The 139,147-nt window shown below is 43.6% G+C and overlaps 16 protein-coding genes, 1 non-coding gene and 1 pseudogene across 21 annotated transcripts; 8 read left to right on the top strand and 10 right to left on the bottom strand.

The window, feature by feature from the left end:
• Positions 1-10,982: 10,982 nt before the first annotated feature.
• Positions 10,983-14,717, bottom strand: LOC117846799 (protein cornichon homolog 2). Its single transcript, XM_034727888.2, has 5 exons — positions 14,345-14,717; positions 13,285-13,466; positions 12,009-12,131; positions 11,356-11,463; positions 10,983-11,277 (listed from the first exon to the last, which is right to left on the bottom strand). The coding sequence occupies exons 1-4, from the start codon at positions 14,417-14,419 to the stop codon at positions 11,394-11,396; spliced, it is 450 nt and encodes a 149-aa protein (XP_034583779.1). The 5' UTR covers positions 14,420-14,717; the 3' UTR covers positions 10,983-11,277; positions 11,356-11,393.
• A 3,037-nt stretch (positions 14,718-17,754) lies between these two features.
• Positions 17,755-23,189, top strand: LOC117847614 (dehydrodolichyl diphosphate synthase CPT3). 3 transcript variants are annotated; one of them, XM_034728850.2, is made up of 2 exons: positions 17,755-17,855; positions 22,036-23,189. In XM_034728850.2, exon 2 carries the CDS (start codon positions 22,058-22,060, stop codon positions 22,910-22,912), a length of 855 nt encoding a protein of 284 aa, XP_034584741.1. In that variant the 5' UTR covers positions 17,755-17,855; positions 22,036-22,057; the 3' UTR covers positions 22,913-23,189. The 3 variants fall into 3 exon arrangements, with proteins under 3 accessions (XP_034584741.1, XP_034584742.1, XP_034584740.1); XM_034728851.2 differs by having other exon boundaries at positions 17,767-17,963; positions 22,045-23,189; XM_034728849.2 differs by having other exon boundaries at positions 17,769-17,963.
• Positions 23,190-44,523: 21,334 nt separating this feature from the next.
• Positions 44,524-46,408, bottom strand: LOC117847123 (uncharacterized). The gene is made up of 2 exons (XM_034728285.2): positions 46,194-46,408; positions 44,524-46,080 (listed from the first exon to the last, which is right to left on the bottom strand). The coding sequence occupies exon 2, from the start codon at positions 46,004-46,006 to the stop codon at positions 44,723-44,725; it is 1,284 nt and encodes a 427-aa protein (XP_034584176.1). The 5' UTR covers positions 46,007-46,080; positions 46,194-46,408; the 3' UTR covers positions 44,524-44,722.
• Positions 46,409-58,272: 11,864 nt separating this feature from the next.
• On the bottom strand, positions 58,273-58,357 carry TRNAM-CAU (transfer RNA methionine (anticodon CAU)). Its single transcript is given in 2 exon segments — positions 58,273-58,308; positions 58,320-58,357. It is a non-coding gene; the product is annotated as a tRNA-Met (tRNA).
• A 4,103-nt stretch (positions 58,358-62,460) lies between these two features.
• Positions 62,461-66,200, top strand: LOC117848938 (eukaryotic translation initiation factor 5A-2-like; annotated as a pseudogene).
• Positions 66,201-70,238: 4,038 nt separating this feature from the next.
• On the top strand, positions 70,239-75,497 carry LOC117848937 (probable WRKY transcription factor 3). The gene is made up of 4 exons (XM_034730528.2): positions 70,239-70,859; positions 72,019-72,680; positions 72,757-72,897; positions 74,855-75,497. The coding sequence occupies exons 1-4, from the start codon at positions 70,446-70,448 to the stop codon at positions 75,120-75,122; spliced, it is 1,485 nt and encodes a 494-aa protein (XP_034586419.1). The 5' UTR covers positions 70,239-70,445; the 3' UTR covers positions 75,123-75,497.
• Positions 75,498-77,819: 2,322 nt separating this feature from the next.
• Positions 77,820-79,905, bottom strand: LOC117849336 (uncharacterized). Its single transcript, XM_072292888.1, has one exon. It carries the CDS (start codon positions 79,121-79,123, stop codon positions 78,122-78,124), a length of 1,002 nt encoding a protein of 333 aa, XP_072148989.1. The 5' UTR covers positions 79,124-79,905; the 3' UTR covers positions 77,820-78,121.
• Positions 79,906-82,955: 3,050 nt separating this feature from the next.
• Positions 82,956-84,996, bottom strand: LOC117849612 (uncharacterized). The gene is made up of 2 exons (XM_034731228.2): positions 84,600-84,996; positions 82,956-83,201 (listed from the first exon to the last, which is right to left on the bottom strand). The coding sequence occupies exons 1-2, from the start codon at positions 84,927-84,929 to the stop codon at positions 83,082-83,084; spliced, it is 450 nt and encodes a 149-aa protein (XP_034587119.1). The 5' UTR covers positions 84,930-84,996; the 3' UTR covers positions 82,956-83,081.
• A 423-nt stretch (positions 84,997-85,419) lies between these two features.
• Positions 85,420-87,145, top strand: LOC117849614 (uncharacterized). The gene is made up of 4 exons (XM_034731230.2): positions 85,420-85,533; positions 85,643-85,687; positions 86,629-86,661; positions 86,751-87,145. Exons 1-4 carry the CDS (start codon positions 85,494-85,496, stop codon positions 86,927-86,929), a joined length of 297 nt encoding a protein of 98 aa, XP_034587121.1. The 5' UTR covers positions 85,420-85,493; the 3' UTR covers positions 86,930-87,145.
• A 147-nt stretch (positions 87,146-87,292) lies between these two features.
• On the top strand, positions 87,293-94,540 carry LOC117849611 (uncharacterized). Its single transcript, XM_072292887.1, has 2 exons — positions 87,293-87,876; positions 88,084-94,540. Exon 2 carries the CDS (start codon positions 93,536-93,538, stop codon positions 94,412-94,414), a length of 879 nt encoding a protein of 292 aa, XP_072148988.1. The 5' UTR covers positions 87,293-87,876; positions 88,084-93,535; the 3' UTR covers positions 94,415-94,540.
• Positions 94,541-96,707: 2,167 nt separating this feature from the next.
• On the bottom strand, positions 96,708-98,702 carry LOC140222399 (uncharacterized). Its single transcript, XM_072292886.1, has 2 exons — positions 97,491-98,702; positions 96,708-97,174 (listed from the first exon to the last, which is right to left on the bottom strand). The coding sequence occupies exons 1-2, from the start codon at positions 97,937-97,939 to the stop codon at positions 96,928-96,930; spliced, it is 696 nt and encodes a 231-aa protein (XP_072148987.1). The 5' UTR covers positions 97,940-98,702; the 3' UTR covers positions 96,708-96,927.
• Positions 98,703-98,882: 180 nt separating this feature from the next.
• Positions 98,883-101,501, bottom strand: LOC117850382 (uncharacterized). 2 transcript variants are annotated; one of them, XM_034732206.2, is made up of 4 exons: positions 101,163-101,501; positions 99,981-100,182; positions 99,710-99,902; positions 98,883-99,502 (listed from the first exon to the last, which is right to left on the bottom strand). In XM_034732206.2, the coding sequence occupies exons 1-4, from the start codon at positions 101,376-101,378 to the stop codon at positions 99,136-99,138; spliced, it is 978 nt and encodes a 325-aa protein (XP_034588097.1). In that variant the 5' UTR covers positions 101,379-101,501; the 3' UTR covers positions 98,883-99,135. The 2 variants fall into 2 exon arrangements, with proteins under 2 accessions (XP_034588097.1, XP_034588096.1); XM_034732205.2 differs by having other exon boundaries at positions 99,710-100,182; positions 101,163-101,500.
• A 6,935-nt stretch (positions 101,502-108,436) lies between these two features.
• LOC140220121 (transcription factor DIVARICATA-like) lies at positions 108,437-110,518 on the bottom strand. Its single transcript, XM_072292456.1, has 3 exons — positions 109,172-110,518; positions 108,779-108,964; positions 108,437-108,509 (listed from the first exon to the last, which is right to left on the bottom strand). Exons 1-3 carry the CDS (start codon positions 109,609-109,611, stop codon positions 108,437-108,439), a joined length of 699 nt encoding a protein of 232 aa, XP_072148557.1. The 5' UTR covers positions 109,612-110,518.
• Positions 110,519-113,201: 2,683 nt separating this feature from the next.
• On the top strand, positions 113,202-117,278 carry LOC117849485 (uncharacterized). Its single transcript, XM_034731054.2, has 4 exons — positions 113,202-113,572; positions 114,335-114,563; positions 116,566-116,690; positions 116,778-117,278. The coding sequence occupies exons 1-4, from the start codon at positions 113,243-113,245 to the stop codon at positions 116,874-116,876; spliced, it is 783 nt and encodes a 260-aa protein (XP_034586945.1). The 5' UTR covers positions 113,202-113,242; the 3' UTR covers positions 116,877-117,278.
• Positions 117,251-119,455, bottom strand: LOC117849486 (uncharacterized). Its single transcript, XM_034731055.2, has 3 exons — positions 119,182-119,455; positions 117,890-118,006; positions 117,251-117,799 (listed from the first exon to the last, which is right to left on the bottom strand). Exons 2-3 carry the CDS (start codon positions 117,947-117,949, stop codon positions 117,386-117,388), a joined length of 474 nt encoding a protein of 157 aa, XP_034586946.1. The 5' UTR covers positions 117,950-118,006; positions 119,182-119,455; the 3' UTR covers positions 117,251-117,385.
• A 9,664-nt stretch (positions 119,456-129,119) lies between these two features.
• Positions 129,120-132,201, bottom strand: LOC117849835 (uncharacterized). Its single transcript, XM_034731538.2, has 4 exons — positions 132,051-132,201; positions 131,766-131,965; positions 130,323-130,448; positions 129,120-129,588 (listed from the first exon to the last, which is right to left on the bottom strand). Exons 1-4 carry the CDS (start codon positions 132,090-132,092, stop codon positions 129,408-129,410), a joined length of 549 nt encoding a protein of 182 aa, XP_034587429.1. The 5' UTR covers positions 132,093-132,201; the 3' UTR covers positions 129,120-129,407.
• Positions 132,202-132,333: 132 nt separating this feature from the next.
• LOC140222398 (small ribosomal subunit protein uS14) lies at positions 132,334-134,042 on the top strand. Its single transcript, XM_072292885.1, has 3 exons — positions 132,334-132,496; positions 133,037-133,136; positions 133,825-134,042. The coding sequence occupies exons 1-3, from the start codon at positions 132,435-132,437 to the stop codon at positions 133,831-133,833; spliced, it is 171 nt and encodes a 56-aa protein (XP_072148986.1). The 5' UTR covers positions 132,334-132,434; the 3' UTR covers positions 133,834-134,042.
• Positions 134,043-135,927: 1,885 nt separating this feature from the next.
• On the top strand, positions 135,928-137,561 carry LOC117850496 (transcription factor BHLH133). Of its 2 annotated transcripts, none has more exons than XM_034732324.2 (4): positions 135,928-136,803; positions 136,874-136,927; positions 137,020-137,154; positions 137,287-137,561. In XM_034732324.2, exons 1-4 carry the CDS (start codon positions 136,429-136,431, stop codon positions 137,377-137,379), a joined length of 657 nt encoding a protein of 218 aa, XP_034588215.1. In that variant the 5' UTR covers positions 135,928-136,428; the 3' UTR covers positions 137,380-137,561. The 2 variants fall into 2 exon arrangements, with proteins under 2 accessions (XP_034588215.1, XP_034588216.1); XM_034732325.2 differs by having other exon boundaries at positions 136,177-136,803; positions 137,023-137,154.
• The last annotated feature ends 1,586 nt before the right edge of the window (positions 137,562-139,147 follow it).

Genomic DNA, 139,147 nt, shown 5'->3' with positions numbered 1-139,147 from the left:
CACCCGCTCCACGACGCTGGGACCTAGTAGCCGCGCCACATGGTACGCCACGAACCCGCCGTAGCTCATGCCGGCCACCAACACGCGCGCCACCGGCGCCACGGCCACCACGAGCTTCGCCACACCTTCAACCTGCTGGGCCTCGGAGACGCGTGCGCCCGCCGACGTGGACGAGCCACCGAAGAAGAGGAGTTCCGGGATGATAAGGCGGAACCGGCGGGACAGCAGGCCCACCTGGCGTCGCCACTGCCACGTCGGACGGGGCACACGTCGATGGCGCCCGACTGGAAGCGCCAGCAGTGGACCGTGGTGACGCCGTCGTCGAGGGGCACGAACGCCTCCACAAGGCCCACCGCGGTGAAGCAGCGACGGAAGTAGGCGTCGAGCAGCGGCATGATGCCCAGCGTCGGCATTGCGGTTGGGATCGAGTGACGTCGTGGAATTCAAGCGGTCGATTGGTGTTCGTGAAACAGATCGTGGCATAAATTCCGGGTGGGGAAGGATCGGTCCCACGCATATATGCGGGGTTACGGTGGTGTTTTTAGCATCCGCGTATTTTTTCGGGAAGTATGAGCGAGCTGTTGGAGGTAGTTTTTTTTAATTTTTCCCCCTAAATAAGGTTTTGGGGAAATTTTAAGGAGCTTTTGGAGTTGCTCTAAAATTGTCCCAAAACTTTATTTAGGGAAAAAATGAAAAAAAAAACTTAAGCTTCTCCATCCTTCCCATAAAAATACGCGGACGCTAAAAACACCTCCGTCGCTCCGCATATATGCGGGGGACTGGTCCTTACGCAAACACGTGCGCGGAGTATTCCCAGCGATGATTGTGAAGGCGGAGTCTTGTTGCTTCACCGAACCACGCCGCGCTCCCGACCCATGGCCGGCGACGACAGGCACGGTCTCCACCTCCGCCATCGTCATCGACTAGGTCGAGAAGACGAGAAGCAAAAGCCATCCTACATCGCCAATCGCACCGCGCGGATGTTCTTCGTCCCAGCCACCAGTAACAATGGGTTGTGGGGATACAAGGAATTCATCAAGAGCGCGACCCTGGAACAGTCGGGTCGTATTAGGCTGTCCGCACTCGTCATAATCTATTTCCATACTCTAAAAGGAATATTCTATCCTAGTCATCGAAATTCTCTACTCTATATCAATTTCTCCCGCACCCGTATTCCTCTATATCTTATCCTCTATACAAACTACCCCATATTTTATTCCCCTCAACCCCTCCCCTTCTTTCTCCCCAACCGTTCCCCTCCCCAACTCCTGACGCCTCGCACTCCACCCCCACGCCTCGCGCACCCCGCCCGACTCCTCCTGCACCTCGTGCTCCACCCCGCGCGGCTCCTCCTTCCTCGCCGGTGCCGCCCCCTCCTCCTTCTCCTTCGTCACGGAGCCGCCCCCTCCTCCTCCTCCTTCCTCACGGCGCCGCCCCCTCCTCCTTCCTCGCCCGCGCCGCCCCCTCCTCCTTCTCCTTCCTCGCGGCACCGCCCCCTCCTCCTTCCTTGCCCGCGGCACCCCCTCCCCCTCCTCCTTCCTCGCCACGCCGCCCCCTCCTCCTTCTTCTCGGTGCCGCCTACCTCCCTCCCTCCCTCTAGCGGCGGCTGGCTCCTCCTCCCCGCCGGCCCCCTCCTCCTCCCCGATGGCGGTGGTGACAGATCCGGCAGTGGCGGCGGAGGTCCAGCGGCAGCAGCGGTCCGGCGGCGATGAGTCCAAGCGAAGGCGCGAGAGGAAGGTCGTTGGGGCAGTGGCCTTGGGAGGCGGGTAGCGGGCGTCCTGCACGTCCGCTAGGAGTAGTAGACGAGGCGGCCATCCGCTTGGTAGCGGATGCCTCCCAGTACCGCGGTGCGGGGTTTTTTCCGCTACCGCGGTACTGGAGGATGGTGTAGCGTGCACCGGTGCGGACAGCCTTAAGGACGACTGTCTCACGATCAGGTGCGACATTATCGTCCCCAAAGAGCTAACCACCGAGGACGCCGTGGTTCCTGGCACCCCCTTCGTGGTGGTACCGCCAGCTGACTGGCCGCAGCCTTCCGTGCCCTCCTCCTCGACAGAAAGGGTGCCGATGTGACGTTTCTTGTCCTGGGAGAGACGTTTGCCGGGCACCGGTGCGTGCTCGCTGCGCGCTCGCCGGTCTTTGATGCACTGCTCTTCGGCCCCATGAAAGAAGGCACCGCCACGGAGAGCTGCATTCGGATTGATGATATGCTGCCTCAGGTGTTCCAGAGCTTGCTGCATTTCATTTACACCGACTCGTTGCCAGAGGTGAAAGGGCTAAGACGAGGATAGTGCTATGATGGCGGCGGCTCGTTGGGCAGCTGCGCGGAGCGGCTGTTCCAGCTCGCCTCCGACGAAGCTAGTGGCCGCCGCGGGTGTGGGAAAAAAAAAGAAAGAATGGGATGGGGAGAGAGCAGGGAGGTGCCAGGCTGGCCCAATTACAATGATATGGTCTATTTTAAAATATTAGGTCTAGTTATTAGCGATCTGCTATGTGTTGATATATTTTTGAGGGAATTTTTTTTTGAAAGAGCCTCCAATACATAGCTTTGGGGAATAACTTTTTGGGAAACTCTTAGAGTTGCTCTAACTCTCCCAAAATAAAGGGAGAGTTGTGACTCTCCCGATACGATAGCTGGATTGGTATGAGATTATTGGGGAAGTGCAAAAATAACTCTCCCAAAAACAATGAATGAGAAATTGAAATATCCCAATCAACTAGTTATTGGAAAACTACTGGAGATGCACAGAGTATCGGCCGTTAGATATACGTATTAGCATAACTATACTTGCGATACATTATTTAGGTTCAGTAGCCTCCTGATCGTGTTCATGGCTACACTTGACGGTGTTCGAACGAGGCCGTCCTCTACTCCTCATCCACCGTGTTCTACCCCTTCAAGGTAGGCGACTGAATTGTCATGGCAAATTTTGCAGTTCTCTTCCAATGTAGACATGGAGGGAGCGCGCGGTCGAAGCGAATGGGGCCGGCGGAGATGCCAATGCAGATTAGGGTGGGGAAGCGGAGAGTCGGCGTGCAACGGCAGCGGTGGAGGCGAGCTGGAGTAGAGGGGCCGCGCTGGAAGAAGAGGGGCCACACACGGATAGGAGAGGAGGGTGTCAGCGGTGGGGGCGCAGCCAGAGCAGAGGGCCCGGCAGCAGAGGGCTGCAACCAGAGCAGAGGGAAAAGGCCACGTGGGGCCACGAAAAATTGGAAAAAAATTGGGTGGGACAGTCCGCCTACTTGATGCCATGCGGCCCGTCCCCAATGCCCAACGCGTCGCTACCATGAAAAAAATCAATGATCCGCAAACTCAGCTCAAGTGGAAAAAAATCAACAATCCGCAAACTCAGCTCAAGCCCTCATTTGACGATCCGTAAACTCAGATCAGGCTCGCAGCTCGGGCACAGCTCCATCCAACCCACTGCCTGGAGCTTGAGCTCTCGATCTCCCTCACCGCGCGCTTCGCCACCTGCCGAGCCGCGGCCGTCGAGTCTGGGACCGCCCGTTTCGGCTCCAGGTTTCGGCTCCAGGGCGAGAGCGAGCTCGGGACCACCACCGCTGCCAGTTTTCAAGACAGTGGAGGAGGAGGAGGAGCGCACGCGGAGGTGGAGTTCAGTGACAGGGTGGAGGAGGATGAGCAGGAGTGGGCGGGCAGCAACGGCACGGACGCCGGTGAGGACCTAAGCGGCTGGACGCGGCAGTGGCCGCGCCCTCAGGAGCTCTTCGTGTGCAACCTTCTGCGCCGCTGCGAAGTCAAGAACCTGCTCCAGCTCTTCAGGCCCCATGGCACCATCCTCTCCGTCGAGGTACCCTGTGCACCTGCTGAGCTGCGAGCCTGAGCTGAGTTTGCGGATCATCAAACGAGAGCCTGAGCTGAGTTTGCGGATCGTTGATTTTTTTTCCTAGTGGCGATGCGTCGGGCATCAGGGATGGGCCGCACGGGATCTAGCATGCGGACGGTCCCCACCCAATTTTTTTTCAAAAAATTTCAGCCTGACGGCATCCTACATGCAAACGGAGAATTTTGGCCAAGTCCACTAGCCCATTTGATTATACAGGGTATCATCCGAACCTACAAATGATTTGCAAGGGTGTGTGATGGCGTAGTCTGTCATGCAAATGATTTGAAGTGGCGGGTAAAGGAGTCACTGCCCCTGATAAGCATTTTCTATGGGCAGGTTAGCCTATCACTCGCCTGTTGATAAACATTTTTCCTTTCCACTTTTTAAGTTGCCGAGAATTTGTTTAAATCATAGAAAATAGAAAAATACTTCAAAAAAATTGAAACTCCTACACTCAAGTTATAGTGAAGTATAAAGAATGAAAACAATGCACCAAGCTAGCATATCTCAGAACAAATAGGGGTTAAAAGTGTGCAAACCTCAAAGTGTGGCTTGAGGTATATGAGATAGTGTGTGAGAAGTAGGAGTTTGTGAACATTCTACTTTGTGTAGAATTGTTTTGAATATTTTACAAGGTTGCACATCTAAGCTATGACTCCATGCCAATTTATGGAATTCCAGGGCCTATTTTAGGTATTACCACTGATTTTCCACCTTTTCAATTGCCGAGAATTCGTTTAAATCATAGAAAAAGGCAAAATACTGCAAAAAAATTGAAACTCCTACACTCAAGTTCACATTGCTATTACAACATAAATATATGCAGAATCGATCACACATTATGGCCTGAAATCCTCATGACGTAGGCTGTAACACATCTCGTGTTAGTCTTGTGTTTTAGATGCTAATTATAGACATAACTTCATCATTAGCATTAATCATGTATGCATAATTGCTTTAAATAGTGATTAGTTGATAGTTTCTTTTGAGTGGATTTTCAATGAATGTTTATTCTAAATTTCAATTAAATATGAAAGATAAAGCATAAATATGAAAATATTACCCAAATGCTGTTTACAATGTCAGATGAATCAATTTTGTACTTTAAATATGTTTGATTGTAGAGACAAACTCAAATTACCAATTTGAATTGCATAAACACAAACACATGAAATGCTAGTGTTGGAAATTCTGAAACTAGCTATGTTTGAGTGATGCTTAAAATTTAACTTGCCTAAACACTCAACTCTTTGCCAACACCAAACTTGTAGTACTTTCTATCTAGTTTCTACTGAGTATGACCTTGATGGTTGAAACTTCAGTTTAGTTGTTCAAAAACATGGTCAAACTCCAGTCCCACCCATGATTTCAGCCTCAACCCAAACTCTGTGTAAGTCTGTAATTGCAGTGAGTTTCTTCAATGTTTGTAGCCACCAATCATTAGTTTTTGCCTAATAACATTTCAACAACATGAACTAGGTTTTGTAGTACTATGTTGATACTTCACAGTGGATGTGATGCCTTTCAAATATCCACATGTTTGGGCTTCCAAAAACTGAGCCGAAGTTGGCCAAATGAACAGCACCCTGAAACTGCAAACTCTGAACTTTCCTCCTTTGCATTCTTTTTTTCCCCAACTTTGGCTCATTCTATCTTCCAATCCATTCATCTAAACTCCTAGGAGCCTTTAAAAGACACCGTATGTTTCATGTCAGCCATGAAAAGGTGAAAGCTCGTTTTTTTTTTGGCCAAATGTATGGTGAGCAAAGGTGTGCATTTGTAGAATCGCTTCTTGTTGATTAAATCTACCAACACACGTACGTATGTGTTATAAACACTTGATTATTTAGCAATATTTGGATGTTGTGGAGTACATGAGTTATAAACACTTTATTATTAGTAGTAATATTTGGATTTTGTGGAGTACCAACCTGTGCCATTTTTTTGACATGGGCAGGATTATCTTGAAATGCGCTTGCACCTCTGAACGCACCGGCGGATGGCTGGCTGCCGTCACTTTGTCGTGTGGACTGAGATAAGTCGCCTGTTGCCTTGATTGTCGACCCTCGACCCAAATCGATGAACAACGAACGCATGAAGGGGATCCAAGAACACACACCCTAATCTTTTATGGATCAATATCTATTGGGTATTTAATCCGAATTGTTTATAATTGCCTCTTGTGCACATCATTAACATGTACTATATATGTCATTTGTATCGCATAATTTAGATTTGCATTGTGTTTGTTTTAACTTTTAATATCTAGATTTTATATAAATGTAGAAGCATGTTGCAGATATTTGCCTTTTAGCTTGTTTTTGCCAACTGACGTATATGTGTTGCAGACACTCTAGGAGGCTCTTTGTTTGCAGTGGAGCCCCTCCACAGGTTGATGACCGCTCTCAGATGGATGTACACCATTGTATGTGTTGCAGACATTAGGATTCTAATTTCTATATTTAGATTTTGTATCAACTCACAAATGTGTTGTGTCCATTTATAATCACACATTTTTATAACCCTAGCAGAAGTGTTAGACACTTGGAAACACATGTGTTGTGGGCATTTGTACTTTGAGCTTTCTATATCCAACTCGAATAGGCATTGCCAAGCCCCCAGGTGTGCACCATGAGCATTCCGGCGCCCAAATCATTGCCAGAGGGGACGAGGTAGCATCTCTCATTTAACCCGTTCATCTGGGCCTCGTCGCCGGCATATGTCAGGCACGGTTGGGGCTGAGCTCCACCTCGAGCACATCTACAGCGCGGGTGGGGACGAAGAAGCGGCTCTGCATGGAGAGGCCGCCCTTGATTGCCTGCAGCTCACACTTGATGTCGTCGGTGCAGCTTATGTCGATGGCTCTCCAGACATTGTTGCCCGGCTCTGCGCAGACAATGCATGGCTGCATCCGTCCCAGACTTCATGCTGAATAAATATGTAATTCGTCGTCTATAACTAGGATGATGTTTCATAACACTTTCAGGATTTACACAATGGTCTTCAATCACAAGGGACTGTTTCAAGTCATCATTTCTCTGCTGTCCAAGAACATTATCAACATGCTGAAAATGGTGCCGTCATTAATCAGCACAGCAAGAAAACCTTGAGTAGAATGACATGTACTATGCCCTACCTTTTGATACAAATGGATATGCTCCTCAGCTAGACATAGCATGAGGTTGAGACTGCACTGTCTGCACATGCACGACCACACACACAAAACTTCCTGAAATATACAAAGCTGCTAAGCGATGATGTCTTTCCATTTGCTTCTACCTCTTCAAGCGCGCACATGCACAATCAAAACCTAGCCATATTTAATAATTCTGAAACGATGCGGCAGGCAGCAGTCAGTAACAAGAGAGATAATGAAGGGGAAGAGGACGATCGAGGAAGTTTCTTTATTTTTGTTGATGGGGATAAGAAAATTTAGCTGATTGATTTTTGGAATCAATCGAAGGTGTTGAGCATGTTGCATGTGTACTGTCCAAATACTTCCTTTTATTATAAATATATAAGTCTCACATATAGATAGAGTTTTGAAGGAGCGAGTGTGTACGTGCATCTAACTAGTGGTGTGTCAAATCTCTCATCTTATGGGGATCAAGTGCTCGGCATCTGCAGATCAACCTTCACTGTTATTCCTCACTGCTCACTCCTAAGCAAACTTGATATTCATATATGATATGCGCACGCATGCTCAGAAACAATGAATGCACAATATATGTGCATATAATGATACAACACACACGCAACAAATCAAGTGATTTGTGGCCGTGCTGAGATCTATCTACAAGTAATGCAAAAAGGGACTGCTAGATGCAGCCACTGGTGGAAAATTCGCCTTTAGTCCTGGTTGATAGGGAGCATATCTTCCGAAAATCCATCCGGGATAAAGCAATCGAGATGAAAGGGGGTAGGGGTCTATAGTCCCGAGTCACTCAACCGGGACTAAAGGGGCTACCACGCCAGGCGCGGGACAGGCCCCTTTAGTCCCCGTTGGTTTTTCCAACCGGGAGTAAAGGATGCCCCTTTAGTCTAAATCGCATGCGTGAAATTTCAGGCGCGCGCCATGCAGGCACCTACATAGCGCATGTAATTTCATACATCTCGTACCCTTTTAGTTAACCTTTAGTAGTTTGAGATTTTTTTCATAATGAAATCAAACTAGTATTTATACAATTACTATATATACAAATCATACTATATAAATCTTAGCGTATTATACAAATCAAACTATCTACTATCTTTCTGTCGAGGTGTTGTTGCTTGGAGCGTCTAATTCTCATCCATCGTAATAAAATTCTCCTTGTGGATTTACCACCTCGTCCACCAGGAATCCAATGAGACCTTCACATAGTGCCGCTGCTCTTTCCTTCTTCAAGAGTTCTATCTATAATTTGGAAATATATGAATTTTACACGAACAATTAAATATAAGGAGGTAGAAAATAATTAACTATTAATAGTTTTATTTTACTTACTTTATATTCGTGCGGTGTCATCTTTAGTCTCTTGGATCCCACAAAACCGTGGATATGCTCACAGACATAGTAGCCACATAGATTATGCTTGGGTTCCTGTATTAAGTACTGTCTTAAGTACTTCAACGGGAAAAAACAAGTTATGAAATATTCGTGCTATAGAATGTACAAAATGTGCAGACTTAATACGTATCGGGAAGTCTGTGTTTCATGTAAGTTTTTCTTTGAATGGACCTTTGTGTGTCATGCACTGCAGATTAAAATAATGAATGATATAGTGTTAGGTGAAAATTTAGAAAATAAACTTTTTTTATAGAGATAAAGCTCCAAAATTATTACAATCCCTAGCATGTCTTGCATGTCTTGGTACTCCACCGGATCTTTTCTCAACGAATCGAAGACAATGACGTGGATTCTTTCAGGCTCAATTATAATGAGGATCCAGTGGTAGCTGCGTACGTAAATGTTCGATCATATGTATTAGAGCTAACTAACATTAATTAGGTTAGGTAAGGAAAAAGAAAACGAAAATAGACAGTATACACACACTTACTTGAAATTGTATGGAAGTAGTATGAAATACTTGTAATTTTATTTGTCTAGGAAATTGTATACTTCCACCAACATTTTGTCCGGCGCATCCTGTATCTATTTTTGGTTAACTACGGATGGATCCATGAAGCCAACATGGAGGTACGCTTCTCGTCGGCACGTCTGAATTAGCATCCTACATAAAATGAAAGACAAAGTTAGTACGGCGACGCACGCACAAAAAATAATAATATGAGCCCAAATTTATGTGTAGATAAACAGACACTTACAGAACTCAGGCGCTGATCAAAGAGACGTCCAAGGCATCGTGATGGTACACTTCATATATATCCTTGAATTGTAGCCACAGGACTTTCTCGCCTTCGTCGTAAAAATATATCAGTTTTACCTTAAGGCTGAACATCTCCCTCTCGTCGGCGGACAACTTCATGTACCATCCATAGAATTCATACATCTTTGTTGATAGCTTCCATACCAACTCGGGTCTTACCAGAGGCTTGCCTAGCTCAAAGGTCCATTTCGGTTCAACTGGCGGTGCAGCTGGCAGCTCAACTTGCCCTAGGCATTCATCAAGTCCCGTACCTGTTTCTTTCATGAATTTCAATACTTGTGTTTCTTTCATGAATTTCAATACTTGTGCTTGTTGATCCAAGGGCATTGCTGCTATCTTTTTAGCGTCTTTTTCTGGTAGATGTCCGAGGTGGGGGACAGCACCACTGGAAGACGACTTTCCTTTCTTTTTTTCTTCTCATCAGTCTTGACTAACACCCGTTCGTAGTTTGATCGTAGTGGTATCCTCTTCTTAGCTTCTTCTTGCATCCTAATAAAAAAATTAATTCTCTTCGATCTACTGGCGGTGGCTCCATCTCCCTTGCTTTTTTTTCTTCGGCCCTTTTCCTGAACCACTCCCTGACTTGAACCACTCCCCGGCTGCTGCTTGGGCTTCGGCCCAGCGTTCCGCTTGAGTCATTGCCACCCGGCGTTCCTCATGAGTCACTTTAGGCTCCTTTGTTTTCTTCTTTCTCTGTCTTGGCTTGGGAGGAGATGGTCGCGACTTCTTAAATGATGCCGCAGGTTTCTTGCTCAGGTCTGCTCTTAGTCCCGGCGACGGTGATCGGGGAGGGATGTTATTGTCGTCGTCTAAGTACAGCATTGAGCCTCCTGAAATTAAAAAAAAAGATGATATAGAATAATACATTGCCCATCTCCTAATGCTACTGTTTGTCACATACATATGGTTTCATTTCATTTATGCCACATCTTATATATATTGTTAGGAAAATATACCATTGATTTTGTACTAATAAAAGACACCATATGTTTCGTGTCAGCCATGAAAAAGTGAAAGCCTCGTTTTTTTTTCCAAATGTATGGTGAGCCAAGTTGTGCATTTGTAGAATCGTTTCTTGAGATGCAAATCTACCAACACATGTACTTATGTGTTATAAATACTTGATTATTTAGTAATATTTGGATGTTGTGGAGTAGTGTATGTGTTGTAAACACTTTATTATTAGTAGTAATATTTGGATTTTGTGGAGTACCCACCACTGCCATGAACTCCAAAACCGTTTGACATGCACCCTCTAGCAACCAAAACTGTTCACTCTAATTCATCTCGCAATCAGAATGCTATTTATAGATGTTGTATTTGCTTTAGAACCTAGAAAGGCTGCCAGGTCCAAGCAGTGCTCCCAGACGTCTGATTTCAGACGCCTGCCCGCCTGGGTGGACCAGCCTGACTGAGCAAGGGTTGCAAGCAAACAGACCTTACAAGCACTCACTAATGCCTGGCAGCTGACTGAGCAATACGCTCATGAAGACAGACTGTGTGTGTGAAAAAAGAACATTTTTTACTTAAATAACACATCAACGCCATACTAAAGGCCGAAAAGGCTCTTTTACCCACAATAATATACACACGAACTGTACACGCCTGGATAAGCTTCAATTCATCTTGATATCGAGGTCCCAGGGCATGCACATTACTGAATCAGGTAAGTGAACACTACATTACCGATCAGTCGAGCACAGACAACGCGGAGCTGAAATGAAATACAGCAGCAGCACTTGGATACAAGTACAAAAGAAATGCACAATAGCCTCCAAAGTCCCAAACGTGTCATCATTGTAGGGTGATGCATCATGGCCAGCCCAATTTACAAAGACGGTCTTGACAGAGCAAACTAGTGAAAATTCATAGCATATCAGATTTGTCAGTTTGGTTTGATGGACAAAAATGAACAATGAGAATCTGAGACACCAGATTAGCTCCTCCAGCTATTGCACACGAGCTGATCTTCTTTCTTGTAACTCGGGCAAGGCATTCAGTTCTGGTCTCACTGGTTCCTCCCAACTGTGTTCTTTTCAGCCTGCTGTTCACAGACTGCAAGACTGCAACGCAACAAGCTGAATTTGTTACAACATAAACATTTTCATTTGCCAGTGATAAAATATGTGATATTCAAATACCTGCTCCCCTGTGAGCTGTGAAAAGTTGGAGGCAAAGTCTAGATAGTCCTAGTTTCTACCAGATTTACATCCTCGTCGATAAACAGCATCACGGCTGTCATCACAAGCCTGTTAAGTTCATAAAAAAAATGCAAACTGTTAGATCATGCAACATAGCATTCTTAGGGTTCTAAGCTAGCACTAAGCTTGGACATGATCAGAAATAAGTTATGATATATGGAAACAATTAACCTGGAACTAGCACAAACCTACAGACCGCAATCAGTATTTAGTGAGATATGTAAATGTAAGGCAACATCTATAATACTGAATATATTTACAGATTTCAACTATTGCTCATGACCGCTTGCAAGTTTAAAAACATGGTGTAAAGATGACCTCATATTTGGATTTCCCAAGTAATATTCTCACTAACCCTTCATACCACCAACAGGAGTTTGAAATTCAGTATATTTTCTGGCGAGGAAACTCAGCTAACCTACATTAAAATATTATAAAGAAACTTCTGTCCTATACATGGAAGGGCCAGTATGAGGATGGAGATCTATAAAGGTTCAATAATATCCTAGGTGTTTTTGAATAACTGAGAGGCAGAACTACCAAATGAATGCATTTCACAAAATATTAACTAAAAAAATAATTTGAAGTCAAACCTGTAAATAGTTATAATAAATAGGCAGAAGTAGAAGGCAAGCTTGATCATCCTGTACTTCTTCTCGCCATTTAATTGTCTAAAAATTTCAGTGACATCTACAAGATGTTTCTGAGCCATGTACCTGATTAAAAATAAAATCATATGATTCTGTTTTATTATCATAACACAACAAACAACTAACATGAAAGCACAAGAAACAAATAAACAACTTAAATTTACAAGTTAGGTTTGTTATATAGGCAGACACTAAAAGGGAGAATGAAAATGTCTACTTTGTTTGCTTTACAAAAAGCTTAATGCAAAAACTAATAATAATCATTCAGACATTAATGCTTGGCCAAAATTAGATTATCAAAAAAGAATTCGGGACATCCCACTAAAATAAGTTCAGCAATTAATCTGAACAAACCCAAAGCCTCAATGAAGAAAAAAGAACTCAAAATCGACTAAAAAGTCGAACAGAAGCTGTTCCTCTTTCAGCCATGAAAGAACAACAATTGGATGGGCTACAACCCTGCACAGGTGCCATGGCTGTTAAATTGCATAAAAATGGGGGTGGGAGTTTTTCCATCCACATGTAATAACTGAAAACGTGGTGCTTGCCTTCATTCAAGGGACTGAAATCAGTTTAGAATACTGCTACATTATATATGTACCCTATACAAGAACATACTAAGATCCACTTTCATTAATCATTGTTAAGGTTAACTATATGTGGGATCAGTGATCCATGCCGATTGCTGAATAATTGTCACAAAAATATCATCAAATGGTTCTTTTCTAGTAAACAGTGGTGAAAAGGGAACTTTTCATGTTGACAAGTAAACTGCACATGGCAGCTTCAGAGTTATTGTAGTCCTATTGCAGCAATAATGAAAGATAGTTAGCTAACAATATTTTGTACTGAGGCCTATGAAATCAGTGCAGGTATAATACAAGAACAGGTGCACTAACTTTTCGCATCTAATACCTAGACCAATATTTTGAGAGATGGATGTGTTGCAGAACCAAAGAAATAACAGGTGGCCCAGAACAAGTGCAAAACTAAAACGCTCACCATAGATAGAAATACAATATTACCATATCTAAATCCTATAATTGATTATATTCTTACTTAACTGTTCAATGGAGGCTTATAGGTAGTTTTAAAGTATTATGTCCATGTATAAAAAATAAAGATGTGAATCCAGCCAAATAACATTGACTGCATAGTATCTAATGATGAAACAATTGTGCCAGAATTAATGTAAAGACTGAAAGCAAGTAACACTTACAGTTTCACATGGTAGTACGTTACAGGTGCCATGACTAGAAAGGGGAACCAATGAAGGGTCAAGAGGAAAGAAGCACACAGGGCTGCTTGAAGCGAGTATTCTATAAGGACCACCGCGTTGATGCGAGATGATGAATCATACGGGTTGATATAGTCATACTCCAAATCAGACAAACAGATAAGCTGGTATAAAAGCAGAAAGCAAAATCAGCAGGATAATCAACAAGATTGGTCAAGCTAATAAGAAGGGAGGCCGATTGGTACATAAATCACTAAATTTACATACAGACTGTAATTTGCGTATGAATACGACCATAGAATGCAGAAATTAGAAAAGTGTTGGATGTGTTGACATAAAAAGCTTAAAACTCATGACAGTTGGCACAAACACTTTGAGACCAACCAGCCACATTAGTAACACTGAATCAATCATGTTGAATTCGAGCTTTAGACACTACAGCAATGATAATGCAAGTGCCACCGAAGACCAGGCTGGTTTCACACCAACTAAAGGAATTCGAGAATGTCATCTATGATTACATCCACTAGTCCTAGGTTCCTAGCACTGGTGCTAACATTCCAAACAGAGCAGCAAGAACAAGAAGCTTCAAGTAGTGCACTAGCAGCACTTTCTGAACAAGAAGCCAAAGCCTTACTGTCAAAAAATTACAAATCAAAGCACATAAGCGTACAAGTGGTTATATCTACACCAAGAAAATTGGAATATTCTAAACAAATATACTGGACCCTTTAGTACATACATGAATTTGTTTTGCGAATTAATATCAGAACATAGAAGTCAGAATTCCTCAAGGACTAAAAAACGAATTTTCTCTAAACAAAATCTATCTGGCAGTTCATCTTGTCCCCATCCTGGAAGGTATGAATGACACTACAAGAACGGCACCGTTGACCGAACCCGGCATCGAATTCCGTTAAATCCCCTACAAATTCCCGGCAGCCGTATCCCGAAACCAGGTAGGAATTCGCCGTTACCGCGCAAGATTTGGACAAGCTTCGCCGCTAAAAGGTGAGATGCAAAGGATTTTCGTCGGGCTTGCCTGGTACGCGGTGAGGCCGATGAGGACCATGACGGAGGCGAAGGAGAAGAGCCAGAGGATGAGCTCCACAGACATGGCTGCCGCACGGGACGACTAATCGTCGCGAGCAGCTCGGGAGCAATCGATCCAAGAAAGCTACCGCCCCGGCCCCTCTTCTTTCCGCGCGCTTTCTGGAGGAGAGGCCCCTAGACCAGCCCGGTCGCTCCCGTGCCCCGCGCGGTCACAATGGGCGTGGTGGCCGCCGGACACGGGGAGAGGCGGCGAGGTGGGGTGGGGGAGAGGGGAGAGGAGCAGGTGGGGGTACTTGCGTGCGAGGAGTCGGTCAGAGGCACAGAGTAGAGACTGATGTAAGGGGAGGAAAGGTGCCTGCCATTCGAAGGCAATGGAAAATGGCATCCCTTGTGCTGCTGCTGCTGACTTCACAAACCCAAAAATTGTCCCTTTTTATCCTGTTAGTGATTTTTTTAGAACAGCCGGCTTTATTTTTCTTTTATTTTTCTTTTTCCAGAGTAAATTTCGAATTTGATTAGAACCTTTATTACACCGAAGGGCATTTGTCATGTATTCTCGGAGTCATCAGGCAATGGAACCTTTATGATAGCTGCACTTCAGTAAATTTCAAGAGTAAATGCTGACATATCAGTGAAGGATATCATGGTTGCTGAGATTTATTATCATCCCTCTTTGCTTTGCCACTATCACAGGAAGCCTACGGTAAAACGATGGATTTAGACCCCGTTTGGGTTCCAGATTAAAGTTTAGTCCCTTAAATGTTTAGATACTAATTAGGAGTATTAAACATAAACTAATTATAAAATCCATTGCACAAATGGAGGCTAATTTGTGAAACGAATCTATTAACCCTAATTAGTCCATGATTTGACAATGTGCTGCTACAGTAATCATTTGCTAATGATGGATTAATTAGGCTTAATAGATTCGTCTCGTGAATTAGCCTCCATATGTGTAATTAGTTTTATAATTAACTCATGTTTAGTCCTCCTAATTAGCCTCCGAAGATTCGATGTGACACGGACTAAACTTTAGCTAAGGATCCAAACACCCCCTACAAAACTACCTCCAGGCAATTCCATACCATCTGGAAACAAATGATAACTGGGTTTACATTTGGGGCAGTGATTCCTATTCATCTGCCAGGTTCTATAAATTTGCCTTCCCAGGCATACAACCTCCACCAACATTTGCATGGTTATGGCAATCCAAATGCACACCTCGAGTTAAATTCTTCACCTGGTTGTTTCTGATAGACCGACTGAACACGAGAAACCTCCTACGCAGAAGAAACTTCAATGCCCAAACTGGAGTGCACTGTTCTATGCCAAAATGCAGTTGAGGAAGACAGAGATCATCTCTTTTTTGAATGCCCGCATTTTGCACAGAGCTGTTGGTCCAAGGTGCATATCTTCTGGCCTTCACACATAGACATACATGACAGGTTTTCAGCAGCAAGAGGAGCAGCGGGGCAGACTTTCTTCACGGACATCTTTCTCCTTGCATAGTGGGAGATTTGGAAAATGCAAAATGCCATAATTTTTTAGGTAGCTCGGCCAAATATCAATCTTTAGACTGTGAAATTTAGAGAGCAAGCTCTTCTCCAAGCAATTCGCTTTAGAGAGGATCGTAGACTTTTGTTTGTACGATGGCTTAACACTGTGTTGTAATTCTCTCCTCTAACTCATGTTCTCTCCCCCTTGCAAGTATTGCCACCTAATTGCTCTGAACTCACTAATGTCCCCACAGTTTGCCCTTTTGAAAAAAAAAACATATAGATATTTTTTTAGAAACAAGGGCCAACTTTAACAACATGGCAGGTAGTTCAATTTTTCTTGGAAAAAGTCTATCCTATAACCCTCAACTATTCATTCTCAAAACCAAATGTTTGGGAACCACCAACTATTGAAACCGTCCGTTTAACCTCCCTCGGTGGTTTCGTGGGCTGTTTTTCATAGACGTGGCACCATGTCAGCTAATCCGACGTGGAGTCGGGTCCAAGTCAGCGAGCGGATTGAAGAGGACTAGACACGAAAACCCGACAACTCAGCATGGGCAGCTGCGTGAGCAAGAAGACCGCCCGAGACGGCGCGGTCGCCGGCACAAGGGGCAGTAAGGTGGCAGCCCCGCTCCCACACCATTCCCGGTCGTGGAGCCGGTCAAGCGGAGGTAGGAGCAGCTAGAGGTGGAGGAGGAGGCACCGTCCGAGGCGTGCAACGCCAGCGACGCCACGTTGGTGGAGTCGCCGGCGAAGGAGAAGGCGATGGCGAAGCTGTAGAAGCTAGGAGCGGAGCGGGAGGCGAAGAAGAGGGCGGCGGTGGACGCACCCACCAAGAAGGGGAGGACGACACTGGAGGAGAGGGAGAGAGAAAGCAAGCCCAGGGGTGGCGGAGGTGCTGAGAACAGGCACGCGAGGTCGTTGTCTCCCTCGTCGGCGCACAGGAGGCAACAGCAGCGGCCAGCAACATCCGTCGGCACCGCGATCGCGGCGAGAGCATCCCCCTATGGTGTCCGACATCAGGTGTCGTAGAGGGACGGGCCGTCGAGAGCGCCGTTCGGCAGACGCCTCCGTGCGGGAGGCCAACATGGCGCTGCCGTCAAAGCGGTCCCTCACCGCTGCCATTAATGCCGGCGGCTAAGGAGGGAGGAGGTGATAGTGCGCTCAGCAGGCGGGACCCGGTGAGCTGTCCGGGCGGCGGTCGGACTCCCTGATGGGCAGTAGGCACGCACCAGCCTCCCCCAGCGCAGCCCACCGGCCAATGAGCCCGATGTGCAAGGCGGTGAAGGAGCACAGCACTCCCGAGCGAGCTAGCAGGCCACGGGTCAGAGACGGCGGTGACGAGCATCCGGCGGCACTTGTCGGATTAGGAGGAGGAGGAGGAGGAGAGCGCAAGAAGGTTGCGCTATGCCAGAACCCCTCAATGGACCCGACTCACGCTCGAATTAGCTGACGTGACGTCACATCTGCGAAAACAGCCCATGAAACCATCGAGGGGGTTAAACGGACGATTTCAACATTTGACGGTTCCCAAACATCTGATTTATGGGATGCGGGTTAAAACCTGGATGACGTTGATAGTTGAGGGCTATGGGATAGACTTTTTCTTTTTGTTTCTGTCACCACTGTTGGCAACGTAGACACAAGAGGTTCATTTTGCAGCCCACCACCAGTTTTGCTGGGCCAATTCTGAACCTGCTACGTGGAAGCCCACTTCCAGCCGCGGTCAACGCTCCGCGTGTTTCGTAATGGCGTCACGTGGGGAGAGTCGTGGCGGGTGATGGCGCGCGTGGATAGCCACGTGCAACAAAAAAGATTCTTCACGAGCACCGCGTGGGCGTGGCACGTGAAGGTTCCGGGTTTTATTCACTCGCTGCGTCCCTTCCGCAATCCCGCCTGATCTGATTCTGATTCCGATCTCTCTTCCACGTCGCCAACCTCCTCGCCCCTCCCGCCCTCCCGAGACCCCAGCTCTGCAACTCGCACCCGCCGGCGGGTCAGGTCAGTCGCGTCTCTCGCTGTTGCTCACAACGTGCTCGACAAAATAGCTGCGAGGTGCGCTGCCTCTTTTTCTGAGCCGATCGGAGCAGAGGGCGTGGTTGGTTACAGGTACGATGATTTGTGCTTGCAGTTAGTTTCATTCGTAGCTTGGACTCCTGCTTTTTTGGGGGAAGCGTGAGCTTGTTCGTATGAACCATAGGAATGTCGAGCACACGCCCTGTAACTGCGTCTGTAAGCTTGTTCAAGAGAAGAACAGGGGAACAAACTGATGTTCCCGCACTGGCCTTTAGCGAAGTTCAGTCCTTTTCACATTTCTTACCGCATTCATGTTTATCATCAGCATGCAGAAATGATGGATAGGTGGTTTTGATTTGCCGGCAGATTTCAATTTGAACCCCATGGATCGATGATGGATCTCATCATCTTGCCACTTTGGGAAACCGTACAGTCCAATAGTGTACCGGTGAACCAGTGCATCTCATCATATATAGCACCAGATGGTTTTTTTTTTCTTTTCGAAAGGACAAGTCTGAGTTCATAACTGGGTAGAATTATGCAGCCTGCAATTAAAACCTTTTATACCAATTTTCCCTTTGACGTCGGTTCTAAGGATGGCAATGGGTAAATCCCATCGGGTATGGCTATCCCATACCTATCCCTGCCATAAAAATTTAAGACCGCCATACCCGGCTGGGTAAATCATACCCGGCAGATCACCCGTATCCGTCAATAGTTTATTTACGCACATGAAAATCAACAATTCAACAGCAACCATCAGTACCAGAGCACATAAAATTAGACAAATAATAGCATATAATAATCTCTACTGCAACCACCAGTCACACAACACCATCACACAAAGTCATTCTATCATAAGTCATTACATTACATAGCCAAAAGGGGTACATAAATAAATCTCCAAGTTCATTGCATTGAACATATGTAGGACAACAATGCAACAAACATGCTGGTCGATTGCTGTCTTGTTGATGTGTTGGTTTCCTTCACTTGGAGTTAGAGACAACTTGCTTTGCTCAAAGTTCAAGTTCCTGTATGGCATATTGGCATGGAAGCAGTACAATGAGAATAAGAGTTAGTATGTGTCTAGATTCTAGAATAACATAATAAGAGCACAATTGCAAGAATCTAGAATAACATAATAAGAGCACAATTGCAAGAATCTAGAATAACATAATAAGAGCACAATTGCAACAGTGCACACTTGGAGACCCTCTTGAATATCTTGGAGGCAAGACCAGAAGGTGGCAGCTTCTTTTTCCTTGTTGTCAACTAAAAAGGAAAATGAGCAATTAGGATAAAATCAAAGTAAAGAGAACCAAACTACAAAACAAGAGAATGGACATACTTTTGTACTTGTTCCGCAACCAATCTTGTGAGCATATAAGAGCCTCTATCATTTTTGAAGTCAGCCTACTGCGATGCTCGCTAAGTACTCTCCCACTAGTGCTGAATGCAGATTCAAATACCACTATAGTGATAGGAATTGCATAAATATCCTTTGCTATCCTTCTCAGGGTTGGATAACGTACTCCAGCCATCTTCCACCAATCCAGCACCTTAAAACCCTTAGTTTTAAGAGATACCAGTTCATCTTCGAAGTAGCGATTTAGTTCTGATTTGAATCGCACGGCAGATGGCCTTGTACTAGAAACTCTTGCACTAAATGAACATAAGAACTCCATGTCTTCAGTTGGAGCTGTAGCTGCTGCTGATTCACTATTGTCACAGTCTTCTTCCACATGGTATTCAATCATCAATTCAGTTAACTGATCTATAATTTCAGCAACCTTATCCTCACAAATGTAATCAGCTGTACCAGTTAGCCACTCAAAACACATCAGCAAGCTCAATTTTTTGAGACGAGGATCTAGAAGGGTTGCAATACCCATCAGTCCTTGGATGTCCGACCAATATTTGTCAAATTTGGCTATCATGCTACTGGACATCTCTTCAATCTTTGTACTGCCACAAGTTGACCACTGTCTGATTTTCTTCCTAATCTCACAAATTTTTATGAAGTATATGTTGGCAGTACCATATTCATTCAGTTCCGGAAAACAACAAAGTTATATCATTGAACACTCGAAGCTGTTCTACAACATCAGCAGCAAAGTTCCATTCCTCCATGTATATTGCTTATCAACACGACTTGCTCTAATGAAAACAACTTTATAGGGGACTGCAACACTAAGTATCTTAAAGGTTGAATTCCATCTAGTCTTGCAGTCAAGGTTTATCTTATGATCCAAATTAACCTTAACAAACTTAGCTATCTCCTCAAACTTCTCTATTCCTTTTGGTGTTGCTGTCCAATAAGCCACACTTTCACGGATATTCTTAATAGCAGTTTTAATATGTTCTAGACCATCCTTAACAATCGAATTGAGAATATGAGCACAACAACGCATGTGTAGTAGTTTCCCTTCATTTATAAGCTTACTTTTTCCAATCTTCCTCCCCTGATAAGGGATTGCCACATTGTTAGTTGTGCAGTTGTCAAGGGTAATTGTGGATATCTTCTCATCAAGGTTCCAATCAACCAAGGACTCATATAGTTCTTCACCAATCACTACTTCTGATGTGTGAGGAGCTGGTACATAGATGAACCTATACATGTAACAAATCAACTTTGAAAAAAGACTGCTCTACAATTAAAGTTTACACCTACAGAAATCACAACTCACAAGCATTCACCTAGTCTGATCTAACATGAGACCTTGTCTGACATGAGACCTTGTCTGACATTGCATTCCTACCAAATTAAAATTAGCTCCATATGCAAGTATCACACGACATAGGCATCAAGAAGCAATTCAAGTTTAATCTGGGTAACTTTCACACGATTTGCAATAGCTCGCTTAGCAAATATTGAATATGTATACCTGATTTAATCGCAAATAATGATGAAGCCCTTGCTGCAAGCTCATATCTAAACTTCCAACGAAGCAATGAAACATATCGAGCTCTTGGGTTTACTTACATCAGTGGCTGCAACAACTTGCAGCTAGCACCAGGAGGGCGAGTATTAGTTACTGCACCACCCAAAGATGTGGTTGCAGAAGACGGGCAGCGACTGGAAGGAGCAGTAGCAGCACCTTCCCGAGATGAAGCCGGAGAAAGAGGGGGTTGGCCGTCCTTTTTCTTTGTCTTCTCAACAGCTGCAGTAGCTCCAGTCCTTTTCTTCTCCTTGGTGGTGGTGTTATTGGGCTTGGATGTAGGAGCGCCGCCATTCTTGGGCTTGGATGCAGGAGCACTGGCGGCGCCATCGCCGTTCTTTGGCAAAGAACCCGCTGCAGGAGCTCCGCCGGCGACTTCAGCTTGGACCTCCGGATCTTGCAGCTTCAGAGTGTTCGCGGCGTCGACGAGCTCGGGATTCGGTGGCTTCAGGCGGTCACCATCCTCTAGGACCTCCACGATGTCCCTTGACGCCAGAGTGAAGGAGATGGTTAGTGCAATAGTGCGGGAGAGGAGGCAAAGGCAAGGAGCGCAGAGTGCCTCTGTGCCTGCAAGTGCAAAGCATATGAAGGGGATTAGGGGAAGGGGAATTGGAGATTGGGGAATCACCGTTCTTGCTTCGTTGCCGACATGGCGTGGCATCGGGGGGTCGGATGTGGCGACTTCCTGGCACTTGGATGCGATGCGAGATGAGGGGGGCGTCGGGCGCTGTTGTTTTTTGCGGCGATGTTGTTTTTTTGCGAATTGCTAGCGCTGTTTTTTTTTCGGCGGCCGGCGGGACTCAGGAGACCAGGCGTCCAGGCGGGTGGGATAGGGTTGGGAGGGGTGGGGCACCTAAAGTTTTCTTCTTTACTTTTGGGCTGGTTATTTTTCACCCATGGCTTAACGAGTATGGGGACTGCTAGAACATACCCATACCCGCGTACCTGATGGGTGAAGGGTTTGGTCCATTTACGTACCCGTGGGTAGTGTGTTTAGTCCATAATCAAACCCTAATGGAGTAAATACCCATTGGGTATCGGATCGCGGGTCCCTATTGCCATCTTTACGGTTCTTTCTTGTGTCGCCTTTTGTTGTTTATAATTGTAGTGGCGTATGTATAAATAATTTCTTAAGATTTATAACCTTTTGTTCTCCTGGGCATCTGCAAATACTCTTAGAATATGAAATGTTGTGATGGGTTTTGATTTGCTCCTTTGTTTAGGGGGTGAAGATAGAGAAGCTTAATGAGGCGGTCACAACTCAGTGCTCTGGCAAATCTTCAGAATTTCCTGCTCAAGTGCCTCTTAGCTATCCTCTCATATGGCCCAATGCCCGAACACGTGGCATTTATTATGGATGGTAATCGCAGATACGCAAAATCCAGAAGCATCCAGCAAGGAGATGGACACAGGGTGGGTTACTCCGCTCTTATTGAAAATCTGGTTCACTGCAACGACATGGGCGTGAAGTATATCACGGTCTATGCATTTAGCATTGACAACTTCAAAAGAGACCCAATTGAGGTGCAGTTATTGATGGAGTTAATGGAGGAAAAGATCAATGAGCTATTGGACAACCAAAGTGTGATCCACAAGATGAACTGTAAGATCAACTTCTGGGGAAACTTGGACCTGATGTGCGAGCCGGTGAGGTTAGGGGCTCAGAAGTTGATGGCATGCACAGCTGGAAACACGGGTTTGGTCTTCTCAATTTGCATGCCATATAACTCGACTTCTGAGATCGTCAATGCTGTTAGTGAGGTCTGTGCAGAAAGGAGGGAAGTTTTACAGAGAGACCATGCTGGCGACTCTAATGGTCAAGCTGCTAACAATGGTGTGCATTCGGAGATTTCAGTGTCTGATTTGGACCGCCACATGTATAGCGCTGGTTGCCCAGAACCGGATATCGTGATCCGGACTTCAGGGGAGACTCGACTGAGCAATTTCCTTCTGTGGCAGACAACCTTTAGCCACCTGCAGAGTCCGCACCCTCTGTGGCCTGAGTTCTCATTCAAGCACCTTATTTGGGCAATATTACAGTATCAGAGAGTTTACCCTTATCTAGTGCAAAACAGAAAGCTGGCTAAGAAGCAGCTTTGAATCTGTGATATCTTCGCAAGGAATCACCGGAGAAGGTTCATCAACTGCCGAGGCTTGCCTCTTTATTTTTCTTCTTGTCTATGGATGGAAATTTCAAACGGAATATTGCATATTCTCTAGTGGACAGGCACAGAGACCAAAGGTGAAAACATGTGTGCCGTGGTAATTGTGTATGTGTGTAACAAACACTTATATACGAGCTTGTACAAATGTTTTGTGGCTCCTGGATTTATAGGCTGCCTTAGGGAAACGGTCTAAATACAAACTTTTTATGGAAGACACTTGGTCTATGCAAAGTAAGTTGTGCGTGAGTCAGTATTGGTGCACTAGCATTTCTTTGTTACGGAATTTGCAAGACAACTAAATAAAAAATTGTAAAGTATCCTTGACCCATAGTAGTAAAGCAACACATGTAAAAGTTCACATTTGACATATTGGAGCTTTCACGTTTCTTACGGGAAGCAAGCTGCTTCTTGTAAAATTCGAGTAAAGATCGTACGAAATTCACACAAAAACGTGAGGGCGTCTAGTATCCTCCAAGAGAACCAACAATTTGATGCGAGAGGGAGTTCGAATGGGGCATAAAAATAAAATGTCAGGGGGCAGATGCTCGAATGCGTCACAAAGACTACATACCTTTGGTGGCCATCACTCTGATAACTTAGGCACCATTCGGCCGCACTCAGTAACGTTGCAAATACGTAGTACATCCTAACATTATCTCATCGTGATTGAAAATCGGCAGAAGAAGAGCAATTCATCGTGATGGCTTAAATTTATTTTGAAAGCATTTGACGGCTTAATTGTTTCGAGTTATGGGCTTCTGGTCGGAAAAACACGAGGAGAGAGAGAGAGATGCAGGAGGAGAAACAGGTTAGTGTTGGGCCTCTGGATGGGCCTCATAAATGGGTCCAGCTTCATTTATGCTCGTTAGGAGTAAGCCTTCCTCCGTCTTTCTCCAGGAGTACCTGCGACTTGTATAATAATGTGAAACGGGGTTTGGTGCATATGTCTTGCTACTCTAGTACTCAACCTGTTTCAAATTGTAGGTCGTTTTGATTTTTTAGATTCATAAATATTATTATGCATCTAAACATACACTATATCGAGCATCGTAAAAACTATACATCTAGAAAAACTAAAGCGACTTTCAATTTGACGACCTGCAATTTGGAATGGAGGAAGTGCTAATATAAAATTCAACGTTATGCCCTTATGCCACAACTTTAATTCGTTATTGATGGAGCAAGCACTCATTCGGTCATAGTACTTGTTATTACTTATTAGGACCAAGTAATAAACGGGGTCTTTGCACAGTTGGTTTACGTGGCTGTTTAGTGAATCCAGAGATTGAGGGTTCGATCCTTTCTCATCGCAGTATATTACCCCCCAGGCTATGACGAACTGCTCTTGTGGCAAACTCACCCTCCAGATGATTCGAGAAAACTGAGCTGTTTATTTTGCTTCCTTTTTCTTTATGAGATTATGCCACAGATTTTAGTTCTAGCATGGAATGTCTGGACTGCTGAGCTGTGTGTGCTGCAGAGTTTAGTTGCTTTTGGTTTCGCAATCCACTAGAAAGACTGAGACTAGGAAATTTCAACATGCTGGAATGCAATCTAGACTGACTGAAGAATATAGACAGGTAGATGCTGGAACGCTAAATGTTTTGATGCTGCAAGAATCCCTATTGGATGTGATGGACGCAACCAGCCACTTCTGCTTTTTCGTTGAACTCGTTCCTCGTAGATAAGCTGAAGTATGCATGTGCGCTTTCCTTTTTTCTTTACAAGTCTCTCATTTAGATTTTTGAAGTATTTCATGTCAATTAAAAAGTTAACTCACTGCTGTTGTTTTATTAGCATATGCCACGTAAAAAATCATAGGTCACTTACTCATGCATGAAGATGTGCAATACAAACATAACAAGTCACTAGTGTTCTATAAATTGGTGGGTGTTATATACTTACCAACAGTGCAGTTTGCCTATGTATTATATATGGTTGTAACCTTGGTGTTAAGTTGAATGGTTGAAGTGGTTATGTGCGTCGATGTTCCCGATTTGGATTACTGATTCCCGATCGTGTATCGTTTTCGACATCCCGTATTTTCGATTTCGCTTTCCTGACCGACCTTCCCGTTACTGTTACCGTTCCCATTCCCGCATAAAAAATACAGTAGCGGGAATAGTTAGAGTGTTTTTCCGACCGCTTTCATCCCTACTACCGGTAGTTTGGTTGGTTTTGATCATGTTTGGGTTCGAAACCTTAAAATCTCCCTCAGCTGAGATGAAACGCTCTGGTGGCAACATGGGTCATCACATGTATCTGATCTCCGGATGACACGAGCTTAACTGAGCTGATTTCTTTTTTTGCCAATAAGTGTGCTTCTCGTGAATTAGTTCTTGTGCGAAAGGTCTGGATTGATGACCTTTCCTACGAATTTTTGGTTGTTGCTCGTTAGTCTACAGGGGCTCAGAAAATTCAGCTTGCGCTGATGATGCCATGTAGAGATAGGCTCGCTCTAAAGAATAGACAAGTTGGCAGTAACTAATTTTTCATGGCAGCAAATTCAAGGCGGACCGATGACCAAGATGTGTAAAAGTCGCATAGTAGTAACCGGTGTACTAACTCGAGTAACGGTTAGCTTAATGTTGGTCTATACGCTGTGATGCTTAATTGACCGGCATCATTCGCTCAACAGTACGTTTATATTGTTTCTCATTCGAGTAAGGGAACAAGCGGGGTAGTGGCGCAGTTGGTTTACTTGGCTGGTTGGCGACTGGCCTAGAGATTGAGGGTTCGAACCCATCCAGCCGTAGTATTTCCCCCAAGCTATGATGAAATGCTCTTGTGGCAACATGGGTCGTCACGCGCATCTGACATTCGGATGATTCGAGCTTAACTGAGCTGATCTTATTTTTTTTCCCAATATTTTGCTTCTTCGTTTCTCTAGAGATTTTGCATTCTTTTTGCCAATGTTTTGCTTCTTCTTTCTTCTCGAGATTATGCCAGTGATTTGGTTCTAGTACGAAAAGGCCTGGTTTGCTGACCTGTCTTGCAGATCTTTTGCTGCATTTGATTTCCACCTAGAGTCCGAAAATTCAGCTTGCGGCTTTGCCCTGACGCCATGTAGCTAGGCTCTCTGAAGAATAAAGACAGCAACAAGGTTTATTTTTTCAAGGCAACATATACTGACCGATGACCAAAAGTTGTCACGTGTCAGATCAGAATACGTCCTGTTTGTTTCCGCTTATAAGTGGTTTATCGATGGAAATAAGTAAAAATCCCGTCAAACGCTTTGCTTATTTCTACTGATTCTCGCTTACGTGGTAAGCCGTTTCAGAGATTTGAACTACGAGAAGCGAAAAGTGAAAAGCAAGAAAAATCTTCACTTAGATTATAATCCAAGCGTAACTAGAAGAAGCGTATCAAACAGGGTCTAAATAAAATCACACAGTAGCAGCATGGTAGTAATCGGTGTACTACCTTGATTATTGGTCTATACGCTACGATGCTTAATTGACCCGTATCATATCATTCTCTCTAATCTGGCATCTCTGCTGCTGCTGCTGCAATCTGTAGCTTGCAACACGCCAACATATAAGCTTCCTATCCAATCGAAAGTTTGGAACTTGATGATTTGATTAATCAGGTAGGTGAGTAAAGTTGCATGGTGTGCTTAGTGGAATTATTTCGGACAGAGGAACCCAATTTACCTATAGGTTCTAGAGACGTCTGCATAAAATTATGGGCACCAAGTTGGATTTTAGTTCGGCTTATCACCCACATACTGAAGGCCAAACAGAGAGGGTAAATCAAATTATGGAGGATATGTTGAGAACCTGTGTCCTTATCAAAGGCAAGGACTGGGAACAGAGTTTACCCTATGCAACAACAGCTATTAGGCCAGTTTAGGCATGTCGACATTCAAGGCTCTCTACCGAAGAAAATGCAGAACCCTTTTGATGTGGTCAAAAGTTGAAGAGCGCACTTTAGTTGAACCTGCCTTTATAAAAGAGGTGGAAGATCGAGTGGTTGAAATCAGAGAGAAGCTGAAGGCAGCGCAATCCATGAAGAAAAGCTACTCGGATAAGAGGAGACGAGAGTTGAGTTTCAATGAAGGAGATTTCGTCTACCTCGAGGTCTCACCGATTCGAGGGACTCGAAGGTTTCAGGTTCAAGGAAAATTAGCCCCTCGATATGTTAGACCATACCAAGTACTGAAGAGAGTTGGAGTTGTGGCATACCGTATTCAGTTGCCTGAAGAAATGTCAGATATATATCCAATGTTCCATGTCTCTCAGCTAAGGAAATGTTTGAGAGTGCTTGAAGATCAAGTACTGGTGGAAACAATAGACTTACAGAAAGATCTTCGGTATCAAGAGGTGTCTGTCAAAATCCTAAACACTATCACCAAGAGGACAAGAAATTCAGTGGTGTGGAGTGGAATCGCGGCGGGGCGGAGGAGCAGGAGGCGGGGTGCCACCGTGCCGGGGTGGAGCGGGCGGGGTGTCGAGTGGGTGGGGTGCCAGCTGGGTGCGGCCACGTGGGATGGTGGCGGGGCGCGACCTCGTGGGACGGCGCACGGCGGCAGCCTCACGGGACACATGTGGGAGGCGGCCATCGTGGCCTCGCGGGACGGCAGTGGTATGGGAGTGTGGGGGGTGCCTGGGTGGGTGCGGTGCGGAGTGCGGATAAGGATGTTGCTTTTAGTGGGCCGAATGTTTTCGGTGCCCCGATGGAGCTCCACGAGTGATTTTAAAAACCCGCCCCAAACCCGCGGTATTTCGGGTATGCGAACCCAAAAAACCGTGCGCGAAAACTAGAAACCAAAACCGAAACCCATGGATATCCACCCCGAAACTGATCCGCTGCCATCCTTACATATGCTATTTCACACCACCGACCACCTATGTCGCTGCACGCCTCCAAGGCCTCGTGCTCGCCCAACCGGCCACGTGTGTTGCTGCGGTGGGGCCATGGGAGGAGGTGGGGATTGAGGAGGATGGGCGCTTAGGCGGTGGTCGCATCTTGCTCTCACGTGGGGTGGGGGATCGAGCATGTGGTGCAACTGTGGCAGAACCACCCAAATTAATCTGGCTAAAGTGAACTCAACTTCACCTCACATGCGAACTGACACTTTAATCAAGTTAAAATGGTAGTCTGTCGGGTTTCACCCGATAAACCATTTGTCTCGGATCGAAACAAAGCATACTCGCACGAAGATGAGTCCCGATATTACAACAATCCAAACAAATTATTACATGTCCCAATTCAGTTATTACAACTCAAGAGTTCAAAATGCATATAAGTAAAGTTTTCAGAGTTCAAGCAGCAAAAAAATAAAGCGAGCAATACAATGGTGAAGCCTGCCATGACATCAGTTACCACGATCCTCGCCGACCGAGGATGGGTCCCATTCGATAGTCCAACCCGGAGGGAGTTGGGACGGCCGGGTCACACTGGCAACCAAGTCAACAACAAAGCCTCAAAAACATAGCCATAAGTAAGGCTGAGTATACTAATACTCAACAAGGCTTACTCGTCAGGTGGTAACTACTCCACCGACTCCTAAACATGCAAGGCTTTTTAGCTGAGGGGTTTGTTTTGCTAAAATCATCTAAAGTAGATCCTTACTTTCAAGTTTTAGCATGATTTCTAGGTAAACACCTATTCTAAGCAAACATGGTTTCTAGGTAAACACCTATTCTAAGCAAACATGGTGAACAGGCAAATTAATCAAGCATCAGTATTATTCATCATCCTTTGTTCCACTTCTTACTCAGTGCAGCATAGTGATCAAGCAGTCTCAAACAGTGCGAGGCAGACAATTCAAATCGAGTTTCTTAACCTTGCAAGGTGAACCTAAACCCATGATATATGCTACTGCCGCGCTGGGTTCACATATATCAGTGGTTCCCGTCAATTCGTGGCATTTGTCCAGAGCCCACTTTCCTTGGAATATAATGCCCCAACGGTCCTTAAATGCCCAAAATGCCCAAAGTTCTCTCAAGATCCGGTGCTGAGGTGAGGAGGCAAGATGCTTAGGGTGTGTTTGGTTGGGCTTTTAAACCTAATTTTGCTTTTGCAAAATCCAAAAGCCAACTAAAGGGCCTAAAAGCCACAGGTGCCCAAAAGCTGCTTTTGCTCTAGTACAAAACCAAAAGCACATTCCCCCATGCTTTCAAGTGCTTGTTGGACAAAAAATTATCCACCTGCCACTGGTTATGAACATACCTGTTCGTTTCCTCCCCCGTTCTATTTTTCTCCCGCACACACACACGCACAATCCCTTCGCCTCCATCTACCTCCTCCCACTGCCCCTCCACCTCCGGACACCTCCTCCCACCGCCCCGCCACCACCAGACGCCCCCGGCTGCCAGCCCACCGCCCGCCGCCCCTGGATGCTCACCACCCGCCGCTCGCCATAGACGCGCACCAGGAGCTGCTCCTCCTCCTCCTTGCCACCGGGCCCCACGCCCCCGCTGCTCGCCATGGCCATTGACCACAAGCTTGAGCACCTCCTCACGTCGGCGTCGGCGCTCGCGGGCCCCGTGCCCCCACTGCCGCCCGTCGCGGTGGGGGCGCCTATTGCGGAGGTCAAGTTCGTGTGGAAGCGGATCCAGCCGAAGATCTAGGAGCTCCGGAGGCAATACTCGTTGCTGGTGCTCGACAGCGGCGGGTGGCCACCCGACACCAGCAGCCTCCGTATCAACCTCTTCAGGATTACAGCCATTCACAACGCCATTGTGGCCGAGGGGGATGGCGCCGAGGGGTGGACGACACGTTCGCGCTGCGGAAGGGGGAACGGGGCGAGGAGGGGAGGAAGGAGTGGGAGGTGGTGAGGATGATATGGAGCAGGCTCAAGTGACATGTTTGCTAGATTACATGGCCGTGGCGAGGTGGTGCAGGTGGCCGATCACCAAGAGCGCCCACGGCGACGGGGGCAGCCACGCGCCGCCGCCTCGCCCTTGCCGGCACGACACTGCACGGTGGAGCCACAGCAATGAGATGACGGCAAAGAGTGGGAGGAGGAGGAGCAGGTGCAGTAGGAGCGACGCCATGGCCGCAGCCATGTTGGCTGGTGCTCAAATGATTGAGTGGATGGAAGAAGCAGAGCACAAGTCAAGTGTTGCTTTGACAGTTATCCCAAAAGACAGAAAGTGTTGCCGGGCGAGGGCTCCGCCGCCGTGGGGTGGACAGGCCAGCGGGAGGAAGAATAAGGGGCGCTCGTCAGTGAGAGAGGAAGAGAGTTGAGTGGGGTAGACTGTGGATGACACGTAGGATCCACTCGATAGTTTATTCAGAAGTTACAACCGCTCTAACCAAACGACAGTTTAATCGAAGGAGGAATGTGATGAAGTAGCATCAAGGCTCCAAGAGGCTTCAATTTTCATCATTGAGCAGTGAGGAAATCCATCACCAGTGGTGGATTTAGGATATATTTCATAGAGGAACGAGATCAGAGGATGTCGTGTGCTGCGGGAGGAAGACGATAGGAGGGCAGGAAGGCACAGCTTTTTATTTTTTTAATTTATATTTATATATATCACCCAGCGTTTATGTTGCTTCAGGGGCGCTTGATGTAGGCCAAATAGGACATCTTGTTCCTTTACTCAGGACACGCAACAGAACACCACGAAAAGGCTTTGTTTCAAAAGGTAGTGTGGGCATTAAGGTAAATGATGATGTAGGAAGGTTTTTCCAAACAAGAAAAGGTTTGAGATAAGGAGACCCACTTTCCCCGATGCTCTTCAATTTAGTTGCTGACATGTTGGTAATTTTGTTGGAAAGGGCAAAAGAGGATGGAGAAATCTCAGACTTAATTCCACATCTTGTTGATAACGGTGTTTCCATACTACAATATGCAAACGATATAATTTTGTTTATGGAACATAATTTCGAGGAGGCTAACAATATGAAGCTTGTGCTTACAGCTTTTGAGCATCTTTCTGGCCTCAAGATAAACTTCCGTAAGAGGCTAACAATATGAGGCTTGCGCTTACAGCTTTTGAGCATCTTTCTGGCCTCAAGATAAACTTCCGTAAGAGTGAATTATTTTGTTATGGTGATGCAAAGGAGGCACAACGAGAGTACATGGATATTTTTGGATGTCACGTTGGGGAGACTCCTTTTTGATACTTAGGTATCCCATTGCACCATACTCAACTTTGTAATAAAGATTGGAAAGTCATAGAGGAAATATTAGAAAGGAAACTAAGTACATGGGAGAGCAAGATGCTATCCTATGGAGGAAGGCTAACTCTCGTTAACTTGGTCCTAAGCAATCTTACAATGTACATGATCTCATTTTATGAAATACCCAAAGAAGTTCTTAAGAACATAGATTACTTCGGATCTAGATTCTTTTGGTTAAGGGGATGGGCACAAAAGAAAGTATAGATTGACAAAATGGAACATTTTGTGTAGACCAAGAGACCAGGGAGGTCTAGGAATCTTGGATCTAGAAGTCCAAAATAAATGCCTCTTAAGTAAATGGCTTTTCAAGCTCATTAATGAAGATGGAATCTGGCAAAAAAAAATCTAAAAAAATACCTAGGCTCAAAAACTCTGGTGAAAAAACCAGGTGATTCACATTTTTGGTCTAGATTAATGAAAGTCAAAGAGGATTTCCTTGGTTGTGGAACCTTTAAAATTCAAAATGGGGAAGAAAACAGATTTTGGGAAGACAAATGGCTTGGAAACACTAGTTTCATGAACTAATGCCCAGCTCTCTACAATCTAGTAATTCGGAAGGATAACACAGTGAAACAGGTCATGACTTCAGTTCCTCTTAATATTTCTTTTAGAAGAGTTCTAAGGGGAAATAATATGTCGAATTGGAATGAGCTGGTAACAAAGATTGCAGGTATCCAGCTTGTAGATCAACCAGATATGTTCATTTGGTCCTTGCAAAAAAATGGAGTCTTCTCTGTTCAGTCAATGCACAAAGCGATTCTAAATGTGAGGGTTGTACCAATTAACAAACCACTTTGGAAATTAAAACTTCCTCTAAAAGTAAAAGTCTCCCTTTTGTTCCTTCATCGTGGGGTTATTCCAACTGAAGATAACTTGGTTAGGCAAAATTGGCATGGAAATGAGAAATGTTGCTACCGTAGTAATAATAAAACTATACATCACCTCATTTTTAATGTCACATGGCTAGATTGATTTGTTGAATACTTCAAACCACCATTGGCTTACAAATACCTAACAATGTCATTCATATGTTTGGGTCATGGCTATAAGGTATTAGATGGAAGGAAAAACATTTAATATTGGCAGGCGTTAGTGTTGTTTGTTGGGCCATATGGCTTAGCAGGAATGACATGTCTTTCATAAAGTAAACACACAATCTTGTTTGCAGATCCTTTTCAGGGCAACACATTGGATAAGATTTTGGGCATTGCTCCAGAAGGAGGAAGACAGGGACATTATACCAAAGGCTTGTCGAGCTTTGGAGACCACAGCTATGGAGATCTTCGCAAGAAATAGATGGTCATTTAGTAATAGGGTATGCATATAAGCTATTACTTTATCCAATCATTTTTAGATCATGCATAGTTGTTTTTTAATAATGGCTGGATATTTCGCACTGTGAGGCTGAAATATTGAACTATTCCTTTATTAAAAAAAAGAACACCACGAACGCATATATTTTGTATACCTACAAATGCTAAACAAATTGTATTAGGTACCAGAAATGCTTAGATGATGAAAAAATCTACAACAGCTAGACTGATGGGGAAACAACCCGAAACCTAATAAAGAAGAAAACATCTTATCCGAGGAATAGGAAATTGGCACGTATGATTTGTTACATATCAATAGTTGAATATGTTTCTGATTTTATTTATGGTACTGGTCGAATTGTTTGGTTTCCGATTCAAATAAACACTAGAAAAAATACCCGCACGTTGTTACAGGTTCTACCCGTTCTCCGATCAATCCGCTGGTAAGAAACAATCATACAGAATGGATCATCCTTTGTGAAATTTAGTATGCACCTTCAGCTTCGATATTGATGGATTTGCACTTGCTCCTCAACACATAGTCCCCATCCATTATTCATGTCAATATGGTGCTGAGGAGCTAAGGGCCTAAGTCTAAGTAGCTTTTCAATTCCACAACAAGTGTAACTAAACCCAATGGACTCGATAGCAATCTCTTCTACGCTAGTTTTCCAAGCTAAAGTAATAAAACTCAAATCTTGTCCCAAGCCACACGGCGCTTGCGAGGGCACCGTGGCTCGCCACATCCTCCCGCGCTAGGCTGCCTCGTCCTAACTTCACCACTCTTGCGAGGCCCAAACATCTCCATCGCTCGCTATCGCTTCTAGCATCCGGCCAAATCAACGCGTGCGTTCGCTCGCTCACTAGGATGCCAAGGCGCTGGCCTCACTACGAGCTGCGAGAGCTGCATCTATTTGTTATCCATGGCCCCCCACCCAAATGGCATGCCCGTACCACCACTACTACATCTTTTCCATCAAGCAGCTCAACACGCTGGGGTGTGGCCGCCGTGTTGGCCTTCTCCACCACACTCTCACTCTTAGATATCTCCATCACGGTACTCCTTCTCCCCTACCTCCTCGCCCTCGCCAAGTCGCCTTCACGCAGCGTCCGGGAAAGCCCAACCTGGCTGCGCCCGTCTTCCCAAACCTCGATGATGGCTCTGCAAATATGGGGTTGTTGTATGGATAGTCCCAAATATGGAGCTAGACATTAAGACGTGTCTAACACGGAGACTAGAATATATAGAACTAGTTAAAGATAAGGAAAGTACTCGTTGAAATAAGAGTAGGATTTCTCTAGTATCATCCGACAAGTTTTCTTGTATTAACCAACCTATAACCCCTGCCCCCGGATATATAAGACGAGGCCAAAGCAATCCAATACACCCAACGCAATACAAACATATGGGACATAGAGTATTACGCTACGCAACTGTCCAAACCTGTCTAAATCGTGTCTCAGTGTTCACCTTTGAGTTCTTGATCTTGATAAAATCCCACCAACAAATCCACTACCTCAGGATACCTCTCGGTAGGTTGTCGGTCTAAATACCGACAGCTGGCACGCTAGGTAGGGGTACTGGAGCTGATACAGGGACAAATGGAAAATGTGAAAGGGAAAACGTATAACTCCTTCTGTGTGATACACATGGTCTTAGGATTTTTTCTAGAAATGTAAATTTGATTGATAGTTAACCATTATTTCGGGATATGATACAATTTTTCTCCAAGAGGTGGAAACATTGCCATGTCCACTGCCTATTTTTTACTCTTCAGCCTACAAAACTAGTCGGCTAATGGCTCGGGGGCTGTGTGACACGTGTCCATCAGCAAGGTGTTTTGATTTTTCTCGGATTTAAAGGGAAAGGAAACAACCCTCAGCCTGATTCTTTGATTCAACCTAAAACTCATGGGCTACTGCATATGGAGTGCGACTTTCATTGCACTTCCATATAAAATTCAAAGATGAAGATTACATAATCCAGTTGAATGGGGCTTGAGCACATCATAGCCTCATGGTAACTTTGAGAAACTTTGAAGATTTAGCTAGACAAAGTACTCAAGGAGCACCAAACTACTCAGCGAGCATCTGGAAAGTACTTGAGGGATGCAACACTCAACTAAGAAGTACTTGGGGGCTTGTCGGATGTACATCTATGCGCACCAGCAGGTATGGACAGCCCCAAATATGGGGCTGGACATTAAGACATGTCTTATATGAACACTATGGTGCAAGATGGCATAGTAGATCACGGAATCGATAGAATTAGTCGAGGATAAGTAAAGTACTTGTTGAAATAAGAGTAGGTTTCTTCTAGTTGCATATGACTAGTATTCTTGTAATAAGCGATCTGTAACCCTGCCTCAAGATATATAAAGAGAGGCAGGGACCCCCTCAAAAGCAATCCAATATGTGGCAGAACCGTCCAGTTTAAACTAACTCAAGTACGTCGATTCAGGCTCTGAGCGTCCAACACACACCACGTACTTGAATCAGTGTAAACCCGATAGTCCGTCGGGTGTCCTCAACTCACCCAAAGACTCCACTTTCAACTGATACATCCATATATTCCAGATCGCACATGCAGGAGCTTGTCACAGATATTACAACTTTAAACAAATAATTTACAGCAATGGGATATTACAAACCATCAGATAGTTGTCTTTCCTCATCTTCGGGAGCTTCCTCCTCCAAGCACAGGTCATCTACTGACCTTCTTCAACCGCAACAATGGTTACACAAACCTTGAGTACAAAGGTACTCTGCAAGACTAACCCTTCAATGGATAATACTTCAAGGGCATGCAAGGCTTTCTTTGGGTTCATACTGACATAGGTTTAGCAAAAAAAGCTTACTAAGAGTAGGTCCTTAAAACATCTTTTATTTCATCTTAGTTGCTAGACTTCTTATATTTTAAAGCTTTGACTCCAAGCCAAAACAAGCATGCTAACATCATAAAGCATTTATAACATCATTAGCAATCAAATTTAAGATTATGGTCAGAGGTCAAGCGGTATTCATATCCCAGAAGAGCGGCGATTCGAATCGATTTACATCCTGCAGGATGGGGAGCTAATCACACGACACGCACGTGGCACTTTTCCATCTTCGACTTATGTCACCTGAACTGAGCTCACATAGCTCGGGGTTGTGTCCTCAGGTACATCATTGTCTGGTCAAAGGTCCCATGAGTTAATGCCCACGACCCCGCCCACCGGTCCACGTCAAGTACGGCAAGTCACAGTTCAAACTTCGGCACCTCAAGAGTACATTAGTTTACTGGATCCCACATAACGGCATGTGATTAGGGCATTCAAAGCATGACCAAATGGCCACCAATCAAACAGACCTTATATCCATTATCCGAACAGGACTAGAACTTCAACTTCTTCATCAACATCTTTTAACATCAAACCAATGTCTTGTCTGACTCTTCATTAAACAATTTTTTTGCACTCTAAAAAATTTTAGATGTTATCCTTATGCAAGTAACGGGGAATTACTTGACTTCTGCGACACTAGCAGATTAGACTTAACCTTCAGCTTTTAAATAGATGGCAAAGATGTCCTTAAAACAAGGAAGTTAGGAATGCATAAAAGGACTCCAATCAACTCCTAGACTTAATTGACAATCATGAAATAAAGGAATTTGGCCTCAAATTAGCAAGTTTAAATATGATTAATGCACCAGGGCTTGCCTTGCTGCTCATCGAGGTCAGTGGTCTCGGCGACGAGCTCTGTGGTAGCTTCGGGACCTTGCTCCACCACAATCACATCCTCACCTTCCTGAGCTAGCTCAGACAAGATCTGCACGTACTCCACCTCCAGCGGCTCCAAATCTACATGGAAATGATGCAATGAATGTAAGCAACATAAACTAACTATCCTCTTAATTTTATAAAGGATAACCAATTCCAATAAGAGCTTGTTATATTTTTCCTAGAACAAGAGTTATTTACCTAACCAAGGAATAACTATAAAACAATAAAATAGGATTTATCCTAATTTTTTGAACACAAGAAAAGCACTTAAACACATTTTAAATTACTAAATTATTTTAATAAATTATAATGGTCACTTATTTTTATTAACTATAAAATAGCTTTTAGTCCTTGTTTTGAATTTTTCCTAAATTTTATCTATTTAAGGAGGCAATTAAAGGAAATACATGATGTTTAAATATACATCCTAATTTTAAAAGAGGTTTAAATAAGAAAAAACAAAATATTTTCCTATGCCCTTTTATGATTTTATTGCGTGATACGTAAACATATGAACTCAATAAAGTTAGCTTCATAAATTTTGGAGTTTTCTACAAATAGTTATGAATTATGGAAGTTTAAGCCTATTGAAATGCATTTTCAAACGAAAACAGTACTACTTTGCACAAAACCCCCTTGCTTCCTCTCGATTCATGCTCGTAGTCCTTGGACTTAACAAAACAGGGCCTCCAGCCTTGACCGAGGCCTTGCGAGGTTGACCAGCGGCGAGCTTCCTCCACGACAAGAAGTACCCATATAGACTCGGCTTGGCACGGCGCATCCACTGGTGGAGCTATTGGCGACAGACAATGGGTAGCGACTACGGCGATGGTGGTGACGCGCGGCACAACGGTGGCGCAGCAACTCCAGCGGCACGGCGACCAAAACTTGGACAAGAACTGGCTCAAAAGCATCTACGCGAGCTCTCGCTTCACCTCCTCCAGCTCGCGTCCTCAGCGCATGGCTCAAACGAGCTCTCTTCATCGGCGGCCATGGCCACGGTGGGTTCTGGCTAGGGTTGCGCATTCTGGCCACCCTAGCAATCCTCTACCCCAATGGGCGCACGCATGAGCATCTAAGAGCTCCAAAGGGCTCATTACTGCAGTAATATTGGACGAAGAGGGCCGGGAAGGTGGTTCTCACCGTTGGGCATCGATGGTGGCCAGCGTAACAGGACAAGGTCGGCAGCAGTGCTGCAGCAGTTTTCCTTGGACAAGAGGTGGTCGGGGTTGTTGGAGAGGTTGTTATGGTGTGGTAGGTGAGAGGAATCGACCAGAGATGGCTCGTCGATGACGAACTTGGCGGTGAGGTGAGGCGGGTGGAACTGGACGGGAGTGGGCAGGAAAAGAAGATGATGACGGCGGCACTGTAAACATTCAAAGTTTCACCATGATCCATTTAGCCTGCCTGCTCTGGCCTCTTCGTTCATTGTCACGTGGCAGCGCGAAAATTACCGGCAGCTGCTTAGGTGGTGGACGGCGGCGCATGGTGAAGCAAGCACTGCTGCTGCCACCGTCAGTTGGTAGTGGGCGTCACCTCCCACGCACCACAAAATAGAGTAAAGCAATGCAAGCCAATACAGTAGAGCATGCATAACAAAATTGACTACCTCACCCGCTACTTATGCACTAACCACATCACATCACCAATTGTAAGAGTGCCCCGGACGATGCTCCCCACCACGATCCCAGCCAACACCCCACAAGACGGTCCAGCAGGCCACTGCGTCTCGGGCGGCGGAGGGCTAGAATGATGGTGGCGGAGGGGGTGAAGGGGCAGCAGCCGGCAGTTGGAACCGCCTCCTTGCGCCCCTCCACATCCCCCCCCACATGCCGTAAAGCATCCACACCGAGTCGATGCCGAGGTTGGCTTCAGCAAAGGTGTCGTACTCATTGACGCTATAGAGACAGCTGCGGTCCGGGTTGTCTACAGTATCCAACACCGCCGAGTAGTAGCTTGGAGGAGGAACGGCTGTCAAGAGTGTACACTGCTCCACCAGCCTTGCCGCAAGAGTAGAGCTGTTGCAATTCAGCGCCATTTAGATAGATGTGTTGTGTTTGTGGGTAACAGTTAACTCAAATGAAACCAACTAACTGCAGACCGACTACTCTAGCTACTTTCATTGATCCATGGTAAAAAAAAATAAACTACTATTGCTGTAAAGAACAATTGTATACCGATCCTACACACTCCATCTTCTTTATTGGCCAGGAATGGAAACAATTGCATACCTGGCCACTGACACCATGATGTCATAGGGCCTGGCACGGGTGGGGTTGGGAGCTCGTAGTTGCTGTAGAGTCAGACATGAAATAAATATATGATCCAACAAGTCTTTTGCTGCATGCAGCTAGTTCAACACAGTGCGTGCACGGGGTGAGTGTTGAAATATGCGATGCGTACTTGAAACATTCTAGAATATTATGGAGATCTCAAGACTAACTTGGCCATGTATAAGGATAAGATCATGGCAAGGTAAAAAGGTTCTAGATAATTGGAGAGAATACATGAGCCATAATTGCCATGCTTCATGGTGAAGTGTAGAATACTCTAGAACTAGATATTTTAGCATGGTAGAAATATAAGAAACTAGATAAGGATGAGGAGGGTTCTAGAGTTAGAATATTTTGTATCGAAGAGTGTGGAAGTTGCCACATGGCAACACCATAATGATCATTAGCACCTATAAATAGAGGTTCTCCCCTCCCTCCTATCCGATTTCTCAACGGTGAGCGAGGTCAACTAGTAGCATATACATGCAGAATGTAGTATAATAAATAAAGACCAGACAGTGAGCTGAGAGACAGTAAACTAAGAAAGGATCCATCGATATTTGAGACTTGAAGTATTGGAGTAATATACAAAATCATGTAATTGGGGAATTGGTGTAATAATATTGTAAATATGTATTTTTCATCTCTTAAGTATTTTGGAAGTGTCCTCATGTTTTAATTGGTGTAAATCGACCCCTTAATTTATTATATCGATGCACTAATCATCCCCATTCTAACATTTTTTCGTACAATATTTGGTTAGATACATCATTTTTGTCAGTATTTTACCGTTACCGTTTTGTCATTGTATAGGTTAGACATAGATTTTTATACATATACATATTGAAGTGTGCACTCAGATCGTTTGTGCTCTAGCTTCGCCCCTATCGGTTGCTGCTCCAAGTGCATAGAAATACAGGCTCTTCTTGAGTGATAATAGTCCAGAAGCAAACATAAAATCTTCAAGCACCATTAACCAAAGTTTTAGATTGTTCATAGATCTACAACCGATTGATAGGAATTTTGCCCAAAGGATGCACGGTTTGGGAGATAGAGGGTTCTGAACTTTTGGCCATGAACTGGACACTTTCAGGATTCAGCCTCAGACTTCATTGCATTTTTGATAGAGTTCAAAACAGCATAAGGTTCAAAATTTGAGCTCCAAACAAAATGGACAGACTCTGTTTTCTATAATCAGCAACTAGTCCAAGGTCTCCACTGAAACGAACTGGATTTCCATGAGGAGAATCAGACTCCCTATATCCTCGTGATAGTTCTGGATCAGTAGCTATCACATACAGAACTCATTTCAGCACAATATCACATCCATACAACGATAACAGTACAAGTTATTTATTAATCCCAGAATATGAGAGTACGATCCGATACATGCCCCTTGGGCTAAACAACACAAATAAATCCAACGCAGCGGTAACTAGCTTCTGGAAGCGTCTCCATCTTCACAACCATCTCCACAGGTATTCTTGAGCGTAGCACTCAACCCTCAGTCGTACCATCCATCATAGTTGTTGTCGAAGTCGGACTCATAACCTGAGTTGTCCCCAAGGATTGGGACAGGTCCACATCACCATCCGTATGCAAGCTTTAAGTGTCCTAATACTAAGGGTCAACAATATAGTCAAGGAATGGGCTCGGGTTTCCTAAGCAGCAGTAAGCATAAAGGTATAAAACACCATATCCATCATCCCATCCTCTCAACACATCGGGCATACCTGCCTTGACAGGGTCCCTATCACCAACATCCTAACTCCATACTAGGATTGAGGCGAAGACTCCCTCTCTTCGCCTCTAAACAACTACGGCCGGATCCTAAAAGGAAAGGGAGCAACTTCCCCTCTTCCCAACTGCAATTGCGGCTCACTTCTCACAGCTAACTCTAAGGGGGAGGTAAACATATCCCAAAATAATGGAGAGTCGTCGTGACACAGGATTGTTCATGACCGAGGATGCAGCTATATGTATAGTTTTAATTCTGCAGAGTGTGTACACCTGGACCCATCTCGGAGTGAGCCCAAACAGTCCGTCGACCGAGAGAACATCACCCTATCAAGCGAAGGACCTGGGAGTTACAATACCATTCTGCATCCGGGCTCGGATGCGATCCCCTGTAGTGGACCACCCCGGAACTATGAAGCACTCCCACCAGGGCCAATCAGGGGTAAAAGCAAATCAGGGGGCAAAAGGTCAACACCACTCCCCCCTACACTGATACTCTATCCTATGGCAGGTATGGTACCGCACTTGCTAGTCTCGACCTGGGCCTAAACCCATAATTCGACGAGTGGCGTGCACGTTTAACATATTCCTGTAAAGCATGGTGACCCAATCGGTTTCAGACCGGGTCGAGCTCCGAACTCCCAAAAGCGACTCCACAACGTGGTCCGCAACGGCACCCATAATAGGTATTACCCCTAACTCCTATGCTCCTCAATCGTGTACTCGCAACAAGTACAAAACAGGGAACGCCCGAGAACAGATCCCAAGCCCCCAATTCAAAGATTGGGTTGTGTAAAGCTCACCCCCATCAAGTATCCCAAAAACACCTTCTCCCACACATGCCCAAGAATCCTAATCGCAATATCCCATACACATGCAAGCATCGCACATAGCATATATAAGTAATATGGCATTAGGTCAAACAAGGATTCAAGGTATAAAGTAGGCTATGCATGGTTCATCATCATATGAAGAAATAAAGCGGTAGCATACTAGTTAGCAATGCCTAATGGGTGTTCAAATCAAATGGGTGCGAACCTGAGTAGTCTTCCTCCTCGTAGTGGTCCTCGAACGGCTTCGGCTCTGGGTTCAGCTTCGAGTCTTCGGCGGCTCCTAATTACACAATTATCATAATTACCGGGGATCTATTTGCAATGAAAATCCAAAAGAGATCTATAGAGGACCCAAACAAGAACAAGGCCTAGTCTATCGTGTGCTTCATGATTTTAGAAAAATTATGAAACCAAGCACATTGATAAAAAAAAATATGTGTTACAACGGAGCTGAAGATGTTTGAATCAAACATAAAAGATATTTTTGTATGGTAACTCAATAAAAGATAACATAACAAATTATACTCACGAATAGCTTTTATGTTTGTGCTAAAGAAATATCTTTTATGGTTGAAGCCACGCGAATATTCAATATGCGTAAATGAAAATCATGAAGTATGTTATCTATGTTTGTGCATTAACGTCATTTAGGCGCTCAAATATTCCAAACTTGATACTCCTGAGGGCGGCCGCGAGTCATGACGAAGAGGGTTGTAAACTAACTTTAATGCTTCCGAACGAGGACTCCAAATGGCATGCGACCGCGAGGGATGACAGGGACTCCGATCTAGCTAGTTCCTAACAGCATGGGGCCACGAGCGGAGACAGTGGAACCTTCATGATGGAAGGTGGACGGAGTTGCCTCACTGGTGTTCCATCCGGCAGTACTAGTGATGTGATTCTGAGGACTGCGGTTGCCGTTGATTGATGATAGCATTGGAGGCCATGCTGATTTTGAACCATCAGATTCGTTCCAGGGGACATATTACTATTGTGGTCTTTAAAAAAAAGGCTTCGTTCAAGTATGTTTTGTTCAGATCTTGCTTGTTTGTCCTCTTTTTCACTAAAGGTAAGATCCAAAGTGATAGAGAACAACACAGAGTAGCTATGTGGTTACGATGGATGCGAATGAGAAGAAGACTTTTATCGGATTTGATTGTAACTTCTTTCTTGGCATGGTCTATTCTATATTATTTTGTGTTTTCATTAATATAAATCAAGTACAAGATGCCCTAGGGTGTCTTTTGTGCAAAAAAAATGCTAAGCAGGACAATGGTCTTTGGACTTTAGTAAAAGAGCATGTAGTGTACTTGTTAGCCCTCTTGAAATTTAAAATGTTCTCATGTACAGTCCTCTTGAAACTTGGATGATATAGTTTTTCCTCTTGGTGTATAGTCTAATTCTGATTTATTATACTAGTCCATCAACCCGTGCTCCCGCACGGGCTAATATTTTTAGAAGCTATTGTATATAAAAATTATTTAAAAATTAAACTCTTAGCTAATAATCAAAATTGTTTACCTACTACTCTCTTATTTTTCCAATACTTCAACATAATAATTATATAGATATGTACCTATCTTTGTCCAGTTGTGATTGCTTTTTAATCAATAATTACTCTATGTACTTTTTCATCCATATTCATACTTTTTCCATTTTGTATCACACCTCCAATCCTTCATACATTATGTTTAGCATACAAATCAATATTTTTCATCAATTCCTCACATACATGTATAAATGGTCTAAATGGTGGCACTCATCATGTGTATATACTTTAACTTAGTATTTTTATATTAACAATGACATAGATAGATAATTTAGAATCATATATTAATTTTCTTTTTGACATTTCTGTATGATGCACATGAAAATAATTAGATTAATATTTAGGTGTCTACTTTAGGTTATTTTTAATATCGACCATACGTGGGTAGCATAGATAAAATTTTAGAATGATTGCTTTATAATGATGTGTATTAGTAAATTGGATGAAGATTATGAGGTTACTTTATATTATTTTTTATAATAGCTGAGCTCGATAATTTAGATATAGGTTTAGAGCTCATTTTTTAATATTTTCACCATGATAGTGGTAGGTAACTTTTTAGAAATATAATAAATCAATGGCTATGATTATTAGAGTTTACATGATTGGTGTTTGATGTTTTTAATTTTTATGAGAATTTCTCTCTTTTTTATAGCTTGTCTCGTGGGAACTAATGTGGAGTCTCCAATAGAAAAAAAATGTAGGGTTACCTCATGTTATTTTTAATAATAGCATGTGTGGGTAATATAGATGCAAATTTAAGGGGTTACTTAAAATTAACTAATAGTGGTAGGCAATTCAGTTGCAAATTAGGGGGTTATTTTAAATATTGTTTATAATGGCATAAGTGGGTAATGTTGATGAAGATTAGGGGGTTACTTTAATTAATTTTATATAATGGCAGAGGTGGGTAATTTATATATAGATTTAGGAGGTTACTTTAGTCTATTTTCATAATGGCATAGGTGGGTAATTTTTTAAAAACATAATAGATCCAATGGCTATAATGATTTGAATCTATCGATCGATGGTAAGATGTTTTGCTTTTTTGTGAAAATTTCTAGGATTTCTCTCTTTTTCTAGAGTGTCCACCTAAGAATCCTAGGTGGCTTCACCTGGAGGCTTTAAAAGGAGCCTCCAATTAGTAATAGTAAGATTGTCTTAAACATGAATCCAATTTCAGTTAACATCTTTGCATTTCGTGAGATAAGTAACATTCCTGCGAAACAAGTTTACCATTTCCCTTATCATAGTGTTCATTTCATTTTTAAAATTGGCATGGTTCTTGTGAAAGGGACACGATAATGTAATCAATGACTTACTTATTCATATCATCATGATTTGTTTTACCATACCAACATGTAGCACGTGCGACACGTGAGTTACCAGTAACTCTAAAAAGACAAGGTTCAGGCGATAGCCAGCTCTAACATCATATGGTAGATAAGCTAGCAAAACACTGAACTGAATTTAGCTATTACAACAAATCCAATTGCTCTACAGACAGTGGTAAGTTTGAGGTTTTGAACCAACCCATTTGCGCCATGTCCTTCGCCATAAGCAAGACTTGCCATTAATGTGGGATCAAGAACAAGATTTCACTGGGTTTGTTAGGGAACTTCCGTTGAATCGCCATCTTGTTCATGTTCTTCTTTACGGTCCACGGTACGCCTGCAAACGAAAAGGTCTTTGTTTTTTTTATGGCAAATTTAATTGGCATCTAACTTGCTGGTAAGTCAGCTGCCAAAATAGGAAAGCCTTCCTGATGACAAGTCTCTTAGCTTTTTGTTCAGCCTTGTATCAGCAATATTTATGCAAAACCCAGTGGACATTGATTATTTTTCTTCAAATAAACTTTTTGCGCCGATGAATAAACATATCGCTCTGTTTTTTTTTTAAAGCCAAACTTGTTCTTCACACATTCATAAACAGGCGGTAGGATGCATGACTGCAAAACATCTCTGCACAAAAGTCCCCAGTTCAGCCCAGAGTGACCGAACAAGGATACATCAACGCCTTTGAATTACCAAGGCCATTGTTTCCATCAGCCATTAGGAGCAAAAACTCACTCCACACCACCAAAAAGTGCACGACAAGCTCCGCACCTTATATTACTAGATATATGCCCCCAGCTTCCTAGCTACTTTGCAATCTTGGAGATGACAGACTCAAAAGCCCCCACCAGGGCCTTCACCCTGCTCTTCCTCGTCTTCACGAGCTTGCTCGCCGTCTCCTCGATCACGTTGTTGTACAGCCTCTGGCTCTTCTTCTTGTCCAGCGTCTTCTGGTGCCTCAGCGCCACCGCCGGCACGACGAACCCGGCGCCCGCGCCACCGGAACCGCCGACACCCCGCCTCCGGAGGCTCCTGATCCTGAGCTGGATGCTTCTGCCAGTGCTCCCTGACGAAGGATCCTCGCCCCTCCTGGACCTCAGCCTCGCCGGCTTCTTCTCCTCCTCCGGCGGCGCTATGGGTGCCTTGGTGCTCCTGGAGCGCAGCTTGAAGGTGCCTGCTGATGAGTTCTTGCTCGCCTGCCGGGCGAACGGGTACCGCACCGACCGGCTGCTGATGCTCATGCTCATGCTCTTCACCCTCCGGTGAGCCGGGATGGGCCTGCTTGCTTCGGCTGCAGCGGCGTACTCTTCTTCTTCGTCAAGGGAATACATTGGTTTCACTTCTTTCGCGTTGGTAGCTTCATGGACCATCTCTTTCTCAAGGTCACGCAATAGGCTCGCGCGGCTTTGTATCAGGGAAGGGGAGAGGATTTGGTACCCTTGGAGGAGTTCTTGATCAATGGACATCTTCTCGACGAGCAGTGCCGCCATGGGTTTCTTCCCTTTCGGAGGCTTTGCGCTCTTCTTGTCCAGTGTTTCACCTTGAGCTCCTACACCATCACCCACTTGTCCAGTGACGATCTTGGTCTTTTCGTGTGACTTGTTCCCCTTCACCACATCCTCCTTCTCGGCCTCGCCAGAACCGATGATCGGGGCCGAGACCTTACCAGGCTGCTGTGGAGAAGATCCATGAGGTGGAACCGTAGTATCATAGGTCACGATGTCCTTCCACTCCACGCTGTCGCCACCTCCCTTACTCCCCTTGCCGGCGGCAGCCGCCTTCTCAGCGGCCCTGCTGGAATCGCCGACGCGGCGCCGGAACACCGACCGCACCTTGCCCATCACCCTGCTCTGGCTCTCAGCCGGGGCGGCCGCCGCCGGCTGCTTCCGGGCCTTGGGATGGGGCTTCTTATTCTTCGTGGCCTCCTTGTCCTCGAACGCGTGCGTGCCGCCGTACTTGCAGACGTGGTGGCAGGACCCCGCCGACGGCTTGAGGTAGCCGGGGACGGGCTTCGCGCCGCCGCCGTGGTGATGAGGCGGCGTGCTGCGTCCGGCTGACTTGGCGGCTTGAGCGGCCATCTGTACCTCCATTGAAGACCAGGTCAAGTTGCTGACTGCTGTTCCGTCGAGCAGAGTGAGTTCCAAAACTTTAGGAGAGCGTAAGTCTGCAGGGAGCGAAAATGGTTTCAGGTTTGGGTCTATGGGATGGATCGAACTCCGATTCTCTAGAACTTTTGCCTAAATTGCTAGCGGAGCACAGGGAACATCAAGAACTCACCGGCACCCCCGCCGCGCCGGATTCGGCTTCACTCGCCGCGCGCCATGGCCGCCAAGCAGAGAGCTCACCGGACACAAGGAAAGCAGAGCTAGGTCGTAGCCGTCTTCTTCGCGGCTGCTTCCTGCAAGTTTCAGGGTGGACTGGTCGCGCCTACATGTATATATATCCTGCCGTGCTCAGGCACCAGGAGCTCGAGATGAAGCATGAATGGCATCAATGCATGGGGCCGCCGGGGGTAGGAGGCGATCGGGTCAAGAAAGGGAAACGGCGGTCGGTAGCAGCTGCAGGCCGCAGCTCTCTGTTCTTTCTTTAATGGCGCGGCGTGGTGTGGATGGCGATCGATCAGGGCGGAAGAAGCTGCGGCCGGTCAGAGATTGGTGGCAGGAGGAGGTCAAACACGGCGGGAGACGATGAGCACGTGGGTGGGGTCTCAGTTTGATTTGAAGGGGTTAGGTGCGAGTTCGCGCCATTTGACTGGCTGGCTGCCCGGCGGGGCCCACCGGTAACCCACGTTTGAATTTGAACTGGTTTTCATGGGTACTGGGGCCAGGTACAGCGAGCTGGTGGCGACTGTTTTTAGACACCGTTTGTTTGGGACACTTGGTGGTTAGTGGTTACACTTAAACATCATCAAGAATTCTTGGAAACCGAACTCTCGATACTCTAAGATTGCGCGCGAGTGGAATGTTCCATGCGAATAACCAGCTAAATTTAACTGAACTTGCTAAATTTTAGCTGGGTAAATATTCTTCTAGCTGGTTGAAACCTAGCAAAACTAGTAAAAGATCAAACTAACCTTCCACCTCCCTCAGGAAAATCACCTACTTCATTAATCAAATCATCAAGTTCCAAATTTTCGATTGGATAGGAAGCTTATGTGTTGGCGTGTTGCAAGCTACAGATTGCAGCAGCAGCAGAGATGCCAGATTAGAGAGGACGGCGCCCGGGGCAGAGATGCCAGATTAGAGAGAATGATATGATACGGGTCAATTAAGCATCGTAGGCATATAGACCAACGTTAAGCGAATCATTAATCAAGGTAGTACACCGTTTACTACCATGCTGCTACTGTGTGATTTTATTTACACGTTACTAGAGTATTCTGATCTGGCACGTGACAACTTTTGGTCATCGGTCAGTAGCCTTGACTATGTTGCCTTGAAAAAAATAAACCTTGTTGCTGTCTATTATTCTTCAGAGAGCCTAGCTACATGGCGTCAGGGCAAAGCCGCAAGCTGAATTTTCGGAGTCTAGGTGGAAATCAAATGCAGCAAAAGATCTGCGAGACAGGTCAGCAAACCAGGCCTTTTCGTACTAGAACCAAATCACTGGCATAATCTCGAGAAGAAAGAAGAAGCAAAACATTGGCAAAAAGAATGCAAAATCTCTAGTGAAACGAAGAAGAAAAATATTGGCAAAAAAATTAAGATCAGCTCAGTTTGCTCGAATCATCTGGATGTCAGATGTGCGTGACGACCCAAGTTGCCACAAGAGCATTTCATCATAGCCTGGGGGGAATACTGCGGCTGGAAGGGTTCGAACCCTCAATCTCTAGGACAATCACCAACCAGCCAAGTAAACCAACTGCGCCACCACCCCGCTTGTTCCCTTACTCGAATGAGAAACAATATAAACGTACTGTCGAGCGAATGATGCGGGTCAATTAAGCATCACAGCGTATAGACCAACATTAAGCTAACCGTTACTCGAGTTGGTACACCGGTTACTACTATGCGACTTTTACACATCTTGGTCATCGGTCCGCCTTGAATTTCCTGCCATGAAAAATTAGTTGCTGCCTACTTGTCTATTCTTTAGAGCGAGCCTATCTCTACATGGCATCATCAGCGCAAGCTGAATTTTCTGAGCCCCTGTAGACTAACGAGCAACAACCAAAAATTCGCAGGAAAGGTCATCAATCCAAACCTTTCGCACCAGAACTAAGTCACAAGAAGCACACTTATTGGCACAAAAAGGAAATCAGCTCAGTTAAGCTCGTGTCATCCGGAGATCGGATACGCGCGACGAAGGCAACAGAGCGTTTCATCACAGCTGAGGGAGATTTTGCGGTTTCGAACCCAAACATGATCAAAACCAACCGGACTACCGGCAGTGACGTTGCCAGGATTCTCAATTTAGATATTCATTGTGATTTTTTTTTCAATGCAATACACAACATCAAAAGTGTCAGCACAAAAATTGTGAAAACTCACTAGATCCTCGTAGAAACCCAACTAGTATTCTTGTTTTTATATCTGTATTAGGACTACATGATATATGTATTGAAATAATTATCCTATTGTGCTTAGAGGCGCACCAAGAGACTTGTCACGTCCTTTATCAAAAAAAAAACAGAGAGAGATTTGTCACGTATGTAGAGCGAAGACCATGATCCTGAACTCAATCGTCGACCTACCACACAAAAGGAGCGTATACACACGGTAACCGTTTTGTGCTTACGGTATATGGATGAAGTAACTAAGATTATGGTATAAATATAAATTGACCTCCACGTCCCTTTTGGCACCTAAGATTTTAGAGTGTGAAGTTTAATGATTTTAATGATACGCAATAAACTGGTAGTTTTTTTAGTGGTATAGAGAAAATTGGCTCTTTTATTAATTATTATGAATTCAACTGAGCATCGGTAGGAGGGCTCTTTATTAGTTATTATGAATTCGACAGCATCAAAGTGCTCATATTGTCTACCGAGTGTACACCAACATTAAGTTAGACAATCAATTGAGTTGGTATACCAATTTTAAATAAGCCGAGTTCAACGAAAAAGCAGAAGTGGCTGGTTGCGTCCATCACATCCAATAGGGATTCTTGCAGCATCGAAACATTTAGCGTTCCAGCATGTTGAAATTTCCGAGTCTCTGTCTTTCTAGTGGATTGCGAAACCAAAAGCAACTAAACTCTGCAGCACACACAGCTCAGCAGTCCAGACATTCCATAAAATCTGTGGCATAATCTCATAAAGAAAAAGGAAGCAAAATAATGGCAAAAAACAGCTCAGTTTGCTCGAATCATCTGGAGGTCAGATGTACGCGGCGACCCATGTGTTGCCACAAGAGCAGTTCGTCATAGCCTGGGGGATAATATACTGCGATGAGAAAGGTTCGAACCCCCAATCTCTGGGATTCACTAAACAGCCACGTAAACCAACTGTGCCAAGACCCCGATAGTTCCTTGGTCCTAATAAGTAATAGGAAGTACTATGACCGAATGAGTGCTTCCTCCATCAATAATGAATTAAAGTTGTGGCATAAGGGGCATAACTTTGAATTTTATATTAGCACTTCCTCCATTCCAAATTGCAGGTCATCAAATTGAAAGTCGCTTTAGTTTTTCTAGATGCATACTCCATTCCAAATTGCAGGTCATCAAATTGAAAGTCGCTTTAGTTTTTCTAGATGCATAGTTTTTACAATGCTCGATATAGTGTATGTTTAGATGTATAATAATATCTATGAATCTAAAAAACCAAAATAACTTACAATTTGGAACAGGATGAGTACTATAGTAGTAAGACATATGCACCAAACCCCGTTTCACATTATTATACAAGTCGCAGGTATTCCTTTGGAGGGGATATTTACATATTTGCCACTGTTGCAAATGGCACTCCTTCATTTGCCACTTTTACGGGAGCTTGTACGTTTTTACCATCACGAACGAAACGAAGCAATAGATTTGCCACTTTTGCTGACGTGGCACGCCACGTCCCCGCGACAGCGTGTAAAAGGGGTGCCAAAAGACCTGTGTGCCCTCGCCTTTCTCCTCCGTTAACCTCCCGCTGACAGACCCGACGCCATCCATCTCCCCGTCGGCACGTCCTCTTTCACGGCCTCGCCGTCGCCTCCCTTCTTCTTCCTCCTCCCCGACAGCTCCTCCTCACACACACGGAGAGCGCTCACGCGGGCGCGCACACACGGAGGTGGAGCTCCGAAAGAAAGAGGGGGAGGGAGGAGATGCCGGGGAGCCAGAACGGGGCCCGAGGCCGCGGTTGGCCAAGGCCGAGACCATCCACGGCCTCACGCGCGCGGGCGACCTCGCCGGCGTCCAGAGGAAGCTGCTGGAGAATCCCGCCCTCCTCAACGATAAGAATCCCGTGGTACGTCCTTCACCCTTCTCCTTTGCTTGCTTGGGGAAAATGCGATCTTTGGTCGGTTTCATGGTTCTTGAATCTCTTGATGCTTGCTGCGGAGGGTGAGCGTATTAGATACGAGAGGAAATGAGATTCAAGAACCATGAAACCGAACCAAATATGTAAATATCCCGCAGAGACAGACCGAACCAGCAGGAGAAACAAATCGGCTACACAACGGAGCAAACGAACAATTAAGCAATCAAAGGAGGGGGCGCAAGCTAAGCCCCAGAAATCTGTTCATAAAAAGAGGACTAGTAGAAAAACATTGCCAAGGGCGGATTAGCCAATGCCGCCGGGTCGAAATCCAAGAACCGACTAAGAAAACCAAGCCAGGAATACACAACCAAAAAAGCTATCTGATGCATTGTTAAAATAATAATAATGTACTTTAAATGTTAATTGCCGAATGCACACCCAATTAGCATTTCTAACAGCGTGTATCAATTGATCGCAATTGAATCGACGGTCCCGCATTACTCACCTGTGTGCGGCTGTGGTATCCCGCCGTCTTGCCGACGTATAGAAGCCTTGCGCCCTCCCGACCAAGTCCAGCATGTCGTTGGACACCAGCCAGTCGTAGAGCACCAGGTCCGCGGCCTCAATGGCACGGACAGCCTTGAGCGTGAGCAGCTCGGGGTCCCCAGGTCCCATCCCGACCAGCGCCACCCTCCGAGGCCCGCTGCCGCCGCCCTCCCCCTCGGCGCTCCTCCCCTGGAAGCTCTTTGCGCGTCCAGGAGCCTCCGAAGCTCCAGCAGCTGCAGCGCGATCTCATCATCCCGGCAGCCCACCGCGGCGGCGGCGGCGGCATCGGAGGGCGACGACGACACCTACCACACAAAAGGAGCGTATACACACGGTAACCGTTTTGTGCTTACGGTATATGGATGAAGTAACTAAGATTACGGTATATGGATGAAGTATTCTTGTTTTTATACATGTATTAGTACTACATGATATATGTATCGAAATAATTATCCTATTGTGCTTAGAGGCGCACCATGGGACTTGTCACGTCCTTTATCAAAAAAAAATGAGAGAGATTTGTCACGTATGTAGAGCGAAGACCATGATCCTGAACTCAATCATCGACCTACCACACAAAAGGAGCGTATACACACGGTAACCGTTTTGTGCTTACGGTATAAATATAAAATAAGATTTTAGAGTGATGGCAACGAGTGAAGTTCCGAGTCTGTCTTTTTAGTGGATTACGAAACCAAAAGCAACTAAACTCTGCAGTCCAGACATTCCATGCTAGTAACTAAATCAGTGGCCTAATCTCATGAAGAAAAAGGAAGCAAAATAATGGCAAAACAATTATTAAAAAAAACAAGCTCAGTTTGCTCGAATCATCTGGAGGTCAGATGTACGCGGCGACCCATGTGTGTGTTGCCACAAGAGCAATTTCATCATAGCCTAGGGGATAATACTGCGGAGAGGAAGGTTCGAACCCTCAATCTCTGGATTCACTAAACAACCAAGTAAACCAACTGTGCCAGGAACCCGTTTGTTCCCTAGTCCTGACAAGTAATAACAAGTACGATGACCCAATGAGTGCTCTACCATCCACCCTCGATCAATAACGAATTAAAGTTCTGTATTCACTCACTCTATTCCAAATTGCATCGTTTTATTTTTTCTAGACCTATACATTTAGATATAGTGTATGTCTGTAAATCTAGAAAAGCAAAAAACAACCTACAATTTGGAACAAATGAAGTACCAGAAGACATATGCACCAAACCCCGTTTCACATTATTATACAAGTCGCAGGTACAATGTGCCTATGGTTCGTCAAGGTAGAATATAATATAATCATTCGTACACATGTCATGGCTAGCTTAGGGAGGAATATGATCTGTTAGGACTTTATTAGGTCAGGGGTTTATTTTGACCTCAAATGGAACGTGAAGCTAGCTAATCAAGTTGGTATACCAGTTACTCCGTAGACCGTAGTAGTAGCTTGTAAGCTAGGGATCTAGGTGATTCTACGCATTGTTATACTTGATATGGCAGCTTGGCCATCTATCGGTAGCCTTGACTTTCTTGCCTTGAAAAATCGTTGTTATCTTCTTGTCTCTATCCTTCGAAGTCAGTCTACTGCATGGCACCATAAGCGCAGGCTGAAATTTCAGAGTCCCGGTCTTTTCGAGTGGACTACGAAATCAAATGCAATAAAAATCAGCAACACATACATACAGGACAGCAATGCAGACTTTTCCGTATTAGCACTAGTTTAAATCACTGTCATATAAATCTTAAAACGTGCATTCGCGCATTTTGTGTACTTCATTTTTTGGCGAGCATGCATGTTTTTGTGTACAATTCTCCTCCACTAGTGATTTGGCGCGCGCCAAGTGCTGGATGACTGCATTCTATATTTGCACAAGGAAATAGGAAGGACAGGTAGAAATTGATGATAACATAGCTAAGCACGGGTGGTACCGGTACATACGGCCGCCCACATCGGCGCGCGGCAAAGGACGAGCGGGCTGCTGCCAGCCCCCAGCAGCGCGGCTGCGATAGGCGGCTGGCAGCACCATCAGCGCGGCGCGAGGGCTGGCAGCACCATCAGCGCGGCGCGATGACGCGCTGGCGCCTCCATTGGAGTTGCCCTGAGCAACGGCGGAGATGAGGTGGGGAAAGGTAGAGGGGGAAGGACATGCGTGACGAAGACATGAGAAGATGAGCAGATAATTTACCTCGCTGGATGACCTGACTCGTGATGCTTCTAGTTCTAGCCAACCGGAGGACGACAAGCTGGGCAGGCAATTAACCGGAGCCATAAGGTAACAATCGGGCGGTAAAACAAATTTTACTGACGTGTCCACCGCGGTTACTCGCCGAGCTTACCACGATTCATATATGCCAAAAAATTTCGAAATCTGTACTCTAAGAAAAGCCGCATGGTTTCACTACTTTTCAGGGGGAAAAAATCTGCATTGTTTGTCAAATTAGAGGAAGAGCAAAGCACAAAACAGTGGGCTCTCAGACGACAAACAAGAAACCAAGCAAAAGTTACCTGGGAAGTTTTTCCCTAAAGAGCAAACAAACAAGAGAACTGCTTCAATACTCCCATTTTAATTTCTTGCACGAATCCTAAAGCAACCTAGTAATTAATTAATGATTTTTTTTCTAATGGGTTTTGTTCAGGCCCGGCCCTGCCCATTCCTGGCCTTGGACTGGCCCATATACCCGGTTATCTCGTCTTTCTCGCTGGCCGCGGGGGGTTCATTCTGCTGGGAGTCGGTGGCGGCGGCGTCCAACCGCAAGCTATTGACACTGCGTTACACATGTAGCCCTCGTTGGGCCGTTGTTTATTTTTAGCACCTACCGCATTGAATGTTTAGATACTAATTAGAAGTATTAAATATAGACTATTTATAAAACCCATTACACAGATGGAGGCTAAACGGTGAGACGAATCTATTAAGCCTAATTAGTCCATGATTTGACAATGTGCTACTACAGTAAACATTTGCTAATGATAGATTAATTAGGCTTAATAGATTCGTCTCGCCGTTTAGCCTCCATATGTGCAATTAGTTTTATAATTAACTCATGTTTAGGCCCTGTTTGGCATGGCTCAAGCTCTAGGTGGAGCTGCTCCACTCCAGAACTCCAGGTGGAGCCAGCTCCACTCCAAAACTCCAGAAATAAAATGGGGTGTTTGGCTAGATGGGTGCTCTCAGCTCCAAAAAAGACCAATTTCAGTGTAGATTGCCATTGTTGCCCCCCAATTCAAACCCCACTTGTCATACGCCCCGACGAACAGCTGCGTGCCTGCCTCGAAGATACTGGCAGCGACGTCCTCGCCGTACGCCACGGACGCGCTGCCGCGACCGCCACTGGCGTCATCGGCCACGATGAGCTCGACGTGGAGCTGCGCCCCTCCCTTGTCCACCGCGACGGCCCGGAGGAGGGGCAGATCTCCTATGGGCGGCCCCGGGGCCGGGGCGGCGACGGGGCCGGCCGGCAGCGGTCGGCGGTGGCCTGGACGGCCACGGGGCCGGGGCGGCGGGGGGGCCGAGGCGGCGGCGGGGCCGGGCGGTGGCGGGCTTTGCGGCCAAGAGGCCGGGGCAGCGACGGGCAGCGGGGCTCGACGGCACCGAGGGCAGGGCGACGACGGGCGGCGGGGCGCTATGGCGACGGGCGACGGGGGCGGAGCTCGGCGACGGGGGCGGGCAGCGACGGGCGACGGGGTGGGGCGGCGACGGACGGCGGGGAGGCGGCCACGGGGCCGGCGGCGGCGGCGACAGGGGCGGGGCGCGACGGGCGGGCCTCGGTGACTGGCAGGGCTCGGCGACGGTGGGGACGGGGGTGGGGCGGCGACGGGCGGCGGGGAGGCGGCCACGGGGCCGGCGACGGGGGCGGGTCGGCGACGGGCGGCGAGGAGGCGGCAGGCGTGGCAGCAACGGGCAGCGGGGAGGCGGTAGGCCACAGGTGACGGGGGTGGGGAAATAGGCACTGGTGGAAGCTCGGGAGGAACATAATGAAACTTTTTTTTTGTGTAACCAGTGGTATTGGTGGGTAATTACCCACCAACTCCACGAGGAGGTTCGAAATAGAGAGTTTTGGAGCAGCAAAAGAGGTGCTCCAAAACTCCACCTCCATTTGCACTACAGCTCCATGGAGTTGGCTGCTCCATGGAGTTTTGGAGTTGAGGTGTTTGGCTAGATTTTTTGGTGGAGTTGCTAGAGTTCTGGAGTGGAGCCATACCAAACAGGCCCTTAGTCCTCCTAAATAGTCTCCGAATATTCGATGTGACACGGATTAAATTTTAGCTCGAGGAACCAAACATATACCGTAGTAACCGAGCCCTTGTTTACTTCACCCCCAACTCCCAACTTTGGCACTATGCAAAAAGAAGATTCCCCATCACATCAAACTTGCGGTACATGCATGGAGTACTAAATGTAGATGAAATTAAAAACTAATTGCACAGTTTTGTTGTACTTTGCGAGACGAATCTTTTGAGCCTAATTAGTCAATGTTTGAACAATAATTCACAAATACAACGAAACGCTACAGTGTGCTACAGTACCGGCATAGTAATTTTAGCACTCCTAATTTTAGCAACTAAACAAGACCTGATTTCTCGTAGATATGGCTCCCGTGCTCCTCATGGAGCCCACTAGCCACCACCGCGGTGCTGTGCAGGAGAAGCATGATCCTCTGCAACCGTCGGCAGACGGCAGCCCTCGATGGCTCACGCCAGCGGCGTCCGACGGCTGCTGCAAACCACATTAGCGGCGAATCCCAGTTGACTGTTTTTGTTTTCTCATGTCTGTATTCTGTAAACAGAGCTAGCTCATCACATTCGTACGGAAGCACATGCATATAACATATGGCCCTCAAGAGTCAAGATTGAAGCAGAAAGCAAGGCCTTGTTTAGTTGTCAAAATTTGGAGTGCTAAAATTACTGTGCTAGCACTGTAGCACACTGTAGCGTTTCGTTTGTATTTGTGAATTATTGTCCAAACATTGACTAATTAGGCTCAAAAGATTCGTCTCGCAAAGTATAACAAAACTGTGCAATTAGTTTTTAATTTCGTCTATATTTAGTACTCCATACATGTACCGCAAGTTTGATGTGATGGGAATCTTCTTTTTATATAGTGTCAAAGTTAGGAGTTGGGGGTGAACTAAACAAGGAAGGAAGGGAATCGGCCTCTGGATAGTGCCTCGGAAGACTCGAATTCAGAATAATTCACTTCTCTGGTTGCTTCCCCGATTCCAAGGAAAAACTTGTCAAGCAGCCCGCATTCAAAGGATGCTGCCCCATCGACAACGCCCGCAGCGGCGTGCACGACGCAGCGTGCAGCTGACGTCCATCTGGAAGAGGCGGCGGACTCCTCACGCGAAATGGAACAGCATCGGCAGAAGCGGACGGCAGGAATGGGCTTCCCGCCGTGGAGCATCGCTGCCTCGTCGGTCTGCTCGGTGCCTCCGTTCCTCGCTGTCTTCGAGCGCCGCCGTCCTCCGAGGCGATAAGGCAGAAGGAAGAGGTGAATGCGGATCGGGATGGCACGAGCATGGACTGAGCACGGGTAGGGCCGGACCTAGACGAGACCCAGGAGGAAATTTGTTAAGAAAATGATTAATCAATTATTAGGTTGCTTTAAGATTCGTATAAGAAATTAAAAGAGGAGTACCGGAGCAGTTCTCAACAAACAATTGGCGAAAAAAAAGATATCAGCTCAGTTCAGCTCTTGTCATCTGGTGTCAGATGCCACTTAATCCTTTGTGGCCAGAGGCGCACAAAGCTAATTATATTGGGACCATACAACAACTTATCAGGTGAGTGTAGATTAATCCAACAACTTGTAAAACAATCTAGTACAATAACTTGATAGGTGGGTGCCATTTTTATCCAACAACTTGTAAAATACTCAATTTAGTATAATAACTTGACAAATATGTGCACCTAAAATCAGTGGCGGAGCTTGAGCAAAGCAACAGGAGAGGCCAACCTAAGTAATTAGAGAAAGTAAGCTCTAAATACTAATGAACAGTAGCCATTTTGGTGTATATATGCAGAAAATTGTGTCTCGCAGGGGCCGTGGCCCACTATGGCCTCCACTAAGCTCCGGCTCTGTCTACAATCCAAACTTTACAACGATAACGTTTTAAGCAAAGTAGATGGACATATGTATTATTATTTTTTATCAATAAAAATCATAGATCGTAACTAATCTGTTGCTTCTGAACTATGTAGATAACTTATATTTGTTTATTAGGTAAAATTGAATCAAATTTAGAATTACGCCATTGCCATTACCGAAAGACTACAGTCCACATGAGAGATCCTGGGATTTTAGGTTTTCTTCTACGTTTCTGCTCATGTATTAAACAAAGCATGTCCGTTTCTGTTATTTTAGCTCATTTTTACTTTCTAAACAAATACATGAGGTTTTAAAATATTTATGCGGAATTTGTAAAAGGTATTGTTAGTATGTATTAACATATTCAGTTTTTTACTGAACAAAAATGCAAATAATCAAACATGTAAAAATAGCGAGGGTGAACTTATCAATATTGAGTATGAAATTAAGTATTCCTTATTAAAATTAAACCATTGTAAAAAACAATAATACGAAAATATAACATTAATTTTTCTAAACGTTGAAGGTTCTAGTCCTAGCCGATTGAAGGTTCTAGTCCTAGCCGAATACGTTACCATTACGATACAAATATCAATGGTCAAATAATGCTCGGTAACTTGTTTTGACGTGACTATACTCTAACCTAGCAATTAGCAAATATGTTGTTTGTCATATAATTTGGACTGTAAATGCACCAATTTTTCAAGTTATTGCACTAAATTGAACATGTTACAAGTTTCTTGACTAATATGCACCCCACTTATCAAGTTATTGTATTAGATTGAACATTCTACAAGTTGATGGACCAATCTGCACCCACTTGATAAGTTATTGTATTAGATTGAACATTTTACAAGTTAGTGGACCAATCTGCACCCATCTAATAAGTTGTTGTAGGGTGGGTGCAATTTACTTTTATATTGAGAACATGAAATAATTTTTTTTGAACAAAGGAATACGAAACAATCATCCGAAGGCCTAGTCGAATGAACTCCGTTGGCCTCAACACAAGACCCAACCATCCAGCTCAAAAGAATAGAAAAACAAACAAACCAAACCATCCGGTAAAAGGACAGTAATTAGAATTAGGCGCTGATAGACAGAAGAAACCTTACAAAACCGGGATCCGTGGACCATGATAATGCAGGAAGTAAGGTTTGCTAAAATTTCCCTGCGTGTCCTAGGCTCCTAGCATCATACGAAAAAGAAAAAAAAAGGTGGACCCAGCTCAATCAAGCTCGCGTCATCAGGCCAAAGCACAGACTGACGTGGCGACCCATGTAGCCACCTGAGCATTTCATCACTGCTGGTACAACAAATGTGGGGTGAGAGAGGCTCGAACTCTCGACCTCAGGATAACTCAATAGCTATGAGACCTACGCGCTAGCCAACTGCGCCACCACCCCGTTGTGTTTAGACTTCGAGTAGAATAATTTTATACTTTCTCCGATGATTGAATGCCCGCTGCAGCAGATACAAGTCTTCCGGCGGGAGGGACCCAGGCTGCAAACGGAATTTTTTTTTCGAAAGGGAGGACTATATTAAAAGAGCGTACAGTACAACCCTGCATTTTTTCAGGAAACACCCCAGTACATCAGATAAAAACACACACACCCAGCGATGCCTCCTTCATCGTCTTCAACGCCGGCGATTCCATTGAAGCACCAGAGGCTGGCCAAATCCGCCTTCTGTCATGCTGAGGGACTCCATGACATTGGAAATGCTGCAGCAGCCCACACCTTGGAGCATCCATGGCACATCGATCTCAATAACCACCCATCAGCCGTCCCACCAACAAGAGCAGAAGCAGAAGAAATCCGCCGCCAGCATGCAACGAGCTGCCAGCTGAAAGAGCAATCCATGGCCATCGACGAGGACATCGACGCCCCAGAAAAAGAAACCCTCGCAGGGAAGAACAAAAGATCCCCCCTTCCACACCAAAAGAGGGATAAAATCCGCTCCGGCGATCCAAAGGCACGGGTTGGAATAGCCTGTGGTTGCTATCCAACAAAACAGCAACCCATGAGAAAGAAGTGACACAGGGAAAAGGGAGAAACAGAGACCTGCTGCAGCAAAAGAAAGGAGCACGCACCATGAGGTCGGACCCGCCGGAACAGATCCAACGGACACCAGCGCCTCCAAAGAAGAACATTATTTGCCGATGAAGTGTCTCCCACCATCCGCCACTCCCGGTCAACCTATCTACACCGACGACTGCCGGTAAGCAAACCCTAGCTCCGCCACCAACCAATGACGACAAGCAAAACTAGACCTAGGAAGACACCTACCTAGCCTACATACATCCACATGACGATTCCGCGATCCATCTCCCTCTCCGACATCAAACCGGAAGCGGACGTCACCCCGAAGTCGCCCTTTTCCGCCCCTCTGTCATGTAGCTGGGGATAAAAATGAGCCGAAGTTTACCCATTTAGGCTGCAAATAGAATTGTGTGTTTGCTGCACAACATAACCTCACCTAGAGCTGCACAGCATTCAGATTTGGTTTCTGACGAATTCGAAAAAAAAGGAAAGAAAGCACAAAATCAACACCCATGTCGTTTACATGAGGTGCACCTGGATTGTTAGAACCGGCCACAAAGGCCCATATACCAAACTCTGTATAAAAACAATAACAGGACCTGGAGCTGTTCGATCATGAACACCGTGAGACTAAAATGGCACACATATCTTACAAGTTACTCAAGGCGTTTGGATCCTTGAGCTAAATTCTAGTTCATGTCACATTAAATCTTCGGAGGCTAATTAGAAGGACTAAACATGAGTTAATTATAAAACTAATTACACAGATGGAGGCTAATTTGCGAGATGAATCTATTAAGCCTAATTAATCCATGATTATCACATGTTTACTGTAGCATCACATTGTCAAATCATGGACTAATTAGGCTTAATAGATTCATCTCGCAAATTAGCCTCCATCTGTGCAATTGGTTTTGTAATTAGTCTATATTTAATACTCCTAATTAGTATCTAAACATTCGATGTGACAGGAACTTTAGGAGGGACTAAAGAACCAAACATCCCCTTACAAACATATATGCGCACTCACTTCTATGAACACTCATACACCCTCACCTTTTGAGTTCATATAACAAAATGCGAGATATGTCTTCTGGATGATGAAGTCACCTTGGAAGTCTTGTGTCAATGGGTCCATGGTAGCAAAGAAAAATGCATCCTCACTTCACACCATAGACTTTGTGAGATATTTATATTTTAACTTTGATTAGTATCTTTTTACTAGATTATAGTAATAATATCTACATAGTATGAGATCATTATTTTTTTCATACAAATCTACACATGTAATTTTGATGTATACAAACTAAATATTTTAAGAACTATTGACATTGATTATATTAAAAAAAATACTACATTTTAGTCAAAACATTAAATGTTTATGAAAAAAAGTACCGTTGAATATGTCGGATGGGGGGGGGGGGGCATGCCCCCCTAGTAGATCTGCCTTAGTCCTTGATACGATAAGAGAAAAGAATGGGAGCGGACGTGGATAATATCTTTCTTTGTTTCAGGGTAGGAGAAATCCATTAAGGCGAGCAGGAAAGTGCATTATTTGATGAACTGGTTGTATATATTATTTTGCATTTGGAGGGAGTAATCCCTAATGCACACGCCTTTGCATTGGTGGAACAAAGAAGTGGTAGCAGAAATATTCCTCTTAGAATTTTTGTGGCAAGAAAAATTAAATTGAATGTTGCAAACCTATGAACTTTCCACATCTGCAGCTTGCTGCTTCAATTTTGCAACAGTGAAGAGCAATGGATACTGAAGGTGAGTCTCTTTTGTTCTAAAAGAAGTGCCACGCGATGCTTAATACGAATTATGTCATTTCCTGATCTATATTAACATGTGCACTATTTTCTTGATGGACACACTGAAGACAAGTATTGTGTCAGTGCATCTATAATTTCTTGAGTGAAACCATAGCTCGATAAAAGGCGCCGTCTATTTTAGACCATGATGTCGGCATGTTTATTTTGTACCCTCTTTAGAATCGTGTGTGCCTGCTAATCATGGACTCTTTAGAATCCATTGTATATTCAAATTAATGTTTACTGAACTAGTAGATACAATAAATCTGGACTTTTTCAAAGTAAAACATATCTCACCCTATATGGTCCGAGGAGGGGAGTACACGTAACTCAATGTTCATACCTTTCGTCTCTCCTCTGGTTAACAACCTACGAGCTCGACCTATCTTTGTTCAAACAGGTATTCAAAACCGAACAAGCACGCAGTCCTCCGTCTCATGAAAAGTACAATTCTAGTGTTTGAAAAATCTCATAAAAAAGTGTAATCCTAGAAATTAGATCTAACTACCTGTCTAATTAAGTGGTATTTGCACGTCACGAATTATTGTATGTGGCTAGGTATGGGAGTCTTTTCACAACATCACTAATCTATCTGAAATACATAGAATTGCATTTTTTTATGGGACAGAGGGAGTATCGAATTAATGCGATCGAAGAACAAATAAGCTCTATTTCCTCGGAAAGAAAAAAAAACAATGGTAATGCGACAGAACATACCTTTGAAATTTAAAAAAAATCGGACGCTCCAACATATGTTGCAATAGTTAAGCATTCTTGCTGCAACTATTGTTTCTGCATGTTTCACAGTGAATGTTGCATGAAATATAGTGTTCACGTTTATCCTAGAGTCAAATGACTTAGTTATTTTTATATATTATTTTTCATGTTGCAAACAGTAACCACTGATATTGTACTAGGTAATTTTTAATATTTCATCAAAACGTCCGATAAAAAATTTTCCATCGAATATCCGAACACGTCTTCGGTTCAGCCTGTCTGCGAATTTCTCGTGTGGGAACCCCTCCTCACGCACGTTATCGAATCCAGCGGACGGCACCCAGATATTTTCAGCACAGTAGCTATCTCTTTCGCGCTAACACCCCCCTTGAATCAGTGGTATCTGCACTTTTCCCGGAAAAATATGTAGCTAACATTCTTTTCCGAAGCATGACACTTGACACATTTGTTAATGTCTCATGTGCATGTACGCTCACCTAAATAAACACATGCACACTCATCTTACATCTACAAATGTCCATGAAAAACTGGGCCAGCATAATCAACCTTGGCACATCTTCGTTGTGGATTGTGTACCGTGTCAACTTAAAATCAATAGGCGACCCAAATACCCAAACAGTTTTCCTAGATGTGATGAGTAATTCTCGTTAAGACTACAATTGTGTCGGCTTGTTTATGTTTTACTTATCATGGGGGGGGGGGCGATAATGAACTTAACTTTGTGCGGAATTTAAGATTCGAACTATGCAATGCTTAAAAAATTGAATATCAGAATCTTTTCTACTCCCTCCGTTTCAAATTGGAGATCATTTTGACTTTTTTAAGTTCATATAGGTGTTTGTATGCATCTAGACATACACTATATTTAGGTGCATAGTAAAACTTTATACCTACAAAAGCTAAAACAACATACAATTTGAAACGGGGGGAATATTATCTTAGAAAGAGGTGCATGCAGTAGTATATGAAAATCCATAGCCATGACTCTTAGATTTTAACGGGGTTACCATCTCTATACAAAATTGTAACCATTTTGGCGAGCTATAGTCTTTGACAAACCAGATCATAATGATTCTCTTAGAGCTGAAATCAAATAAACACTTTCGTTCCTGGCTTTAGGTACGTACTCCGATTCTCTTAGAATTGAAATCAAAGAAACACTTCTCCTTTCTTTATTTTTCTCTGCATATTGCAAAATACTAAAAGTATTTATACTGCATACAGAAACCAAATAAATGACATTATTGATAAAATGAAAAGGTGAAATTGTGTTCCATCAAAGTAGAAGATTTCCCTTGTCCCTTGGATCCCTCACAATCGGATATAGCTATTTCTTTTATTTTTTGAAAAAGAAGAATTAATGAATTATCATCAATTTCTACTCATTACTCATACACCCTACTAGACACTAATACCGTACAACCTCGAGGGCTGATGTGCATAAGTGCTCCAACGCCCCCACAAACCAGGGGATACTTCCCTGACGAAACCCGCTTCGTTTCGTTCTCTTCCCACTTCCCAGTTCCCACCGCCTCCCGTCATTCCCCTCGCCGCCGCTGCGCCGCCTCCAGCTCCAGGCCTCGCTCGCCTACCGGCTCCTCCCAACGTACCAAACCCTAGCCGTTCCCTCCCTCAGTGCCTCCCTCCCTTCCTGCGATCAAAGCTTCAGTTTTTCGTTCCACTGACACTGATCCTTTTGTTGTGCTGATCAACTCGGAGTCCCTGCTCCCCGATTCTGCTGGAATCTTCAGCAAATTCCGTTCCGGCCCTTATCCGAGGCGGCGGGGATATGTCGGACTCCGAAGACCACCAGTTCGACTCCAAGGCCGACGCCGGCGCGTCCAAGACCTACCCGCAGCAGGCCGGCACCGTCCGCAAGAACGGCTACCTCGTAATCAAGAACCGCCCCTGCAAGGTATATCCTCTGCTCCAGACCTGTGCGTCCTCCACTATCTCCATGATTTTGTTGTGTTGTGTTCGTTTTAGATCTCAATCTGATTGCCGCCGTAATGCTGGATCTAGGTTAGTCGCATTGCAGCCTGAATGCTGCTGCGTGCAAAATTTCGATTTTTATTCAGAGTAGAATATGTATGACTGTGGAATGGATTGAATCCTTGGCGGACGACTGGATATATATGATTTCTTTTTTCTCTGGGTACAGTTATTTTGTATGCTGTTTTGTGCTCGTGAATTTTAGCTAGTGAACAATTGATATTTTCCCTGGGTTCAATGTGCATAATATAGGCGATGTTTTCCCATTTGTTTTGTTTTCTGAAGCGTTGTATTGGAGTGGTGGCATACTTAATCAGATCAAAATTATATCTTTAATGATAGTTCTAAAACTTTTAACGTGGTTAGTTTAGTTCCTTACCAAAATTGTTCAGAGATGTTCGTTCAAAAAAAATTGTTCAGAGAGGGCTTCGAAACTCACATATGGATTGCATAACTGATGTTACTGATCCACTAAACCTTGATGCGAATTTTGGTTGACCATACTGACAGTTGGAACTTGATTTTTCTTGGTTGTACATTTGTCAAGAATGGAAATATTACAAGCCTGTCTGCTAATTCATACTTCCACAGTTTCAGTGAGCTAAGTGAACGGGTACTTCTGACTTGGGTGTACTGTATTAAGTAACTGCTGCCCTGCAGTGGTCCATATAATTCATATTGTTGGACCACTAGTGCACACTGGTACGGCTGTAAACTTGTCTGGGATTCGGTACTTCCACTGTGTGAACTGCATAGATGGTCCGCTAGCATCCCTATTCTGCTGTATATTTTGTGCATATTCAATATTTTCTTCTTGATGCCTCCCAGTCTATTGATCGAATTCCTGAGGACCAAATCACTGATGCTAGAAATTTGCAATTATCCTGTTTAGCTGTCACACTAGAATTTCTTTTTTGTGCTCTAGTTTCCACGTGTGCACTTCAAAAGGTACTTTGTGTTAATACCTTCACGTGTTCTGTTCTAAGTTTGGGTTGTCTTTATTTGTTTAAGGTACAAATGCTTCTTTGTTTCTTTGCTATGCTGATAGACCTTTTTCCCTGTTGCTGGAATCATCTCTAATCATATGAATTTGTAACAATTGTGCAGGTTGTGGAGGTCTCAACCTCTAAAACTGGGAAGCATGGTCACGCAAGTGTCACTTTGTTGCTAGTGACATCTTCAATGGCAAGAAGCTTGAAGATATTGTCCCATCTTCTCACAACTGTGATGTAAGTACCTTTACATTTCTTGGGCTCTTTAGCATTAGAATTGCTTTCATTGTCTGTAAGATATCAATAATGTGATCTGTTTACAGGTTCCTCATGTGAATTGCACTGAATACCAGCTCATTGATATATCTGAGGATGGATTTGTAAGTCCAAATATTTCTTAACGCTCCTGCATGTTCATATTATGTGATTCCATATTGACATGAGAAATTAATTTTTTTTCAGGTGAGTCTTCTGACTGAAATGGTAACACTAAAGATGACCTGAGGCTCCCAACTGACGACAACCTGCTTAGTCAGGTATATACTGAGTTACTAACTTACTTTTCTTTTTTCACAATTGTAAATTCATAAAAGTAAATCGGCAACAGGAAGTTAGGATATACATGACTAACTACTATACTTTATTATGAAATTGGTGGTGTCAAGAATTTTCTTTTATATCAGCAATTGCCCTGGTAGCTTATGTCCTCTTTTATCTTTGGTGGAATTGAATGTTCATCCGTTTTATCAAATCATTGATGAATTCTAGCTAGATTGGCTTTTCGTCATTAGATGCCCTCATAGACTGCATATGCATCCGTAGGATTATTTATTATTTTTTGTGCCCAACTAAATTTCCAAGATCTGGCACCTTGTAACGCAATGGGCCTTGGCATGGCTATATGGATTTCCACACCAAGGCCCATGGTGGAATGACCAAAATAGACAGATGTTGAAAAATTAGTTGGAGGGGCTATTATTAAGTAATATATTCAAATGGGTTAAAAAAATCACATTATTACACTATTTTGCTGGTTGATGAAGTAAATACAATTTTATCTCTATTTTATCTGTTTTGCAGCAGTACCATCATGCTTTTAAGCATTTAATTTGTGGCTACATTTATTTTCATGGTGGTTGATGGTTGCAGATCAAGGATGGCTTTGGTGAAGGGAAGGACCTGGTGGTGACAGTCATGTCTGTCATGGGAGAGGAGCAAATCTGCGCGCTGAAGGACATTGGCCCGAGGAACTAATCTCGCGCCATGTATCTCCTCAAGGAACGTTTTGGCCTTTTGGGTATTAAGGAGCATGGATTGCACAGCTGCAACCAGTACGCAATTTTATCGGGTACCTGATGGGGCTTATCAAAGCAGTAGGGGATTGTACTGCGTACCTTCATCAGATACTTATTCATCTAGAGTCCAATACCTCATCCAAAACTTCCGCCTGTTTCTGTTATCCTAAAACCCGGCAGGCTCATCGACCTTCTGCTTAGCCGGCAATGTGGAGTTTTATTATGTTTATGATTAAAAAAAGGGTCAATCTGATGAAGCTTGTACTGCCTCACACTGGAGCCTTATGATTCTTCTGTTCTTAGGTACTTGCATCTTGCAGGTCTGAGTTTTAACAGCTACAGGGGATGAAATAAAAAGAAAAAACTGTGATGTTAAGTTGGGCAGAAGTTACACCTTTCTATGCCATTTTTACCATTGGTAACTCGGTATGCTGTAGTAAAGTGATGGAATTGTGTTGTGTCTGCCCCTATCAGACTATCAGAGCTTGTTTATCTGCAGCACGCTGTTTATCCTGATTCCTGGGGTCGCTTTAGTAGTTTTGTATTTCTCACTAGCTTGGGAAATACGCAAAATCATAAAGTTCTTGTAATTGCTGGGGTCGTTTATCTTGTAATTCTTTGGACAAAGATGTACATTGAAGCTCGCATGTTCTGTGAGCTTAATCCTCGTGCTTCGAGAACATCATAACTTACGTTAGGAAAATATTTTTAAAAATAATTTCCATGATTATTTTCTGATGACACGTCATTCTCATACAAAATATCAAAACACACGATGACAAATGACACGAATTCTCGTTGAAAATATTGTATAATAAATAGAATTGACCAAAATGCTTATGATAGAGCCCTGCAGGGAATGGAAGTAAAACTGTGATGTTTAGAATACCAGTCGCATCAATGAGACTCCTCTGCAGTAGTTGAATCTGCAGCTGAGTCCCTGACCCACGTATCAGTAGCCTAACTGTCGAGATAAGTACTCCACACATATCTTCGCGCGCCATTTTTGCCATCGTTTTGCCGTGTCCTCGGGTATATCCTGAAGCGAAGGACTGGAATTGTCTGGTGTCCTGTCAGTATTATCACTTGCGTTACTGTCGCTGTCAGTGTGTTCTTGTACGGCATCTCATCTGTTAGCCCGCAATTAACTTCTTACGCTGACGTCGCTTTTGCAGATGCCTTTTTTTTTCTCACTGGCGTAATAAGAGTTTTTGCGAAATTACACTGTCAGTAATTGCTGGGTCTCTTTCAGTTGGCGAATTTAGTTGTTGCTTAGCACGTACTGCCTGATAAGTGATAACGTGCAACTAAAATATACCCAGCATTTTCTGCTTTGGTTCATCGTTATATTCATAAAAAAAAAGCAGCAGGTTGCGCAATTTTTCTACATGTAATATGCTTAAATAAAATAAAGTTAAGACAAACACTAGAAGGATATCACATCCTTGGAGTATTCAAAATTCACTGATCTTTCAAAACCATTTTCTTCTACACGTCATCCTCCTCCTATACAATAAAATATCTAAACAACAAAGCATTATTTGCCCAAAAATTCTTGCTCCGAAAGTGCCTGAAAACGCTGAGATTGCTACAGCCTCTCCACTCACAAACCTCCCCCCCTTTTTTGGTGACAGATTGGCTGCACCTGAAGAAAGTTGATGATGGCACGTGCCGGAATCGACCCACTGCAAAGTGCAAAGGACACCATGTTTGTCACATTTCTGCACCCCCCTTTTTTCTCTCTCCCAAATTCACCTTTCTGTGCGATCCAGTCCCTCTGATTTGACAGCACGGGCCCTTTTCCAAGGATCATCAACGTGCCCTCTTTACAAGTTTGCGTGTGCAGGTTCAACCACCTTGCCAAGCCCGTCTTTGGCATGTCCAAATCTCTTCAGTTGTGTGACGTATCCACTCAGTACCGTGAGGATAAAGGTCGTGCGCACGCGCTCTTCGTCTTCTATGTGCTAAAATTAAATTAATAATGGGGGTTTAAGAATGCTTCCAACTTGTGACATTTGGTGATGCATCCTCTTGAAAAAAGAAGGAAGATGCAGTGGATTTAGACCCAATTACCTTGTGAGTATTTGGAGTGTTTTTTTTTAAAAAAAGCTTTCTTGTGAATTTGTGTTGCACCTGAAATTTGTAAAATTTCTCTAACTTATAAGCGTTGCTGAAATGTATGTGTTTGGACTATTTTTGATCTAAAGCGTCAGTTAGATTGATAGGACGAGGCGAGCGGGATACGATCTTTCACAGCACAAAGAGGAGTTGTGTAGATGGGGTGGAGTGAGTAATGCTCCACTTCGAGCTTGTTTGTTTTGGCTGTGGTCTTGACTCTTGAGGAAAAAAATTGATTATAGATTGTAGCTTTTGAAAAGCTAGTTCTCTAATAAGCATTGGTTTGTATCTGGCATATAATATGGTTGAAATACAATATACTCATTGCATTTCAAAAATACGAAGAACTTTTATTTTCATCCTAAGTCCAGCATAAATTTTGACTAAGTTTATAAGGAAAAAAATTATAACATCTACACAGCACTAAATAAATATTCTATCAACATATTTTATGTCTAGCTTAATAAAACTAATATGCTATCAAGATATTTTATGTCTATCTTGATAAAACTAATATGATGTTATAGATATTGGTAAATTTTTTCTATAAATTTCACCAACGACTATGAAATTTGATTTGAGACAAAACTAAAACCTCACATGATCCGGAACCGAGGTAAACGGAGGAAGTATCGCTAGTGACACCGTTGGAACGTCATCACTAGAAAATTAGCACAAGGATACGGACAGCTATCATGATCCCAATTATTGAATCGGCAAAGGTACCCCCAATTAATCCGTGATGTATCTATGCAGGCAGGTTGGCAGGCTGGAATTTCGTTCATGCGGGATCATTCAATGCGGTGGGGGCTCCGACGGGCAGGGATTAGGTTTGGATAGGGATTAGGTTTGGATACGAGGTACTAAATTTTAGAAGGGTCATATCGAATGTTCGGACATTAATTAGAAGAACTAAACATGAGCTAATTATAAAACTAACTGCAGAACCCCTATACTAATTCGCGAGACGAATCTATTAAGCATAATTAATCCATCATTAGCAAATGATTACTGTAGCACCATATTGTCAAATCATGGACTAATTAGGCTTAATAGATTCGTCTCGCGAATTAAACTCCATCTTAATACTCCTAATTAGTATCAAATATTCGATGTGACAGGTACGACACCCTCTTAGCCGTTGGATGCGCCGTCGTCAGCCGCACGCGGACGGCGAGGTGTGGCTTCTTGTTGGACTTTCGTTTTTCCTCTTTTTTGACAAACAATTCAGGAAAAGGAAACGTGCAAAGATATTTGTATCTCCTTCCTCTCGACAGAAACGAGACAAGTAGTCAGAGCTGACTTCAATTGAAGGTACTGCTAGAGTGCTAGTACATGTTTATGGTGCTAGAAAGTTTTAAAAAAAAGAGAGAGTAGAATATGACTGAGCGGCATCTATTTTTATCGTCTGAAACCGACTAAATACAAGGTTTGGCAAGTATCTGAGATCAAAATTTCTGAATTTAATTATAATTATATATATTAAGACCTTTCAGATATGCAAGAAAGCAACTCCAAAAATCATGCGACAGCTTGAGTTGTGCCAGCTTACATTTTATTTTATTGTTGTACATGGTTTGTTGATACCGTACGTTCATTTAATAGTATTGGAAATGAAACGCCTTGCATTTTGGTCCGTACAATGAGGATTAAAGACATTTAAAATTAGCATGGTTGGCTTTGGAGGTGAAGTAGACGAAACGAAACCGCCTAGACCTCCCATTTGGATAGCTGCAAATAGCTTTGTTAAAATTTTGCAAGTGATGTTGATGTTTCACTCTCCCATCATTTTGTTTTATTGAGTAGCACTCTATTACATATGAATACACACTCTATTACTCCGTACAATACAAAGGGCGCCAATTGGAGCTACCAAGAATTAACACACACTAAAGTAGTGATGTATAATATCCTTATTTTATTTTATTCAAATTAATCTTCTTTATTTTTTTAAAGAACCGCACAAGATAGTGCGAGTTTCTATTGATATAGCAGAAAAATAAACGACTACGGCTCTGGAAGATCATAGGTAGGAAAATAAAAATAAAAATAAAATAAACAAGGTTCGTTGGATCGGGACGTCATCGCGGTAACCACTCATCAACACGGGTAACAACCTTTACCTGGTTTATTAAAGATAGAATACAAGATATTCAGACAAAATCTCACAGAAATTTTTGCTCTAGTTAAAGCTGAACTGGGATATATAGCTGTACCTACCCTCCTGGCGAGAAATTTAGCAAGCCAAAGGAAAAGCTTATAGGTTTCCCTCGCTCTCTCCCTCTTCAAGCCTTTTTCTTTCTTTCATTTCTCCGGAAAGCCAGCACAGCACAGGAGATAGAGCCGAAAGTCAGACACTGCTCACCCAACCCCCAAAAAACCTCCGCAAACCAAAGTCAACGCCGGAAACCAAGAAGAAGAGGAGAATCCCTTCTCCCTCTCTCCCTCCCTCTCTCTAGACCTCTTCTCCCCCCTCTCTCTCTCTTCCTTGCTTCCCGCGACCATGTCCGCTCGCCCCCCGCCGCCGCCGCGCCCGCACCTGGCGCTGCCGCCGCGCTCGGCGGCGGAGTCGCTCTTCACGGGCGCCGGCGACGCCAGCCCCGGCCCGCTCACGCTCGCCTCCGCGCTCTTCCCCTCCGACGCCGACGCCGGCGGCGGAGGCGGACCCGGCGGCGCCTCCTCCTCCGGGGCCGCGAGCTTCACGCAGCTCCTCACCGGCTCCCTCCCGCAGCCGCAGCAGCAGCAGCGTGAGGCCGCGGAGAGGGGGCGGGGTGGCGGGGTCGCGAGGGCCGGGCCGGCGCTGTCGGTGGCGCCGCCGGCGTCGGCGTCCGCGGGCGCGTCCGTCTTCACGGTGCCCCCAGGCCTCAGCCCCTCCGGCCTGCTCGACTCCCCCGGCCTGCTCTTCTCGCCGGCCATGGTACGTCGTGCGACCGTTGCTCCAAACTTCGTGCTGGAAATGATTAAAACTTCTTCCTTTTATGCCGTGAAAGATTGGATTTTGGATCGTGTTTGTGATTCTTGGTTATTGGTGAGCGAAATCAGCTCCGGTGAATTCAATTTTGTTTGTGGCCTTTGGTAAAATTGGCTATACTGTAAGTGCTAAAGAATAAAAAGGCATGTATGCTGATCGCTTATTCTTAAGAATTGCCTACGGTTGTGCTTGTAAAATAAAAGAGTTTAACAGGTTCCCCAGTGCACACCTCATGGATCTCATGGATTGTTATTAAAACATGCTCCATTTCAACTTTAATCTGGATAGGTTATATCAATCCGTTAGGCATCCTCATTTTTCTTTTGGGTGATGCTGAGTAATCTGGAAGAATCACGTAATCTTCCTTTGTGTTTCAAAAGCTTGTAGAGCACTACAAATCTGGAATCTGGAACTTCTGAAAGGTGGCGCTTTTACAGTTTCATCAGTGCTTTTAGCGAGATTGACACATCTAGGGTACTGATTGGCCCCATAGGTTTGCACCAAAACGCATAAAGCCATCTTACTATATTTGTGTGTGGTCCTGCGGTGCAATGAATAATATCATCCTACTAAGACAGATAAGTGATGCTTATTGATCTTTTGGATATGGCAAGTGGTGATAGTACTTTGCCTTGACGGTATCAATAATTGTACTACCGCCAGCCTGATCAGTTGCAAATTGGCATGCTGTGTTGAGAATCTTGATCTATCGGTAGCATCCTTTGGAGACATGTTACTCAGTTTGGGGTGGTTATACTGGTCTCCAATTTGTTCTTGACAGCTGAATCTGTCAAAACAGTTCATAGTTTGTATCCATTATCCAATATTCACAATGTCTAGTAGGTGAAGCAGCAGAGCGATGTGTTAAACTTGTAGTTGCACAACTTTTGTTAATGTTGAACCTGAGCTGATTAAACCAGTTTCAGCAAGATGCATAATTGACCGTTTGGTGGTGAGAACAATCAAAATGTTGTAAAGTCGGTCCAGGACTGCTGCAGTATTTCCTCTCCTTAAGCAGTATCCATTTCTGGGGCATCTGCTTTAGTCCTGAAGAAAGAAAGTGAATTGATATTTTCTGATGACAACCTGTTCTGTATTTTTACAGGGGGGATTTGGAATGTCGCACCAGCAGGCCCTTGCTCAAGTTACAGCACAAGCAACCCATTCTCCACTTAGAATGTTTGACCACATTGAGCAACCATCTTTTTCAGCAGCTGCAGCATCGTCTGGAGCTCTACAACATATGAACTCTAGCGCCAATATGACTGGAATGCCAGAGATGGCAATTACAACAGCAAACAATGACAATGCATCTTTTCAATCAGCTGAGCCATCTCAGAGGTATCAAGTCAATGCTCCTGTTGATAAGCCTGCTGATGATGGCTACAACTGGCGGAAATATGGTCAAAAGGTGGTGAAGGGCAGTGATTGCCCAAGGAGCTATTACAAATGTACTCATCCCAATTGTCCAGTCAAGAAAAAGGTAGAGCATGCAGAAGATGGTCAAATATCTGAGATCATATACAAAGGAAAACACAATCACCAACGTCCACCAAATAAGCGGGCAAAAGATGGCAACTCTTCAGCAGCTGATCAAAATGAACAATCTAATGATACCACTTCTGGATTGTCAGGCGCCAAGAGAGATCAGGACGCTATATATGGGATGTCTGAACAGGTATCTGGTTTAAGTGATGGAGATGATATGGATGATGGTGAATCAAGGCCACATGAAGTGGACGACGCTGATAATGAGAGCAAAAGAAGGTATTTTAGCTCTCAATACAACCCCACTGTCCTATTAGATTGTTGTTCTCATAATATCTATTCTTTCATTGTTCAGAAATATACAAATTTCTTCACAAAGAACCTTGTCGGAGCCTAAGATTATTGTGCAAACAACTAGTGAGGTTGATCTTTTGGATGATGGTTATAGATGGCGCAAGTATGGGCAGAAGGTAGTCAAAGGAAACCCTCATCCAAGGTATCTTTTTACCTTATCACTGTGATTTATATTGCTTTCATATCTGTCGCTCTTCCTTTTTTCTTGGAATGCCTCTATGGTATGCAAGGTGTAGGCGACATTGGGATTTTCCTGTTTTTTGTGTTGATATTGTAGTTAACTTGTGGCAAAATGGATATTAATATGTCATCTATTGGATAACATAATATTATCATTCTTACTTTCACGACTTCATGATACAATCTTTCACTTTGGCATTTGTAAGTCGTATCTTTTGGTTTTATTTTCATGTCTCTTATATTCTTCTAAGAATCATATCAAATACTTGAAAATCTGTTAGGAATTGCATGAGAAGGGCTCTTAGACTATTCATTCGATACATATACTAAAATTCTGTAATTCATGCTCCAGTACAACTAAGTACTCACTTGTACCATGATAACGTAATGATGCTATTGTCATGCCCTAGTTGTATTATTAGTGAAGCACACTATCTTAGTTCATGTCTCCTTGAAGCTTGTCTTGTTAATTAATGCATGATCTTCTCCCCAAGTGAGTTGGATAGGGTAGCTACATGGTTACATGATATCAAAACAGCACCTTTGAAAGAAGCCTACCTCATTTTCCTTGGCAACATTCCTTTTCATTTCTTCTTGGGTATTCACCTGAATGCAGATAATTTCAGCATATTTTTATGCAGTACATGAGTGTAGCCACTATACATGCACGCTTACTTAATCAACAGTGTGTGTGATGCTGGATTGATATTATGTCTTAAGTAGGAAAATCATCACAAAATGCAAGTAAGACCCTAGTTATGCAATGGGTAATTTTAACTGCAGCCTCGGTTTTGTTTTGAATGTTTCATCCGATACCCCATCTATCGGTTTCAGCAATGGACTCATCTGTTTGCGGAATTTAGTCTCAAATAGCTATTACCACAAAAAACTAAAAAGTAACACCTCAGATTGTCTTCCTTGTGCTTATCACTGCATGGTTGATTGCTGGTGGAATAAAAATCATAAATATTATCCGATCATATGAAATTAGGAAGTATTAGTATATCCACATTGAAAAATAATACAGCAATATGCTGTAGCTTCTACTTAAATGTTGGCAGGTTGAATGCTTGATCACAGGCGTTCTTATCAAGCTTTACCAAATCTGAATTCTGGTATTTGCGCTGATCCTAATGAAAGCCTACTTCTTCATGCAATTCTGACGCCTTATCATTCTCTTTAAAATTCAGCATCTACACAGTACATAGTCGGCATTCAAAGTGAAACTTAAGACTTTTAGAGGCCATATGTTTCCTAAAAACCTTGGATCATGAACTTTCTCATTTGTCTGAACCATGTTTTCATGGTTAGGCTAATGAGAATTCACTGTTAACTGCAATATTGTTTGGTAGGAGTTTGAAAGAAAGGGTAGACTAGTTGGACATTGAAGAAAATGGAGTAGCTACAACACTAGCCCAGTAAAACATTTCGAGAAAAAGGCAGGGTAGCTAGATAGAGGATTACTCTGATTTGGTTTGAGTTATCAGTATTTTCTAGATTGTCTTTTAACTCACTGAAGCTATCTTTGGCTGGGGGTAAAGGATCAGAGGAAGATATAACAGAGAAAGCTTATGGTACTAAGATAGTAATAAGTTTTCTTGATGTAAGTGATAGATGATTTTCATCCCTGGAGGAGATCCTCGTGAGGTAAAAATGACCTTTTCTTAAGGTCAACATTATTCCTGAATCTGCAGATGTAATCCTAAGCACAAGCATATTTCTTGAAAATGTTATTTGTTTTTAGATAATGGATTACTTGTTTTTGCACAATTGAATATTATGGTTGATTTGCTGATTAGTTGGTCGTGATCAAATTGGGTACTTAATTTAGGTATTAAAAAACATGGCATGTGCCTTTTGTACCTTATTTGTTTCACCATTTACTTGTTTACCTACATGATATCTCTCTCTACCTGTAGGAGTTACTACAAGTGCACATTCGCTGGATGCAATGTTAGGAAGCACATCGAAAGAGCATCGTCAGACCCTAAGGCTGTCATAACAACCTATGAAGGAAAACATAACCATGAACCACCGGTTGGTAGGGGCAGCAACCAGAATGCAGGAGTGTCACAACAGAGAGGGCAGAACAGCATATCTAGTAATCAAGCTTCACTTTCGATAGCAGACTACAGCATCACTAACCAGAGGCCAATTGGGCTATTACAATTCAAGAGCGAACAATAGTAACTGCCATTTTGACTCTGTTCGGAACCTTGCTGTGTTATTTGGATGTTCTTTTGGAAAATATCAGGTGCCTGCAATTCGTACAGTCATATGGCATCAAAGGTTCATAAAGTTTGATAATTCAATGGTATCAGTTTGCAGTTTTTTACCCATAGATACCCAGGATAGCTGATACAGCACCATCCTTTCTAGTTTGTACATGTTCTTAAGTGGAAGCATGCAAAATGTAATACCAGGTGCTTATACATGTTTATGATGGTTTATAGATGGATCAATGGTATACATGTATAACTTAAGATTTTATTCCAACAAGATCTTGTATGTATTGTAATAAGATTGAAAAGAGAGGTGAATGTACAGATGTTTTTCAGTTAAGCTTTCTTGTTATAATTTGCAAAATTTATCAGAGCCACCCCAATGCCTAGTTTTAGGCCAGTGTTAAGTCTGTTTCATATCTAGTCCAGTTTGCTATTTTACGTGTATATATTTTTCCCTTGAAGTATTACATATCCTTAGTCTTCTATTAGCACAAAAGCATATGGTTATATGCAGCTCTCCTGCATCTTCGAGAAAAACAAAAGCATATGGTTGACAACCATGGCCTGCTAAAATTTTCCAGTTCAGGTGATGCTATTTCTTGTCAACTCCCAGGTGCTGTAAATTCAGCCTGGGAAAAATATCTTAATTTCCCTTTATTTCTTTCTAGTAAATAGTAAATTCAAACCCAGTGTCTAGCAATAAGTGATTCATGTGTACATGCTCTAATGCTGTCTCAGATCAACTATTGGCAACCCTGCCCCACCACTAGATGAGATACACTAGCTTTTTCTCAACTTTGGCACTTCCACTGTTTCTAGCCTAAAGGCAGTAACCCAAGGAAAAAATATTTAATCTATGTACCTCAGCATATTTGCAATCTGATCTCACGTATACTATTATCACTGTACAAAAATTTCATACACATCACTGTCAAGATCTGCCAGAATGTCATGATCTAATGTTACTGCATCTGCTCAGAATCTCAGGTACTATTATGTTAGTTGAGCATCAAAACTTTTGAAGAAAAAGAAATCATTAGGTCACAACCTCCATGAATAGTTCCAGAGTGAAATTTGACAAGGACATTTGATCCTATGGTAAGCGGTGCCTTAACTTATTTTTTTGTTCTTCTTAGTTAGAGGCTTCCTGAACAACACTTGAAGCCAAAGTTATCTTTGGCTGAATGCTTCTGTCCTGACATGATAACATCACCTAAGTACGACTAATCATGTGTGATAGCATCTTTGAGTTTTTTCTTTTTTGGCTTGGACATCTCCTACACCTTTGTGTGGAAATTGTATTATAATCCTTGCATTGTATCTTGTAAGTATACAGCATGATGCTTTTATGCTTGTGTCATGTACCCATTTTTAGATTCTACTACTACGATATTTGTTTGAACCCTCAGTTGAAGTGGAATCTGGCAGAACTAATCAATATGACTTAGCTTCTGGAATTATTCAGCTAGATCCACAAACTTTCTGATAGCCTCTAAATCGAACTTTTCGAAATGTCAATCGAACAGTGAGTTGTCTTAAACGTCTGAACAATGTTGGGCAGGCCATTTGGTGGTCCTGGATGACAGTTTATCTATTGCTTACATATCAAATGTTATTCTGCTAAGAAAACATGCACTTAGTACCTACATTACTCTTTGTTGAAAAATTACGTTATGTTCCAGTGACTGTTGCTACTGGTTTCGCTAAAACGACGAATGCAGAGGAACTTTTTCTTACCATGGATGTCCTAGGAACCTTTTTCTCCGTGTACAATTGTTTCTTTTTTCCAGCAATCTGAATGCTAACAATATGAGGTCCTGGATCCTGGAAGCACCGTTCTTTCCTCTGATGTTTCCAAACAAGCCAGTGCATTCTCACGCCAAAAAACGTACTAAAAGCCAAAGCGAAACACGATTACTCTAAGGTCAATGCAAAACATTTGTACTCAGTACTCATCTCCCATTGGGCCATACCAAAAGCCTATCTTCTCTACTGTGCCCTAGCTTTTTCATCCTCTCAATTATTATATAACCTAGTCCCCAGGTACTACACCTTTTTGTTATCCAATGGTGCCCAAAGTCCATGTCTCTTACTGGAACAAAGTAGTTGTAACATTGTGGCACTAGGAATCTGCACATATTCTCCCAGATCTGGATTGGATTGGAGCCTATGTATAAAGTTACACACAAGAAAGCTGGTACAAAATCATTGAGATTTTCACCACTTGCTCAAGCAGCACTCACTGACTTCTCCCCAAGCTGATCTGGACATGTCCATAGAACCACATGCATGTGTATAGTGGCATGCCCTCTTCTCCTGTGGCTTTGCTTTGGAATCAAGGAAAGATGCACTTGGAAATGGTGGGGCTCAGGATCTCAACAACTGACCCAAATTGCCGGGCAACTTTGGGTGGCATGTCAGGGTATGGATCTTATCCATCAGATGATGCAGATGCAGTCACTTGGAATTGGAGTAGAGAAAAAATTTGCGCGTATTAAATGCCCGAAACACACGGCATGGTTTAAGGATACTATGATCCTTCCTGTAAGTTATGGTGAAAAGACTGCTAATCTGCAAACTGTCTCATACTTATATCCCTGTAAACATTGACCGTTTATCTGAACAGCATCATAATACAACAAGACAACACTTAAACATATATGGCAAATGTCATAGTAACCCACAGGCAAAGTTATGGGTTATTTATATGAAATTTTATAGACCCTTCTGCTGTAATTATTTACAAATGTCCCTCTTACCAATCTGATGGACCTGATGCTTGTCCTAACACTAATTAACTGCACCTATATGTCCCCAGAACCAGCAGTTAACCTTTATAAAGGTCAAGAAAAAGGACAGAAGAGGAAACCAAAAATCAAGATTTTATCGATGCTTATCGCCATCGCCAGATGTCCGACCTCTATGTTCTAACAATTAAAATTGCAAGGGGGAAAAAAGCAATCAGACCCTCAAGTCCTCCTTGCCATCCAGCTCCAGCTCCAAGAGGTGGCAGGAATGGCTGGCCTTGCAGGTCTGGTAGACCATGCTGGTGATGACCGTGTCGAGGACACAGATCATGGCGTGGATGTAGGCGACGAGGAGCCCCTCGCAGAGCATCCCCGCGGTCACCTTGCCGGTGAGCGTGTACGGCCGCATCACCCTGAGCTGGAACAGAGCCTCGACGGCGGCGGCGGCGAGGCTGGCCGGCAGGGACGCCGCGACGGCGGTGGCGGCGTCGCCGGCGCGGAGCAGCATCAGGAGCGCCTTGAGCATGGCGTGCGCGCCGCCGCGGCCCTCGGCGGCCGCGACCACCGTGGCGAGGTTGCACACCGCGGACGCGTTCGCCAGCGCCACCGAGTAGACGATCACGCCGGCCGCTGAGAGCGCGAGCACCGCCCTGCCGCTGCCGGAGCCGGAGGGAGCGCCGCCCAGCAGGTGCAGCGCCTCGGCGGCGTTGAACGCGGCGAGCAGCGCGGCGAAGACGGCGGCGTTGGCGAGCAGGAGCGCGAGGCAGTTGACGACCTGCGTCCGCGCCATCGCCGGGTACGACGATCGCACCAGCTCGCCGACGACGGCGGCCGGCGGGTGCTCGCGCCGTCGCCGCCGCTGCTGCTGCGGCGGCGGCGGCGCCGAGCAGCAGCAATGCACGGCGCAGGCCTTGGCGAGGAGCAGGAACGAGAGAGAGAAGGGAAGCGCGGCGAGGAACGCGCAGGCGCGCTGGGAGAGGCGGTGGCTGAGGAGGAAGAGGAGCTGGGACGCCGGCGGGAACCCTGCGGCGACGAGGACGCGGCGGAGGCGGTGCGAGAGGGCGTGCGACGGCGCCAGCAGCGCCGGGTGGGAGCGCGAGAGCAGCGCGGCGGCGGAGAAGGGCAGCGCGAGGAGCGACGCCGCCGAGGACGCCGGGTGGTAGTGCCGGAAGAAGGCGTGCAGCGCCGTGCGCACGACCTTGCCGGCGCTGCCCATGGCCTTTGATCCTCCTCGTCTCACTCGTGCAGCTGCTTGCTTTCGATCTCGATCTTGATCTTGGCTTTGATCCTTATAAATGTGTGTGGGAGTGGTTCTTGTGGTGTTGGTGATTGGTAGTGCGGAGGGAGAGATTGGTTGATCGTTTGGTGCTATGTGGTGTTGGGTGGATGGATTTGAGGTTTTTGTTTTGAGAACTTGAGATGGATTTGGGACTGTGGGAGTGTGGCTGGATGGGGTTTGGAGTAGTAGTGTGTATGTGGGTGTGTGTGGTTTAAGTGTTTGAATGTTGTACCTCACATGTTAGGAGTTGAGTGGGATTTGGTTTTATGGGAGGGGTTGGAATTTTGTTTTTTTTTAAACACGGTAGGGTTTTGCTTTAGGTAGGGCACTAGAGCACTAGAGACTACAAAGTGAAAACTATTTCTCAGTAGATAAGATATAGTATTGGTTTGAGTAGTAATAAGATGCGAATGGATCTGCACCCCCCCCTTCCTCGAAGGCGAATCCACCTGCTTGAGGATGGGTACCCATTTGCTACCATGGTGATCAAATGGGTTTAAAAACTCCTGAGCATATTCACCTAGACGAGAATGCTCTTCCACTAACCATCGCCGTTTCCTCATGGAGGCATGTTAAGATGATATGAGAACTCTATGTACCTCACATATAAGGTTTAAAATTCCATTTAACTTTCGAGATGACAACCCCTCTCCTAGAGTGGAAATGGAATTGGTAATAGCGGGATCTCCCTTGGTGTGGTGGGCCTGTTGCATCCCCTAGTCTCGAGATTCTATCATGGTTATTTCTTAGGAGAGATTTGGTTTTACGAGTGGGGATCGGATTTTCTTTAGGTAGAGACATAGAGTAGTACTTCCTCCATCTATATTTATAAGGCGTGGTATGACTTGGCATGATCTTCCAAATAATATTTTGACCATTCATTTACCTTATATTATATTGATTATGGTTATAAACTTATAATCATTGTAGAGTATATTTGAAATGAATCGAACCATATAAAATTTGCATTATAAAAATAAAAATTAATAGTCAAATTATTGGTCAAAGATTGCAAAGTTTGAATCTTGATATGCGTGCGCGCCTTATAAATAAAAATGGAGGGAGTAGTAGGGAGTGAAAGCTAATTTTTAATAAGATGCAGTATTACCTTAGAAATGTTGATGTGCCTCCTCCCTATGTGCCCTGGCTTGGAATCCGACCCTTAGGAGATGTGTGTACGGGGCTCCGCTTGACACTCTGGTTTGCCTGGTTCCCCTACTCCCCATCCTCACTTCCCCATGCAGTTTCTGACCTCATCTGTGCCACAAAAAAGGTAGCGCACTCGCACTCGCACCCTCAGTTCCTGCTTGAATTTAGTTTGGAAGAGAACAGAATGGCTTTTTGCTGTTCATTTTTCCCATTTCCTTGTTTGGCACCCTTATATTGTTTTCATTAGTTTAGTGACTCCGGGCCCATCTTCATTCATATTTATTGCAATTCATACCTAGATATGGCTTTTGGCCCTTCTGGATCGAGGATATGCAGTAGTACATATAAAATAAGTAATGCAGTACAAACATCATACATGCTCCAACCTTGTACGAAAAATAAGTGTTGACAAACCTGCATGATAAGCTCAGCAGAAAGAAAGAAAAAAAAAGATACTCCCTCCGTATAGGAAAAGAAAGTCGTTTTGGACAAGGTTTGGGTTAAACATTGGGAATATAAATCATGAATAACTTTTAAGTTGTTGAGTTTGGAAATGTGAAAGCCATATAAATAGATTTATCTTGAAAAATACTTTCATAAAAATATACATATATCACTTTTTGATAAATATTTTTATAAAAATAAGGAGTCAAAGTAATGTTTTGGAGACCGTGTCGCTGTCCAAAACGACTTCCTTTTCCTATATGGAGGGAGTAAGTACAGACATTAAAAAAGAAGAAGAGATAAGTGTTGGAGTGGTTTCCAAGCACAGCAACGACAGCAAATCAATGTATCGGTTAGCCGCGTCCTGTTTTCTGCTCCCAAGTTTGAGTAGTTCCTTGATCAGTGTAATTAGGTGCGTTTTCCCAACCCACTCAACCTCACTGATCAGTAGTCAGTAGGTAAATGATTTGATTTGATTGATGTACAAACAAATGAGAAAGCAAATATGTATAAACTTGAAAGAAACAACTCCAGCACGTACGCCTTGGAATTCACTGCAACCTGAAGCCATATTCGATCGGTTAATTTTGAAACGTACCACCCGTGTGTACAGCCAAAGGGCGTCAGTAGTTTTTGAGCTTCTTTCGTCGTTGGTGACGGTACAATCATCACTGGATTTTGTAGCCTCATAGCCTGCACATCCTCTTGCCCTAGTACGTCCGTACAGATTTGACGGGCTGTTCTTGCAAACGATCCTGAACAGCTCACTAGCAAATCACGTACACATGCATGCAGGTGCACCTTTAGATACGGCCCGGAAAAATGTACGTCCGTGCGTCGTTCTAAACTTGACAAAGAGTTTCTTTTTTTCTGAATGTGGTGCATCCGTACGAGAACAGGTAGGAGGAGGGTGTTTCGTTAATTTGTAATCAAACCAAGCATGTGAAAATTCAAGTTAAACAAACTTTGAATTCAAGTGACAAAGGTGGCATTTGCACATGCCTTTAAAAAAGTGGAGTGGATTCACACAAACTGTCTCAGTCGGACATGCCTTTGCCAACAGAATGGATACAAAAAAAATACTGTCTGCCATTTGCACTTCGAGGAAACGCCAGTCCGTCTCGGCAGCCACTCGCTATCAAAAGGTTCCACTAACTTTATTCAGCCCCTACGCGACCGCAATTGACCGACATTAGCTCTGATCGCCGACACACTAATCAGTTATTAGTGCGATAAAAAAAGGGGCCATTCCGGTCCATCACATGATCACTTTTGTAGCAGCTCACATCTCACCATCAGACCACATTGCATGATCCAATGGGGGCACAATTATCCTTCCAATCTAAGCCATCATTACCGCAAAATAGATGGCTAGGTCATATCAGGCCACTGATGGGCCAGCACTGGTACATTACGTTCTCCGAGTCACTATTCTAACAATGTTTTTCTTCCGGAATGATCAAAATGAAACAACAATTACACAGTTGTCAATGATACAAATAACAGGCAGGAAAAAAAAACAGCACACGAAAGAATTGCTGGGTAAGTTACTTGAACGCACGAACCTTGGGAAAGTAGAACGACAGGCCCCTGCAGTTTTTGTAGCGACACCATGGATTCTGTTGCAAACCACAGACAGGAGCATGTGAAGCAGCTCACCTGTTCAAGGGCGTGCTGTAACCCTCCATGGGAAGCCCGGGTTGCCATCCATTTACAGGTTTAAAACAGAGTGAACAGGGAGGTCCCTGCGCAAAATTTTCAAAGACATCAACCAACTTCAGAATGCGACACCGCTGGTTGGCGTCAAACGGAAGGAAGGCATTCTTCCCCCTGGTCTTGAGCTGAATGAGGGGGCTTCTGAAGAGAAATCTTTAATATTCCATTCTCTTCTGCCAAATGATAGACTAGTGAGGCTAGTTCAGTGGTGCAATAATTGGTAAGGCAAAGACAAGGGATCATATAGATCCATATTGTAGACCCTGGTCATCATAGACCGGTGTTTGGCTTTAAGCTGTCACCTAAGGCAGACCAAGAGGCATTTAACAAAGGATTACCGTGATGATCCATCACTCAGGTCTACGATGGTAGGTGAATAGGATATAAACATGAATGATCAAGGACAATGAGTAAGGAAGAGCTAGCACACCATTAATGGCACATTAGATGACATGGGTCGTCAGGGAACACATTTGCCTTTCTTAAACCAGCATTGAGAGACCCATTAAACCAGGTTTAGCAAAATGGACCCATACAACAGCCACAACTAGTACAAAACAAAACAGAGCGATCTGCAAAAATGCTGTCACTTCGGGAAGTGGGGGTTCAGCAGCCCAGAGATTTCGAGAAACCCAACACGATCACGGCCTCCAAATATCTTCTTCAGTTTGTCATCACAGACTATAATCTTCTTGTTATCTGGATCCTGGTTGCAGGGGAAAAAGAATAAATCAATTGTTTGGCCAGAAAAGTCAGTGCAACAGCATTGAGACATTAACTGCTACAAGAAAGATGCACCGAAGAATGATTGAACTATGAGGGCCATAGATCCGACAACACATGCACAAAACAAAACTAAGCTGTCAATTATCTTAGTGGTTGTGCTATGGCATAATGCAGTAAATTGTCTAAATTTGGATCCACAGAGGTTATTTATTCCAATTGCCCAAGAAACACGAATTTTCTTGGGGGAAATCATGGACAGAATAGAATGTCCACTGATTTCCTGGTTAGGCATGACAATGAAAGCATGCTGTGTTTGTGGCCCATACAGAAAGGTAATCTGTGATTGTAGGCATGCCACAACATTTGGCTTCACTAATCTTTACTGATTGTTTCTACTTATTATAGAAAAAGCACAAGTCCAGTCTTATAATCTGAATGCATACTGGAGATTATCCACATAACCCTACAGTGTATGACCTAACCCTCTGCCTCCGCCATATTAGACAACTCAATCTAATTAATTCATCATGTGAAACAGACCCTTGGATAACTTCTAAACAAATACGGGGATACAGACCAGCTAACCTTGATTAAGGATCCAAGCCTAAGATAATACTTTGGATGACTTTGTGCTTAAAAAAAAAGAGGAGTACAAAGACATAGTGAAATGCTATGGAATCATTGGCAGTATGGGTTTAGGGAAATCACAATGTGGTCCATGGTGACAGGCATAGTAATTACACCCTCCTGTCCTACAAACTATAGTGTCCACTGTCCACCACAGATGGCATGCCTCCTCCTAGCTATCATTCCAAAGTCTACCAGAGAAAACAAGCATTGAAACCAGGTAAGAAGTTTTGCCATGGCATCACTGCAATTATAAAGTCCATGGATTTTTAGAGCCCCACCATTAAGAAACTAAACAAACAGAATAGTGGTTAGTTAATAGCAGCAAAAGAACATGTACCTCTTCACCAACAAACAATGTTCCTATGCTAGGTAACTCCCACATAGCTGCTGTAAGTTTTGGCACATTTTAACAATCAATCATGACAAAATTGATTCCCATATTCACCCCTCAAATTTCCAACAATAGCCTTCCTCGCTCCCACCAAAAAAACAGAGAACAGATTTTACAGTTCCAACCACAAATGACATCATTGAACTTTATCCTCGCTCGTATCACTCAAAAATGGAGAATACCAAACAGCCCAATCAAACAACATATTCGCCAGCCTCAAATTACTTCAACTACCGATTCAATCAGTTCATAAAAAATTGACACAATGTAGCCACAAAATCTAATATCCAAAAAAGCTTAATTTCATTAGCAAACCGTCACGGAGCAGGGATAATCAACGAGGGATGGGGATTGAACCTGGAGGTTGTTGCCCTTGATGTGCGCCCAGACGAGTTTGATGGCCTCAGTCCGTGGCAGCTCCGCGGCGCCGCCGACGAACTCCCGCAGCTCGGGCGAGATCGGCTTCGGCTTGGTGATCCCGCTCGCCGGCCTCTTCCTCCCCGCCCCCGCCCCCTTCCCCTTGGCTTTCCCGACCCCCTCGGCCGTCGCCTCCGCCCGCACCGCCACGGCCCCCCTCGCGACCGGCGGCGCGCCCCGCATCCGCACCGAAACCGCCAGCGGAGCCCGCCGCAGCGCGGCGGGGCACGCGAGGAGCTCGCCGGAGCGGATGGCCGCCGTCGACGACATCGCCGGAGCGCTAGGGTTTATCCGTGTCGTTTTTGGGGATAAGGTTTCCCGGTGGCGAGGTGGCCGTGGGCGAGCGAGGCTGCTGGCTAGTAGGCCGGCCGGGCACGTCTTGGCCGTCCGATGGAGGGAGCGGCGGATCGGACGGCTGAGATCGCCTCGAGCGCGCGCTTTTGAAATACTTATCCGCTCGCTTTTCAACGTGGGAGAGAACGTAACGGGTTGGAATGGGCCAGCTGGGAAACTATCAAACATTTGTCACTGAATTATGGGCCCAACATGTTGGGTCCAGCGGTTGGTCCCACTTGTCAGTGGGTGGGCTTTTTAGGAATTCAGATGGTGGTTTTGCTATGGGCCTACGTAGTGTGGCGCCAGGAAAAAGGTCGTCTCAGCCCGAAGTGATGGGAAAGCCCATGTGAAAGATCAATACGGCCCGGCCCGTTGTGTCGCTGACGTCAGCTCGTCTTCACCACCAGAGTGAAGCGCTGGGTCCGGGTTCGCCTTTCGCCTGGCTTTCCCATCTCTCATCCATCCGCGCGGGGGGCGAGGAGGGGGAGGGAGCGAGCCATGGTGGTCAGCACGTTCACTGGCCCCGGGATTGGGATCGGTGAGCGGACCATACACCCCATCCTTTCAGGCGTCGAATATCAGATCTTGCGGTTGCTTTGATTCTCGCTCCTTGTTGATTCGTTCTCTTTCCGTCCGATTCGGTGCAGGGTTCGGCGTCGGCTGCGGGTTCGGCGTCGGGTGGGGATTCGGAGGTGAGAGCCTGCTCTTCCGTCGCGTGGCTGATTGCGTTTTTCCTTTTTGCTGGGTGACGATTAGACTGTTATTCTTTTTCTGAAGTCGTAGGAGTTGGGGTGAGAATTAAAAATCTTAACTTTAGAATTGTATTCGCGAGGTCCTTGTTTGGGGTTCTACGTTCTGGTTGTCGTGGTATCTTAGATTTACTTGGCGCCATTTCAGTTGTAGAAAACTATAAATGGCTAGTATCAAATTATGGACTGGATTGGAGTTTCTTTAGTTCATTCTGAACCCATGAGGAACCTAATTTAGCGATGGCTTCTTTCTGCTGTGATGACTGGCAGAATGGCGTTTGATTCATGGTGGTACACGCCACATGTTTACTGTCTGTTTGTCTCTAACTAGTTACAAAAGGGATTACAGACTTCCTGATGGCATAACTAACATTGTGCGCACGATTTGTTTCGGGACACTTGCACTTGTGTTTACCTTACTTACAGTGGTTGCAAAGTAATCTAGAACCAATTCACTAGACAAACATGCTCTTACTAAATTACATTGACCCACATCTTAACTTTGCTTTTGCGAGTATTCTGCTATAGTTGTTTCTGAACATAGGATACCTATCACACCGTAGAAACTGTTCCTTGTAGTTAATGTAAGTGACGTTTTGGACATTGACTCCAGAACCACAACTTTGACTACTACTTTTTATTACAAAATACTTATATAACAAAAATATACTTTTATGGAACTACATTTCAGACAAATCTGATCATGTCATTTTCAAATATCATAATTGGATATATAAAAAAGTAACATGGAACCAACATTTAGAATGGGTTGACTTAAGCAACTCAAAATGTCGTTTATTTGTAACTGGAGGGACTGGTATTCAATGATAATGCCCATTCATTATCAAGAAATGACATGCTTTTGGTTTGCTTTTCTACCACAGGAATGCCTCTTAACATGTTCGGCTTGGGCATCGGTACTACTTCTAGTCTTTTTAATTACTATATTATTCTACATCACTTATATTTACTTTAAAGTGGATTAAAATTTATCTTGCTAAATTAGGTGGGGGCTGCGGAGTTGGTCTTGGGCTAGGATGGGGCTTTGGCAATGCTTATGGTTGTCAGTATCGATCTTCAAGAGTCCAGTTCCAGGGCATTGAATTTCAGAAGAAGGCAGAAGGAGATGAAGCATCAAAAGTTGTTCCACCGGAGATTGCTGAAAAGTCTCGTCCTTGTGGCTAGTATACCCGCCACCATATAATTTGCACAGCTATGTTCTATGTGTCCTCTGAATTGCAGTTTAATTAGATACCTGTGTGTTCTTTGGTAGCAATGTTATGCTACACTCATTTTCATTTCTGTTGTAACCAGAATGATGTTAATGGATGGAAATTAAACTAGGAAGGAATGACCCTAGTACTAGGACTACATGCTATTCATTTCCTTTTCATGGTCAAATTGCTTTTGTGAGTTGCTCTAATTTTATGTTTATGTTATACAGCTATCATCTCTAGGCATGCTCTGAAGTTTGAATATAGGCATAATCTTATTGAATATAAGTTTTCTTAAAGCATTAGCATTATGACCTTCTATGCTTGCTTCTCCTTTAGCGTTATGAGATACAAGGCTTAAATTGTCTTTTTAGGACAATCAGTAGGACAGGCTTAAAAATGGTAAAAATACTGCTACTCCAGAATGTTCCAAATGTACAGTTAAAGGCAGGTTTTATTTAGGTAGAACCAACAGAAGGTTAGAAAGAAAAAAAGAAAGGTGAATATTGTTCGTGATCTGTTGGTGGATGCGGTGACTGCACGCTGGAACCGTAGCAACTGGTAAGTAGTATTTCATAGCATCCATGGACCTGGCTTGATGGTGATGGGCACTGCTGTGTCTTTTTCCTCCCTGGAACACAGAGCTGCCTTTTTGTGATTCTTCCAGTGCAAAGTGTCACACATTTAAACAAATGGATGGTCAAGGAAAGCAGCATCGTTCTTGGGTGTGGTAGAGCTAGCTGACTCTGCCTCTCCAGTCCTGAACCAGTATGACTGCCGGAACGAAGCTGCACCACTGGGGACATCCTCCATGACCCATTCAAAGCCCTTGGGGTAGTATATCCCTGTCCTTGGGTGTGGCACCCACAATGATGTTTCTGCTGACTTCACTTCTGCAGGCTCCAGTCGCCTCACAAGGTTAGTGCTTTGCTTGTTCTTAATTCCCCTGCATATAGCAATTTAAGCAGTTACTTCAAAGAGCTGAAATGATGCTGCATGTTGCTATTCAAGTCTTTTCAGTATAATATGAGATGTATAATCGATGTTCAGCCATGCTTCAAGAGCAACAAGCTGGAAGGAACCAGAATGAACATCTATCTGATTGCTGTTTGTTTATCGTTGCAGGTTCAGAGTGGATGACTAGTTACCGGAGGAGAGCTGTCGATTTCGCAAGTGCATGGCGGCCCATTGGCACAGGCTGCAGAGGTTACCTAGATGCGGTGGTGGTTATCCTTTGTAGCAACCAGCTGATGGCAATTCCTCCTTGTTTGGTACCTCCCTCATCCTCAACCCAGGTATTTATACACTAGCTGTAGCCTTAGCAGACGCAATGCCACCAGCCCACCACCAATCCACCATGGTCCTGGCCATGAAATATACACCGTACATTCATTGGATAATGGAAATCTGGACACGCTTAGCATACAGTAAAGTTAACTAGGAGTGGGATTTATTGCTGGTCTGCGGGATTAGAAACGATTTTGTTCGCTGTCGCTAGCTTACGATTGGGCAACTAAAATGATGGTTTTGAGCCTCTGATTGGACCCCTCTGGACAAAAAACCATTGGAATTGATGCTCCCAGAATCTGAAGTCAATTGTCATGGTAAGTGCAGTCTTGGACTGTACTGTTGCTACTTTGTAGAATCGTGCGACAGCACCATCGATGCTGTAGCTAGCATTATTAGCAAAGAGGATCCTTGGCTTTAAGAACAAAAGATGGGAACATGACAACCAGTAGAAAGCTATTACTGAAATTCCTTGGTGACATTGCTATAGTTAACTGCAAATAATTTTTGTTATAAAATTGTTCCGGATTTCATATGAACAAGATTGACATGTGGACCAAATTATAGGTGAACTCGGTGGAAACCCATCTGCAATTGATTTCTTATTAAGATTTTGAGCTACTGGAGGGCTGTCTTCAAATTTCCGCACATAGTACATATAACTCGATCCATCATCCACATACATTCTATCTGATTTGATCTGATCAGCACCATCAACAACCGGTTTCTTCTGCACAATAATGGAGAGCATGGGATCAGATTCTCCCCTTCCAGTGTATAGCTGTGGCTCAAAACTAAAGACAAAGCATTTTTTCGCTTCTTGTCACTTCATGCTGCTATTTTCCCAGACCCTCCAGATTTGACAGTGCAGCCATAGGAAGCAAGCACGGCACTACGATTTGTTAGAAAAAGCATGAATAGGAGTTGTACTAGGACGCGTCTGAGAGTGGAATAAAGCTCCCGATTTTGTTCTCATCGCCTTCGATTCCTCTGTTCGCTCCGTTGCTTTCATTGGAAGGGCAGGAAATGTTCCGTGCTGGTTGATTATGTTGCTACACACATCAAGAGAAGCGTGTGGACGCATGTTTTTGGCGATTCCTTATCCAGAAGAAATTATGAAGGGGGCTGTCTGCTTGACAAGAAATCTTGATCAAGTCGTAGATTATGGACGCATGTTTTTGGCGATTCCTTATCCAGAAGAAATTATGATGGGGGCTGTCTGCTTGATCAAGATATTTTGCTTATTACTCCCTCTGACCGTTAGAACAGTTTCCAGTACACAATGAACTAAATTTGTGTGGGCACTGGGAACAAACTATGACTATAGTCGTATAGAAATCTTTTGATGCCAAATTCGCTAATACCACTTTTAAAGTGAAATATCTTAAATAGTGTAATTGATCGCATTTCTAATTAAATCGGCAACTACTTGTAGGTGGATGGGAAATGAAATGTTCTGTGTATTTTACAGGTTTGCTTCCTCGTTATCCAACACGCAACTATTTATTCTGTTTGTTTTCAAGTCATATTGATACTTTGATGTGTCTTGCTGCCTCTGCCAATGGAGCCTAGATGTCTGTTTGCTAGTAAGCACAAGACTGTTAATGTCAATCTTAGTATGAAAATCGCCATGATTTTGAACATGTCGAATTTGAACTTTGGTCAAAGTGTGATAGATAAGTTGGATTTACTTTTGTTTGTTTGTTTGTTTGTTTGTTTGGAATGCATGGACTGATTGATGGTTTTGAACATGGGCGGTTAATGCCACTGTTAGGGTGAAAAATGCCATGGTTCTAAATGTAATATCTTATCCTTTTGAGATGGTATTATTGCCTATTTATTCATCTATGTCAGTTACAGATGGACTCCAAATGAAACCAATCGCAGCAGAGCTTACCAGGATCTGATATCTGGCAGCACAAGTCTGCGAACCTTGCAGCTAGTACTACGGTACGTTTGGCACGGTCTCAGTTACTACTAGTTTCCAATTGAAACTAAGGAACAATCCTGCCTTTCTCGGAACTTAGAGGTTAGAGCAAGATAGTAGTAATTGTTAACCTCACAGCACAGGAATCTTTGGGCCATCGATCGTGACGTTAGAGAGTATAGAGATGCTAAAGCTACAATGGGCTTCCATGACAGAGCAACATTGTGAAAACACAGGGATGAAGATGTAATCTGAACTTTAGGCCCAGCAATAGAATAAAATCCATTGGGCTGGGCCAATCGCTCGGCTGATACCTCAGTCAGACGCACTGATAAAAATTTGGGTCGTGTACCTGAAATTTTGGTACCGTTCACCGAAAGGCTAATTTTTTTATCCGAATTTCGGTGATTTCGACGAGGACAAAAACAAGGTGAAAATGAAATTGAGGACCCTGCCAGACACTCACTAGTACATGATTGGGCTCTCTCCCTGAAAAATGGACACTACAACATGCACGTCTCGGGGCTTCCTCTCTTTCAGACACGTCCTGTTCATATCTTTCAGAGAAGGATAAGCAAGAACACCCCCCCCCCCCCCCCCCCCAAAAAAAAAAAAGGGGGGAACAAAGAATAGAGCATGCACGTCCTGTTCATATCCTTTAGACGGCAGGTCATTTTCATGAACAGGATACTACAACATGTCGCGGCGGTGGACGTATGCACCAACCAGCAACCACCTTTGTCATACTCCAAACCGTGTTTTTCTGCTTGGAAACATTTACGTGTATTTTGGAGCATTTTTATTAAAACACCGGTCTCAGTTTAGTAAAAGCAGAAGGCCACATGAGGGGCTTATGGAATCGTGTTCATGTGAAGCTAGCGCCATCTTTAGCAGGAAGGGGCTTCTGGCATAGTGGCATGGCATTACTTTGAAGAAAGATGAACCATTTGAACAGAACCACCCCGCCACCCCCGGCTGGCATCTACTATACACAGGCTGGAAAATCAGGAACACACTAAGGAAACAGATGCATATATCTCAGCATTAGGAACAACAAGCAAACAAGAATCCAACTCCTACAATGTATTCTTATTTTTGTGAGGGATTTAACATATATTACTATAGAGAAATTAATTACAAATTTCGAATGAGCTTGATTGATGTGTGCAAAATCAAGGTTCTGGTGTCTGAGATTTAACCTAGCGTCTCGTTTTTTTTAAAGAGAGATTTAACCTAGCGTCACTTCTAAGTTGTACACTTTCACATTGTATATGCATGACAGCATGAGACGTCAGGCAGAGCTGGCAACCTCACTTCTGACTAAAAATAGGAATGGTCTCTATTTCTAGTTTTTGTCAGAAAAGGTAAAGGCGGCACGAGCTAAATAGAAAGGGGTGGGGGTGTCTTTTTTTGCAGATCACCAGAATTAGTCTAAAGTCTAAACTAGCATTCCTGACCATGAGTTCCATGCAGAGATTACATGATCGCTGATAGAGAATTAACACTGGGTAGCTAGTGGCCTGATAATGGCAGAAATAATACACAAAAGCCAAAAGTGTACGTAGCTAGAAGACATAGGGTTAGGCTAGTGGAAAAGGAGACTAATTATATTGCAATTTGATTGCAAGTTAATAAGACACACTGCAAATTGTTTCCAAGACAAAGTAGGTCCCAACGAGATATGCATCATTATCTTGTTCTCTAGTGGATCTTTGTTTATATATCGATTATTGGGGGGACAGTGATGTCTTGGGGAGGAAGTGCTATTAGGTAGGGAGTCTATCAGCGCCATGTCTGCAAAGATCCCGTGTAGATTCAGAAGCTATTTTTCTGGATACTGAATACCATGGAAAATCTATGACATAGATCCCAGGCATCAATAGATGGGGTAGCTGAGCCACTGGCAATTTCCATAATGGGTTTTAGCTAAGCAGCGGCATACAATTTAAGTTCCCGGAATGCATGAGAAACGTAACCTATTCAAATATAACGTACTGTTGTCAAATAACATGTCTATTTTAATTTGAAAGCATATGTATGCAGTTTGAAGCATGATGTATGTTACTACTTACTGTTGACTGAAGAAAATAAAATGCGTAGTGCTTCAACTTTGTGTGCATTCGGAAAACTTACAACACAAATATACTGGTCTAACAAGTCAAAACTCTACTCTCTCTGAACTGATCGTATGCAGTTGAACACTGGTTGCTTGGAAAATGTAGTTCCACATGTACACGTGGTTGCTTAGTCATTATCCACATAACCTATAGTATTCGTAACTCCTTTGTCAAACTTTTGGCGTCAACGTATTTTAGTACCCTAAAGAGGTTTCAGAGCAACGCTAATTTGTTCAAGATAATAGCCTAGGTATTATAGTAACCTGTCTTTTATTTGCAACTTGGGATGATAGATGTAGTTGGGATATCTCTATGACTCAATGTAGGTGCTGATCACCTGGACTAGTGGTGTCTGATCACCTGGACATCATGGACTAAATATGCAAAATACAGGTAAGACTTGCACAAGTGCACAACAAAGTATAGGACTCCGGGTAATGTGATATTATATTAAATTGCATGTGTACTTCAAGGCAGTTAATTGTTAATACCTGTCTTCTGTTAAATAATCCATCCAATTCACATTTTATCCAAACCAAATTAATAGATGACCTTTGGGTACTTCAAGGCAGTAAATTGTACTAGTTGCACGTCTCATGCAATGATGCAATAAACTAGCTTCATTTGATATGTTGATCTCTTAAACACAGCACCTATCATCATGTTATACTTTGTTCGAGCACTTCTTTTTTTTTTTACTGAACTTGATCGACCACTTGAGCACCTGCTTTGACTCTCTTGAAACAGATAGTTGTCGTCGGGGGCGCTATAGTCATATATATGACTTTATTCAAGGAAAACATTGGTATTAACTTATTTCTGTTTCTTGAATGCCTCCTCAACAGATCAAAATCCAGCAGCAGCTAGGGCATCCAAAAAAAATGTAATCCTTTAATTTAATTTCTCCGAGGCATTAAAATCCTGCTTGACTTCCACTAGTCAAAATGTAATCCTTTTTCCGAGCCATTAAATTCATTTTAGAAATCAATACCCTAGTCGAATCATCCAGAGCTTTTTTACGGTGCACAATACTACTACTTAGTGATATATAATATAGAGAAAATCTAAGCGTCTATTATTATAGGTAATTTAGTAATTATTACATTGTAAAAAGTAAGATTCTAAATGAAATGATCTTGTATATAAATCGACGCAGAAAGCACTGTACTTTGCTGCCGCACGTTCTTCTCCAATCAGCAGTGCACTTGTCGCCTTGACCCTTCGAGTAGAGTCGCTATAGCCATGCATGGACGCCGACGGGCTCCATGCAACCACCACCATGTCTTCCTCTTCCTCCATTACTAGCACACAACGACAATCCAAGAAGAAGCCCAAGCCCAAGCACGTGAAGAGCCACAAGGCGGCCGCCGCTGCTGCGGGCGACCATTGCCAAGCACGGGAACGGGAAGCCACGGATGGCGCCATGATGTGCGCGGAGGATGAGGAGAGGAACAGCGGCGGCGCGTCCTCCGGCGAGCACGCAGCGTCAGCGAGCTGCCGCAGCCGGAAGAGAGGGGCCGCCGGCAGGCACCCGTCGTACCGCGGCGTGCGACGGCGCAAGTGGGGCGTGTGGGTGTCGGAGATCCGGGAGCCGCGCAAGGCATCGCGCATCTGGCTCGGCACTTTCCCGACCGCCGAGATGGCCGCGCGCGCGCACGACGTCGCGGCGCTCGCCGTCAGGGGCCGCGCCGCGCGACTCAACTTCCCGCAGCTCGCCCACCAGCTCCCCCGCCCGGCGTCCGCGTCACCGGCAGACATCCAGGCCGCCGCTGCCATGGCCGCCGTGGCCGGCGGCGTCGACGCTGCTGCTCTCGTCGGCGAGTGCGAGGACGACGTGGTGTCGCCCTCTGCTGCCGAGACGTCGTCGCCGCCGTCGTCATCATCTAGCTCCTCCTGTGCAGCTGCGGGGCCGCCGGCGGGCAGCAGAGACGACGACGACAACGCGATGACGGCAGCGCTGTTCGACCTGCCCGACGACCTTCTGCTGGACCTGAGGGACGGTCTCTGGTCGTCGGAGTATTTCTGGGCCGCAGCTCCGGTGGCGGCCGGCCTGGAGTACCACGACGGCGAGGAGGATGTTCACGGCTTGTATAGTGAGCCGCTCCTGTGGGCGGCAGACCAGTGACGACGACTGATGCGCACTCCATGTCTACACGTGCTTTTTTACTTGCTCGAGTACTGTAATAGCCGTCACTTGCGCAGCTACGAAAACGCAATGCAATCGGTGTGCCTTCGCATGCATCCTTTTGTTTATCACGTCAATTATCCGTTTTAGTTTTATGGTAAGCATTGACTAAATTTATAAGAACCATGAACCGAGCAGGCCTGGGAGCAGCAGACAGTATACTACTAGCCATTGCCATGATCTCCGTGCTTCCAGTAACCGCACATTCAGCTTACGTCTGTTCAGGCAGCAAAAAGCCAAAGCCAGCTTCGAATTGGACTGCAGAGCACAGGCCTTATACTATTGGCAGCTGGATGGGCTCCAAGGGTAAAATTGTACTTCATGAAACAAAGCATATAGTGTTGTTACACTTAGAAGCGGGCCGGCGTCTACGTAGACACAAGCTGGTAAAGCAAAGTGTACAGGGAAAAGAAATGAAAGGATGCTCAACGACAGCACATGCACCATCAGCTTCTCAGAAACGAAACCAAACAACGAATTTGATTTGATTCATATATGGGCTAATAAATTGAATGACGAGTATATAGTACTCCTTTGATCTTGCAACAATTTGACCCCGCTTTATATATTGATAATAAGGGAGTATTTGGCAGCACTCCACTCCAGGAAAATTAGCTCCACTCCACCAACTTAAAAAAAACTCGTAGCCAAACACGTTTAGCTCCACCAACTTCAGCTCCAGAAAAGAGGTGAAGCTAGGTGTCTGATCCACGTTTTTATGAAGTACCTCAAGGGGTGCTCCAAAAACTCCAATTTCAGACCCTCATGAAGTTCTCATTATCCTATCGCCCCCCTTATCCTGTCGTCCCGCTCATCCCGTCGCCCCCCACCTCTCGCGAAACCTAGTGGTGGCGCTGGTCGCCTGGACCGCTGCCGGCTGAGTCCCCCGCGAAATGGATGGCGATGGCGACCCTCCGCCACCGCCAGCTAAACCCTAGCCCCGTGGGCGGCGCCATGTCTGCCGCAACTGCCACCGCCTTGGCAGCCATTGTTAGAATAATTGGGCAAGCCCAATTATTTAATTAATCAAATAAATCCCAAGATCCATTAGTGGTGGTAGTTAAAAAAAAATAAAACCAACTTGAATGTTAAGAGGATCCCTAACTAACTTATATGGTGAAGCTGTGCTGCACCTGTTGAGAAGTTGACAGAGGGATAGCAGGATGCCACACGCGCGCGCTCGCTCGCCGAGCCATGCCGAGGCGACGTGATGTCTGGGCTTGGTCAGATTTTGCAGTTTTTTGTCAACTGACATTTTCATTTGCTGCATTAACCTGGGCATCCAAAGTGCCGTGCTGAGGCGCGGTGACGTGATGTCTGGGCTTGGTCAGGTTTTGCAGTTTTTTGTCACAGTTGATAACTAGTAAGTTACCTGACATTTTCATTTGCTGCATTAACCTGGGCATCCAAAGGTCTTCTGCTGCCTATAAGAGAGAGGCTGCCTCTCATTCTTTCGTGTGCGAAAAACACTTAACACCAGAGCTTTTGTTCACTGCTGTGTTGCGCTTTTGTCATCTCTGTTCCGACGATCTGTGTGCATGAACTTTGCCGGAAGAGCAGGCCTCCAAAGCTGCGCTCTTCACCAAACTCTGCACCCGAGGAGTAGAAGGGTGATCAAGTTTTTGGGGAGCGCGTCTGCTCACTGTTCGTCTACAACTACTTCGTGGTGACACATACTGCCTCAGCTCTACATTGCGTCGACTCTCGAACGGCTACATCAAACAGGCTCGACTATCAATGTCGGGTAACGGCGCATTCGGTTCCTTCGGAACTAGCCCCGCCTCTAGGTATTTCCTTTTAAACTTTCTCATTCGATTCTTATGTTTCACAATACCTATTGTATGCTTTATGTTCATTGTAAATACAATGAATCATATTCATATTTATACTATCTTAACTGTCATGTTTTATTCTATATTTCGAATTAAAATGAACCGTAAAATACCTCTAATTCCATATTTCGAATTAAAATGAACCGTAAAATGACTCTGATTCCAACAGCCATGACCGCGGGCTCGGCCTCCATGGCCGCTGCGCAGTCCCCGGAGCCGCGCGACAACCTGTCGCTCGCGGACGTGTTGAGCATCTCCGTCTTCATGGCCGTCTTCTTCCCCCTCTTCGTTGTGCTCCTCGCCTTCGCCTGCCTCCACCTGTTACGACGACAACCGCCCCGCACCGCCCGAGGCGAGGCTGATGTCGCTCTTTGCGCCGGGCGCCGGGTGGAAGGCCGACGGCGACGACAGGTCCGGCAGGGGAGATGCCACGGGGCGTCGTCTTTCCGCCGCCGCGAGAACTCATCGCGTGGAGCAGTAGCAGAAGAGAAGAGAAGCGTCTGATCGCCAGCAAAGACGGAGAGAGAAGCCTTAAGCCAGGTTCAGCGCCGACAGGTGATTCTGTTCCAAAATTCTGATGATTCCATCAGTCGATTCTGTTCCAAAGTTCTGATGATTCCATCAGTCTGTTTCAGTAGCGATGCTTCTTCCAAGATTGAATAGTTTTTCCATGTATCTGAACTTTCCTATCCATTCTGTTATCATGCCGTCAAAATTGTTGGAATCTAGTCCCAGGCCAGTAAGGCCTTGAAGGTTCCCTATGCTAGAAGGAACAGAACCTGAGAGTTCATTCTGACCCAAGAGGAGGTACTGAAGTTGGGATGTCAGATTTCCCACAGAACTTGGTAGCTGTCCATTGAGCTGATTTTGAAACAGTGCTAGCACATTCAGGGAGCTGCAGTTTGTCAAGGAATCCATGAACATCCAGCTCTGTTTGCCATTTGCTTCAATCGATCTGATTGAATTCAAGGTTCAGCCACGAGAGTTTTCCTAGAACTCCAAGAGTTATCGGCACATGACCTACGAAATAATTTGACGAAAAATTGATGTCCACAAGGCGCGAAGCATTGGACAACGAAGGAGGGATCACTCCACCAATTTGGTTGTAGTCCAGGTAAAGCCTTTGCAAATTGTGAAGAGTGGTGCCAAGATCAGTTGGCAAGTATGGCATGCTCAGGTAATTGCTTTCCAGGGATATGATTTCCAGGGAAGAGAGATTGAAGATGCTCTGTGGAATTGGGCCTGAAAGCTTGTTTCTACCAAGGGCTAACAACGTCAACCGATGCAGCCACTTCAGTTTCTCGGGTATCCTCCCCTCGAGTTGATTCTCTGTGGTTATAAGCTCACTCAACGTAGAGATGTTTCCGAGTGAAGATGGGATTCCTCCAGTGAGGTTGTTCTGAGACAGGTCTAGACTGGCAAGCTCTGACAATGATGCAATTTCGACCGGAATTTCTCCTACCAGTTGATTGCTGGACAGGTCCACGGCCCTCAGGTTTGTGCAGTTGGTGAGTTCATTTGGAATTCTTCCTTGCAATGAGTTGTTCCCCAAGACCAGGAACTTGAGCTGGTTCAGATGACCCAAGCTAGGATGTAGCGCTCCGCAGAATCCATTTTGCGACAAGTTGAGCATTGCAAGGAATGTCAGGTTCCCGAGAGAGGGTGAGATGTGGCCAATCAAGCCTTGGCCAGCTAGGTATAAGGTGGTGGCGCGGCGAGGATGCTTTGCACTGTCACAGGAGATGCCTTCCCACTTGCATTCTAGCACGAACTGCTATGCTATTAGGCCTAATCATCTTCGTTTACATTTTAATGTTCAAGTTTTAGTTCGTTAACTTGATCTGTTAAGTCAAGATTAGACCGAATTAGATCTCAGTTAGCCTAATTACATGCCTAAGCTACTAGATCAGACCCTAATTGAGTTCTAATTCATGTTAATTAAGCAATTACAGTTAAGGTTAAGTCTACTGGTTCATCCCAATCCCCACCGGTTAGCTACATCTCACACGATTCAGTACTCGAAAAGGTGAAATTAACTTGAGCATCAGCATTCAGTACTCGATCATCAGGTTTAGTTCTTTTTTTCTATTTAACAGATTTTAGAACAAAGTTAAATAACATCTTTAAAATTTTGTTATTCTAGTTTCATATCAAAAATAGAAAAATTACGAAAATTAGTGAGACTTAATTTATGATAAGTTCCCCCCAGTACCTTATTTGTGACAGCACTTATCTCTGCAATAGAATTTGTTTGTAAAAATGATTGTTCACTTCTGCACAAAACGATGCAACCCATCTTGTTTCCTCAACTTAATATGACTTGGACAAAACCATCGCCCCAAATTGATCACTAGTTATCCAGTAGTAAGTAATCAGAATAGCTTGAATTTTATTAGCTTCTTAATAATTTGATCCAATTCATCCAGATAAGAAACATACCATGGACTCATGTAATCCGTAGAGGAGCACAACTAAAATCGCGGCACAAAGATGAAAATGAAGCGTGGAGTCAAATTCAGGGCCAAAAAAAATAAACTGCATCCCTTGCTCCACTTTTGCCTGAACTGAATCCGTCATGAAGAAATCATCATAGATTAACATGTTTCTAGTGTAAAATCTCTAGATTTTTACTAAATTAAACCATAGTTGCTTCTAAAACTTCAAAATTAAAGCACTATATGTATCCTAATAAAGATCCTTGAAAACATCATATATGCATCTGCTGGTTCCATAATGCATGCAGCCACAAAATCGCCAACCTATATACCATAAGTCCATACCGGCTTGGCCTCCACCACCTAAATGTGTACTACAATACCTTTTGCTCTCCTATGTAAGCAGAGTTCCCGGGTCATCTTCACCAGGAAACTCTTCAACTGGACTAAGTCCATCTTCACCGCTCTCAATTGGCTCCCATGGTTCATTTTCTTGACCCCGAGCGCTACCTTCAGATCTAGGAAGCTCACCTTTCCATGCAGCTGCCTTGCCACCTGAAACTGCAAAGGCGGCGGCGATCCCAGGTTCCGTGATGTCGTGTATGCTCGCTCTCTTGCAGTTGTCGTGTTCCCTCTGTTTCTCCCTGTTCCGGTACTTCTGGTAATGGCTGGCGATCTGGCTCGCAGTCCTGCTCGTCAGGTACTCCCTCGACATCGCATTCCAATTGCCTCTATAGAAGGGCAGGCCCGCTAAGAAAAGTCTACAAGCATTTACCAGATCAAAGATCAAATATTCAGTGAACAACATATAGGCGTTTGTTAGCATCGTTGATGCCATACATGAAAATAACTACTACTACATATATCTTTCCACTCTCTATTTTGAATTTTGATGCCATACATGAAAATCAATCCTATAGCTTGGTAACCAAGTTATTGAGGCAAGAAGAAGAAGACGATGCACATACCTGTGCTCATCTTCCGTCCACTTCTCAGCCGCCTTCTTATTGCGTTTACCGCCGCCGGCACCAACTGCCCGCTCAGCAGAGTTCTTCCTCGCTGCAACTGGTGGAGCAGCAGGCACCACGGCCTCGGGCACTACTTCTTCCGCCGCCACGGCCATAGCAGCAATCTCCATGTCCCACACGGGCGGCGTCAACACTTCCAGAGACTCAAGGACGTGGCTCAGCTCGGCGAACATGAAGGTGCACCGCTGGTGAATCTGGGCTGGCGTCTTACCGATGATGCCGGAGGCGACGCGGAGGGAGACGGTGTTGCGGGTGAAGAGCAGCAGCTCCAGGAACTTGTCGTCCCTGCGGGTCCACTTTGGCTCCTGCTCCGGCTCCGGCGATGCAGCAAGGGCCGGCGGAGGCGCCGCCGCCGCTGCGGCGTACCCATCGTGGTGCATTGGGGCTCCCAGCAAACAGAACGTAGTCCGCAACTGCAAGTGCCAACGAGATGTCCGTACAAATTGGGCTAGAGTTCTAATTTCTAACCAACAAGAGGAGGTGGAGGTCGGCGGGAGGGGCGGACGACGGTTGCGGAGTCTAAGGAAACCGGTTGGGCAAAGCTACCGTATGAGCAGTGGACTTTACCCATCTGTACCTTAAACAGATAGCAAACCTTTAAACGGTTTGTCTAACGTTTAACCGTCTGTCCCAAAAAAAAAAGTTTAACCTTCACTCGATGAAAGATAAGAACTTTCCGTTTTTTTGATGTGACAGCGCCCGGACGTCCATCGCAGCATATCGAAACATCACAAATCAAGGGAGAAGAAGACGTGTGTGGTTGGGCTGCGTTGCACGCGGCTGATATCTTTTTCTTGGCCCATGATATCTTTTTCTTGGCCCATAAAGATCCTGTTTGGATTAAGTTAAGTAATGTACATTCCTACATTTGGTATCAGTTAAGCCAATTGCATTTAGACATGGACCCTAAGGCTGTGTAGATTGAATCTTAGTGTGCAATTGAGTCGCATTGTACTGGTTTTCTATGTTTTTGATCTACACAGTAGCATTCTAGTACGAACTGCTATGCTATTAGGCCTAATCATCTTCGGTTACATTTTAATGTTCAAGTTTTAGTTCGTTAACTTGATCTGTTAAGTCAAGATTAGACCGAATTAGATCTCAGTTAGCCTAATTACATGCCTAAGCTACTAGATCAGACCCTAATTGAGTTCTAATTCATGTTAATTAAGCAATTACAGTTAAGGTTAAGTCTACTGGTTCATCCCAATCCCCACCGGTTAGCCACATCTCACACGATTCACGGATTCAGTACTCGAAAAGGTGAAATTAACTGGAGCATCAGCATTTAGAAGGAGGGGAATTGGGCGAATTGCAGTAGAATTAAGAAAAGAATCCCCAAAGTTCCAATAAAATTCCCAAATAACGTCAAATCCCTAACCCTAAGTTTTACCTCGACATTGGGCCGCGCGTGGCATGAGATCCGCCGCGCGTAGATGTTGTCGAGGCCCTCACCGACCGGCTGCCGCTGCAAGACGCCTCGGCGTCCACACCTCAGAGTAGCCGGCGGCGCGCCTTGGAGCCGCCTCACCCGAACAAGCAGCCTCAGATCGCTGCGCCCGGACCGCCTCGACTTCGCGCAGCCATCAGCCTTGGCCGCCGTCGTCATCGCCGGGCTGAGCCGCTGGACATTGGCGCCTAAGACGCACCCGCCCCGCCATCAGGCTCCACGGCGGAGCCCCTCGACGGATCCGCGCGCGACCAGGTCGCACGCCGGCTCCGGCGAGAGGGCCCGCAGTGGGGCATGGCTGGGGCGGCGGCAGGGCGGCCACCGGCGTGGGGGGGGGGGGGGGCACCGGAGGAGGAGAAGAAGGGGAGGGGAGTGGATACGGGAGAGGGAGCGGCTGCGGCTGCGGGAGAAAGCGAATGGCCTAGGGTTTCCCTGGAGCCGGCCGGCGCGCAGCTTTGGTCGACCGAAACGTGCGCCCCGCCGTTGGATCTCAGGAACGGTGGAGATCGCCGCGGGGAGGGCAGCTGAGCTGAAGTGGCAGCCCAACCATTGGCTGCTAGGCCTAAAGCCCAGGCCAGGGCGGGAACCTGGTTTAGGCCGTAAGTTGGACCCTTAATGTTGCGCGAGCTGCTTACGCCAGAAACGGGCCGTGAGCGCGCTGGGCCGTTTTTCGTTGCTGAGTTTTACGCGGGCCGCTAAATATGTTAGCCGCGTGCGGACTGGGCCGTAAGATCGGCTGAGTTGAACCGCTAGCTGTGCACAGGCAGGCCGTCGTCTGCTAGGCAGGCGGGGTTTTAAGTTGGGCCGAGCAGTTATACTTTTGCTAAAGTGCGCAGAGGGCCAGTTGCGGGCTAAAAGCCAAGTTGGGCTGGAGTTAAGATTGAGCACAGTCCACTGTTTTATAAGTTAAGTTATTTAATTGTGCTAATTGATGTTTAAATTGCGTACAGTTAAACTAAGTGATGAAGTTGTGATTAAATTGAACCAACGCGAAATTTATTTCAGAACTATTTTCAGAGGCACGCAATTAATTTCTGACCAACGTTGATATTAATTTGACGTGCCTAAGTGTTTTATTATCTTCAATATTTTTGCTTCTGCCCAACGGTGATGCAAAATTAATTTATGTTGTTTTATTTCAGTTTTTAGTATTTTGCTTCTGCCCAACGGTGATGCAAAATTATTTCATGTCATTTTAATTATGTCTTTGCTTCTGCCCAACGGTGATGCAAAGTTGTTTACGTTTTTAATCGAGCCAACGCAGATTGAATTCGTTATTTACTATTGTCATCATCACTAATTAAGACTCTTTTATTTCCCTCAAACTTGACTCCATCAAACGTCATAAGCTATGTCAACGGTATACAGAAGTTTGGGGGAGATAACTTTACCAACTGGAAGAATGATATTGGGTTGGTCCTTTGCATCATGGACAGGGACCATTCCATGCGGGATAAGCATCCTGTTGCTCCTACTGCTCAAGGGGATAATGACACCACCATGAGAAGGAAAAGGAGCGGTGGGAGCGATCAGATAGGGTAGCCCTAATGATCATGGAGCAGATGATAAACCCGACAATAAGGGGAGCCATTGAGAAACATCCCAAAAGTGCCAAACATTTCATGGAGAAGGTTGAGGAGTAGTTCAAAGGCTCCAGTAAGGCTAATGCTAGCACCCTCCTGACTAAGCTAATGAACACCAAGTATGATGGACAAGGTAGTGTTAGGGAGCATTTCATGAGTCTCGTTGACCTATGGGATAAGCTCAACGACTTGAATTGCCCCTTTAATGATGAGACACTGCTTCATCACATCATGCTCTCGCTGCCTTCAATGTTTGAACCCTTTAAGATAAACTATAATGGCAGCGACGTGAAGTAGGATATTCCCACACTCATCGTGAAGTGTTCTCAGGAGGAAGAAAGGCTCAGATCAGAGAATGGCAATTTTGCCAACCTCATCAGGCACGAGGTGAATAAAGGCAAGAATAAGCAAATCGTCCCTTTTAAAAAAATTAAGAAACATAAGAAACCTAATCAACCTCCTCCTCCTAAGAATGATGGATCAATCTTGTCTAAGGGTCCTAGATACCATCACTGCAAGGATTATGGACATATTAAGAAGCACTGTGCTCAGTTCAAGGAATGGTGCATCAAGAATGGTAATGATGACTTGATTTCTATAGTCGATGAGTTCTGTTATGTAAATTTTCCATTAAGTACATGGTGGATTGACTCTGAGGCTACCATTCATATTACTAATTCCTCACAGGGATTACGTGGCGTGCGGGCTATAAGAAGGGGGACTCGCGCCGTTAAAATTGCGAATGGACTTGAAGCTGAAGTTGAGGCTATTGGAGATCTCTCTTTAGAACTTAGCAGTAGCTTCAAGGTTCATTTAAGTAATGTTCTTTATGTACCGTTACTTAAAAGAAACTTGATTTCTGTTTCAGCATTAGATTGTGATGGTTATGCTTACAACTTTGGGAATAATAAGTGTGTGATAAGTTTTGATAGTCAGGTTATTGGTCATGCCCATTTGCATGACAAGCTTTACTTATTGCCTCTAAGTGTTAATTCCTCTGTGATGAATGTAAGCGATGTCAACCATAAGTGAAAGAGAAACATTGAGACTTCATCGAAATTGTGGCACTTCCGCTTAGGCCACATTTCGAAGGGGAGGATGGAGCGTCTCATTAGAGAAGAGATACTTGCAAAATTAGATTTCTCTAACTTAGATCAATGTGTTAACTGTATTAAGGGAAAATTTGCAAAACAAATTAAGAAGGATGGAGCTAAGCGCAGTTCAGGATTATTAGAAATAATTCATACTGATATATGTGGTCCATTTAATGTAAGATCAGTGGATGGTTATAATTACTTCATCACCTTCACAGATAATTTCTCCCGCTATGGATACATTTATCCCATACGTGAAAAGTCTGAAGCACTTGATAAGTTTAAAATCTTTAAAGCTGAAGTAGAAAATCAGCATGACTTAAAGATTAAAGTGGTAAGATCAGACAGGGGAGGGGAGTATTATGGGAAACATTCCACATATGGACAAGTTCTGGGACCCTTTGCTAGATTTCTCCAAGATAATGGTATAGTAGCTCAGTATTCCACTCTTGGTGAGCCTCAGCAAAATGGTGTTGCTGAGAGAAGAAATCGCACCCTTATGAACATGGTGCGGAGTATGCTCAGTAACTCTACGCTGCTAGTGAGTTTGTGGATGGAAGCTTTAAAGACTGCCGCACACATTAATAATCGTGTTCCTAGTAAGTCAGTCCCTAAGACTCCCTATGAGCTTTGGACTGGTAGGAAGCCCAGCATGAATTACTTACATGTCTGGGGTTGTGCAGCTGAAGCTAAGATATTCAATCCACAACTTGGAAAATTAGACTCTAAGACCGAAAGTTGCTACTTATTGGATATCCGAAAAAGTTAAAAGGGTACCACTTTTATTGTCCTAAGCGTACCACTAAGTTTGTGGAGACAAGGCATGCTGTCTTCTTAGAGGAAACCGGAAGCATTGAGGCTAGGAAAATTGATCTTGAGGAGATTCAGACTTATGAGCCGTTACCCATAAGACAGGATTATTATGCTCCTATGCCACATACCACAGTTACATCTCAAGTTGTGGAACCTCCAGTAATGCAAGGGGAGGTAACACCTACCTTAAGCGAAAATGTAGATGCACCTGTGATAAGCGAGCATCAAAGTGAAGATGTGGCAGAACCTGCTGATGGATTGCAAGGGGAGGCAACTGATGAGCCCAAGGTGGTTCAGCAGGAACCTGCTCAAGAAGAAGCACCACAGGCAGTAGCACCACAACCTCTGAGAAGGTCAACACGTGAGAGGAAGTCCAACCTTTCCGATGAGTATGTGTACATAAGTGAAGAAGTACATGACATGGGAAGGGTGGATGACCCAAACTCATTTAAGAAAGCCATGGAAAGTGAGCACTCGCATAAGTGGTGCGAGGCCATGGAAGAAGAGTTAAAATCCATGGAAACAAATAGAGTATGGGACTTAGTATAAATTCCTGAAGGAGCCAAAACAGTAGGCTGCAAATGGGTCTACAAAACAAAATATGACTCTAAAGGGAAGATTGAAAGGTTCAAAGCAAGACTCGTGACTAAGGGCTTCACTCAAGTGGAAGGAGTCGATTATAATGAAACATTCTCGTCTGTCTCAAAGAAAGATTCATTTAGAATCGTTATGGCCTTAGTAGCTCATTATGATCTTGAGTTGCATCAGATGAATGTTAAGACTACGTTCCTTAATGGTGACTTGCATAAGAATGTATACATGACACAACCTGAGGGTTTTGTCATGGAAGGCAAGGAACATTTGGGATGCAAACTAAGAAAATCTATTTATGGATTGAAACAAGCGTCTAGGCAATGGTACCTTAAGTTCGATGAAGTGATTAAGCAAATTGGCTTCATTGAAAATAAGAAGGACAACTGCATATATGTTAAGACTAAGGGGAGCTCTATAATCATCCTAGTGCTTTATGTGGATGACATCCTATTAGCGAGCAGCGATAAGAACTTGCTGCATGAGACAAAGGGATTTCTCTCATCAAAATTTGATATGAAAGACCTCGGTGATGCCACTTATGTCTTAGGCATTGAGATTCACCGAGACAGGTCCAAAGGTGTACTAGGACTCTCTCAAAAGGCTTACATAGAGAAGGTCCTTGAAAGATAGAATATGAGCCAATGTTCAAGCACAGCTGCTCCGGTTGTCAAGGGCGATAAGTTTGGGTTATTTCAAAGTCCCAGGAATCAATTAGAAGTTGATCAAATGAGAACGATTCCTTATGCTTCAGCTGTCGGAAGCATAATGTATGCACAAGTGTGTACACGCCCTGATTTGGCCTTTATAAGCGGGATGCTTGGAAGATATCAGTTTAATCCAGGAATAGGCCATTGGAAAGGAGTTAAGAAAGCCTTGCGTTACATGTAAGGCACTAAGAATTACATGCTAACATATAAGAGAACTGAGAAATTAGAGATAATCAGCTATTCAGATGCTGATTTTGCGGGTTGTGTTGATATAAGAAGATCCACATCAGGTTATGTCTTCACACTTGCAAATAGGGCTATATCATGGAAAAGCTCCAAACAAACACTAACAGCTGCATCGACAATACAAGTTGAGTTTGTGGCATGTTATGAAGCTGTGGGCCAAGCTGTATGGCTTAAAAATTTCATCCCAGGATTAAGAGTGGTAGACAGCATAAGCAGGCCACTGAAATTATACTACGATAATAAGTCAGCAGTTTTCTATTCGAATAACAACAAGTCAAGTGATGCTGCAAAGCACATTGAGCTTAAGTATCTTGTTGTGAAAGATAGAATCCAAGATCACTTCATTGAGTTAGAGCATATAAGTACTAAGAAAATGCTTGCGGATCGATTAACAAAAGGCTTACCTCCCATTATATTCAGTGAACATGTTACCGGCATGGGGTTATCGGATAGCCTGTGATCTTGGAGGGTCATAAGACAACCATCTCCCATCATGAAAGTAGTTTTATACATTGTGGATAACTGTGTTACAGTGGGATTTTAATCACCATTGTCACACATTGTCTCCCTATATAAATCTGCTTTAAGAACGGCATAAGTTATAGGCCTTTAGACCAAAGGGAAGAATGTTGGAAATATTTGGAGGTGGTCAAAAGGAAAAGAAATGTGCAGAGAAAAAAAAATGGGAGGGATAAGTAGCGTCCAACTTGAACTCCTCTCGCGTGCCCACCTCGCGCCTCGATCGGAGGCGCAACTGATAGTTGGTTGCGGCCCCTAGAGACCCAGCGCTATAACAAAAGGGGGGCGCCGGCGGGTTTGGACTAACGCCAATACGCTAAACCCTACGCACACCCCCTTACACGCCTCCCAATCACGGCAGTGCTGGAGTCGCCCGAAGACCGCCGCCACGCCACCATCGCCGTCCCTGGACAAACGAGGTGGAGACCTGAAGGAAGGCGGGATCTACTCGGACCTAGAACATCTACGACACCCATCATCCCAACCTCGTCCACGACACAAATGGCCGGATCATCGCAAACTATGGCTGCTGGTTGTGTTTCTAGCCTTTTACTAAGTGGTGTTCATGTTTTAGATGCTAAAGATCCTGTTTAGATTAAGTTAAGTAATGTAGATTCCTATACAGCCATGCGCAGGCGGGTGCGCTGCATGCTCCCCCGAGACGCTCGGTTGGGTGAGCATCTGTGCGAAGCGCAATTTGGGTGAGCAGCTGAGGTGAGATGCGCGCTCATACGCGGGCGGGCTCGTGCGCTGCCGGCACGTTCAGGTGGCAAGACATGGCCGGAGAAGCTTGGCTTGATGACGATCCTGGCGGAACAGGCCGGCGCAGATGGGATCAAGGATTCAAGGCCGGCACGCCGAGCGGATCCTGCTTTTTCTTTCTTTGTCCCCCTTTCTTTCTCCTTGTTCTTCGTATCACACGATGATGACGATGGATTATTGGATCTGTGAATCTGTAGAGTATGTAAACAGCATGAGAAATAAAATTGAGCAGAACGAACTTTTTTGTGGTGATTTCTTTTCTGAATTTTTGTACAGTGATCAGAATTTTCCTATTTTTTGTACGATCTGAAATCTCGAGTTTAGATAAGTTCGCCATGTTTCAGTCCTTGTAAATTCAGTACGTCAAAAGGAAATAAAAATTCGATGTGAAAGTCCACCAATGATGCTTCTCGTACAATAAAACACAAAAAAAAATATGTGAAGATGTGTTCTTTTAAAAAATATTCATGCGTTGGGAGCATACAACAATGATCTGTTGTGTTCGTCAAGGTCATGCCGTCCCACTGCAATGGCATGCAAGGGAATTAGCTGAAATATGTTATAAGGCAAATTGTCATTTTACTTGTCACTTAACCCTCCTCTGACGGTCAGCTAACGGAAATGGCATTGAGGGATGGGAAATTTAATTCAATGGTAGTGAAGGGAAGTTGAGAATTTTGATGGCATTAAGGGAAGTCATGTAATTGGAATTTAATCTTTTTTTTGTTGGTCGCAATTTTTTTTCCAATCGCAGATACACTACGGGAATGCTTCCAATAAAAATTCACATTTTTTAAGATAAAAAGTAAAGCATCTTATTTTCTTTAAAGTAAGCCATGTATTTGTTTTTGTCAAAATTGTGGTTGAGTATAATATCAAATTTGTGATGATTTTCATTTTCAATCTATGACGAACCGAGGTTCGTCACGGAAATTGAACCCAAATTTGAGCTTGGATGGGCCATTTGCATGTCTGTGACAAAAATTCACAAATTGTCACAGATGGTGCACCGTTAATAATATTTTCTGAATCCGTCATGAAGAATTCGTCATAGATTAACATGTTTCTAGTGTAAAATCTCTAGATTTTCACTAAATTAAACCATAGTTGCTTCTAAAACTTCAAAATTAAAGCACTATATGTATCCTAATAAAGATCCTTCAAAACATCATATATGCATCTGCTGGTTCCATAATGCATGCAGCCACAAAATCGCCAACCTATATACCATAAGTCCATACCGGCTTGGAGTTGTCGTGATGTCGTGTATGCTCGCTCTCTTGCAGTTGTCGTGTTCCCTCTGTTTCTCCCTGTTCCGGTACTTCTGGTAATGGCTGGCGATCTGGCTCGCAGTCCTGCTCGTCAGGTACTCCCTCGACATCGCATTCCAATTGCCTCTATAGAAGGGCAGGCCCGCTAAGAAAAGTCTACAAGCATTTACCAGATCAAAGATCAAATATTCAGTGAACAACATATAGGCGTTTGTTAGCATCGTTGATGCCATACATGAAAATAACTACTACTACATATATCTTTCCACTCTCTATTTTGAATTTTGATGCCATACATGAAAATCAATCCTATAGCTTGGTAACCAAGTTATTGAGGCAAGAAGAAGAAGACGATGCACATACCTGTGCTCATCTTCCGTCCACTTCTCAGCCGCCTTCTTATTGCGTTTACCGCCGCCGGCACCAACTGCCCGCTCAGCAGAGTTCTTCCTCGCTGCAACTGGTGGAGCAGCAGGCACCACGGCCTCGGGCACTACTTCTTCCGCCGCCACGGCCATAGCAGCAATCTCCATGTCCCACACGGGCGGCGTCAACACTTCCAGAGACTCAAGGACGTGGCTCAGCTCGGCGAACATGAAGGTGCACCGCTGGTGAATCTGGGCTGGCGTCTTACCGATGATGCCGGAGGCGACGCGGAGGGAGACGGTGTTGCGGGTGAAGAGCAGCAGCTCCAGGAACTTGTCGTCCCTGCGGGTCCACTTTGGCTCCTGCTCCGGCTCCGGCGATGCAGCAAGGGCCGGCGGAGGCGCCGCCGCCGCTGCGGCGTACCCATCGTGGTGCATTGGGGCTCCCAGCAAACAGAACGTAGTCCGCAACTGCAAGTGCCAACGAGATGTCCGTACAAATTGGGCTAGAGTTCTAATTTCTAACCAACAAGAGGAGGTGGAGGTCGGCGGGAGGGGCGGACGACGGTTGCGGAGTCTAAGGAAACCGGTTGGGCAAAGCTACCGTATGAGCAGTGGACTTTACCCATCTGTACCTTAAATAGATAGCAAACCTTTAAACGGTTTGTCTAACGTTTAACCGTCTGTCCCAAAAAAAAAAAGTTTAACCTTCACTCGATGAAAGATAAGAACTTTCCGTTTTTTTGATGTGACAGCGCCCGGACGTCCATCGCAACATATCGAAACATCACAAATCAAGGGAGAAGAAGACGTGTGTGGTTGGGCTGCGTTGCACGCGGCTGATATCTTTTTCTTGGCCCATGATATCTTTTTCTTGGCCCATAAAGATCCTGTTTGGATTAAGTTAAGTAATGTACATTCCTACATTTGGTATCAGTTAAGCCAATTGCATTTAGACATGGACCCTAAGGCTGTGTAGATTGAATCTTAGTGTGCAATTGAGTCGCATTGTACTGGTTTTCTATGTTTTTGATCTACACAGTAGCATTCTAGTACGAACTGCTATGCTATTAGGCCTAATCATCTTCGGTTACATTTTAATGTTCAAGTTTTAGTTTGTTAACTTGATCTGTTAAGTCAAGATTAGACCGAATTAGATCTCAGTTAGCCTAATTACATGCCTAAGCTACTAGATCAGACCCTAATTGAGTTCTAATTCATGTTAATTAAGCAATTACAGTTAAGGTTAAGTCTACTGGTTCATCCCAATCCCCACCGGTTAGCCACATCTCACACGATTCACGGATTCAGTACTCGAAAAGGTGAAATTAACTTGAGCATCAGCATTCAGTGCTCGATCATCAGGTTTAGTTCTTTTTTTCTATTTAACAGATTTTAGAACAATGTTAAAATAACATCTTTAAAATTTCGTTATTCTAGTTTCATGTCAAAAATAGAAAAAATACGAAAATTAGTGAGACTTAATTTATGATAAGTTCCCCCCAGTACCTTATTTGTGACAGCACTTATCTCTGCAATAGAATTTGTTTGTAAAAATGATTGTTCACTTCTGCACAAAACGATGCAACCCATCTTGTTTCCTCAACTTAATATGACTTGGACAAAACCATCGCCCCAAATTGATCACTAGTTATCCAGTAGTAAGTAATCAGAATGGCTTGAATTTTATTAGCTTCTTAATCATTTGATCCAATTCATCCAGATAAGAAACATACCATGGACTCATGTAATCCGTAGAGGAGCACAACTAAAATCGCGGCACAAAGATGAAAATGAAGCGTGGAGTCAAATTCAGGGCCAAAAAAAAAAAACTGCATCCCTTGCTCCGTTTGTGCCTGAACTGGCTTTTCAAGTTCCAATGGTGGTAGTATGCAGCGCCAGCTTGCTCGAAACGAAGGTGCGCTCTGAATTTATGGTTGCGACGTCCTCCAGTTGACCAGTTGGTAAGCTGTTCATAACATGAAACCAGGATACCAGTACCACGGTGGACTGTGCTCAGTTATCAAATGCCTGTCAAATTGTTGCGCCTGCAGATTGCTGCAGGCCTGGATATACATCAACTCTGATGTCCTTTTCTGTCTCCAGTCCCTCCCATAAATCTATCTTCTGTTGAAAACTGGCCCAAAAGTCATTATCAGCGTTGCAGTTCTGAGAAATCGAGAAGATTGTCCTTGTAAAGGAGATCGATGATCTGAAGATCCATTTGTTCATGTGTTTGTAGTGCCAAGTCGAGACGCAGATTTCGTGGCAAGAGACTCTGAGTCTGAGGTCAATGAGGTGGTAATCCATTAGTGCTTGCTTGAATGTTACGGGCTCATTTTGAGGTGATTGTTTGAGCTTTACTTTTCGAAAGTTGGCTTTTTGCTTCTCGTCCTAACCCAGCTCCTCTGAGGATGAAAGTGGCTGGAAGAGATCAGGAGTTGGGTGCGCAGGGGCCGACTAGCAGGGGTTGGGTGAGCAGGGGCCGACGAGGACGAGCAGAGACCGAGCGAGCAGATCTTGCACAAGGCTGATGAGGATGAGCAGGGACGAAGGGCAGCGAGCGGGCGGCACGAGCTGGTGCGGAGGGAGGGTGGCGGGCAGGCGGCGTGACCTAGGGCGGAGGGAGGACGGCAGGCGGCACGACCTGGGGTGGAGGGAGGGCGGCGAGCGGCACGAGCGGGGGCGGAGGAGCAGGCGGAAGACGAAAAAGAAACGTACCAATTCAGTACTTTACCGATGGTGGGTGGGTAAATAACCTAGAAGCTCGTTTTCCCCTCCTTTCCAGCTTTCCATTGTAACGTAGCTTTCTAGAGCACGAGAAGTTATCATTAGCGATTGTTCAACTCATTTCATTGTTATTTTTTTGAAGAGAAAGTTAAGAGAAGTGGTACATGTCTGTTGATAACAACAGAGATATATCATACGCAGTGTTTCGAATCGTAATCATCACAGCAAAACAGCCAGCAGAAGTAATTGCAGTGGGCTGATTTAAATTTTTGGCCACATAAATTTTAGTCCTTCAATGTTAACATCAAAGATAGTGCTGAACAGTGAAAGAGAGTTTGGGACTTTGAAATTCAAACCCGAAGCTAAAGCTCAATAATTCTGTGAATGTTAATCATAGAAGTTGATGATTGTGGGAAACGTATTTCCTTTTAAAGATGGAATTGGTATTTAAATTTATGCGGGTTGCATTATTTTACATTCAAATTCAGTACTCATTCAAATCACTATATATGAACATTTTGCTAACTAAAATGTTTATTGACTTATAAACTCGCTTAGTATTAATCATGTGACGACTTTATGTTTATAAATATGATATATTTTTTTGGTAAAAAAGGAGTGTAAAAAACACAACACATGTTTGGAAATATAAAGTTGCTCTTTTTTTTAACATTTTAGCATATGTATTGCAGCTGAAAAAGGGGGTCAAATACTCAAATGTAATGGCTATAGCGAGCGTAGATGTATCAGTGAAAATATATAGTTTTGATTAGTGATCATATAGCGGATTATTTAAACTAATTCCTAGTCATATCAAAATCATATTTTGGATATCATTGTCCATTTATTTTTACAAAAAATAAAGTTCCTTTAAGTGTGGTATATCTCGCAGACACTTGTGTGTTTAAGTGGAACATCTCGCAAGCTGACATGGTTTTTTTTGTGTATTTATAAATAAAAATTAAAAAAAAATACAAAAGGGCACGACGAACATGAGACCTGACACATGTTAGGAGAAGTGGGGAACAACGAACACGAATTCTATTGCTGCCTTCACTTTCATTCGTATCCCTCTTCAAATTAAAATTAATTTAGTAGCGTGTTTTGAACGGATTGGAGGATGAAAAAGATTTGTGATACTACAAAAATCAAACCACGACAAATTCTTTAAGCCGTTCTTTCTTGGAAGACATTCCAACTTTAGAGGAGGGCGAGAGACTGACGCGTGGGCCCCCCGCATCCGCTTTCCCCTCGCTCCCCAGTCCCCACAAGGGTACAAACCCTCTAAAAAACCCCCCGCAACCGCCGGGCGTCCACGAACCCAACCGCCGCCGCCGCCATGGCCGCCGCCGGAGCCTTCCACGCCGGCGGGCGCCTCCTCCTCCCGATCCGCCGCAGCCCGCACGGGCCCAGACCCTCGCCCTGGTCCCACCTCCGCTCCCACCTCATCTCCTCCAAGCCGCCTCCAAACGCCCCCCTCCCGCTGCCGCCGGCGCGCCCGGGCCCCGTGGGCTCCTCCTTCGGGCCCCCGAGCAGAAAGACTGGCGCGGTAGGGGCCGCCGGGGCGGGCGTTGTCGGGTGGTACCTCGGCCTCCTGGACGCGCGGCCCGTGCTCACCAAGAGCGTCACCGCCGCTACCATCTTCACCGCCGCGGACCTCACCTCCCAGGTCGGGGCTCTTCTTCTGTCCTTTACCCGGTGGCGCGCAAAAACACAACGTTTATTTTCCGATCTCGCGGAAATAGGGGCATGGGTCATCACATATCGATCGATAGATTCTGCGTGGTAGGATTTGTGCTACATTGTCATCTGTAGAATTCAGCGTGGTGGATTATAAACTGCTGTTGGTATTGATAGCGTAGTTGTCACGGCGATTGGTTGTAAGTTATAACTAGTTTAACCGTTTCAACTATGTCTAGAACCATTAATCTACCAAAAAGTATATGCAAACAGATTGGATACCTCTCCCCCAAATATGTACAATCCGTGAGAAATGGTACGCTTTAATCATGTCAGCTATTATGGTAATGCCCTGCATCATTCTGAAAGTCTACCTTCATTTACATGTCTGTTAGCTGTATAGTGGAGAGCCATTTAAATATTTGGTCAAGCTGATTTAGAGTTATGTATGCCATTTCAGTCAATCCATAGCTATAATTTATCATACAAGTATAGCAGTACTTACTTTTTCCAAATACTCAAGGAAACGGGCTACAGAATGCAGTATCACTTTTGCCGTCAATAGTCTTATATTTGTTTGCCCTATCGAATTGTATCTGAACATTTTGTTTCATAAAAAGAAAGATCATTTCAGTCATAGTATCCCTTGGCTGGACTTCTCGCTGCTATGTATACTGGTTGTTATTTTAATATACATGGCTAGATGTTGCTTCTCACACAGTTTCATTTGTTTTTGCTATTGCTTCATCAGATGTTCACACTTGGTCCTGAGGAATCACTTGATTTTCTAAGGACCATGCGTATGGCTAGTTATGGGTTGCTGATCTCAGGACCTACCCTCCATCTTTGGTTCAACTTTATCTCGAAAGTGTTCCCAAAAAAGGATGTAGTGAATACATTGAAGAAGATGTTTCTAGGGCAAGCAGTATATGGACCAATTATCAACTCAGTTTTCTTCTCGTATAATGCAGGACTACAAGGTACTATTTGCTCACATACCTTCATATAAACATGTCTGTGATACTCTGAAATGATTTTCTGGGCGTCTTGTTCTGGCCGAGTCGTGCAAAGGCATTTGTTGAATTTCAGGAATTCTCTTGGGTGATGGTTTTCTTACTGTATCTTGATAATGCTACCCTATTAACTCTCACCTTTGCTGTTTCCGGTGCTGACCATTACTCTGTTTTGATGATGCACTAGCACAAATGATTATACCAGCATACAGCATGCTTGATTTGCAGTTTTTACTAAATTTTTATCTGTGTATAACTTTTACTTGTTTATCTTAAAAAAACTGAGAATATGGGTTTGAGTTGGCATTGTTCACTGAGTTCAAATTTTTTAAAGACTCGTTCCCTGCTCCCATGAAAAGAAACTATGTGTCTTCTATTTGATTATCTGTAAATACATGAAGATATTTACAATAATCTTGTTACCAAAGCGGTCCAATTGTTTAAAATCGCATCAGTAATATCTTGTGTTCTTGTTTTTATGATTTTTTTGTAAGATGCAAATATTAATGTAGGATACAAACTGCCGGCGCCGCACATGTTAGCATTAATTGTTCTGTCTGCATTATGTAAAGGAAAGGTAGCTATGCATCTGTGAACAGGACTGCATTTATGTTAAACCTGTACCCCTTTTATATTATGTTTTATGTTTATGTGAATGAGAAATGACCGTGGGCATGAAGTTGCGTTAGCATATTTGATCTGACCTGATTACTTCACAAAACTCTTTTATAGCTATTTCCTATTCCAATCTTGGTGGACAGGTGACTAATGGCTCAAACTCCTTATAAATCTTTGATACCTTTTATGTTTACTGATTTGTATATACAAGAATCATTCTGAAGTTCGACTAGATAACTCTCTAAGGTCAAATTTATGCACTGCGGTCTTTTCATATTTGAATTTTTAACCTCACGTCAGTTTTTGCTTAACTTGCTACCCACTGTGCTCTGGGTCTTCGTAGATGTAATTAACGCAACCAAAGGTACAACTCTATAGGCTATACAGAAATGAATTTTCTGAATGTATGAGACCTGCAAACAGAATTGAGGAACTTGCATCACATTCACTGTAGTGTTGAGGACTGAGCTTTTGCAAATATCCAACCAGTCGTACTTTCAGTTTGCTATCATCTGAATCAAAATCCTCACTTGGTTATTGAATGTATTTGGTACGCTAGAACATTAGAGTAAGAATGACAATGACCAACTTTCAGTGCATAATTAGCAGTGTGAAAATTGTAAAAATCATGGTACAACCAGCGCACTTTTCTCAGGGATCAACATGACTTTAATGCCTTTTAGAATTAGTATTCTTCCAAACCTCTTTTGCTTGTTTGATTGGTCATCCATGTCAGTCAGATGTAGATATTGACAATTTGCACAGGGATATTAAGTGTTAAGCTGCACTATTTTGTTTTTGCTTGTTTACTTTTCAACATATCTTTGAAGTCACAACTATCTGTGAGTCAGTTTTGTCATAAGTGCACTGATTTCTACCCAAAAACTGCAGTCTGTGCCTGAGTTTATTCAATTTCATCCTTAGCTGCTTTAACTAAATTTTACTGTCTGCCAACATAGTTAAAACTTAAACACTCAATATGTTTATCGCTTTCTTGATGAGTGTTTCTGCTGCCACCCCTACCACCTACTTGCCTTGAGATGTTTTGATGTTCTTGTACAGCTCATGGTTGATGCTGTTTGTAATTAGTCATTTCAGTTTAGTTTTGGTGAAGTCTATGACCTAGCAGCATGGACCACAGTACTACTGGTCTCAGGATAAGGTTGCATGTAGTAAACATCTATGCCTACTTTGTACTGTTGAGCATGATAGGAGAAACTGCATTCAGATAAGCTTACATGCAGTACACCCTCTCCAAAACTTTAGTAATCGAGACCTTAGTGTTGTAAACTAGGAGTATTTTGTTACGCGGACCCATACGCTTTAATGGCTTTTCTGATTTGATACCCAGGTGAGACTGTCCCTGAGATCATTGCAAGATTGAAGAGGGACCTAGTTCCGACCATCAAAAGTGGGATTTTATATTGGCCAGCTTGTGACTTTATTACTTTCAAGTTTGTCCCTGTTCATTTACAGGTAATTAAATTCCTGATACATTCTATCTGTTTTGCTCGAAGCTTTTTCAGCAACATTTCTGATCTTAAGTTTTTATTTTTTCCCCAGCCACTGGTGAGCAATTCATTCTCGTTTCTTTGGACCATCTATATAACATATATGGCCAGCTTAAAGAAAGCAGATGTGGAGGTGGCCACGAGTACCTAGTTGTTGTCGAATGACTCAACACGGCTGTTATCAGTCAATTCTTTGTACAAGGTGGGCTTAATGGATGTCTGGTGGAACTATGATGTTATCTGTCATTTTATCAACCGACAGCGTTATGCTAAAAACAGAGTGGATTCCTTCCTATGCATCCTTTGCTTTAAGTTTAGGTTACAGTGTCCACAGGGCTTCTACCTGCCTATGTTTTTGGTTGAAGCCTTTGTCTGGATGGCAGAATTATACTAGCATGTCTTGAATCTTCCTACACCTCAAAAGCTATAGCTTTTTTGAACTAGATTCTCTGTATCTAGTTATGGTGATGTAAGGTGATTAGGTGAACCTGTTTATTTTTTTGTGACAAATGAGACCAAACACTATTGATCATGTTTGTTTCTTTTGAGCTCACTTCTAAAGTTGCCACGAATTCGCTTGTAATGTACATATAGCAATGCATTTGTTTTTGTTTGAGCTTTGAGTCTTGAGGCACTCTCATGCCAACCCTAACTACTCCCTCATGCCATCTTGAGACTTAAACATTGGTAGAGCCAAGGAGACTGCATGACCTTATCATCATGCCTATTGCTCTCATTCTGGAACCTCAGGGTGGTTACATTCTCAGGCACAAATCTCCGCCCTGACTCTGATTCTGCAGATGTTGATGATGATATTGTTGCTTCGGAGTCTGAGTTGGACGGCTTCTCTTGCTTCCTCCCAGTACCTGTTGCCAGTGTCAGCTCCAGGTTGAAGTCTTCTGCCAGTGTAGCCTCCTTGTCGCCTGAGCTAGCGCACCATTGTTGGCGACTGAGCTTTACTGTTGATTCAGTTTGTCCGTCGGCAGCTATGTTGCAATAGTTTTTCGTCTCAGTAACCTGCATCTGCATCATCAGCTGCTTCTGAACCCGGTACACCCGGTGCAGCTCATGAACCTGAAGAAGAGATCATTGAATAATTTCAGCATTTATGAAGGTTTATTGATACAAACCTCCGAGCAGGCAGTGTCGGAAAGCATGGTGTACCTGCTGTCTGAATGTCTGTTCTTGCTTCAGCATGGCCATCTTGATGTGTTCCTTCTCCATCTCTTCCCAAGTCCCAACCCACGCAGAAGTATCAGCTTACTGCCCTGAACGGTGTGCCTGCAAAAGATCGAAGTTTCTGATGTTAGCACCTTTCAAGTGAAGTTTCTGAATCTTTTTCATTCATCTTTGGAGTATTTTGCGCTTCTCAGACAAGAATGGCCAAGTCAAGTACATGATATGATGACGCATTTAATTTGCATCAGTTAGGCGAATGAGTATCCAAAGATATCATAATAAATGTGCTACATTTTTATGGTTATATGCAATGTACAATGTAAGATATTAATTGACAATTCGTCCTATGTGCTTGTACACCTGCAACCACACTGATTTGCGATGCCGAAAATTAGTTTGGATCGGACTGGCCTGATTAGTGCTTATGCATATTGATAAGATATATCTGGAGAAAACATGAGTTATTTCTCCCTGAAGAATGGCTCAAAATTCTGGATAAAAAAATGGATTAGCCTTATACAGTTAGACTATAGGGAACTACTTGCTATCTTTGTGGGTCATACGGTTAAACTTGGAGCTATTTTTTAAAACATTTTTAGCTGAACACTGTGATAAATTTGGACAGCAGCAGTTGGGAAGCATTTTTTAGGTCCCATCAGAGATGAGATTTTCAAGGTTGTGTTGTTTATGGATCGTGTATTCCTTTCCTCTCATTTCTCTGTTTTTCCACAAGCATAGAGCTTTGGCAGTCTGCACTTCCTGCACGTAACCAACGTTGTCCTCCACTAACAGAATGGTACCTAAACAGAAACTTTTCTCCGCATCTTTATGCCTAAAATGAAAGCTAGAATAGGTACTCCCTTAAGATGTACTACTAATGCTTAATTATTGCAGACAGAATTCTTGAAGAAGCAAGGAAAGATAGTATATATATCCTAATTTTAACAGAATTATGCCTGCATGTCAATATGTGTCGTCATACTTCCTCAGAAAAACTACCGATGAATTCGTTCCTGAAAGAAAACTCTGAAAAGACGAGAGGAATGAAGAAGAACGACCGGAAGAACACCTCATTTCTTCACAAACTGAAACAACGCTAAACTTTTTAACTAAATAGAAACAAAAGCTCCTTGATCATGAAAGAAGACCAAACGAAGAAATGTTTTGTAAGCTTCAGCATGCTTCATGAGAGCCGAAGAGCAGTTCTTCGAAACAGCGAGGATCATGAGAGAGAAACATGCCAAGAACAAGGAAGATCACAGGGGCCTTGAGCTCACCTCTGCCTCGGAGCTCCCACTGCTGAATTGCTGGTTCCTCTGAAGTTGTTAAGACACCTCACAGGAAGATCTCCTGGTAGCTAGTGCTAGGCAAAAGGCACAGCTTCTGGCCCTGCTGAGAAGCAACAGGCATATGTATCAAATCTGGTGAGGCAGGAGGGGGAGGGGAGGGGATTTAAGATTCTCTCCTGTCATTAGTTTTACTGTCATGGTGGGGCCCCTATGGGCATGCCAAACAAATCCAAGTCACTTAGGCCAATCGAGTTCATATGTGATAAAGGCCCCCAAGATGCTCCTATGTAGTGCCAAGAAAAGGATAGGACCAAGATAAGAAGCCCCAGCTATTATATTCTTCGCTTGCAGTGCTGAAATTCTTATGCGCCCCCCTTCCGGTGCTACATCCAGTAGGATTTTCGCTGTCGGTATTCATTGATGTATACCTTGATAGCATATGTTTATAGCGCAAGCGTTTCTTGATCTGCAAATGTTGATACATGCAAGTCTTCCTGTTGGATTGTGCAGTTGTTGGTGCTCTCCATTGGGGTTGTGTAGCCATGTTGGTTTTGAATGTTATTTCTGGATCAGCACATCAGAAGGATCACTGAACAGACAACTAGGCATGCAATGTTTTGGATCTCATGCTCACATGTTCATTGGATTAAGATTAGCATCACCAGTTGTCTCAAATAATGTATGCACTCACATTACTGTCATTCAAAGTCAGAACATCTATCTTTGCAAAGTTAGGATCACATGAGAAAGCAATATAAAATTGTTCACCACCGATAGAGATGGCACGAGGAGCTTACCATTTTTACCATGTTATATGTATATTTTTTTTACAGAGGAGCTGTACCTCTGATCTGTACCAGCAAAACCTAGATCCGGCAGTCAATCCTGACCAGATTCAGAATTGAAGTTGGATCTTGTGTTGGCTTTATATGCAGCCTCAAGATTGGGCAATGTGATTGGGTGGTGAGTTATGTGGAGTGGTTGGTAACAATAGCATGTGTTGGCCTGGTCCCCTCCACACCCTCAGATTTGTGAGGCATGTAATGCAATTGCAAGCAACAAACTGCTCATTCTCACTGGGGGGGTTTGGACTCATTCCAGGGATTGGGACAAGTCAGGCCCTGAAAAATCCAGGGATGCATGATTAGTTCCAGACCATGGTGTCAGCCCTGTCATTTTCTATCTTATTGCCATCAGATGCAGGTCTCCGTCACCTCTCCCCAGGGATTAGCTGGACGTATCTTATAGATGCTTGTAGACTACTTGACCTTTGGTTAAGAGGATGTGTGATTTTGTTGGACGCTTTGGTTGTTCACAGCCACAATTCTTGTTGCCTGTATTACTGGAAGCACTGTTCTTTGTTTTTTAGTTGTTACCTGGTACAACATCCATATATGCATATGCAGTTTATTTCAGAGAGTTGTAGTTTTACCTAGTAGCTTCTCTACAAGTTCGAGAACCATGGACAATGAGGTTTAGATCCGCAATAAGTTATCTTTTAGAATTGTTTATAAAATTTGTTGTAGTCACCGACTATCAGGTACATACTGCAGAAAAAGAAAGATTGTTACAAGCAAAGAACTTATTGCCACAATGTGAATTCTACGTGACCATGTATGGGAAACTAGTAGTACCTGTCGGTCAATGCCAAATCAATTTTGCTGGAAATTTAATTACCGGAATGTGGAATATTGTTGAGCTCAATTTCTGCAGCACTATTTCACAATGAAAACTTGTCCCTCTCAAAAACAACTAGAATGTGGAAAATGCCCACAAGAAAATCATGCCCTCGTCAACTAGTTCAAGGGGTAGCTATCATTCAGCTAGCGATATAAAATGACATATTTCTGTAGCAAAGTTTTGGCATGTTTGGATGGGTTGAAGTTCAAAAAAAAAATTCACAGGAAATGATGCTGCAGAAAGCCTTCTAAAAAGGTAGGCCGATGGACATGCGTGATGATGTTTTCTTGGATTATAAGGCTTAGGGAAAAAGAGGATGATATAATTTAGAAAGTAAAAAAAAAGACTCATTCCAATCATCCTATTGTTATAAACAAATCTATCCACCATCATATATTTATAAGAATAATACCATCTTAGCAATATAGGTAGCAAGCCAAGTAACAAATTACAAACTCAACGTACAAGTTCTTCGATCTGTTGCTCTCTCTATTTTTCAAATTTGGATTCTTCATTACCTGATCGAGTGCGAGAGGACACAATTACTAAAAAAACTGAGGAGCTGTTTACTAGCGATTGCGAGGCTTCTCGTCGTGGTCTTGGATCGTGGCTAGGCTCTCCTCCACAAATGTCAGGATTCGCTGCTTTCAAAGATACATGTACAGCAACAGGGAAACAGGGACCGGGAGATTTGCATATATGAACACATTAGAAGCCCATGCGTGTTCATATGGTAAGCCGTCCAGAGCACCATCACCACCAAGCTGGCATGTGTGTACTACTATACACCCACAATATGCGCTCCATATAAGAGCTGGTGTATGATTGTGTCATGGCATCACATCAGCACATAAGATGCTTGTGTTGTGCTTGGCACAACAAAACAAAATCTCTAGATCTACCTACCTCAGCACTAACCCATTTCTCTTACTTGCAAATAGTAGTTGAGATTGCACATGGGCCCATGCATGTGTGGTGTCTTTGATCTCATATTTATGAGCATTTGAAATCCTATGAAAGACAATTATGCTTCTCATGCATATGATTGGAAGATCGAATGTGTAAATATGCATGTGAATTTTGGATAGCTAGCTTTTGCAGAATTCCATGCGAGACGCTCATAACGGAAATGATGGCTAAAATTATTATTTACTAATTAGATACTTGAATTTTCATTACGTAAAGGAGACCAAGGGTTCTTATATAATCGATTTTATCTCGTTAATGTATACTGATTGTTGAACGAACAAGGACATAAATTATATTATTCAATTGTTCTTGCGCTGGAATTGTAGCTTTGGATCTTCTGTACAATTTTTGTCTTAAAGGTGCATGATAGTACCAGCAGTTTTCCTGTTGGGGACAACACTTGAAATAACCTAAGACTTGGTTAGTTCAAAAAATTTGTTTTGTTTCCAAACATTTATATACCAAATGATTTCTAGGACCATGTACATTATACATGATCAACATTATCACTATATGTACCTTTCGCAAACCACAAAGTAGGACGAGTCCTTGCACCTTTGCCTCATCTAATAATTAAGGAACATGCTGAATTAATATAGATCTTATTCTTGACTAATTTAGGATTTTCTATAAACATAATAATTTATTTGAACTTCAGACCAACTTGAGCATACTGTACAAGATTTTTCAATCAAGTTCATCATGCATGTTTTTTGTAGGATCAAGTTGCTGTCGCGCACTTCCCTTTGTGAAGATAAACTCTTTGCAAGGAGTTTGAGATAGCAAAACCAGATATCTATGCTTATCTAATACTAACGCATTACATCGAACTAGCTAAATAGTTTTTAGCAACACATCATACAATAATTAAGTAGCAGGTGGTACATATATTACCCATCTAAAAAAAGAATGGGGAGATGGTTCCAAGTGAAACACATGGGGAAGCCACTTGGTGTAAGGCCATGTCCAACGGTCCAAGCAAGTAATAGCTCTAAGCCAGCAGAGGTACAGTAGCACATAGTGACTCAAGAAGCGTGCGTGTGAGAAGGAGGGGTGTCGGAGAGCTTGCGAGACCGGCGCTTCGCAGCGCGCTAGCGCTACGGTTTTTGCACTGTTTATCGAGTAGAATATTATCAGAGTTTATCGAGTAGAATATTATTTCCGATAGCTCTAAGCCACCTCGTTGGAGGAGGCCTAAGGAGAATCTTTCTCTTGGAAGCCCCTTGTTCGCCTCAGGTGAGGCCCCCAGACAGTGGAGCACGCCTTGCCGGGTTGAGGAGGCACATTGCCTCATCCATGGCGGTCCTGCTACAATGGATTGCAAGCACCATCATTGGTCACTCCAGTGTGTGTACTGCACATGCATCAGCACCTAATCCCGAGGGGATGGAGTTGAGTCACTGCGTATTACTGTCTCTTTCTTTTTTTGTCATTCTTATTGTTCAATTTCATCTGGAGTCTACTCTAGCTTTGCTTAGCACTAAAGCCAAAGTTTCTGGTGTTGTTTTTGCTGCGAAGACAAATTAGGACCCGTTTGGCAGAGTTCTGTTTTCTCGAAGAAATGCTTTTAGAGAGAAACTTATTCTGATTATCCCGAGAAACATGCTTTTGTGGTTTATGGTAAAATTGGAGAAACATTTCTAAATATTTGAATCATTTGGTAGGGATTCTCCTGTTTCTTTCTTGGGACCAATTTCCCGTTTGGTTGGGATTATTCTCCTATTTTTAGAGAGAGATGGTTTTGGGGAATCCCTACCGAATGGGATCTTAGAATACCACATGGTTTTTTTCACAAGGATTCTAATCAATTGAGATATGCATGTTCCCTCGTTGGGTTTTAGTTAGATAAATTTGGTGCCATACTATTTAACTTATTCAATAGTAAGAGTTATATGTGAATTCATTGACATATAACATAATCTTTGCTGTAAGGAACAGTTTATCTACGCAACACTTTCTTTTTGTACTATTCCAAATTTATTAGACACATCTCTCTTTTCTTATTTAAAAACCCTATACAAAAACCCCAAATATGAATTCTCACTTGGATCCCAAACTCCCAATGACTAGAAATTCGGAACAAACGCTTGAAGTCATCCTGTGAAAACTACCGACCCGAGCTAGTGGAATGAACTGCTCATGCTGCTCATCCAATCCACAAAGCTACTAGCACAAAGAAAGATGGCAGGCAGAATTGTGCGTGCATGTCGCATAAAAAGTTTGGTCAAAAAAGAGGGGCTCAGTTTGCTGCAAAGGAGGTTCCGAAAGCTTAGGGTTCCAGAAGCAATATCGTTAGCGCCTAGCTTCGTTATCCGTGAAGTCATCCTGACGATCTACAGTTGCTCACTGTTCGTGCTGTTGCGTTTGAATTGTTTTCGGCCCTTTTGCTTGCGTTTTCTCGGTGCGCCCAATACATTGTGATCAAAAGGAAAGGGTTGGGAGATGCACTGTAGCTATCATGGTCCATGACTCATCTCTTATCTATCTGCACTTTTCGGTTCAGGTGCAACCATTTTAATTTTGTGCTTGATGGTCCTGTTTACCCAATTATATATGTCTGGGACCTGTTTGCATCGGAACATATGGATTCATCGATTTCTTTAGGAATCAGGGGAAGTTCTCAATTTTGAAATGAAAGATTAACAAAGAAAGTTAAAATTGGAAAATCAACGTTTGAGCCTGACGGATTAGTAATCCATCCGTTTCTAAACTAGCTAGGACAAACTAATTATCTTATTTTTTTAACTAATTAGCTTGTCCTAAACGTCATTTTTTTAAACATGAATTAACCAATTATTAACATCTCCTAAATGCTATATATTTGAAAATGGAGGGAGTATATCCTTCTGTTTGGGCCAGATTCAGGTACTCAGATTTTTTCAGAATGAAATATTGAATTGTAATACTACATGCATGAATATGGGTGGGCTCGATGGAGGGAATGCTATTCGGCTACCTTTATTCATCTGGCAAAATTGTTATATCGTGCACCAGCAAATTAAGAGTGAAACTAGGAGGCTTATCGACCCAAATACAAGAATCTTTCAAAGAAAAAGCTCTCTTAGCAAGCTCATGACCTAAGTTTCCAATCTAATTTAAATAACCCTAATATGTGTGCATGCACCAAACTTGTACTCTTTTCTTTCTAATAGAAAAAAAGGGAAGTTATTAGGAGATAAGAAAAGAAAAAAAAGACTAAGGCCCTATTTGGAGAGGGGTGCTAAACTTTAGCATTAGCACCCCTGTTTCGAAGCCCAAGTGCTAAAAGGTGCTAAAAAGTGGGATGCTCAAGTTTAGCACCCCCATTTTCTTTAGCACACCCAAGGGGTGCTAAAAGGTGCTAATGAGTGCTAAAAGTGGTCCCAAGCCCATTTTTCCCCTGCTGCCCCCCTCTCTCTCCTCTCCACTTTTCCCCAAGCCAATCATAAATGAGGGTAATGTAGTCATTTCTCACCCAATGTGCTAAACTTTAGCACTGTATCCAAACAATCGCAAGTGCTAAACTTTAGCACCCTCAAATGGAGTGCTAAAGTTTAGCATTGTGTATCCAAACGGGGCCTAAACTGAGCCAGAGCGCCTAACAAGTGATGCATGCACCATGGAGGGTCATTGTTGGGCTCATTTTCTGTGTCCGTACATGCCATTTCACTTATTAGCTTTAGTTTCTTCGCATGTTTAATTTGGTGAGATCATCAGTCAGCAATTATATTTGCAGAACAATGACTGAATGAGAAGGGATGCCATTATTGGTGCCCCTGGATGCTTCTCATCACAAGTGGGGTTTCACGCAAAGTGCTGTGGTCTCATAGAGCAGGCATGCTTTCATCGTGTTTTTCTGGTCGGCCAAAAGCAAAGATAGACCTTATCATAGACACCTTATATTACACCCAACATAACCCTAACATGCCCAACACAAAAGGTGGCTTTACAACAAGTGCAAGATCACTGACGTACACTAGGGCCGGGGTACAAGCTAGCTGCATACATCATTCAACAAAACCACTTCAATGATCGACTAGAAATATTCCTCTTTAAGACATAAAACAAGCATATCTATTCTTATGCCAACTTATTAATCGCAAATGACCGTCACATGACCGTGCAACACCTGCACATGTTTGTTATACTCGTACATTGATAGATCTTTGCCGGAAAATATTAATGACATGAATAAACATTTCTTCTATGTTTTCCCGTTGTTTATGGTCAACTACTATAATAATGAACAAAAGGTCATACGCCTTCGACAAGATCTACAATTTTATAGTTGACAACTTTTTTCCTAATGCAAAAAGAAACTATCCAAATGCAGTGACAACCAAGGTAACACGGCCTAGCTCCTTGTGTGAAATGAGCCTACATATGCATAGCACATCTCTTATGTTTTTGTTCTCACTTTATATATGAAGGGTTAACCTAGCGGTGCTATATTTGGAGTGACAAAGATTATAAGCTAACCCTCACCCTTAAACTTCCAACGTAGTACTAAATCCACCAACTATAATCACAACGGGATCACATGTGCCAAAGACTTCTACTGTGGTATACTATTGGGTTAGGGAATTACATGTATCTTTAACACAAAAACTTTAACGATTCTAAAACCATAAAAGATGATTTTTTGAACAGTTTTGTAATGTAGTAGGTAGGGGCTTCCTGATTTTTCAAGTCCATATACGCATCCTCCCTTTTGTGTCGACTCTTTCCCTTACTCTCTTTTTTTCTCTCTTGTACACAAAATTTATTTACTCCATTCAATAAAATTTGTACTGTCTTGTGCTACTCACTGGAAAAGAAACCTATATATGTTTCAAGTAGAGCCTTAGTGGCTAAGTTGCCATCTTGCTTTTCTTGACATAGAAAACTCGACAAACTTGCATTTACCTCTGGTTTATCTCTCGTGTCTTTTTTTTTGGTGTGCTTATTACAACAAGTACATTAGCCTTGGTCACAGATCTAGATATCACACAGAATTGACACGTAGAAAGGGAGTACACTAGAGCCCCTTTCCAACTTGGCATGTTGAGTATGGCTCGAATGGTCCCAAAGCGTCAGCACTGAAGACTGCACAGATGTATGGTTGCAGCTGCAGCTGATAGCGCCTGTCTCACCTGATGCAATCACATTGCATTGGATCTGATCTGAGTGCTCAAAAGGACAAACCTTTTTTTCGGTTTCTCCAAAGCAAATCGAGATAGCCGGAAAACCTTTTCCTCAGCCTAAAAATGACACTTGAACATGTTCTCTTCTACATAATTGGCGGAAATATTATGCGCTTCAACATCACTGGCATGATGCCAACACTTATATGACCCAACACGGCACAATTCCAGGAATGCGCAACACGCATGCATCCATGATATGAACTATGGCACTAACAACAAAAGGGAGGTCTCAATCCGCATGAACACATGAAACTCAAAAGTCACCAAAAGGGAGATCTTCATTCAAATCAACACAAACCTCAAAATACACTGCAATTTCAAAACCGTATCGACCGTCCAAGTACTTATCAGACGACACAAAAAAAAAGGACAGAAAACATCTCGATATCAACCGTCCAAATTACAATCAGATGGTGCCCATGACGAAGGCACACTGTACCTGTTCAACTCAAAGTCAGAGGATCTGATTCCACTGATATTGACATTCACCAGTTAATGGGAGTCATCAGTGCATAATGGCAGCATTTGCTGTTCTCCTGACATGGACACCTGACCAAACAATCGGAGGCCTTTGGTAAGTGCCCTAAGCAACCCCTTCCTGCCTTTTTATCCTCAACAGTGACAGAAATTCAGTCCAATACCAACTACTGAATGCACACTTGTCCTAACTGATCAAAGTAGTACACAGCATCTCAGATACTGTATGTGCAACAGATGCTTAATCTGGTCTTATCATGCATATTAGAGAAACATATCTCACTCGACAAAGTGAACAGTAAGTGGTGCCTTTATGAGATACATGTCATTTGAAGAGTGTCACTATTCAACCACTACCATGATCAAATGAGGTGTGAACTTCAAAGGTAGGGCATGAAAAGAAAGGCTTAACCAGTTAAGAGAAGAAAGAACTCAGCAAGTTCAAATATATTTTTTATGACATACTTGAAAACTAAACAAGTTTGAAACTTTCATAGGTCCCAGTTCAGGTTTTTACTATGTGGTTTAAAATCTGAAATGGAAATGCATGTTGCCCCATAAAAAACTGTACCTAGCAAATGCTCAGAACAAGAGAAAGAAAACAGTGACACAATATTTCGTTTTCCGTGTGACATCCAAATCATCCTATTTCAAAGAAACAACCAGAATATGGAACTAGGATGTTTCTTCACGGATAGCAGGGACAGAAGCAAATATATAGTACTGTCATAATAGTATCCAAATTGTCTGTCAACTGTCTGGATTTGGAGCCAAGAAAGTCACTATTGTTTGAGATTACTTAACATAGGATGATTATTGATCATAATAATGATAAAACAAGCACTAGCTAGCAATAGACATGATAATGCTAGGATTTAACTACAATGATGCATCTAATGCTACTTAGCACTTACGGAAAATGCTACAGCTACTTAAGGAAAATGCCATCCGATGACCATCCACCATATCTCGCCAAGCACGCAAGTGACAAGGAAAGAACAGATATTTTTTTACATCTGATTGGACACACAGTATTAAGCAAATGGCAAATGATATCACTATCAACCCAGGGAATATCAGATGGCATCACATTAACTCAAAGAATGAGTATCCATCAATCATTCTGCATAAACAAAGGTCACCCAGCAACTTTCATGTCAGTATTTATCCTCCCAGAAGCTCATCATCTTTTTTAACAGTTGTTACCTATTTTTCAGATGCAAAGAGTTTGCTAGATGCTTATCACAAAGTGCCCTAGTTGGCCTTGAAGCTCCAGGGACGGTTCCCTGAAGTGCAATGGATATTATGGATAAATTTATCTTCATATGGATTGCTCAATTTTAAATCATTGCCCTGAATTATATTTAAGGCAAAAATTAATTAGTTTCTAAAGCTTATGCCATTAGATTGCTTCCATGAGGGTGACATGCACACTTATACTTTCTTCTACATGTTCCTTTGGGATCACAAAAAGCATCCATGCTGATTTAAAATGCTGTTTATGTAAGTGCACGATAACGACCTACTAGAGGATGATGAACCAAGTTTTACATCATAACCTAAAGTCTTAGCGGATAAGTTAAAGTACATCAGTCACCAAAGCCAAAGATATTCGAAGTTGAATACTTTTCTGGATGTCCATATCAAAGCAATTATAATACTTTTATCATCTTCAAAGGTACAGACTTTTACACCTGTCGTTTGCTTCATGTCCCCCACAACAAACTACGTCACGATAACTATCTAAGGAAGCTTTGAGTAGTTAAAATGTAGTAATGGAAGTAACAAGAGCAAGAACAGGGCCACTCAGATGAAATATATTTATTGCACCTAAGCTTAACAAGTGCCAGGTTAGTAGACAACTGTCTGTCTGAATCTGATTGAAGCATCATGAAAAGAAACCCAGTAGCAGAATAAAGAGAACTAAGCTCCTGATGATGAACTTCTATTTTCACCGGTGCTCAAATCCAGTACTTCAAGTGATCGAAAAGGTGGACGTTCTCCAAACTTCAACAAATGTGCAACTTCATAGACCGGGCGCAGCTCTAAGATGGCTTGAACGTCTAGGTATGAGTCACATGCGAAACACCAAACTGACAGATCACTGCGAAACATTATATACACAATGCTAAATAATAGTAACCATATGGTGTGCACAAGTTACACAACTAGACATGGATGCACACAATCATGGCTACATACAAAAGACAAGGGAAAAGCAGCATATAACAGGTAGTTCAGCAACTTCATAAAAGAAATATAAAGATTATCTGAGAGTGACCATGATTTTTAATGTGTCTCTTTTCTATAATTTTGTGACTTAGTTTCCTGTTCGGGTTTAGAAAAGTCATGTTTTTTACCAATAATTCTGTTATGTAGCAAGTTCAGAACTTTCCTTTCAAGTTCTTTCTAGTCATAGGATCAATATTTCACCGTTTATTAACCTAAGGCAGATTGGCTCAACAGCAAGTGGATGAACTGATCATGAATTCGATGAGTGGTTGCGTGAAACAATGAATTATAGCACCACACAAAAGGCTGCATTTGGCATTGCAATGGCTTTTAAAAAGCATTGAGATAGAAGCTGGGCCAGTGAGGCTAGTGGTTCAATGATCACTGGTTTGACTTGGCCACATGTCGAACTGGTATATAAGACACTGAGATATTATTATATCTTCTAAGAAATCATGTATGCAGGGATCAATTACTAGAGAGTTTATTCAGACTTATTGGTAGGCAAATCCTCAAATCATGCACAATCATGAAATTTGGATGAAACGATTTTGTGTGGAACCAAGGAATAATATTTTTGCAATAAAAGCAAGCTCAACAAATTACCTGAAGCTCAAAGCAAGGCAGTGACCTGTTTCTTGGTAATGGCACAACATATGTTTGTTGATAAAACGACTGCACAGCACATCTTTGCAGATCAAGCATAGCCAGTTTTCAGCAGGGTGATGACATCTGCATGGCAATAACCACTCATGAGAAAAATCCAGGACAGTAACATTCTGCTGTATTTTGAATTCAATATATATAAATCTATTGTGCCACATGGTGATCATGCACTCAATGAATTCTAGTTAACCATCTCCCAACAATTGGTGTCTTGGATGTTATATTACATTGAAAAGATTGTTAGACAATAACGGGATCAAAGACATAATGCTTTTTTTTTTTGCACGGACAAAGAGATAGTGCACATATAGTGCTAACTAATGGAAAGAACAAATTCTTCAACAGGAACTCAAATAAAGGAAGGGAAAAAATCTTCAGCTGAAGCTTTTGGACAGTAATCTTAATAACCTGGTTAAAATACTTCTACAACACCCTCAGTTCAAGAAGAAATGAGCAACTTGTATCTACATACATACAACAACATTGCCACTCATCACTGGCATAAATGCTCAAAGGGTTATATGAACTTATACTGTACTATACAGGTATGCAAGTTATGTCAAGAATTTTTAGGCTAAACAAAGGAGGAGAATATGAGGCCTCTTCAGCACCCCTCTTCTCAATCAAGCCTTGCTTATTATTAACTGAAACTGGGCATCAGTGGGCAGGGTAACTGATTTGTAGAAAAGCAGCCAAAAGCGGAATCTTAATCCCATCCCACCTTCTTAGTGACACACAAACACGTTCCAAGGAAGACGGCAACTAAATGCAGATTCCCTTGCTGAAAGCCTTGCGAGAGCTACGCAATATTCGCTCCGTCCCAAATTACTGTTCGTTTTGGCTTTTCTAGGTGCATAGCTTTGACATGCACCTAGATATATATTATGTCTAAATACATAGGAAAAGTTATGTATCTAGGAAAGTCAAAACGAATAGTATTTTGGAATAGAGGGAATAGAAGCTAAGCCATTCTATTATCAGATCTTGCAATTCTCGGACCAGTGCAACCAACACCATTCTGAGCAGTGGGCAGTCAATGGCATCCCCCAGGTAGGTTCAGCAACCAGTCCCAGTGGATCACTGATCACCATTGCTAAGACGTACATTAGCTAGCCAATCTTTTTGGGACATAATTCAGCTACCCTTCACTGCGGTCGATGGCCTAATATGTCTCGCCCAACAAAAGAAACAATCCACAGCTTCTAAGATTGTAATTGGCCTACCACAACATTTTTAGTCTTGTCCTGAATCAATAATCACCTTGTCAGACATAGTTCCTCTACTTGTTATAAATCAATCATCCCATTGTAGTTCACGAAGGTTGAGCTGCGGGGATTCCAAATGATCCGCAGATAATCCGAGCAGGGGGGAGGTGACACGAACCTGGAGCACGGAGAGTCAGGCGGGGGCACGCGCTCGAGGTCGATGGCACCAGCGGGCGGCATGGTGCCGAGGTGCGGGCAGCTGGTCCGCGCCTCCACCCATCCTGCCGCCGCGCCGTAGAGGTCACCCAGATCCACTTCTCCCTCGGCAACCTCAACAGCCTCCTCCCGGCGGGCGCCGGCGTCCTCCTTCTCCTTCCCCTGCCACAGAAGGTAAGAGAGAGGGGGGAAAAAACAGAAACAGCAGGGGGAGGGGGTTCGATACTTGTATGGCTCAAGCTCGCACCTTTCGAGACGACGAGGAGTCCTCACCGGCGGCGGAGGACATGGTCGGAGCGGCGAGACACGACGGCGGCGGCGACGGCCAAGAGAGCAGGAGACGAATCGATCAACGGAGTCGTCGCCGTCGTGCTCGTTGCCCAGCGTTTGGACTAAAAATCGCACAGACTACGGCCCAATGGGCCCACGAGGCTCAATTGCAGGCCCGTGAAATTACGGGCCACTCGGCCCAATGAGGCCCGTTAAAACATAGGGTTTTTAGCGTGCCTCGTCTGCCGTCTGCTATATAACCCTCCGCCTCTCCCACCCGCCGCCGCCACTCCCCACCAACTCCCTCTCTCTTCCTCACGAGCGCTAGGGTTTCCTGCAGCGGCGGCGGAAGGAGGCGGCGATGGGGCACTCCAACGTGTGGAACTCGCACCCCAAGAACTACGGTCCCGGATCCCGTGTCTGGTACGTGCGCTCGCTCCCGTTCTTCACCTCTGCTAGACCTGCCCCCGTATGTTGGTGGTGCGTAGGTAGTCGGGGGTTTGGCTTGGATTCGTCTCGCGCATGGCGGCTTTGTCTGTAGTGGATGGTAGGAGAGGTCTTTCTGGGCGGGGATCAGGTTCTTGCGGCGAACGGTGATAAGTTGTCTTTGGCAATTGGTGTGCTTTTGAGGTGATTGGAGCTTTGAATTTTCGCTGTGGAGCGTTTTGGTAGGATTGCTAGTTACAATGATTGGTTCGTTATGCTAGCCTGCTCGCATATGGATTGCTTTGGTAGATGAGGACTTTATGTCTGGAGGTTTATTTTTCGATGACATAGAAGCGACAGAGCCTGTTCTTACAATGATTGTGGGTAAGGAAGTAATGTCTTTGATCAGGAGCTGAGACCATAGGCTGCTTAGGCTTGGCTTTGCGCTTTTTTAATGAAATTAATGTGTGCTGATGCGCTAATGAAATGTTATCCAGCTACATGTTTGTACTAACCCAAACTTGCTTGCTTTTGCAGCCGGGTCTGTGCTAACCCTCATGGGCTGATCAGGAAGTATGGGCTGATGTGCTGCAGGCAGTGCTTCCGCAGCAACGCCAAGGACATTGGCTTCATCAAGGTATACTATATAAGCTTCAAACTGCAGTGCTGATGATGCTCACCAGAGTATCGTGCATTGGATGCTTAGGCTGCATGTACTGGAACATCTGCTGTGAATCTGTGATACTGTTTTTACTTTGCTGATATGGTCCAGGCTAAGTTTCTCTGATGGATCTGCACAACTTTAGTAGTGTTATTTTTTTCTATGAATTAATGTTGATGTGCAATAGTGATCAATGATTTTTTAAGAAATACTCCCACAAGTAATGTAGTATTGCAAGACTAAGAAAGATTGGCCTGTATGCATTATACATTTCTGTATGAGGACATATAATTCTAATAATTGAATGTTACATTGATGTTTTGCTGTAGTTAGATGCTGTGTGTCTTATGTTATTGCTAGCTTGTTAAACACATTTTTACACAGTGACCTTTTCTTTTGATTTAAGCTGTTTACTTTTAATGCCTTGTTATCTGTCTTGCAAGTCCAACTATGATAGTTTGTTGAGCTGTTCTCATGTGCAGTTATCCATTTTGATCCAAATGATTGTGAATCCACAATTATGATGCTCAATCATAGTGGCTATGGTCTCATTTTTGTAGAAAAGCATGTTTATTGCCACTAATAAATTCTGTTAGCCATGTCAATAATTTGATTTTCTGTTATCGCTCTTTTAACTTGTGAATTGCTGTCAATAATTTTGCAGTACCGCTGAAGTACTATGAGAACTCCATCTGCTGGTGTGAGATGGACCATGTGAGGCGAGGTGGAGGCGATAATTTGAATTCCAGTAATTCAGATGTTTTGTTCAGAACTAAATTAAGTCTGGCTTGCGTTTTTTGGAGAACTTAGCCATGTACGTCATGTTCGAACCATGAGTTACCTGCATATGTGCAGAATTTGAGCTACCTTGATTGACAGACATCTTATCTGTGTCTCGTTGAGCATCTACTTGGATGGTTATTGCCGAACCAGTGATATTTAGCGTGCCATATATCTGTTTATGGTGCCTCTGGATAAATCCTGGGATATAGAACATGTTTTGCAGATGTAGCGTTATATTAACGAAGCTCGAATATTTGCATACGATCCTACTAGCTCATTTGTTCTTCATCGGTCACACAGTTGCGAATCTCACGTAAAAATCCTCGGAGAAATGTATTGCAAGCAGACCTGCGTTGCCTATATTTGTCTGAAATATGCAGAAACATCAGTAGTAGACTCACAATGTTGAATTCGTTGAGTTTATGCAGTACCTTCCTACTCGTTGGAGACCTGGGAGTCATGCTAATCGTTCCTAAATCCTTACCAGATGCCAGACTCCTTAACAAGTTGTTTCTGTTTGATAATACATTGTACAAGGTGTAAACGGAAGAAAGCGGATTATCACACTGTGCTGCCATGGTTCATGCAGCATACATAGAGTACTCTGCCTCCGCAGCCCTTTTCTTTTCTCCCCTAATGAGCATCTTTGACAAATGTAAACTAACTTCAATCTGTACTGTATCCTTCTCTCGCAGGCTTTTTTTTTCTCTGATTCTTGCTAACATAATCACTGCTCTCATGGAATCATCCATGGGCAGCTCTATTGCGCCATCAGCTGAACTGATGGGATCTGTGGATGAAGATAAGATTCCAGGGTTGCAAGACAAAAAAAAAAAACCCTCCAATAGCAAAGCCATATCGTTGGATCGTATTGAGTAGATATAACCTGATTTCAGAAAATGGGGCAACGGTTGGCAGCAAGAGGAAGATTCAGACGGATGAGCTAACTTGGAGGGAGTTTTGATAAATTCACTATCTCATTTCCATCCGATAATTATAACTAGTAATGGTTATTAAGGTTTGGAAAGTTCGACTGCACACATTATAGGACAGTACATATATGATATATTCCAGAGAGGAAGTACAAGATAAGTCATAATTTCCTGTTACCTTGTGTTGGACCCACCACCTCTTCTTTCCAACTAAACTACGTGTACAAATCGAAGATCAAGTCCTGACTCTGCAGGAGTATATGATTTTTTGGAATTATATTTGAGCTTTTCCTGTCAATATATACAAAACTATTTGGAACTTTTAATTTATTGAATGGACACAATATATTATATTTATAAATATTGTCCTTTAAAATACTTTTACCGATATATTGCTACCAAATTTATTTTTTAGTAGAGGGGTGTCTTTTTGTAGTTTTTTTTAACTGTCACAAACACATATTGTGGTAGGGATGCACTCTTCATGGATCACGAGAACAAGAGTTGGAGATATTATCCCATTTATATCTCCGACACCCTATGCAGTTGTTCAATCCGAAAGAGGATCCTGCCTTGCTATGGGTGCATATCAGATGCAAAAGCACCAGATTTTGGGAGCGGTGAAAATTCATCTAAAAGAGTACTTTGAAGTTTTGAACCAAATTTGAAACTTAGCACATCCATAGTTCATGTTATGATATACTTTGACGCAGAAGTCATCAAGTGTGTATGCATATGATTTTTGTCATTTTCGTATGAAATAAACTATAACGAGTTTTAACCTACAATTTTGCGACAAAATATATCAAAATATGAACTATATATATGGATGTACCAAGTTTTGAAATTTCTTGACACTTCAATGCATGCTTTTTAGAAAATCTTTTGCATTTGCACCGCATATGCTCCTGCCTATCACAATCTAGTAAAAAATTAGTCATCAGGAAACAGCTGGTAGCATCATAATGCCTTGGCAGTGACCAGTGAGTTTGCTAAACCTATTGAGTATGTTGAATTGTTACCTTCATGCACACCCGGGTACGAGTCGCACAAATGCCTTGGGCGTCCTCGCCTCCTAACCAAATTCCAGGCTCCCTTGCAAGTGTCATTTCTTTTAGCAGGTAGGTCATCTTGACAAAAGAAAGCAGAGAAACCGAGCTGTGGCATCATGATTCATGCAGCACACTGCACACCATGGTGGGAGTACTCTGCGCTATTGCCACCATTTTGTTTCCCCCATGAGCATCGTTGACAAACTTAAAATAACTTCGATTAGTACTACATCCTTCTCTAATATATTAGTGATGATTCGCCAACGGCCAGATAGGAGACAGCACTTCTCCTCCATCATCAGCAACAGATTTGTCTTGTCTTGCAGATATTTTTGCTCTCTGGTTCTTGATACCACTGGTTATACTCTCTTGAAATCCATGTAGGCACTGCCCCTTTAGATGGGGTCAGATAACCAAGAAATATAAGATTCCAGGGATGCCATAGAAAATATCATGTAGGGTGGCTGCCACACAGTATATATACACAAGCTCTCATGGTCCATGGATATGCTCACCAAAGCATTGTTTAGAAGATCATCAACAGACATGGAAGCCGAGTGTGCATCCTACTGGTGTTCTGTCGATGCATTCTGTGAGGAGTCGGTGATGATTGCGTCCTTGCAGTCATTGTTATGGAGCAGCAGTGATGTTGATCTGGTCCCTGGGCTCTGTTCTTCCAATGTTCCTTACAGTTTGCCTGGCAGCTCTCCCTTTTGTATCAACGATAATGAGAAAAGTACATTAGTGAGCAGTTCCCCAAATGAAGTTCTTGACACTCTTGCGTTAGCACATGGGGAAAAGGTAGTAGGCAGCAAGAGGAAAGCTGAGACGGATGAGGAGAAGAACCATGGCGGTGAAGGCCGCACCACTCCCTTGGTAAGAGAAGGCCTGTATCTTATATGATTCTGGCTACTGCTACAATTGTTTGATGGAATTGATCCTACAGGCACCAAGAGCTCGCAAGCAATCCAAAGCTAACTCGCAAAGCTGCTACGCAAAGGTTGTTAGTTACTCGGTTTATTTTGCCACATTTGTTTGATCTTTGAGGCTTTTAGTTTGGTTTCTTACCACTTTATTGCCGTTCTTTCGTAGCAGATGAGAAGGGAGAGGATCAATGCAAGGCTGAAGATACTTCAAGAGCTAATTCCTAATGGAAAAAAAGTGGACATCAGTACAATGTTGGACGAAGCAGTCCAGTATGTAAAGTTTCTTCATATGCAAATCAAGGTTTGTGTTCAGTCTTCCCTTTTTCAGATGGATAGAAATGTTTTGGAAAGAAAGAATTCAGGGCCTTTTATCGCTTGACCACTGTACTCATTTTCTTCCCTGAATCCCTGCTTTGTTTAATTTGATGCACAGCTGTTGAGTTCGGATGAGATGTGGATGTACGCCCCCCTTGCCTATGACAGCGTTAACATCGGGATCCCACTGTGCTCATCAGTACAAGAATGACAATGCCCACTGAAATTGTCTTTATTCAGAAATATGTTCCATCTTAGCTTTCTCGTTTTGCTGCCAAATAAATATAACACATGCTGTTATACGGTTTTAACCTATTTTTTCATTATGTAACATCCCCTTGAGTAAATATCAATTATTGTACTTTTATATTTCCAACAAAGTTACCTTACTCATGTTATTGGCTACTAGCATTGTATTATGCGTTGCCAAGGGCTTTCTTTCACAAACTTGTTTTTGCTGTTCATAATACTGGAATATATCCTATATATGGCTTTAAGTCCAACATTCTACTGCAAGAAAAGTAGTGAAGTGATCTAGGTCATAGCGATCGTTAAAACAAGCTAAGACTAAAAAAAAAGATTCTATAGGGCTAAACATATGAAAACTAGTATAGAAACCAATATTAAATATTGCTTATTGAAGGTTGTAACTTGTCAAAGATCCCATATATCGAAGAACAGAGGGAATTTTATTTGTGGCTGTTTCAACGAATCTAACATGAGAAACTCATGTGTGATAAAGTTGCACGCTCACTGAAAGCAAGACGGCACGAAATGGCAGAGATATTGGTCCACTTCCATCTCCCATCAATATTGAGGACTGCATACGTGGCTGATTAGCTAGATGTTACACTGGCGATTGTGAGAGCTGGGTTGTGATATTAATAAGTCTTGTAGTAGCTGTTGATGAATCACGTCATTTGTCATGACTACACAACTTGGGATGACGAAAGGTGTCGACACCTCCACCATTTTGACTACTGAAATGGAAGTCTCTTGTAAAAACATGTACTCCCTCCGTATAGAAAAAGGAAGTCGTTTTGGATAAGGTTTGGGTTAAATATTGGGAATATAAATCATGAATAACTTTTAAGTTGTTGAGTTTGGAAATGTGAAAGCCATATAAATAGATTTATCTTGAAAAATACTTTCATAAAAATATACATATATCACTTTTTGATAAATATTTTTATAAAAATAAGGAGTCAAAGTAATGCTTTGGAGACCGTGTCGCTATCCAAAATGACTTCCTTTTCCTATACGGAGGGAGTATATCGTCCAGTTTGATTAATTAACTTGGTGTCTACGGTAAGGACAAAGTCTTTGAGGCGTATATTTGAGCATTATGACAAAACAATAATTATAGCTAGTCATTTAGTAATCTTCTAGTGAAGGACCATTTAGTAATCTTCGAGAATTTTTTTATGTTTTGTAAATATTGGTCAAAGTTTTTTCCATGCTTTCTAGGCATATAAATTTGGTATATGTAGTAACCACAACTAGAACTATAAAAATTTTGGGGGATCAAAATAAACAAATACACAGTATGGTACAAAATTGATTGATAGGGTCCTCATAACTATTTCTCAACACAAATGGTCTGGAAAAATGTTTTACGAATGTACAAGGACTTAAGTAGCAAGTTTGCTAGGGATGGCAGTGCAAGATTTTTAGTTTTGTTCTTGAATTCTGCATAGACAGAAAACAGGCCCATCAACTGTGTCCTCGTTTAGAAACTAAGCAGAAAAGGCGACGTTCACCATACCAGTCACCACTGAAGCCTGCAAATGGGCAAAGATCGCTCAAAAAAGAAAAGTTTAGATACACATTATGTTGTTCAAGACAAGGCCAAATAAGTCTTAAAAAGGATGAATCTAATTAGGGCCAGAACACTTCTTTTAGGATTTTGAGTTCAACCAAAAGCTTAATTTTCTAGAGGAGGAGGATAATTCACCTGAACAGTACTTCCACTTGTTCCT

The sequence above is a fragment of the Setaria viridis genome, chromosome 3, assembly GCF_005286985.2.
Source record: "Setaria viridis chromosome 3, Setaria_viridis_v4.0, whole genome shotgun sequence".
In the NCBI taxonomy this organism is placed as follows: domain Eukaryota; kingdom Viridiplantae; phylum Streptophyta; class Magnoliopsida; order Poales; family Poaceae; genus Setaria; species Setaria viridis.
The sequence above is the reverse complement of the archived record's forward strand: the minus strand, read 5'-3'. Positions and strand labels throughout refer to the sequence as shown.

What these genes read in the sequence shown, in the direction of transcription:
- LOC117846799 (XM_034727888.2), bottom strand. Translation starts at nt 14,419, where the DNA reads ATGTCTGTGGAGCTCATCCTCTGGCTCTTCTCCTTCGCCTCCGTCATG. An exon ending in TCGGCCTCACCGCGTACCAG is followed by an intron (nt 13,467 to 14,344) that starts GCAAGCCCGACG and finishes CTTTTATACCAG; the next exon opens with CTTATCTGTTTGTCTGATTT. An exon ending in ACGTACTACCATGTGAAACT is followed by an intron (nt 12,132 to 13,284) that starts GTAAGTGTTACT and finishes ATTTTTAATCAG; the next exon opens with GTACATGGCTCAGAAACATC.
- LOC117847614 (XM_034728850.2), top strand. Translation starts at nt 22,058, where the DNA reads ATGAGGCGGTCACAACTCAGTGCTCTGGCAAATCTTCAGAATTTCCTG.
- LOC117847123 (XM_034728285.2), bottom strand. Translation starts at nt 46,006, where the DNA reads ATGGAGGTACAGATGGCCGCTCAAGCCGCCAAGTCAGCCGGACGCAGC.
- LOC117848937 (XM_034730528.2), top strand. Translation starts at nt 70,446, where the DNA reads ATGTCCGCTCGCCCCCCGCCGCCGCCGCGCCCGCACCTGGCGCTGCCG. An exon ending in GATAATGAGAGCAAAAGAAG is followed by an intron (nt 72,681 to 72,756) that starts GTATTTTAGCTC and finishes TTCATTGTTCAG; the next exon opens with AAATATACAAATTTCTTCAC. An exon ending in AAAGGAAACCCTCATCCAAG is followed by an intron (nt 72,898 to 74,854) that starts GTATCTTTTTAC and finishes CTCTACCTGTAG; the next exon opens with GAGTTACTACAAGTGCACAT.
- LOC117849336 (XM_072292888.1), bottom strand. Translation starts at nt 79,123, where the DNA reads ATGGGCAGCGCCGGCAAGGTCGTGCGCACGGCGCTGCACGCCTTCTTC.
- LOC117849612 (XM_034731228.2), bottom strand. Translation starts at nt 84,929, where the DNA reads ATGTCGTCGACGGCGGCCATCCGCTCCGGCGAGCTCCTCGCGTGCCCC. An exon ending in TCAAGGGCAACAACCTCCAG is followed by an intron (nt 83,202 to 84,599) that starts GTTCAATCCCCA and finishes CCCTGCAACCAG; the next exon opens with GATCCAGATAACAAGAAGAT.
- LOC117849614 (XM_034731230.2), top strand. Translation starts at nt 85,494, where the DNA reads ATGGTGGTCAGCACGTTCACTGGCCCCGGGATTGGGATCG. An exon ending in TGGCCCCGGGATTGGGATCG is followed by an intron (nt 85,534 to 85,642) that starts GTGAGCGGACCA and finishes GATTCGGTGCAG; the next exon opens with GGTTCGGCGTCGGCTGCGGG. An exon ending in CGTCGGGTGGGGATTCGGAG is followed by an intron (nt 85,688 to 86,628) that starts GTGAGAGCCTGC and finishes TTTCTACCACAG; the next exon opens with GAATGCCTCTTAACATGTTC.
- LOC117849611 (XM_072292887.1), top strand. Translation starts at nt 93,536, where the DNA reads ATGGACGCCGACGGGCTCCATGCAACCACCACCATGTCTTCCTCTTCC.
- LOC140222399 (XM_072292886.1), bottom strand. Translation starts at nt 97,939, where the DNA reads ATGCTCAACTTGTCGCAAAATGGATTCTGCGGAGCGCTACATCCTAGC. An exon ending in GAAATCATATCCCTGGAAAG is followed by an intron (nt 97,175 to 97,490) that starts CAATTACCTGAG and finishes AGCACTGTTTCA; the next exon opens with AAATCAGCTCAATGGACAGC.
- LOC117850382 (XM_034732205.2), bottom strand. Translation starts at nt 101,378, where the DNA reads ATGACGACGGCGGCCAAGGCTGATGGCTGCGCGAAGTCGAGGCGGTCC. An exon ending in ACGCGCGGCCCAATGTCGAG is followed by an intron (nt 100,183 to 101,162) that starts GTAAAACTTAGG and finishes TGGCACTTGCAG; the next exon opens with TTGCGGACTACGTTCTGTTT. An exon ending in TGGACGGAAGATGAGCACAG is followed by an intron (nt 99,503 to 99,709) that starts GTATGTGCATCG and finishes AAATGCTTGTAG; the next exon opens with ACTTTTCTTAGCGGGCCTGC.
- LOC140220121 (XM_072292456.1), bottom strand. Translation starts at nt 109,611, where the DNA reads ATGCACCACGATGGGTACGCCGCAGCGGCGGCGGCGCCTCCGCCGGCC. An exon ending in TGGACGGAAGATGAGCACAG is followed by an intron (nt 108,965 to 109,171) that starts GTATGTGCATCG and finishes AAATGCTTGTAG; the next exon opens with ACTTTTCTTAGCGGGCCTGC. An exon ending in ATCACGACAACTCCAAGCCG is followed by an intron (nt 108,510 to 108,778) that starts GTATGGACTTAT and finishes TTTTTGTCACAG; the next exon opens with ACATGCAAATGGCCCATCCA.
- LOC117849485 (XM_034731054.2), top strand. Translation starts at nt 113,243, where the DNA reads ATGGCCGCCGCCGGAGCCTTCCACGCCGGCGGGCGCCTCCTCCTCCCG. An exon ending in CCGCGGACCTCACCTCCCAG is followed by an intron (nt 113,573 to 114,334) that starts GTCGGGGCTCTT and finishes TTGCTTCATCAG; the next exon opens with ATGTTCACACTTGGTCCTGA. An exon ending in GTATAATGCAGGACTACAAG is followed by an intron (nt 114,564 to 116,565) that starts GTACTATTTGCT and finishes TTTGATACCCAG; the next exon opens with GTGAGACTGTCCCTGAGATC.
- LOC117849486 (XM_034731055.2), bottom strand. Translation starts at nt 117,949, where the DNA reads ATGGAGAAGGAACACATCAAGATGGCCATGCTGAAGCAAGAACAGACA. An exon ending in AACAGACATTCAGACAGCAG is followed by an intron (nt 117,800 to 117,889) that starts GTACACCATGCT and finishes TCTCTTCTTCAG; the next exon opens with GTTCATGAGCTGCACCGGGT.
- LOC117849835 (XM_034731538.2), bottom strand. Translation starts at nt 132,092, where the DNA reads ATGTCCTCCGCCGCCGGTGAGGACTCCTCGTCGTCTCGAAAG. An exon ending in ACTCCTCGTCGTCTCGAAAG is followed by an intron (nt 131,966 to 132,050) that starts GTGCGAGCTTGA and finishes CTTCTGTGGCAG; the next exon opens with GGGAAGGAGAAGGAGGACGC. An exon ending in TGCCTTGCTTTGAGCTTCAG is followed by an intron (nt 129,589 to 130,322) that starts GTAATTTGTTGA and finishes AATGTTTCGCAG; the next exon opens with TGATCTGTCAGTTTGGTGTT.
- LOC140222398 (XM_072292885.1), top strand. Translation starts at nt 132,435, where the DNA reads ATGGGGCACTCCAACGTGTGGAACTCGCACCCCAAGAACTACGGTCCC. An exon ending in GGTCCCGGATCCCGTGTCTG is followed by an intron (nt 132,497 to 133,036) that starts GTACGTGCGCTC and finishes TTGCTTTTGCAG; the next exon opens with CCGGGTCTGTGCTAACCCTC.
- LOC117850496 (XM_034732324.2), top strand. Translation starts at nt 136,429, where the DNA reads ATGGATATGCTCACCAAAGCATTGTTTAGAAGATCATCAACAGACATG. An exon ending in AAGGCCGCACCACTCCCTTG is followed by an intron (nt 136,804 to 136,873) that starts GTAAGAGAAGGC and finishes TTGATCCTACAG; the next exon opens with GCACCAAGAGCTCGCAAGCA. An exon ending in CGCAAAGCTGCTACGCAAAG is followed by an intron (nt 136,928 to 137,019) that starts GTTGTTAGTTAC and finishes GTTCTTTCGTAG; the next exon opens with CAGATGAGAAGGGAGAGGAT.